A 105,754-nucleotide genomic window follows, 5' to 3' on the forward strand; every position below is an offset into this window, starting at 1 on the left:
GTTTAGATAGCTTGCAGCTCCAAGTCAAAAATCTCAAAAAGTTAAAATCGTAAAGCAATTAAATAGCTGTTTCTCACAGAAAGCACTGGCTAAATATCCCAGCTGCCCTTATGGTCCATTGTCACTCATGGAAATTCAAACTAAACTATTTCATTTAAACCGTGGTTAAACAATAAAGTCCACATATTACAAACCTAAAATTTTTTAGAATTTTCAAAATCTTACAGTGAACCTAAAAATGCAAATAAATACAGGGTAATTTTTTGAATGACATGCTCCAGACACAGAATGTTGCTAACATTTACTGGATATCGTACGCACATAGCCCATCATTTTGTATCGATTAATTTTACCAGATTGTCTCTGATGGGTAAGTCGCCTCATCATGTCTCCTTGTCAGGAGTCCACAAGAAGAAAATTTACCATAAGATGTACAAGAATGACAAACATCTGAAAAAGGCTGCATTTAGAAAAATAAAAGCCACGAGGTTGATATTTCCAAAGTAAGAAAAGTTCAAGCTTAACCTTATTTGGGAATCGTATGCAACATCAGCACATTCTTTCCAGCACAGCAGAAGTCCATCAGGTCAATGAGGGCAGTAAAAATTAGATTTAACTTTGCTCTTTATCAAGTATTTTTGTATCACCCAACTCCACTTTTATTTTTGAGTCATGTACAGTAGATGTTCCAGACTTGCTTCTCACTGGCATTTCATATCTCACTTGTTTCCAAAATCTTGAATAAGAGCTCTCCGGTTTCCATTTAAGAGTGCCATTTTTTTGAATCAGATGTCTTATGGATTCTGGAAAGTCATTCAAGTGACCACCTTTCCCCAATTCAATTAAGATTACTTTCATTTCATTCCGGATTAAAGCCTCAAATAATCCAATCTCATGTTCAAATCCAGAGGGTCCCTGGCCATCAGCTGAAGGATTTTGAGCCAAAATGATTATCAGTCTTTTGCTCTTCCTTATGTTTTCTTCAATAACTTCAACCTCAGCTGTAAATATAAATCAGGCATAAAACGTGCTGTAATTACTTTCTTGTTAACAGTAATTCTGTGAAATATTATACAGAGGCAAGCAAAAATAATTGGACAAGAAACTGTGGCGCGATTCTCCGGCCCCACGCCGGGTGGGAGAATCGCGGGAATGCCGGGCGATTCACGCCACGCCGCCCTGGCACCCGCACACGATTCTCCCACCCCCCCCCCCCCCAAAAACGGCATGTCGCGTTTTACGAAAGGCTGCTCAGAGAATCGCCGCTCGCCGTTTCTAACGGTCGAGCGGCGATTCTCCGGCTCGGATGGGCAGAGCGGCCTGCCTAATCCGACCGGTTCCCACCGGTGCCAACAACACTTGGTTGTTGTCGGTGTGAACAGCGCGTGACCACTGTGTGTGAGGCCTGTGGGGAGGGGGGGGAGGGAGGATCGAGCACCAGTGGGGTGCTCAGGAGGTGTCTGGCCCGCGATCGGTGCCCTCCGATCGTCGGACCGGCGTCTCTGAAAGATGCACTCTTTTCCCTCCGCCGCCCCGCAAGATCATTCCTCCATGTCTTGCGGGGCGGCGGAGGGGAGGACGGCAACCACGCGCCAACCCGCGCATGCGCGGGTGACGTCATTTAAGCGCCGCCGGCCGCGTCATTTACGCGCCGCTGCTTTGACGCGGGCATCAAGGCCCGGCACGCGTAATTGACGCGGCGCCGCTCCTAGCCCCCTGGGAGTGGGAGAATAGGGACGAGGAGCGGCCTCCGGCGCCGGAGTGAAACACTCCGGTTTTCACTCTGGCGTCAGCACTTTGTCTCCCTTTGGGACAATTGCGCCCCTGGTTTCAATTGTGCATGTTTTTAGATGCAAAATTCAGAAGAGGGAGATATCCTGCTGCGATCCCTATTGCAGGTATGTCAACTTCCAAGTGGTTACTTAAAATAGGCACTCAGTTACTCAGAGGCCTGATACTGATTATAGTGCCACAGTGTCAGATTTAGCAAAAGTTAGATGGTGTTGCCACCTCATTTCTATGATTGTAGTCGCAAAGAGCAAAGATTTTTTTCACATAATTTTCCATTTATCAGAGTGAACCTATGAGAACATCAATAGAACAAGCTTAAAGGACAAAAATAAATATAGAGCACATTTTGAACGGCATGCTCGAGGCACAGGATGTTGCTAATATTTATTAGGACATTGTATGCATAGAGCACGTAGCACATAGGACTGAGCATCTGCCATGGTGTTCGCTGCCTCTGTGCTCAGCAGGAGGCTAATCAGTGTTTGCTCATCTCACATTGAGCAATCAGCCTTCTGTTCTTAAAGGCGATCTGTCCCCTCGTGAAGAAAAATTGCAATTAATTACAAGAGGTTGCTGTTCAATACTATTGTTGCAATTTGAAACAAGGAAATTGGAACACCAGGGCTGAAAGGTTTCTCCCGTGTCATACATGCAATGCTGGATGCCTTGGTGGTAAAAATGGGCAGGAAGCGAGAAGTCACGGTTCTGCAGGGGGTGGGTAAAGAGGCTCTCAAAGACCCCCACCCTCAGAAGAGATTGAGGAGCCGATGACCAGGGAGGTCAGCTATCATAGTCTAGAATTGAGGACCTGGCAGCAATGCTAAAATAAATCCAATAACTTCACATAGGGGTCAATGTCAATGAATGCATCGGCATATGACATCTCCTACCCAGCACTCCACCAGCCTCTCATGTGGGTACAATGCAACACAGTATAATAACTCACTTAATACCAGTGCCTGACACTCAAGTCTCACCCAGAAACTGCACCTCATTTTCACACACCTGCCAATGTTTCCAGGCTCACACCCACCCTTCACTGGGTGATGGGGGTGCGATATATTGAACAAAATAAAATGTTGGGGGTGCATTGGGTAGGAGGCATCATGTGATGATGTATTCATTGATTTTAACCACCCAAGTGAGATCATTTGACTTCATGTGGTACTGTCAGATCCTCAGCTCCTGAATCTGGATGTTGACCTTCTTAGCTATCAGCTCCCGCTCCCATCGCAGGGTGGTCCAATAGGGTCTCCTTTCCACGTGGATCTCTCCTCTAGTCCATCTGGACCACTAATATCTCTGGCACTCCATCCATTAATCTGGATCCCTCTGTCTGAAAACATTTGCACGCTTTTGCACAGCTTCCCTTAAAAGTCAGCGTGCCTTTAAGAAAGTGCAGTCTGCCTGTACTTTGTGTTCTGCAACAACACTACCAACGCCTCCTGCTGTCCCCAGAGCTCACTAACAGAACTAAGAAGGGGAAGAAGTTGTGGAGGTCCAGGAACTTGCACCAACATTATTCAGGTAAGATGGGTGGTTTCATTTTGTATCTTCACCTTGATCTGGACTGCATGGTCATGCCACAAATCACAGCTACCACACCCAATGTTAGGGTGTTGAAAACTCCTTTAAAGATCAGATAGTCATTAAAATCCAGGAGTGAATTAATTATTCAGAGAGTGATAAGAATGTGAAATGCATTAGCAAAAGATGTAGTTGAGGCAAATGGTACAGATGCATTTAGAACATTGAACATACAGTGCAGAAGGGGGCCATTCGGCCCATCGAGTCTGCATCGACCCACTTAAGCCACTTAATGAGATGCTGGACAAAAACATGAGATAGAAAGGAATAAAACAACATGCTGATGGAGTTAAATGTAGAGGGATGAGAGGAGCCCTATGTGGAGCATTAGTGCCAAGTCGGCCATATTGGCTGTTTGCCATTGGCATTAAGTTTACACAGCAATTGTGGATATCCTCTTGGGCTTATCTTTGTATCTGCAGGTTGTTGAGAACATAAGAACATAAGAAATAGGAGGGGGAGGATATCCTTCAGTTCTTCTAACCTGCTTCGCCATTCAATACAATCAGGGCTGACCTTCTACCTCAACATCACTTTGCTGCCTGCCCCACATATCACTTGATTGCCTGTGATATTAAAAATCTATCAATATCATTCTTCTATATACTCATCAACAGAACATTCATAATCCTCTGGGATAGACAGTTCCAAAGATTTACAAGCCTTTGAGTGAGAAAATCTGCTTTGACTTATCTCAGTCCTCAGTGATTGACCACTGATTCTGATGCTTTGACCCAATGTTCTAGATTCCCCATCCAGGGGAATGAAACAACGGCTTGGATTCTCTGCAGCCCGCCGCTGGTAGTGAGGTTCCTGAGGCGGCAGAGAAACGGGCACCCATGGTAAAAATGGGACCGGCACCTTTGCAATGTTCAGGCCCCTGTTGGCAGAGGGATCAGGATTTGCAGTTGCATGACACTTCGCGGGCCGTCACCATATTCTCCATGCCCGTGTGATTGTCCGGTCCTCTGGGCTGGGAATCACATGGGCAGGATTTACTACTGGCATTTCCCAGCATGGCCTTGACGTGGTGGACCTAGGGAGTTACCTCCAAAGTCCATTTGAGGGCCACCCTCCTCCCTCAATACCAGAGAGTTAAGTGCTGTCCATTTCCAGCTGAGCTCTTCAAAATCACTCAAGCATGAGGGGGCGGGGAGGGTGATTGGAATTCACTTAACTCTCTTTGAAGTGATTGGCGTTTGAAACATTGTGTTTCGGGCACTTCAGAGTCACTAAACCATTTTTTTTTGTTTTTAAGATTTAGAGTACCCAATTATTTTTTCCAACTAAGGGGCAATTTAGCGTGGCCAATCCGCCTAAGCTGCACATCTTTGGGTTGTGAGGGTGAAACCCACACAGACACAGGGAGAATGTGCAATCTCCACTTGGACAGTGACCCAGAGCCGGATTCAAACCCGGGTCCTCGGCGCCATAGTCCCAGTGCTAACCACTGTGCCATTTGCCACCCCTGAGTTAGTGAACCATGAAGGAAGATGCATGAAGCAAGACTCCCAGCTGTGTGTGTGCGTGTGTGTGTGTGGAAGGTGCCAAACACAGCCCAGTAAGGGAAATTAATGAATGGTTTGCAGCTCAAGGATCTGAGGGGTTTAAACACAGGTCACTGCTTTCTCTTTGCAGGAATTGACTTGTGGTGCTTCCTCTGTCTGAGCCATTAAGCGTATGCCCAGGTGAGTGATACAACAGTAATCTTTTTCATTGCCTCTGTCTATACTGCTCTCTAACTTCCAGTCAGAGATCTCTTTTCTGGCAGGCTTTCTGACAGCGGTCTCATTTATGGAGGGCTTCCTATCAGAATTATATTTCTGGGGGTCTCTGTGGGGTGTTCCCCTATTTAGGGAGACTCTGTGGCAGATGCCCTTTTTGGGGGCTCTGGCAGGCCAGTGGCGGGCCAGTGGGTCAGACCACCCCCATACTTGGTGGAAGGACATCTAGTTAATGCAGGGGTCGGGGTGTATTTGTGATGCAGTGGGGGAGGGGTGCTCATTTGCGATGCAGGGGAAGGGGGTGGCTAGCCGTGGTACCTCGCTCATCCACTCAAAATAATAGCCTGATAACGGGATTCCCTTGGCATGGCTAAGGAATGGGAAATGCTTCCTGATTTGCACTCCCAGTGTGAGCGCAAATCAGGTGCAATTCAGCTCGGGCGGAAGAACATCGCCTCCCAAGCAAAGAATCCCAGCCAATGTATTGGGGTCTCGCCTATCAATCCCCTTCAGAATCCTATATATTTTGATGAGATCACATCTCATTCTTCTAAACTCCAGAGAATATAGACCCATTTTACTCAGCCTCATGTCATAGGATAACCCTCTTATCCCAGGAACCAATTTAGTGAGCCTTCTCTGTACTGCCTCCAAGATAAGTACCGTATATACTCGCGTATCATGCGACTTTTGAAAACCTAAATTGTAACCTAAATTTGGGGGGTCGCATGATACGCGAGATACAAAATTTGCGGGTGTGAAGTGCTGGCCAATATTAGGCTGTTAGGCTGTTAAGCAGACCGTATCCATTTACGGTAAGTCAAATAGTACTCAGTAGTTAATTAAACTATTATATTTATTTTTGGACATAATGAAATATAAAACAGGAATACATATGTAGGTTAATTAACATTTAATAAAATAAAAACACTATTAAAACAAACTATTACAGGTAAACTAAAATCCTTCAAATTCGCTTTCATTGTTATCAGTGTCATCATCAAATAAAGCTTGGAATTCTTCTTCATCGAGGCAGTACTGATCATCTTCCAGGTCTTCAATATTTTCATCCTCTTCTCCTGCATCTTCGAATAAAGCATCATCTTCACTTCCGTCCAAAGCATTTGCTATTCCACATTTTTTAAATGCTTTAACAATCAAATCTCCATCTATCCCAGCCCATGCTTCTTTTACCCACAAACACAGTAGAAGCAAATCCGGAGCCTTCATATTCCCTCCCTTCGTAAATGATTTCTCTCCTTCCATCATCCAGTCATTCCATTTCTTTCTTATATTGTCTTTAAATGGCTTATTAATGGTTACGTCAAGTGGCTGAACGATGCTAGTCAAGCCAGCTGGAACGATTGCTATATCGGTGTTCGATTCGCGAACAGCTTTCACAACAGAATCCACTCGATGTGACCTAAACATATCCCACACAAGTAAACTTTTTTGGTGTCGTAAACCACCTGCTCTTGATTCCCAAACTCTCTTCAGCCAAATCTTGCAGCCATTATCGTTCATCCATCCTCTTTCATGGACATGGACAATGATACCATTTGGAAGTTTTAGTTTGGGCATTAATTTCCATTTAAAGATAACCATTGGAGGAAGTTTCGTCCCATCTGCCATACACGTTAGTGCAACCGTAAAATGTGTCTTTTCATGCCCTGTAGTTTTGATAAAAATACTTTTCTCGCCGACTTTATTAACAGTTGAGTTTGATGGCATATCAAAATTCCCGGGTGTCTCATCCATGTTTCCAATGCACGATAACTTATAGCTGTTAGCTTTGCGATGTTTGATTACAAATGTTTGAAAACTAGTCACTTTTTCTTCTAATTCTTTTGGGAGTTTCTGTGCAATTTTTGTTTTTCTTCTTAACACGAAGTCATGTCTTTTCATGAACCGCGTACACCACCCGGGACTTTTCTTGCTTCTCGTAAAGCATAAAGTCTTATTTTAGATCGTGTTATAATATAACAATTTTCTCGATTTTCGGACACCCACTTTGATACTTTATCTTCTAACTGCGGCCAATGACATTTCGACCCGCGATTTGCGCATTTATAGGAAGGAGTTTCCTTCAATTTTTCTTTTTGTTTTCTCCAGTTTCGGACACAGCTTTCTCCAACACCAAACAGCTTTGCAGCTTTAACGTTGTTGCTTTGTTCCGCTTCGGCAACAACTTGCAGCTTCAATTTGGCAGTATATTTCTTCGCAGATCTTTTCTCCATAGTGGCTAAGGGTAGAATTTATTCGATCGTTGTTATGTGTTACGGTACTTGTTACGTGTTAGGTAACTGTTTATTATCGTGATTAGAAACAGCAAAACAGCTGTTTCTCATTCGGTTGTTTACGGCGGAATGCCTAGCCTAGTGTCATCTGGTATCTCAAAAAAGTGACTCACATGATACATAAGATATATGATAAAATCATGTTTTGGGGACGAAAATTTAGGGGTCGCATGATACGCGAGATCGCAGGATACGCGAGTATATACGGTATATCCTTCTTTAAATGTATAGTATGGAGCCCAATGCGATGCACAGTGCTCCAGACATAGCCTTACCAAAACCCTTTACAATTGTAGCAAGATGCCCTTATTCTTGCACTTCAATCCCCTTTAAGTGAAGACCATTTGTTCTGCTAGTTGTATGCTCTCCCTACATGCTAACTTTCTGACGTCCTTGTATGTGTACCTCTAAATCTCTCAGAAAAGGGAGAGGATGGACCGAGGAGGCAGGAAAGGCGATTTGTTTACGTCTTAACTGTTCAAAATGAGCCACTCTTAAGTTATCTACATGTAAAGAGGTCAAGGCACATCTATCTGGAAATGTCTGCCTGTGGAGATTACAATTTATCAAAGAAACTGTCGCAGAACAGTACAGTTCCCTACAGTCAGTGCTTGAACATTTCAACAACAGTAGTGGTTCCATCTGTGGATGTCAAAGCCACTACTGTCTTTCATTTTTATTCCACAAAGTCAATTTAAATGTATTACTCATTTTTAAGTGAAGAATTACATCATGTAGATGCTACATGCTTTTTTCTGTGTTCGGCCCATGATCGCGTAGAGGTGAAGTGTCTTTAGACCAGAAGTTAACATCTTAAGTTCCAGGTGGGAACATCTAATTTTTGGGACTTCTTTGACTCAAGTAATTTAGAACACTTGCCATCATCTCAGAATGCAATCTGTAAACAGTATAATGACAGTAGAATGTAATATCTAGATCAAAGTTTCCACCTTTCATTCGTATTTTGGACCAATTAATGACCGACACACCAATAAAATTAAGACTAAGATTTTTTTTTAAGGAATCTAGTTTTGTTCAGCATCCACCATGATCTCTTTATCATCAAGATTCAGTCACTTTCAATATGTAACGGAAAGGATTCTCATTTAAGTTTCTTCATCTTACCCTGACCAGGACACTCATCTCTGCCAGGTATGTACAGTTTGTAGCCATATGTTTCTTCAAGGGTTTTCGGCAAAATGTGAAGAGCAAAGTTACTTGTATTATAGTTACCCAGAGAACCAGTTCTTGGATAGATGACATATGCATCAAATGTCATGCCATCTGCATAGTAAAAGACAATTATTAATATTGAAAATAATAGATGGCAAGTAATTTGCTTGTATTGAATAATGGTAGCACCTTTACCAATTTGGTAAAATGTGTAATTTGAAATGTTACATACATTATGCAAAAATGCTCAATCTATGCCACTCTAAACTGCAATTTATACTATAAAACTAATTAATATATGGCATCCTAAACTCAGAAGATACAGCTATAGACTGATGTAAATAATTGAAACAATGTGACATTACACACTATTTGACACAATCTCAAAAAAAAAATAACTAGTTAATTTAAAATCAAATTGACATTACATATCGGTTGATGTAAAATAATATTTAACTATTCAATATTGTTTTATAACAGTCATGAACTGAGAGCAGCATTAGATTCTGCTCAATGTGCATAAACTAAGCTCAGACTTATAGTACAAACGCTTTGGCATTTGTAGCCCTAAACTCAGACTGATATTGGATACTGCTTAATTTGGAAAGCTAAAATCTAAGATGATAATACACAAATCTGATTTATTTCACCTTAAATGAGACTGATGGTAAACTCTTCTTAATATATTTTGCACTCCAATGAGCACAAGGCCAGAGTGCCAGGCTTTGAACACTGGGTTGACATCTAGTGAACTATTTGGTGGTAACTCCCCTTTCATCGAGTCGGTTCTCCTGATAATGAATTGTGAACCAGGCTAACCTATTTATATTAAAATGAACCTGGATAAGGACACAGCCCAGAGCATAATCTGCCAATGGTTCAGGAGTGGAAGAAATGAGGTGTCTCATGTGCTGCTCGGCACTCAGGCAGGAGGGAAAATGGTGTGTTTATTTACTATCTTCACAAGCGTTTGTCCCTTTGGGGAATAATGCAGAAGGGTTGGAACGATTAAAAGGCTAATTATCAATTTGTTTGAATTGTGTCAAGAATACTCCTTCTGTGGCCAAAAAATCCGAGAGTGGGATTTGAACCTGAAGGTTTGAGCTCAGATTTGGGGTGCTCCTACCTATTGAGCCACAAGACCTCCACGAAACAAAGGACAATGGGAAGGATTCTCCGAAGCCCAACGGCGATATTCTAATCAGCGATTGGGCGGTGAATCCCTTCCGACGCCTCCTCCGAAATGGCATCATTGCGCCGCACGCCATTGGAATGGCGTTGGCGGGTAATCGGAAGGCCCGCCCCCGATGCTCCGTCCCAACCGCGCAATTGACGTGTGGTCTCAGCGGTCGGAACCCGGTGTGACGGCCGCGGACTGTGTCCAGCACCGCCACATTCGGCCGAGAGCCATGCTGTTGGTCAGAGGGGGGGGGCTTCCGCAAGGGCTGAGTTACTGGTGGGGGGGTGGGGCAGGGGGTGACCCGGGATTTTCCAGCGGGGCAGTATGTGGCAGGTTGGGTCCGCGCACGGCCGGCACCATGTTGTACGGCGCGACCGCTGTAGGTCGTCACCGTGTGCATGCAGGGCCACGGACCCGGCTATTCCCCAGAAGTTTTTGGCGTGGGAGCCAGATGTTTTACCCGGCGCGGCTTCTAGCCCTTCAAGGTCCCTGGATCGGTGAGAGTTCGGTACCGATTTTGGAGTCGTAAAACGCCACAGTTCCCACGCAGGCGTCAGCACTTAGCCGCATGGCTTTGATCTTATTCGGAGCATGAACGTATACACTGTTTAATATACACAGCTCCTTACAGCTGGAATTTCTAGCAATGTTATCGTCTCCATAAAATGTAAAGACAATTTGGGCTGAATTCTCCAGTCCCCCAGCCGCGTGTTTCTCGGTGGCGCATCGTTTACTGGTGACAGGATTTTCCATGCCCGCCACTTGTCAATGGGATTTTCGATTAAAGCCACCCCATTAAAGCTACCCGGAAAACTCACGAGCGGGGTACACTGCCAGTGGGAAATGAGAATCCCAATGGCTCTAGAATTCCGGCATACACATCAAAATATATGAAATAATATTTAATTTACCATTAATGGGCTTGTGGGATTCAAACTTTTCACGATACCAAAGGACCATATCCACCTTGAAAATTAGATGCATTAATATACAGCCCAAAATCACAAAGGTCAATGAAACAATGATTATTATCACATGAAGTGTCCAATCTGGTGCTGAGAAAAGAATGAAAGAAATATGACTGCAAGAAAGATTGAATTCACAGACTATATTTTCTCATGTTGTATAGTTTGGCTTGATATAATTTTTAAAAATATGTTGAGAAAGTTTCATCAAGAAAATCTTTGTGATAAAGATTACATTGTTTTAATGAGGTACATAGATTTATTTGACAACAATTGTAGATCTATGCAAGCCAATCTAAAGCAATCAACTGATTTTGAATTTCAACCCTGACTGTATGTACTTACAGGGTTCTTAAGTACGGGGTTGTCCCAGTGGGTCAGAATGGAAGAAAGTTTGTGTAAGGGTCAGGACTGAAGGCACTAGCAACAGCGCCACTCCTGATGGTCCCGGAGAGATACTCAGGGAGTCCGATAGTAATAGCTTCAGTTGAGAATTTGGAGGCAGTTTCGCCAGCACTTCGGGTTGGGGGCAGGGTCAAGGGAAATGCCGATTTGGGAGAACCAAAGATTTGAGCCAGGGAAGTGGGATGGAAATTTTCGGAGATGGGAGGGGAGAGGAATTAGGACACTAAAAGATTTGTTTCTTAGGGGTCGGTTTGCAGGAGTGGAGGAGCTGGGAGCGAAGTATGGGCTAGAGCAGGGGGAAATATTTAGATACATGCAGGTTTGAGACTTTGCCAGAAAGGAGATCCAGAGCTGGCCTCCACATTGCTGGAGGAGGTGCTGATGACAGGGGGACTGGAGAAGGGGTTAGTGTCAGTGGTTTACGGGGCTATTTTGGAAGCGGAGAAGTCACCGCTGGAAGGGATCAAGGCAAAGTGGGAGGAAGTTTTGGGAGAGGTTATGGAGGAGGGGTTCTGGTGTGAGGTGCACCAGAGGGTGAATGCCTCCACCTTGTTTGCGAGGTTGGGGCTGATACAGCTGAAGGTGTTATATGATGTGTTGGGTACTCTGGATCTGTGGAGACTGTGTTTACCTCAGCAGTAACATAGACAGGCTACCAACACTTGTAGAAGTACAACTCTATTTTGTTTAACTATGCAAGCCAATCTAAAGCTATCAACTGATTTTGAATTTCAACCCTGACTGTATGTACTTAAAGGGTTCTTAAGTACGGGGTTGTCCCAGTGGGTCAGAATGGAAGAAAGTTTGTGCAAGGGTCGGGATTGAAGGCACTAGCAACAGCGCCACTCCTGACGGTCCTAGGGAGATACTCAGAGCTGTTAAACATACTTGCACTGTGGGTCAACACTATGTTAGATTGATTGAAGACCTATACCTAACCTGACCAGCCTATACTGCTAGCACTTGGTAGATGGTAGATGTTTGTTCTACTGACTGCGGACTCTGTCTGTCTCAGAGGCTGCATCCCGAATGAGTGGGAAAACTAGTGCCCTCTGACTTTATAGTGACCGTGTCCTGTCTGGTGATTGGCTGCTGTGTTGTGTGTGTTGATTGGTCTTGCAGTGTGTCAGTCAATGTGTGTCTCTGCACCATCGTATACTGATGTGTATATTATGACTTCCCCCTTTTTTAAAAGAATATGTGTTCGTGGCAATAAATAATGTAGTATATGAATGTTCCTAACTATGTGTGGCATATGTGAGCATATTTACAGGACTATGTACAGAAACTCAAGATATTTACATCGGAAGGTGTCTAGTGCAGATGGACAGTATGTAACACAAAATATAACTAGAACAACAGTATGTACAAACCGGTGAGTTAATGAAACAGGGTAACGGAACAATCAGTTCATGAGTTCAAAGAGTCCATGAATTTAGGCAGTTCATAAATTCGGTCTCTGAGGTGGGCGCCGAATTCTGGTTGACCGCCTCAAGGGTGGGTCAGGGGCCGCCTGGTCTGTAATGGGCGGGACTGTGTCAGTCGCAGAGGGTGGCAGAGCGAAAGGGAGATCTGCAAAGTCCGTGACGGGCTCGTAGTGATGGTGAGGCAGGACATGACAATCTAGGTGGCGAGCAAGGAAGGAGTCGTAGTGCCCGCCTATTTCAGCGAAGAAGATAGCCGTCTTGTAGACGAACCAAAAATGACCTGGGGGCCACTTGTCTGAGTACCACAGTGGTGGCGGACCAACCACCATTGGACCAACCACCACCATTGGACACGGACATCGTCATCAGGAGTCAGAGCAGGGAGATCCGTGGCACGGGCGTCATACAACGATTTGTGTTGGGCCCGAGACAACTGCATTCGACGAAGGACCGGAAGGTTGTCCAAGTCCAGGACATGAATGGCTAGCACCATCGTCTGCAGCGTGCGATTCATCAACAATTGAGCCGGTGACAGGCCAGTGGACAATGGAGCTGATCTGTAAACAAGTAGGGCGAGGTAAAAATCGGTCCTGCATCGGCCACTTTGCACAGGAGTCGTTTGACAATGTGCACCCCCTTTTCAGCTTTGCCATTGGATTTTGGGTAATGGGACTGGATGTGACATGTGTGAAGTTGTATTGTTTAGCAAAATTGGACCACTCCTGACTGGCAACACACGGACCATTGTCGGACATGACCATGAGCGGGATGCCATGGCGAATGAAGGTTTCCTTGCACACACAGATGACCGCTGTCGATGTAAGGTCATATAGCCTGACTACCTCCAGGTAGTTTGAGAAATAGTCCACTATGAGGACATAGTCCCGACCAAGTGTATGGAACAGGTCGATGCCCACCTTGGTCCAGGGGGACGTAGCCAGCTCATGGGGTCGCAAGGTCTCCCTTGGCTGAGCAGGCTGGAATCGCTGGCATGTTGGGCAGTTGAGAGCGGCGTTGGCAATGTCCTCGTTGATACCAGGCCAGTACCCTGTCTCACGGGCCCGTCGGTGGCACTTCTCCACCCCCAGGTGACCCTCATGGAGTTGCTCAAGGACGAGGTTCCGCATGCTGTGCGGAATGACGATCCTGTCCAACTTTAGTAGAATTCTATCTACCACCGCCAGGTCATCTTTAATGTTGTAGAATTGAGGGCATTGGCCCTTGAGCCACCCGTCTGTCAGGTGGCGCATGACACGTTGCAGCAGGGGATCGTGGCCGTCTCACGACGATCTGGATTAGTCGTTCGTCCGTGGCGGGCAGATTGGATGCGGCGAATGCCATCTGAGCATCAATTTGGCACATTAAGCCTGCTGGGTCGGAGGGTGTGGTGACAGATCGGGAGAGTGCATTGGCGACGATGAGCTCCTTACCCGGGGTGTAGACGAGTTCGAAGTCGTACCGCCTGAGTTTAAGGAGAATGCGCTGCAGGCGCGGCGTCATGTCGTTAAGGTCTTTTTGAATGATATTGACCAGTGGCCTGTGGTCAGTCTCGACTGTGAACTTTGGGAGTCCATAGACATAGTCATGAAATTTGGCGACTCCGGTCAGAAGGCCCAGGCATCTTTTTCAATTTGGGCATAGCGCTGTTCGGTGGGCGTCATTGCACGTGACGTGTATGCGACAGGAGCCCATGAGGAGGCGTTGTCACGTTGAAGGAGCACTGCTCCAATGCCGGACTGACTGGCATCCGTGGAGATCTTTGTTTCTTTGGCCGGATCGAAAAATGCCAACACCGGGGCCTTGGTCAGCTTTGCCCTGAGTTCCTGCCATTCTTGTTCGTGGGCGGGGAGCCATTGGAACTCTGTCGTCTTCTTAACCAGGTTCCTGAGAGCCGTGGTGTGGGAGGCGAGGTTAGGGATGAACTTCCCCAGGAAATTGGACCGACTTCTTATCCTCCGGTGTCTTCATGGCATTAATGGCAGATACCTTGCCAGCATCCGGCTGCACGCCAAACTGTGAAATGTGGTCTCCGAGGAATTTAATTTCTGTTTGACCAAAGGAGCATTTGGCCCTGTTGAGGCGGAGGCCATGCTCTTGGATTAGTTGGAAGACGCATTGGAGGCGATCAATGTGCTCCTGCGGGGTGGGAGACCAGACGACGATGTCGTCTACATTTACGCGAACCCCATCGATACCTTCCATCATCTGCTCCATTATTCTGTGGAACACTTCCGGTGCTGAGATGATGCCAAATGGCATCCGGTTGTAACAATACCGGCAAAATGGGGTGTTAAAGGTGCAGAGCTTCCGACTGGATGCGTCAAGTTGGATCTGCCAGAACCCCTTGGATGTGTTTAGCTTGGTGAAACATTTGGCGCGAGCCATCTCGCAGGTGAGTTCTTCACGCTTTGGAATGGGATAGTGTTCTCTCATAATATTGCGTTTGAGGTCCTTAGGATCAATACATATGCGTAATTCGCCGGATGTTTTTTTTACACACACCATAGAGCTGACCCAGTCAGTCGGTTCTGTAACTTTTGAAATTACGCCCTGGTCCTTGAGGTTCTGCAGCTGCTGCTTGAGGCGTCCTTGAGGGGTGCTGGTACCCTGCATGGTGCATGCACCACAGGCATGGCATTTGGTTTTAACAAGATTTTATAAGTGTATGGGAGTGTGCCCATGCCCTCGAATACACCGTGGTATTGGGTGATGATGGCGTTCAGTTGTGTCTGAAAGTCGGCATCCTGAGATGCAGAAACATCAGCGGGTGACAGGGAGTGAACCCTTTGGACAAGGTTTACTAGTTTGCACGCCTGAGCACCGAGCAGGGAAGCTTTAGTGGATCCCACTATTTCGAATGGCAGGGTAGCCTTTAATGAACGTTGCGACACTACAAGCTGGCAAGAGCTACTGGCAGCAATGGCATTGCCATTATAGTCCAGAAGCTGGCAGGCAGATGGCAGTATGGTAGGCTTGACATGAGGCTTTTGAGGTCAGACTGCGCAATGAGGATGGCTGAAGTGCCAGTGTCCAGCCAGAATCGGATGCGAGATCGGTTGACCGTGAGGGTGGCACACCACCCGTCGTCTGGATCAATACTCAGTATTGGGAGAGACTTGGCTTTTGTCTTCTGGAGCACCTTGTGTTTGGTGATGATGCCCACCCGAAATGGTGCTTTGGGGTCCTCGGTGTCAAGGTCCAGAATCATGTAGGAGTCGGAATCGGAATCAGTGACCGGTGGCTGGATGGTTCGGACATCCTTGCGTGGCTGGTGGGAGTGACGAGAGGTAGTAGGTTGAGCAGACCTGCATAGGGCTGCATAGTGGCCAAGCTTGCCACACTGGAGACAGCATCGGGATTTTGCAGAACATTGCTGCTTTAAGTGGGCGGAGCCACAGTTGCTGCACGTCGTGACGTCAGACCGTTCGGTGCGCCACCACGAATGCGCGGTGTGGTCGTACGTGGTGCGTGCCTGCGCAGTGCGGTCTTCGGCCTCGCCGTCCCCTCGGTCAATTGTCGCATGCGGAGCCCATGAAAAGCGCGCAAAATGGCCGCCCTCATCCAGGCTCAGGCCCTGGAGCTGTTTAATGGCTTGCACCCGCTCTGCCATGTCGGGGCCTTGCCGCACCGTTTCAGCAGCTTGAATGTTCGAGTATCGGTTAGTGGCGTGTTCATGCAGAACACAGGTCTCAATGGCTGTCACAAGGGTGAGCTGTTTAACTTTGAGGAGCTGCTGGAGTAGGGGGTCCGATTGTACATCGAAAGCGATCTGGTCACGGATCATCGAATCGGAGGTGGATCCGTAATTACAGGATTGCGCGAGGATGCGAAGGTGGGTGAGGAAAGATTGAAAAGTTCATCCTTATCCTGCAGACGCTGTTGAAAGACGTAGCGCTCAAAACTTTCATTTACCTCAATGTCACAGTGACTGTCGAATTTGAGCAGGACTGTCTTGAACTTGGACTTGTCTTCTCCTTCAGCGAATGTGAGGGAGTTGAAGATATGGATGGCATGGTTCCCGGCCGTGGAAAGGAAGAGACAATCCTCCTGGTGTCTGAAGCAGCTTCCAGGTCTGCAGCTTCAAGGTATAGCTGAAATCGTTGTTAAAAGATTTTCCAGTTCGCACAAGGTTGCCGGTGATGCGGAGCGGCGGGGGAGGGCAGACGCTGTCCATACAACCGGATGGCTGATTGCTGGTCGAAGGCAGATCACTTGAAGGTAGGTCTATTAAACTCTAACATCACGTACTGGTACCATGATGTGTTGGGTACTCTGGAACTGTGGAGACTGCGTTTACCTTAGCAGTAACATAGACATGCTACCAACACTTATGGAGGTACAACTCTATTTTATTTAACTAAGAGCTGTTAAACATACTTGCACTGTGGGTCAACACTATGTTAGATTGATTGAAGACCTATGCCTAACCTGACCAGCCTATACTGCTAGCACATGGTAGATGGTAGATGTTTGTTCTACTGACTGTGGGCTCTGTCTGTCTCAGAGGCTGCATCCCGAATGAGCAGGAAAACTAGTGCCCTCTGGCTTTATAGTGACCGTGCCGTGTCTGGTGATTGACCGCTGTGTTGTGTGTGTTGATTGGTCTTGCAGTGTGTCAGTCAGTGTGTGTCTCGGCACCACCATATACTGATGTGTATATTATGACAGTAGATAGAACACACCTAACAAGGACGAGGATAAGGGGGCAGAAGATGTGTGTGAGCATTGCAGGGGGGGCCCGCAAACCATGTTCATATGTTTTGGTCCAGTCCAAAGCTGGAGGATTACTAGAAAGAGCTTTTTAGGGTCATCTCTAAAGTGGTGCATGTGAAACTGAACCCGGACCCTTGGGAGGCCATATTCGGGGTGGTGGACCAGCCGGGGTTGGAAACAGGTGCGGAGGCAAATGTTGTAGCCTTTGCCTCGTTGATCACCCAAAGTCGGATCCTGTTGGGATGGAGATCAACCCCTCTACCCTATGCCCTGGCGTGGGGGAACCTGTTGGAATTCTTGACTCTTGAAAAGGTCAAATTTGAACTGAGGGGAAGGATGGAGGGGTTCTACAATTCATGGTCATTATTCATTATGCATTTTCGAGAATTAGATTACATCGAACATGGGGGGGGGGGGCGCGCTGGGAGGGGAGGGGGAGGGGGATTGGATGTGTGAATGGTGATTGTGGGTGATTCCTGTTTCCTCTTTGTTATTTGTTCATGTTAACATGCGGGCTGCTGTTTGGTGGGAGGATGGGATTGTTGTTGTTGATATGGGGATTGACATTGCATTCGTTACTGATTATTGTTTATTGTTGGCGGGTGTAAATTTGGGACAAAATATGAAAAAGGAGTGGAATAGAAATATTTTTTTTTTTTAAAGTACAGGGTTGTTTGTATTCAGCAGTTACACTAAGGCCTACCTCTCTGTTTCAATCAAAAACCAAATCCCACCCTATTCAACAACAAATATAATTGGATCTTATCAGTGCTTCCAGGCTTAAATTTTGCATTATATATCAATTAACTACATAGACTGTTTGCTACACTAAATAAGAAAGTTATTTCAATAATAAACTAAATTGAAAATCAAATCCTTACATTGAGGCACAATTTTGAAAAAGCCATAACAGTTGCCTCGTGGGCTGTATGCAAAACATTCAAAAGTGGTTTGAAAATCTTCTTGAATGATCTTAGAGATAGTTAAGTTCTTCAAATTAACGATCGCATGCCTAGCTTCTTTTCTGTCACTGTAAAAGATATAAAACAACGCAATTAGTAGGTTTGTTATCAGACAAGTTGCAACAAAGGCAGCACGGTGGTGCAGTGGGTCAGCCCTGTTGCCTCAGGGCGCTGAGGTCCCAGGTTCGATCCCGGCTCTGGGTCACTGTCCGTGTGGAGTTTGCACATTCTCCCCGTGTTTGCGTGGGTTTCGCCCCCACAACCCAAAGATGTGCAGGGTAGGCGGATTGGCCACACTAAATTGCCCCTTAATTGGAAAAAATGAATTGAGTACTCTAAATTTAAAAAAAAAGACAAGTTGCAACATTCCACTGCTGTTTATTTGAAATTCAACTATTCTGAACTTCACTGCTTTAAAAGAAATTGCACTAAAAAATATCAGTCCAAGTAAATGGAGTAACTAAATGCTCGCTGTTCATTTTAGTTTCACTTCTAAGATTAAGTTGTGTTTAAACTGATCTGTCTCATTGCTCAATTACATTAGTAACTAATTGCTGGGGACATTTCTGTGGATTATAAATTCTGACATCCTGGGCTGGATTCTCTGCTTTGGAGACTAAGTCCCCGTGCCGGTGTGAAAATGGAATTGAATTCAGTTGTGGAGTAGCCAGCTGTGTGGAGCTCCTACTCGATGCGTGGGGGGAATTTCTTTAAAATGTGGAGAAAGAGACATGGAATATCATTCTTAGCCTCATGAACCAGCTGACAGCAAGTTTCCAGCTTTTGTAAACCTTCGGGACACCTGCCAAAGTTTGTTTATTTATTTGCCCCAAACTATTTTTATTAGCCACAGAGGAATTGCTCTCAGGCATCCTTCAAGGTGACATGTTTGAAAGAAAAAGTGATCAGCCACCATTAATTGTCCCTGTCTCTTCATATTGATCTTACACCCGATTCTTGTCTGCTACTAGTGGTGTCAGCCACAACTTTCAATACACTGCACAGATGGTCACAACTCTAGGAGAAGCAGCAGGAATCATGGCTTGCTGGGTGCTTTCCGATGGCCGACCCGTCAAGACTGCAACCGGGTATCTAACGACAATGAGTGCCGCTAATGATGTCCCACGGGCTTCACACTAGCTGATTTGCCTGGAAAATGTCCAGCAGCTCCCTCTTGACAAGGGGGAGCAGCTCTTAACCATTCCCTCCGAGCAAACCCCAGACAGGACCTAGCCATACCATCGCGCAGACCAGCCCCACATTTCGGGGATGCTGAGCTGGCCCAACTGTTGGATGCAGTGGAGTATCAATGGGGCGCCCTGCGCCCCAAAGGAGTTGGAAGGTCAGCCGCAGATTTTTTTAAATTTTTTTTAGAGAAATACAGCACAGAACAGGCGCTTCGGCCCACGATGTTGCGCCAAACTTTTGTCCTAGGTTAATCATAGAATTTTGGACAATTTTTCATGGCCAATCCACCCAACCTGCACATCTTTGGACTGTGGGAGGAAACAGGAGTACCCGGAGGAAACCCACGCACACACGGGGAGGATGTGCAGACTCCACACAGACAGTGACCCAAGTCGAAATCGAACTTGGGACCCTGGAGCTGTGAAGCAATTGTGTTATCCACAATGCTACCGTGCTGCCCTTAAAAAGTTAACCTACACTCCATTATTCTACCCTAATCCATGTACCTATCCAATAGCTGCTTGAAGGTCCCTAACGTTTCCGACTCAACTACTTCCACAGGCAGTGCATTCCATGCCCCCACTACTCTCTGGGTAAAGGACCTACCTCTGACATCCCCTCTATATCTTCCACCATTTATCTTAAATTTATGTCCCCTTGTAATGGTGTGTTCCACCCGGGGAAAAAGTCTCTGATTGTCTACTCTATCTATTCCCCTAATCATCTTATAAACCTCTATCAAGTCGCCCCTCATCCTTCTCTGTTCGAATGAGAAAAAGCCTAGCACCCTCAGCCTTTCCTCGTATGACCTACTCTCCATTCCAGGCAACATCCTGGTAAATCTCCTTTGCACCTTTTCCAAAGCTTCCACATCCTTCCTAAAATTAGGCGACCAGAACTGCACACAGTACTCCAAATGTGGCCTGACCAAGGTTTTGTACAGCTGCATCATCACCTCACGGCTCTTAAATTCAATCCCTCTGCTAATGAACGCTAGCACACCATAGGCCTTCTTCACAGCTCTATCCACCTGAGTGGCAACTTTCAAAGATCTATGAACATAGACCCCAAGATCTCTCTGCTCCTCCACATTGCCAAGAACCCTACCGTTAACCCTGTATTCCGCATTCATATTTGTCCTTCCAAAATGGACAACCTCACACTTGTCAGGGTTAAACTCCATCTGCCACTTCTCAGCCCAGCTCTGCATTCTATCTATGTCTCTTTGAAGCCGACAACAGCCCTCCTCACTATCCACAACTCCACCAATCTTTGTATCATCTGCAAATTTACTGACCCACCCTTCAACTCCCTCATCCAAGTCGTTAATGAAAATCACAAACAGCAGAGGACCCAGAACTGCTCCCTGCAGTACGCCACTGATAACTGGGCTCCAGGCTGAATATTTGCCATCCACCACCACTCTCTGTCTTCTATCGGTTAGCCAGTTTGTTATCCAACTGGCAATGGGCTGTTCCTTGAGCCACAGTCTTCTCTGGCGTCTAGGCGCCTGGACTGCCACCAGCACTGCGAGAGCGACTGCTGCGGGGTCCACAATACCATCCATAATGTGATATTTGTAAGGGATTGGCGAGGCTGAGAGATCGACAATCCTTTCGGGCTTTCACCCCGGTTCCACACACTCTGGCTGCAGAGATATCCCAAGCTCGGAAGCCCATCTCCAGAGTGTTTGAATGTTGGTTGCTGCCTCTGGTCTTGACGCCTCCAATGTTCAGGCTGATATCCAGACCTCTCAGTCTGATTGGGATGCTGGGCAGTAACACCCACCTGCAACACGAGGTCTACCCATCGGAATACACTTGAGAGCTGTGAAGTGCACATGTAACTCAAAATTTCACTTCCTTATTAGCGATAGCCTTCAGTTGTGCAGCCTGAGGCTGCCATTGTTAGAGGGAGTTAAAATGACCTTCACCATATTACCACGGGCAGGGCTCTGTCTCGGGGTATTCGGTGGGACAAACAGGCAGCAGCTGGAGTTGCCCCTGTTATGGGTATACACAATCCAGGGGGTGGCCTGTTGATCCCGCAGGCGCTGAGCCCATCTCTCACAACCCAGGGGTGACCCCCCCACCAATGGCACCCATCCCATCCGACCAGGCACATTGCCCCCAGAGGGCATCAATCTTGAGCATGAGGTTGGTGGATGAGCACCTCCATAGGATCCCCCTTCTGACTGGGGGCACCTTCCCCTCAGAGACCCGACATCCTCGGACCTCTCGCCCACCCCACCGCACCCCCATCCCCAGCCTATACCCACTAACCCGTTTGCTTCCAGGGCATCCCTATCCTCTCCTCCCCTGAACCTTTCCACTTACATTCACACCAACTCCTGACAGCCCCAGGTACAGAGCTGCCATGCCTCTTCCAGCCACAGCAGCACTGTGCCCGGAGAGGATAGAGACTGCTGGCTAATCAGGTTACCCGACAGCTCTCCAAAACAGGACTTCCTTCCGCATGTGGATGGCATCCCTCCTGCTGCTAATCAACTCGCAATTGAGTGTAAAACAGCACAGGCCTCTCGGAACCAGCAGGAATACATTCCCCGCTGACTCTCCAGGTGGCAAGAGTCGAGCTCCTGCCATCTGAAATATTCAGGCCATGATTTACAATATTCCCAACTTTTGATAAATTCATTTTAAGCATCAGAGAATTGTACCTTTCTGAGTCAAGCACATTCAGCTTCCTGTTCCGTTCTCCAATCTGTGATCCTATTGAATGATGCTCCATTTTAGGAGTTAAATCTTTGCAAATCAACAATATAGGGAGGATTTCAACCAAAAAAGATCTTTGGGCGGGATTCTCCGGCTGCGCCCATGGGCTTCTTGTGGTGGGTGGGGAAGGAGAATCCATACCCTTAGTGGGCGAGTTGGCAGGATGTTTCTCGCCAGCTTTTTGAGTGAGATCCACACCCTATTCAACCACATTGCGGACTCAATTTAATGGAAAGGTTTCCAAGTGTGCTAGCGAGCGGGAACTAATAATAATAACCTTTATTGTCACAAATGGGCTTGCATTAACACTGCAATGAAGTTACTGTGAAAATGCCCGAGTCTCCACACTCCGGCGCCTGTTTGGGTACACAGAGGGCACACAGAAAGAGAATTTAGAATGTCCAAATTAACCAGAATACTTCCTCTATATCCTAATTATTGGTGATTCTGGGTGCAAATACACAGAACATTCCATCCCATATAGCGGTAAGCAGAAGTGAAACTATTTTTATCACTGATTTATTGATAACCTTGATATTAATGTGTTATGATGAACATTTCAGGAGTCAAGTATTTAGTGTGGTGTAACTCCAGCAATTTATTTTCATGATTAGACGTGTTTACAGAATATTTTTACTTTTTTCATACATTCCCTACTTCACAATCAAGCTTTCATATAAGCCAAGGATTAAAATTAAAACATACATTTGATCTCCTTGTTTGATTCTGAATCCATCTTCAGGGATATAAGTGTTATTCATTTTCCAGGTAAGCAAAATTATTTTCACTTCACCAAATCCCACAAGTGTTTCACAGGTGATATTAAGTGCTGAGCCTGTGAAATAAAAAATAAAACTGCAACTTTCAACTAATAGATTTAATAAAACAATGCTGCAGTGTTCATTTTCACGTTTAAGTAAAGTGGTTACTATCAATGTAAATAAAGCTATCAAGTTCCATTTCCCAATGTGCCTTGAACGCCCAGAATGCCTCGATCCTCTGCAATTCACTCCCGCCACAACGATCCACAGCAGACACCATCTTCCTGGCCCTACACTCATCCCTGGAGCATCTCGACAACAAGGACTTCTACGTCAAACTTTTGTCTGTGTCTGTGTTTGTAGTGAGCTGGATCTGCTGTGATCTCTGCCATGAAAGACTATCTCTGAATCATTTGGGGTGATTTAAACTCATAATAGTAATGTCTTTAACCTGATGTGTTTCTGTTGTTAAAGGTGAAGTCTTTTAGAGGTTTGAAGGAACATTTTGAGGGATTATTTAGAGTTATCTTTGAAGTAAGGGGTGTTGAGTGATCCAATGTTTATTTAAAAAGGTTAAGTTGAATTCATGGAATAAACATTGTTTTGTGTTTAAAAACCCACATGTCCATAATTGTAATACCACACCTGGAGAACAAGCCGTGTGCTTCAAAAGCAACAATCCATTAAAGGGAGAGGTTGGTTGAACTCCATGATACATTTTGGGGTTCTGAACACACCGCTCCCATAACAGTCTCCTGCAAAATGGCCACATCCGCCTTTGGACTCCTCAGGTGCGTGAACACATTGACCGTTTGATCGGTCCATTCAGCCCCCTCACATTCCTCGTGACCTGCCCGGTCGGGAGGGGGCTCCCCCCATCACCCCACCCACCCCCTCCCTTCCCCTGCCGATCAACTATATCCCATTTTGGGCTAGACTGCAGCCCATGTCCTGCGAGCCTCTAGGCCCACCCCCGAATGCCAACCACCATCATTCCCTTTCCAGCTGCACCTCATCAAGCACACCCTTGCCAGCAACCCTTGCCCCTCACCTTGTCCCAAATAAAACAACAACTCCACCCCCCTCCCCCACATCTATCTCCTCACAGCACTCTTGTTAACTAGCCCACACAGTTAGCATGATGCCCCCCCCCCTCCCCCGCCCAAGGCCTCCAAACGCCCTATCTCCCCCAATTTCCCACACTCCCCCGCAAATCTACACTCCCCCCCAAAAGGTGCACTCACACTTGACGTTCCCTCACAGAGGGCCTGCCCTTCAAACGCCCGGCCAAACAAAATAAATATTTCAAGGGGAGAAATTTCCCGAGAGCAAAGACATTCGCACAAACACCTCCAAAGTTTAATGTTCTGCTGCTCCTGCCAGTCCATTGTCCCTCATGAACTCTATTGCCTCCTCCTGCTTGCCAAAATATTACTTACGCCTCTGGAAAGTCACCCAGAGGCATGCTGGGTACAGCATCCAAACTTCGCCCCCTTCATGACGCGGGCAGCCTTGACCTGATTAAACCCGGCCCTCCTCTTCACCAGTTCTGCACCCAGAGCCTGATACACCTGCAGTTCGTTCCCTTCCCAGGTGCACTTCCTCATCTGCCTCGCCCACTGATGAATCTTGGGCGGGATTCTCTGATTCCGGGCCGGGGCGGGAAATAGCCGGAGGCGGGGTTGCGATTCACGCGACGCGGCTCCAATGCCGGTCCGCCGAATCTCCAGTGACCCGAAAATGGGCACCATTGGCGCCGCCATGGTCGGCGCGGTGCTGGCCGTGGGTGGCTCTACGTGCCCCCTCCCCACGATTCTCCACGTGCCATGGATTGAGTGGTGGTGAGATAGGCTGAGTCCCGCCGACGCCATTCACATGTGGTCCTACCCGGCGGGATCTCGGCATTCATCCCGTGGGGGGAGGCCTAGTGGGGGGGACAAGGGATCCGACCCAGGGGGGGCCTCCATTGTGGCCTGGCCCGTGATCGGGGCCTACCGATTAGTAGGCCGGCTTAACCTAGTGGGGGCCTATTTTACTCCGCGCCAGGCAACTGTAGCTCTCCGCCATGTTGCGTTGGGGTTGGCGAAGTTTGCCCCGGTCGAAACGCGCATGCGTGGACCTGTGGCGTCCATTTGATGCCGGTATTGCCAGCTGGGGCTGCGTGAGTCACTCTAGTGCCATGCTGGCCCCCTGCAGGGCGCAGGATCGCTGATCCTGGGGGCCTGTTGACGCCGTCATAAAATGCGACGCCGTTTACGACAGCGTCAACACTTAGCCTCAAGAACAGAGAATCCCGCCCCATATCTTCATCCATAAAGCGGTGCAACCGCACCACCATCACCCTTGGCAGTTCGCCAGCTTGCGGCCTCCACACCAGCACCCTGTGCGCTTGGTCGACCTCCAGAGCCCATCAAAGGCCCCAAGCCATCAACTGATCCAACATTTTGGCCACATACGTGTCGGCCTCCAGGCATCGCCACGATCCTCAAATTCTGCCTTCTGCAGTAATCCTCCAGGTCCTCCACCTTTTCCTTCAGCCTCTCTGTTTCTCCTGCAGCATCCTCACCTCGGCCACCAACAAGGCCAGCTGCCCCTCGTGCTCCCTCACTGCCTACTCCACTTTCACCCGACCCTGGAACTCCAGCCTCTTCTCCACTCTCTTGATCCATGCTTTATCAGCTCCACCACTTTGGCTAGGTCTTCCAGGGCCTTCTTCATCTGCTGGCTTTCAGAAACTCCATTAGCTGCTCTGTTGACCACTGGGCAGGCAGAACAACCCCTTGCCCTCCGCTATCTTATCCTGAGGCGCACCACAAAGACTCTCCTGTTCCAGCTCTTTTCTTCTTGCTCCACTCCTGGTTCGTGGATCCTCCCACCAACCACGTTCTCCCCGTGTCTGCCTGGGTTTCCTCCGGCTGCTCCATGTTCCTCCCACAGTCCAAAGATGTGCAGGTTAGGTGGTCTGGCCATGCTAAAAGATTTCCCCCTTCGTTTTCAAAGACATGCAGGTTAGTTGGGATTAGGGCAGGAGAGTGGGCCGAGGCAGGGTGCTCTTTCAGAGGGTCAGTGCAGATTTGATGGGCCAATTGGTCTCCTTCTATACTGTAAGAATTCTATTCTATGATATTGTTTTCAATTGTTAATGCGCATAATGCTAACTGCTCTAACCACATGTCTGCCCCATTTGGACAGCAGACCCACTAATTAGGAGAAAATTCATTTTAATCTCCAAATACATGAAAATATAGATGGACAATCATAACATTTTGTTGAAGGCTTCTGAATTTTTCATTGACAGTCTTCCACTTATGTGCTTATAATCCAAAATAAATAAACTGGTGTAATCTATCCCATCTATGGTTTTCAGCATGCTAATGACCTGGATGATATCCCCTCCAAGTTCCTTTAAGAGCAACTTAAAACAAAATGTGGAGAAGAAGTTAAATAAAATTAAGTACACAAATATAGAAATTCAAACAGTAACATTCTGAAAAGAAATGTATTAAAGGAAAAGAGAAAGAAGAGAAATAGGAGGTACTACATAAAATAATTTACATGCAAATATTCTATCCATGGAATATGCCATTGTTCATGCAATTAGCAATTGTTGAATTATTCTAACCTGCATGATCTGTCATGCCTCCACAAACAATGCCCTTGGCAATGAATGAACCTTCATAGCTAAACTAGTATTGTGTTCCTTCTTAAAGTCTGGAGGGACTATGGATATGATCAACGGAAGTACCACTTCGCTAGATAATGTATTTTTGTCTATCAATCAATAAGTTTTCAACATTCGTGGAATGAAAAGCACTGAAAAATTATCAATCCTTTGCCTTCAGTATTACAATAATTGTTGAAATACTACAAGGAATGTTTGATAAATGATTAAAAGCACTGTTGGACATGACAATTTCTTTGTACTTACCAAGCCGTGCTTCAATTGTATTATTTTTAGGATTTCTCATCTTTGGTTGTATTGTCTTGATTGTTGTAGCTGAAACAATCAATTTTGATTGTGAGGATCAGAGCCCAACATTCTATATAACCACAATTATAACGTTCATGTTGAAATCCTACAGACTACATATATTTTCCTGTGTTCGGAGATTACATAGTCAAAGATTTTCTGGGGCCTTGTGAAAATCTACTGGAGGTGGGATGGAAAGGGAGGAAAATCAGACAATATATAGAAATGTCAAGTCCCTGATATGTACCTGGAGATTATGAGGATGTCGGTGAGGTCAAAAACAGCCAAGGAACTCAGCAAGTCCAGGAACACAGAGGTCGAGCCAATCTTAACAACAGGACAGTATTAACATATTGCATTGGATCCTACTATCCTGATAAGTGGATAGCCTGTCGCGTAAACAGGAGGAAGCACCAGCTAAGAAAGTTGTAATGTGTTAACTTTAAGACTACTCTAATAATAGTTACTGAGCAGGCACATAAGGAGCTGTCTCATAATTATGACATTTAGAGAAAAATGAGTGAGAAGAGAAGACCAAAGAGAGGAGCTGTGCTGATGTTCTGTAATCTTATGCAGAGTTAGTTATGTCAATGAGAGTATTTTTAAGGAAAGAACTTTGCCTCTAGCCAGCCATCCAGAGCTCTTCCTAGAATAAAGTACACAACGTTTTCCAAGACAACCCATTAATAAAAGAGAAGTCATGGGCCATTGTGAGGGTTTAGAAATTGGGTGGGGTGTGGCAATGCCAGCAATTGTGGGGAGCAGCAACGCATTGAGAAGGTCTTATAGAATTTGTCATAGAATTTACAGTGCAGAAGGAGGCCATTCGGCCCATCGAGTCTGCACCGGCTCTTGGAAAGAGCACCCTACCCAAGATCAACACCTCCACCCTATCCCCATAACCCAGTAACCCCACCCAACACTAAGGGCAATTTTGGACACTAAGGGCAATTTATCATGGCCAATCCACCTAACCTGCACATCTTTGGACTGTGGGAGGAAACCGGAGCACCCGGAGGAAACCCACGCACACACGGGGAGAATGTGCAGACTCCGCACAGACAGTGATCCAAGCCGGAATCGAACCTGGGACCCTGGCGCTATGAAGCATTTGTGCTATCCACAATGCTACCGTGCTGCCCCACTTGGAGGAGGTTGAACGCTCGAGATCAAGTCTGGGGCAAGGGAGCACTGATCTTCAAATCAAGCTTCCAAATGCACTGCAGGAATCCAATACTTATAAGCACTCTGCCTCTCCTCGGCGCCCTGCTACCCACCTACCATAAATTTTGTGACAGGCGCATGCACGCGATTGGATCAGGTTGGATTCCACACCTTTCACTTCCTAATGTTCCTTATCAGTCCTTTTCCGTTTGTCATGAAGAGGCCAATATCCAGATTGACACCCTGGTCTCCCTCCTAAGAAATGCCTGCTCTGCCCCTCCAATCTTCCTTTGGCTGCAAAGATTATCAGTACGTATCCGCCGCACTTCCTCCCTCATGTTGGGCTTGTAGATTTGTGGGGCCCATATATTTCAATTCTGATGTAGAGATTTATGTGATTTTAAATTTGGTGTTTTGCATTTTGCTGCTTTTAATAAATATTTATGTGAATCATAAAATATGAATCATAAAATACGATAAAATATTAAAGCATGTCGCTGTTCAGAGAGACTTGGGTGTGCTAGTGCATGAGTCACAGAAGGTTGGTTTACAAGTGCAACAGGTGATTAAGAAGGCAAATGGAATTTTGTCCTTCATTGCTAGAGGGATGGAGTTTAAGACTAGGGAGGTTATGTTGCAATTGTATAAGGTGTTAGTGCGGCCACACCTGGAGTATTGTATTCAGTTTTGGTCTCCTTACTTGAGAAAGGACGTACTGGCGCTGGAGGGTGTGCAGAGGAGATTCACTAGGTTAATCCCAGAGCTGAAGGGATTGGATTATGAGGAGAGGTTGAGTAGACTGGGACTGTACTCGTTGGAATTTAGAAGGATGAGGGGGGATCTTATAGAAACATTTAAAATTATGAAGGGAATAGATAGGGTAGATGCGGGCAGGTTGTTTCCACTGGCGGGTGACAGCAGAACTAGGGGCCTCAAAATAAGGGGAAGTAGATTTAGGACTGAGTTTAGGAGGAACTTCTTCACCCAAAGGGTTGTGAATCTATGGAATTCCTTGCCCAGTGAAGCAGTTGAGGCTCCTTCATTACATGTTTTTAAGGTAAAGATAGATAGCTTTTTGAAGAATAAAGGGATTAAGGGTTATGGTGTTCGGGCCGGAAAGTGGAGCTGAGTCCACAAAAGATCAGCCATGATCTAATTGAATGGCGGAGCAGGCTCGAGGGGCCAGATGGCCTACTCCTGCTCCTAGTTCTTATGTTCTTATGTTCTTATATACAAGTGTATCGTAATCTTTCTATACTTTCAGAAAACTATGTCAAACATTGTATACATGTACAGATATGAAATATTAACATTGTTATGAAATATGTCTTTAATGTCCAGGTATTGCCATTTTAGGAAATGTACACAAATCGGGATCTGTGAAAATTTGGCTGTGATTTATACATTTCAAATTTGATACATAGAATATGCCATTCAAATTTAATTTGTACCTGTTACTTCTATAGATACCACTGTGCTAAATATTTCCAATCATGACATGCAACAGTTGTTTGTTTGAAGTGAAAGTGTAGCTTTTCCATTCTTAACTATTCCTGCAGCTTGTGCACTCGATGGTCCCCTGATTTCTGCAGAATCTTTCTCTACTCCCCAACAAGTTATCCTTCAGAACAGACCCTCATTTCTATAGAATCGATTGATTCCCTGCAGTGCAGATGGAGGCCATTTGGCCCACTGAGTCAGCACCGACCCTCCGAAAGAGGACTCCACCCAGGCCCACTCCCCCACACTATCCCCCATAACGTCACACATTGATCATGGCCAATCAACCTAACCTGCACATCTTCTTTGGACATTGAGGTGCAATTTTTTTTAGCATGGCCAATCCATCTAACTTGCACATGAGGACCCGGAGGAAACCCATGCAGACATAGGGAGAATGTGAAAATTCCACAGTCACCCAAGGCCGGAATCGAACCTGGATCCCTGGCTCTATGAGGCAGAAGTGCTAACCACTAGGTCACCATGCCAGGCTTTCATAACGTAAAATGGCACCAGATCTCAGGGTGGATAGCGAAAATGTTTTATGGACACTCTGAAGGCCTTACTGAACAGGGGACAAAGTGACATCAGTGTCTGGGAGGAACATGCCGCAAACCATTCCAGGTGGCGGTGCCTCACTCCAACAAGCTACAACAAAGTTAGAAACTGACGGCATAAACTCTGCTGTGGAGATGGGTGAAAGCACAACGTTAGAGCATAAACCTGACTCGAGAATCCCCCCCCCCCCCCCAACCCCCACCCCCCTTTCTCAGGGAATCTCTATCTTCTGTGCCCAAAGGCCTGTGTCTCCAGGATTAGCCTACTGAGTCACCTTAGGACACACAAATTATGAAACATGGCAGGCGAAAATCTTGATTCATGGGACTGAGGCTGACAACTCTCTTTAGCATGTTCTTTTTACACACATGCTCCAATGTGTAGCTAGTATTTTTATGCTCCTCAGTGGAGCAGCTTTCTGTGTCTCCCCTCCCCTACCCAAATGGGATTAGTGGAATTATGTGTGCATATCTCAACTTCTTATGAAAAGAAAACCTTCCCTTCCTATGAAACTCTGTGAAAGAAATTCTCCCTTTAATCTTCCATCAACCCAACCCCAAAGTGTCTCTTTTTCACTCTTGCTTATTTTTAAAGATCTTGCTTCTATTGTCACAAAAGCACTTCCCTATCTCATATTCCATCAGCCACTACAGTTTAGTTGATTTGCCAAATCCATACCCGATAAAGTACATGTCGGGTGGCATGGTGGCGCTGAGGACCTGGGTTCAATCCCTGCCCCAGGTCACTGTCCATGCGGAGTTTGCACATTCTCCCCCTGTCTGCACGGGCTTTACCCCCACAACCCAAAGATGTGCAGGATAGGTATATTGGCCATGCTAAATTGCCCCTTGATTGGAAAAAAATAATTGGGTACTCTAAATTTATTTTTAAAAATGATAAAGTACCTGTCTCATCAACATCACATTACTTTGTGGATACAGAGTAGATGTTAGTGTTGTTGACCAGTTAAATAATTACATTTTTTTCACTCATATTTATAAAGTGCTGTAGTGATGCGTTGGGGAACTCTTCCAGATATCATATATACATGAGAAACCAAAATTGTGGGACAAAACTAGTTTTGTTTTATACTTCCAGTTATCTCAATTTCTAATAGTGCATTAAACAAATTCATGCACAAAAGATAACAATTAATTTCATTTGCCACATTTGTTTTCAAGAGATGAAGACAGGTATATTTACCAATTGACTTACTTCTCATTTTTAATTCTGTTGTCCTTGTTACATTGTACCCTTTCCCACGATGTTCGTATTTGAGTTTACACGTATACATTCCACTATCTTCAGATGTTGCATCACTAATTGAGAGTTTTTGGTCATGATCAAAATATTTTTTATTGTCAATTGTAATAGGGTTACAGTCCTGAAAAGGAAAGCAATGGTTTAAGTGCATATTGCCCTATGTTATTAGCAATAAAGGCATTTTGATCTGACAGCAAAATGTAATTTTCCAATTCATACCTAACTTACAGGCAGTCAGAAGTTAAAGCATCCAACCGCGGAATGTTGCCAGGAATCAGTGCTAAGAAATGGTTGGAACTAAGGCTGCTAACTACTATAATCTAGCACCATGTCACAATGCTGACAGACTAACTCATAAAATGGCATATTTTGCAGAAAATTCATGTCTACAGAACCAGGAACGAACCTTACGGTGGAGGTGCAAATATACAGAGCCTGGAGTTTCACAAATGCATTATTATTTCTTCCCAAGTCATGTTTGCGTAGTGTAAATATGCCCAAAGGGTCAGAGGAAGGCTTCCTTACTGCATGGGGGAAATTTGTCAGTCTGTTCCAAAACCCGTTTGAGGCGAACAACTGCCAGCAGAGGGGGAACCGGAAGGAATAGAAAGGGAAAAACAAAAGACATGGAGGAACGCCAGGGACGCACAACCCAGGGGGAAGGGGGGAAAGGAAAGCAGAGTCTGAGATGGACAAAGAGGGACAACATGGGGGGGAAGGGGGAAAACCTGCCCCCCATCCACCCCTCACTGTTCCCCCCCCTCTCACTCATCCACAAAAAAAACAACACAGCCAAAGCCGATGAAGGGAGATGAGAAAAGGGGACGGGAAAGGAAGGGGAAGCAAGGAGAAGGAGCCCCCCCCCCCCCCCCCCGGATCAACCAAGGAAGATAGCAAGGGGGTGGGCAGGGGAGGGGTTCAGGGAAAGGGGGGCTGGGCGGTGGTGGGTGGGTGGGGGAGGACACGCCAAACTAGACGGTAGCAATCTCTAGATAGAGTAACGTAACACAAAAGCAAAGCCTTTTCTTTTTGTCCTTTTCTTTACACTGTACAATAAATGAACACGAACATCAATGTATATAATGTTGAAAATGCCACTAAAAAGATTTATTTAAAACATTTTTGTGTAGTGTTTTTGGGGATGAACAAAATGTCTCGCACCAAGACAAATTAGTATGATGTCAGAGAATGTTTTGGTTGAGAAAATTATCAGATTACACACATCCACCAAGCAAGAAAGTCAACTGGATAAGGACTTTTTTTCTTTTTTATATTCATTTACAGGATGTGGGTGTCACTGGTTAGGCCAGCATTTATTGCCCGTCCCTAATTGCCCTTCAGAAGGTAGCAATCAGTTGCCTTCTTGAACCGCTACAGTCCTTGAGGTGTAGGTACACCCACTGTGCTTTTAGGGAGTTAGTTTCAGGATGTTGCCCCAGCGACAGTGAAGGAGCAGCGATATATTTCAAAGTCATGGTGATGAGTGACTTGGAGTGGAACCTCCAGGACCTCCAGGTGATGGGGCTCCCAGGTGTCTGCTGTTCATGTCCTTCTAGATGGTAGTGGTTGTGGGTTTGGAAGGTATTGTCTAAGGAACCTTGGTAAGTTACAGCAATGCATCCTGTAGATCGTGCACACGGCTTCCACTGTTCATCAGTGGTGGAGGTTTTGGATGTTTGTGGAAGGGGGAAGAAATCAAGTGGGCTGCTTTGTCCTGGATTGTGTCGAGCTACTTGAGTGTTGTTGGAGCTGCACTCATCCAGGCAGAAAGAACAAGAACAAAGACCAATACAGCACAGGAACAGGCCCTTCGGCCCTCCAAGCCTGTACCGGTCATGATACCAACCTTTGCCAAAACCCTCAGTACTTCTTTGTGCCGTATCCCTCTATACCCATCTATCCATGTGTTTGTCAAAATGCCTTTTCAACGCCGTCAGTGTATCTGCTTCCACAACCTCCCCTGGCAACGCGCTCCAGGCACTCACCACCCCCTGCGGAAGAAACCTGCCTTACAAGTCTCCTCTAAACTTTGCCCTACAAAGTGGAGAGTATTCCATTAGATTCCCGACTTGTGCCTTGTAGATGGTGGACAGGCTTTGGGGAGGTCAAGAGGTGAGTTACTCAAATTTTCGGAAATATTAAGCCCACATTGATGACAACCTTCAATGAGGCCAAAGAGAAAGGAACCCTCCCCCCAACAATGTCACAGGATTTGATCTCACTCATTCTTAAACGAGGGAAGGATCCGGAACATTGCGAGTCATACAGGCCGATTTCGCTTTTAAACGTGGATGCTAAATTGCTAGCTAAGATTCTGGCCACAAGAATTGAGGATTGCGTCACAGGGGTGATAGAGGAAGACTAGACTGGGTTTGTTAAAGGCAGACAACTCAATACCAGTGTCCGGAGACTTTTGAATATTATTATGATGCCCTCAGAGGGAGGGGAAGTGGAGGTGGTAACAGCGATGGACGCAGAGAAAGCCTTTGACCGGGTGGAGTGGGAACCTCTGTGAAACCCTGGGGAGGTTTGGGTTTGGAGAGGGTTTTATTGGCTGGGTGAAATTGCTGCACCAGGCGCCTGGAGCATGTGTATGTACAAACCGGCTGAGGTTGGGGTACTTCGAGCTTCACCGGGGAACGAGGCAGGGGTGTCCCCTCTCCCCGTTACTATTTGCCCCAGGTATAGAACCACTAGCTATGGCGCTGAGAGCCTCAAGGAACTGGCGGGGACTGGTTCCGGGGGTGGGGGGGTGGAACATCGGGTCTCGCTATACATGGATGATTCGCTCCTGTACATTTCGAACCCTGTGGAGGGGATGGGGGAGGTTCTGCGGATCCTGAGGGATTTTGGTAGTTTTTCATGGTACAAACTGAACATGGGAAAGAGCGAGTTGTCTGTGATCCAGGCCAAGGAGCAGGAGGAGAGACTGAAAGAGCTGCCACTCAGGATGGTAGGGAAAAGTTTTCATTAACTGGGTATAAAGGTGGCTAGGAAATGGGATGCCCTGCACAGGCTCAACCTGACCCTGTTGGTGGAGCAAATGGAAGGGGACTTTAAAATGTGGGACATGCTCCCGCTGTCACTGGCAGGGAGGGTGCAGACCGCGAAAATGACTGTCCTCCCCAGATTTTTGTTTGTCTTTCAGTGCCTCCCGATCTTCATCCCCAAGGCCTTTTTTAAGCGGGTGAATAGGATCGTTATGGGCTTTGTGTGGGCGAATAAGACCCCGCTAGTAAGGAGATTGCTGTTTGAGTGCAGTCGGGGGGTGGGGGGGAGGGGGGGGGGGGGGGCTGGGCTGGCGCTGCCGAACTTTCTCAACTACTACTGGGTGGCCAATATAGCTATGATTAGGAAGTGGGAAATGGGGGGGAGGGGGGGGGGGGGGGGGGGGGGGAGCAGCTGGAGGCGGCATCATGTAAAGGTACTAGTCTGGGAGCTTTGATAATAGCTCCTATGCCGTTCTCACTGACCCGTTACGCCACATGTCCAGTGGTAGACACCGGCGACACTGCGGATCTGGGGAGAGTGGAGGAGGTAGAAGAGGGTGGAGGGAGCGTCGGTCTGGACCCCAATATGCAACAATCACAGGTCTGCCCCGGGTAGGATGGATGGTGGGTTCCAGAACTGGCAGAGGACAGGCATCAGAAGGATGGGAGATCTGTTCATAGACGGAAGCTTTCCCAGTTTGAAGGCGCAAGAGGACAAATTTAATCTGCCGCCAGGAAACGCCTTTAAATATCTGCAAGTACGAGCCTTCCTGAAAAAACAGGTAGTGGCCTTTCCGACGCTGCTGCCACTGAGGATACAGGGCAGGGTGGTCTCCGGCACCTTGGTGGGGGAGGGGAGGGTGTCGGATATCTACCAGGAACTACAGGAGGCGGAGGAAACACCGGTGGAGGAGCTCAAGGGCAAGTGAGAGGAGGAGCTCGGTGAGGAGTTGGACGTGGGTCTGTGGGCAGAGGTCCTGGGCAGGGTTAATTCCTCCTCATCATGTGCCAGGCTCAGTCTAATTCAATTTAAGGTGGTCCACCGGGCGCACATGATGGCAGCGAGAATGAGCAAGATTTTTGGGGTAGAAGACAGTTGTATGAGGTGCAAGGGTAGCGCTGCAAACCATGTCCACATGTTTGGGGGGTTCAGGGGGTGAAAGAGGCCGATGTCTTGGCCTTTGCCTCCCTAGTAGCCTGGAGACAGTTTGTATTAATGTGGAGGGACTCGAAGCCCCCCCGAGTGTAGAGACTTGGGTTACCGACATGGCTGGGTTTCTCAGCCTCTAGAAAATAAAGTTTGCCTTAAGACGGTCTACGCTAGGGTTCTCTCGGAGGTGGCAGCCGTTCGTCGACTTTCTCGGGGAAAATTAAAATGTCGGCAGCAGCAGCAATCCATGGGGGGTGGGGGTGAGTGCTTCATTGGGATGGTGTGGGAGGACTGGTTCGCGTGGGGTAATGTCTATTTAATTGTTAATGTATATTCTCTTTTTGCACTTAGTTAATGTTCACTCCAGTTTGTTTTATTATTATGGTTACTACTGTTTATTATGAAAAATTCTGCAAAACCTTAATAAAAATACTTTTTTAAAAAAGAGGTGAGTTACGCGCCATAGGATTCCTTTGACCTGCCCTGGTAGCCACAGTATTAATGTGACTAGTCCAGTACAGTTTCTGATCAATGGTAATGCCCAGGATGTTGATTGTGGGGAATTCAGCAATGGTAATGCCACTGAATGCCAAGGGGTGGTGTTTAGATCCTCTCTTGCAATAGATGGCCATTGCCTGGCACATGTGGGGTGCAAATGTAACTTGACACTTCTCAGCCCTTGCCTGGATATTGTCCAGATCGTGTTGCATTTGGACATGGACTGTTTCATTATCTGAGGAGTCACGAATGGTGCTGAATATTGTGCAGTCATTCGCAAACATCCCCACTTCTGACTTTGTGATGAAAGGGAGGTCATTGATGAAGCAGCTGAAGATGGTTGGGCTCAGGACACTACCCTAAGGAACTCCCCCAATGATGTCCTGGAGCTGAGATGATTGAGCTCCAACCGCCATAACCATCTTCCTTCGTGCCAACTATGACTCCAAATAGCGGAGAGTTTCCCCCCTGATTCCCATTGACTCCAGTTTAGCTAGGGCTCCTTAATGCCATACTCAGTCAAATGCTGCCTTGATATCAAGGGCAGTCACTCTCCCCTCACCTCTGGCTTTCAGCTCTTTTGTCCATTTCTGAACCGAGCCTGTAATGAGGTCAGGAGCTGAGTGACTCTGGCGGAACTCAAATTGAGTGTCCGTGAGCAGGTTATTGCTGAGTAAGTGCAGCTTGATAGCATTGTTGGTGACTCCTTCCATAACTTTGCTGATGATGGAGAGTAGACCGATAGGGAGGTAATTGGCTGAGTTGGATTTGTCCTGTTTCTTGTGTACAGAACAAACCAGGGATATTTCCCACATTGCCGAGTAGAATCCAGTGTTGTAGCTGTACTGGAGCATCTTGACCAGGAGTGCGGCAAGTTCTGGAGCACAAGTCTTCAGTGCTATTGCTGGGATATTGTCAGGGCCCATAGCCTTTGCAGTATCCAGGGCCTTCAGCCATTTCTTAATATCACTCCCAGTCACATAAGAATGTGACAATAAACAATAAAAAGCTATTTAACTTTGCACTGCCAGTAAGCTAGGGAAATACATAATAAGGGACAAAGAAATGGCTGATCAATTGAATACATACTTTGGTTCTGTCTTCACAAAAGAGGACACAAATCAGATACCAGAAATGTTGGAGAATGAAAGGTTTAGTGAGAGGGAAGGACTGAGGAAGATCAACATTAGTAGAGAAATGGTGCTGGGAAAATTGATTGGATTGAAGACGGATAAATCCCTAGGGCCTGAGAATCTGCATCCCAGAGTGCTTAAGGAGGTGGCTCTGGAAATAGTGGATGCATTGATGGTCATCTTCTGGAATTCTATAAACTCTGGAACTGTCCCTGCAGATTGGAGGATAGCTCACGTCACTCCAATATTCAAAAATGGAGGTAGAGAGAAAGCAGGGAATTCTAGACCACTAAGTCGAACATCTGTAGTGGGGAAAATGCTTGAATCCATTATCAAGAACTTTATAGCGGAACATTTAGAAAGCAGTTGCAGGATCAGTCAGAGTCAGCATGGATTTATGATGGGAAAATCATGCTTGACAAATCTGTTGGAATACTTTGAGATATATCCAGTACAGTTGACAAGGGAGAGCCAGTCGATGTGGTATACTTGGACTTTCAGAAGGCGTTTGACAAAGTCCCGCATAAGAGATTATTGTTCAAAATTAAAGCGCATGGGGCTGGGGGAAATGTATTGAGGTGGATAGAAAACTTGCTGGCAGAGAGGAAACAAAGAGTAGGGATTAATGCATCCATTTCAAATTGGCAGGCAGTAACCAGTGGGGTACCACAGGAATCCGTGCTGAGACCCCAGCTATTAACAATATATATATATATTTTTAAAAATAAATTTAGAGTACCCAATCATTTTTCCAATTAAGGGGCAATTTAGCGTGGCCAATCCACCTAGCTTGCACGTTTTTGGGTTGTGGGGGCAAAACCCACGCAGACACGGGGAGAATGTGCAAACTCCACACGGACACTGACCCAGGGCCCGGATCGAACCTGGGACCTCAGCGCCGTGAGGCGGTTGTGCTAACCACTAGGCCACCATGCTGCCCTCTATATATTAATTATTTGGATGAGGGAACAAAATGTAACATCTCAAAGTTTGCAGATGATACCAAGTTAGATAGGAGGGTGAATCGTGACGAGGATGCAGGGATCCTACAGCATGATCTGGACAGGTTGGGTGAGTGGGCAAATCAATGGCAGATGCAGTATAATTTGGATAAGTGTGAGGTTATTCACTTTGGAAGCAAAAACAGGAAGGCAGATTACTACCTGAATGGTTGTAAATTGGGAGAAGGGAGTGTGCAGCGGGACCTGGGTGTCCTTGTGCACCATTCGCTGAAGGCAAGCATGCAGGTGCAGCAGGCGGCAAAGAAGGCTAATGGTATGTTGGCCTTCATTGCGAGAGGTTTCGAGTATAGAAGCAGGGATGTGTTTCTGCAATTATACAGGGCCTTGGTGAGGCCACACCTGGAGTATTGTGTGTAGTTTTGGTCTCCTTCTCTGAGGAAGGATGTTCTTGCTCTTGAGGGAGTGCAGCGAAGGTTTACCAGACTGATTCCAGGGATGGCGGGACTGTCATATGAGGAGAGATTGATTCGATTGGTATTGTTTTCGCTGGAGTTCAGAAGAATGAGACTCAGAGACTTATAAAATTTTAATAAGATTAGACAGGGTAGATGCAGGGAAGATGTTACCAATAATGGGCGTGTATAGAACCGGGGTCACAGCTTGAACAATCAAGGTAAACCATTTTGGACAGAGATAAGATATCACACAAAGAGTGGTGAGCCTGTGGAATTCATTACCACAGGAAGTAGTTGATGCTAAAACTTTGAATATATTCAAGAGGTGGCTAGAGGTAGCACTTGGGGACAATTGGATCAAAGGCTATGTGGAGAAAGCAGGATTAGACTATTGAGTTGGTTGATCAGCCTTGACCATGATGAATGGTGGAGCAGGCTCGAAGGCCCAAAAGGCCTCCTCCTGCTCCTAACTTCTATGTATGTAAGCTATGTATGGTTTGGAAAATTACATTTTTTTGTTTTGTTGTCTTTCTGGAGTTTATCTAAATCTTCCAGCCTTCAGATGATCCAAGATCAGGCCTATGACCAAAGATGCAGGAAGGGACTCTGTGGAGGTCCTGATGCATGGAGCTGCATGGGAATGACGAGTCAAGTTTCATGTGTGAACTAAAGTTGCAACGTTTTGTGGAAATTACCTTCATAGTTACCCAGAAAACAGGAAATGTTATAATGGGTAACTATACAACTGACTTCTAGGAACTCCCCAGACCCCTTGATTACCCCACGGCCACCCGACTATCATCCTGACCACCCAACTACTCCCCTGACTTGACCTGGCAAACCCCCACACCCTCTGATGTGTGTACCTCTCCTGACTAGCCCCAACCAAACCCCTCCTCCAACCACCCAATCACAATGCCCACACCACTCCCCCGATCAGACCTAATTATATTTAAGCAGCATTTTCATGCGGTGAATAAATGTGTTGCACATTAAAGGGATTATTTCATGAAATTTCCTACATTGTGGCTTCTTTAATTGTGGAACAAGTTTGTGCCTGTATTAGTTATCCAATTTTAGTTTCAACATAATACTCCTTCTCTGAGGGAGGCATTCCCTGCATTCATTTGAAGTCCAGATCAAGGTGAATTTCTCCACAACCCTGTACAGTCACAAAAACATCAAGAGGATCACCATTAAAAAGACATTACAACCGACATACACAAATGGTCTGCTTTGTGCAAAATAAAATGTGGATTGCCTGTCAAATGGAAACTTATAACAAAGGAATAATACAGTATCAGAACAGCACTGAAAGTTTTGTGAACGCTTTTCCCGTAATGCTCCAATGTATAAAAAAAACTCTGATACATCTGCCTTAAACCACAATCACAAAATGTATATGACACAGTGGTGTGTATTACTGTGCTGTAGTGTCTCACAGACGCAAGGGTTGGAGGAAATTCGCGCTACAGGTTCCATCACATCAGGGGCAACCTATGACAATCAGATCTTTGATAAGCTGTAACATTCAGATAGCATTACGACCACAAAGCACTTGTCTTGTTTTAATCAAAGTTTCCCCCCTCCTGCATGTCATTTTCTCCATGACATATCATTTTTGATAGAAATATACTTTTAATGGTAAGTACTGAGATGTGGGAGGAGCAAGAGTAGTGCTCAGCATTGTAATGCAACATCCCTGAAATTAGCAGAAAATAGATTGTGCAATTGAGTTTTAAAGTTGCTCTCGCTACTAAGTCACACTTGAACAGCTGTGGTACAAAGAAGAAACGCACAGCAGCGCCAAATTGGGGGGATTTGTGAATGCAGTAGCAACCCTACAATCATTGCTCCTGCCTAGAAGATCCAGGTCATTATTTTAAATCTCAGGATCATTTTCATTAATTTATTTAATCTTATTTTATTTTGTTCACTAATTTTATTCAATGGTCAAATGTATCTGACAAAAAAAACAGGTAATCTATGGTGGCAGACAAAGGGGAGGTAATCCCCAGCAGCAGCGTCCCTTGTCATCCAAAATACCTAATTGAATTCAGAGCAAAGCCAAACATGCAGTTCTCTCAGCAGAGGTACAGCAACTTAATGTGCTGCCACAAAACCACAGTATTACCGTTAAGTATAATTACATAACAGATACGGCAAAGAACAGCCTGTTCCAGCCAACTGGACTGTACAGATGTTTATACTCCACCCAAGGCTTCCTCCAACTTCACCTCATGCTGTTAGCATAGCACTCCTTTCCCCTCATGCACATTCCTACTGTCCCCATAAATGTATCTAAGCTATTATAACAGCAGGAGTCAGGTAGCATCTATGGAGAGAGAAATAGAGCGACAAAGGTCATCAACCCAAAACATTAAATGGGCGGTATTTTACCTGCCTTCTGGAGATGCAGCTCAAATTCGGCCACTGGCCTATTAATAGCAATTTTATGTCCCTAATGGCATTTTTGCCAGCATTGGAATGAACCCTTGCTGTCTGGAGAGACCACCAAGCAACAACAAAACTGCCTCCAAGAGGCTGGAAGGGTCATTCCTTCCCAAGAGTTCTATGTGCCCAGCATGACCCCCTAGCGGCAATGGCCACCCCATAGCTCGGAGACCGCCGCTGGAGCCAGCCTGCCTGGCCAATGCTCATTTAAAAATTCTCTCTGCCCCCCAAGGGCTCATCAAGATGGAGGCATCCTCTCGTCCTTGCAGCAGCGGCCTCCTCCCTCAATGGTGCTCCGAGTTTCCGGAGGAGAGGTGTCCAGCTTTGGCCTTTGAATTGGTCGATGCCAGTGAAATCCTTTCTGCTGTCCGATCATGTATCCATGAGGGCCCAGGACCCATTTCATCCCAGTCATTGTTTCATATGTTGGCAGTGTAGAGTATCTTATCTAGAGCGACTGTAGCCTGACTCAGGTAGTTACTTCAAACTGGTTTATTTACACAATGTACAATATAAACAAGGTGAATTACTGAGTCAGCATATCTCTCCTGTTTAGAGTTTCTAACATATGACTGCTGATGTCACTTGTTACATCATGGCCTACATCACTCATTATCATAACTATTCTATTGACCCATTATACTACACCTCCCTCCATGTATACTGTCAATATTTTTAATAACCATGTTAACTGATTACTTACATCACATTTACTTTAAACTATTTATATTGGTTCTGCTACCTCCTCCCTTCAAAGTTCCCTGGACAGAGATTAATGGTGACTTCACCACCCTCCCATACTGCATTGTTCTGACTGTTACGTAAGGGCATGTGCTCTTTAAGTGGGTCATAATCTCATAAACCACTCAGAATATTCATGGCATCTCCATTCTACATGGAGTGGTAATCAAAAACCTATGTTCTCATGGGTGTCAATGAACATAACATCGAAAAGTACCAGATGGTGTTTGGACCAGGTATTTACAGAGGAGTGGGTGCTCCATTTTCTAAAAGACCTCACCTTTAGATCTACAAACTTAGATCCAAACCCTCTGGCTTAGTGTTAAGGATGCTAGGGATCTTGGCCAAAGGTCTGGAGTTGTACCAATGCTGTTATTTCTCACAGATGTCCTTCTCCCTGTTTCTCACTCTCTTGTGGTCCACAGGGGTAACACTAGGTTGGAAGTTTGTTGGCAGAGGAACTTATGTCTTTAAACATTGGCCATAAGCAATTCAGCTGATAAGAATCCATTAGCCAGAGTTGAAGCTTGGTAGCGCAACAGTGCTGAATGTCAATCCGAATTCTTAGACACAAAGGTCTTGATGATCCTCGCCGCTCATTCTACCCCTCCGTTAGATTGTGGATGGAAAGGAGAACTGGTGACATGAGTGATTCCATTGTCATCAGAAAATTTCTTGAAGTGGTCACTAGCAAATTGGGGACTGTTATCTGAGATGACTTCATCGGGAAACCCATGTGTATAAAAGATGGTCTGTCACACCCTGATCGCCGATTCAATTGTACTGATGTGGAGTCTGACCACTTTTGGCCATCTGGAGTAGCAATCTGCAGCCATGAGGTGTGTCTTGCCCTGGTGACCAAAGAAGCCGAGCACCAGTTTCTGCCAGTTTCTTGAGGGCAGTCTGGGAAGTGGGAAGGCCCCCGTGTCGCTATAGGGGTGACAGGACGGAACAGAATTTTGCATCCCTTGCATAATGCCCGGTCAGTGCACAATGTGCATGCTCTGCACTTTGCAATCTCTAGATGGCCTCCATGGAGCCTGTGGAGGATCTCTGCTCGCATGGACCGAGGAATGATTAGACATTGATCAAAAACAATGAGGTCATCCACTATGGTTAAGTGTCTGTGCTGCACATGATGTTTACAGAGGAGCTGATCCACAGGACAATATTTAGACCAACCTTTCAAGCAGAATTTTCGTACTTGAGTGCATTCCATACCCTCTTTTTGTGCTCTTTGGATGTCTTGGGGTATTCTAGCAAAGATAGGCAATAAATCCATTATGGCCGAAGAGAATGCCTCCACTTCTGTGAAGGTGTGAAGACCAGGCAATAGTCTTGATATGCTGTAACTCTGGGAAAAGCATCAACCATGTATTGATAGTGCATTAAGTGAAGGTGAAAGCTTTGAATATGTGGGGGCATTTTAACAATCCCTGTGGATTATAAAGGATTATCAAAAGGATAATAAACTATTTCTGATTGATCTTGATGTGGAAGGTTAAACCTATCAAGCAGTCAAAGAACCTCTCAACAGCCCATGTGACAGTCAGTGTTTCCTTTTAGATGGCGGTATAGCGTTGCTCTGTTTCTGTCAACGCTCTGAGGACAAAGTGGATATTCTTCCTGAGTTGGATAAAAACAGCATCAAGGCGAGTGGAAGACATCGTACCTTCCTGGGGGAGATTAGGCACACCAGTGTGGCATCTCGGAGCAGTGTAACATGGTACTTATTTTTTAGCTTACCAAGTTCCTGGAAGAGTTGTGGGAATATTTGGCAGAATTCAGTTGTCTGGTTAAAGGACTTATTTTTGTTGAATTTTTGAATTCTAAGAGTTACAAAGCCAATGCCCAGAGTCGACGAGGCAAATCCTGAATCCATCTCCATTCTTGCTCCAAAACCCAATTCAAATTCAAATTTAATCGAATTCATGGTCCCCACAAAAAATAAATGCAATATCCAAACTGGTAAGAGCAGGATTATACCTGATCTCACGTTTGCTCCTACTACGCTTCATTTTAGAGAAAAAGCCGAGTGTCCAGTTGCATGCATGCATTCCTGCTGAGTAAAGAGATACTCTGATGACACAGAATATAGAGGGTCTCTGTGATCTCTCACCATTTTTGGAACAGAGAGGCTGGGATCTGATCTTGCACCAGCACTCGCTCCCAATGGATCTTGAAATTAAATGTTTGATGGCTGGACTGGAACTGCGATGAGCCATGCTAAACGATCAACCACTATAGATACCCCAGCATTTGTATTGAGCTCAAAGTGGGGTTTAAACTTCTTAAGTGACAGACCAGAAGCCTTGTTGATGGTCTTGTCCTCTAAGAAAGTGTCATGGTATTGCCGCTAGACTAGGATTCCAGGAACCCATACACATGCTCTGGAGACCTGGGTTCAAATCCCACCATGGCAAATGGTGAATTCAATAAAAATCTGGAATTAAAAGTCTAAGGGAAACCATGAAACCATTGTTGATTGTCGTAAAAACCCATCGTCTTCACCAATGGTAAGTCTGTCATCCTTACCTGGTCTGGCCTACATGGGACTCCAGATTCACAGCAATGTGGTTGACTCTTAAATGCCCTCATGGGCAATAAATGCTGGTCCAGCCAGTGACATCTGCATCCCATCAATGAATAAAACAAAAGTCTGAGTTGCTTTTTGTTTGTTTATGGCCCCTGTTCTGAGTGAGCTGTGCACCACATTTATTCTGTTTCTTTCTTCCCTTATTGGAGGTTTTGAAAGAACTGAACTGCTGGAAGTGCCCTGTGCTCCCACATGGGAAACACTCTGTATGTCCTTCTGGGCAGTCTTGTAATCTGTGCTGCTTCACTGCACCGCAGCTTAAGTACTTCCAGCTGGTTTCCCACACTTTTGGCCGTTTTGTCGGGTTTTTGTGGGGAGGGCTGCCACGATTGGGCCTAAAGAGTAAGTGGACATCTCTGAACTCAGTATATTTACAGGTGAGAGACTGATTTTGCTTACATAATTCGGATCGACTGGTACCATGAGGCAGCTGATCGAAGTCTGCAGAAATCTCTTCCACCCCCTGCCTGAGAAGGATCTCATCGGCGACAGGCTCGACAGTGTAGAGGAACAAACTAACTTGATGCTTCTGCTCTTTAGTAAGGAGACCCTGCTTGGCACCCCAAGAAGTTATCTCACCATGTCTTCCAATGTTGGCCTCCGTGTGGGCTCTCAAAACATCCAAACAAGTAGGATAGGGGCAGTGACTCCTTGTTTAGTGTCACTATCGCTACCCTTTTCAGGTCTCCAGCTCAGGTACACTTGAGGATTGTTGTTCTGACCAGGATTTGTTCCAGTTGTGGGCTGTGGGTGTTCCGTCAAATGGCACCAACTCTTGGACAGATTGATATCACAACCACTGTGCCATGTTTCACCTACTGGTATCAGGGTGTGTCTTATCTAGAGAGACTGTAGCCTGGTTCAGGTGGTTACTTCAATTTGGTTGATTTACACTCTATACAATATATAAAGTACTGGAGTACTGGATATGTACATATCTCCTGAGTGTATGTGTCTGCATGGGTCTCACCCCCACAACCCAAAAGATGTGCAGGCTAGATGGATTGGCCATGCTAAATTGCCCCTTAATTGAAAAAAAGAATTGGGTACTCTAAATTTATAATTAAAACAATTTCTCCTGTGTGCTGTCTGTTCTATCTGATGTGCAGAGTCTCTAACAAATAACACTGGTGTCACTGCTATATAATGACTTACACTATGACCTACATCACTCATTGCCATAACCAATCTATTAATCCATTCCTCTACAGTGGTGGGATCCACGGTGCATCACAAAAATTTCCAGCCGTTAATTATTCCTGGGATTTCCCAGCACCAGCATTGTTTGTGGGTGGGACGGGAACATTTATAGAGCAATCAAAAGTTCCGGTCGCTCTCCAAATTTTCTCGTCCCACCTGAAATAATGCCTGTCACTGGGGGAGTCGGAAAATTCCGGCCTGTGTTTCCCCACATTTGCTACCTGACCTGATGAGTTTGGCCAGTATATTCTGTTTTTATCTCAGACTTCCAGCACGGTTGGTATTTTGCTGCAGTTGATCGATGCTGTCCAGGTACATAATATCTGCCACAGTTTGAAATTTCTTACAATGCTGCAGATGAGTGGTAGAGGTGCTGGCTGGGGTCGGGCTGGTGGTTGGTGTTGTGTATGCTAAAATGCTACCATAGAACAAATGTTAACCTTCTAGGATTATATTCACAGTACAGTAATGCTTGGAGACTTTGATCAAAATTCTGACATGATATTTCAGCCAGAGTGCTAAGGAAATAATGGATAATTTAGCATTCTAATAGCTGCTCCCCTTCATTACAATTCAATTTGTTTCAGCCCATTAGTATTCCCTGAGAGATTAGACGAGTGGATTTTCATGTGAGAGTACCTTTAAGAAATGGATGTTTAAGCAATGTACCATTAAGAAATGCAGCAGCTCATATTACTGAAGTGATGCCAGAGTGTAGGTGGAGCTGGGTTTTTAGCACAGCCATTTTGCAGTGTTTTGGTTCAGTTTTGAGGAAAAGAGCTTGGGTGTGTCGGTGTTTTGCCATGAGCTGGATTTGCTGTGATCTCTGCCATGAAAGACTATCTCTGAATCATTTGGGTGATTTAAACTCATTATAGTAATGTCTTTAACCTGATGTGTTTCTGTTGTTAAAGGTGTTAAGTCTGTTGGAGGTTTGAAGGAACATTTTGAGGGATTATTTAGTGTTTTATTATTTTCGGAGTTATCTTTGGAGTAAGGGGTGATAAATGTTCCAATATTTATTTTAAAATGTTAAGTTGAATTAATGGAATAAACATTGTTTTGTGTTTAAAAACCCACATGTCCATAATTGTCATACAACACCTGGAGACCAAGCCGTGTGCTTCACAAGCAACAATACATTAAAGGGAGAGGTTGATTGAACTCCATGATACATTTTGGGGTTCTGAAAACGCCGCTCCCATAACAGGATACCAGGTGTTAACTTGCCAGCCAAGCGCAAATCAGGTGGCTAAGGCCCAGGCTTACTTATTCAGTGGAAATATCAGGTAAGAGGGATGCCTGGCTGGTCACACTGCTAAGAGGTTCTCACATAAAGGGTTGTGAAAGGACCTTGTGTTGGTGAATGTAAGAGGGTCTTTATTCTTAAGGAAAGTGCTCCTTGCTGTCTGAATACATTGACAAACCATCGTAAAATCCCTATACTGCAGAAGGAGGACATTTGGCCCATCGAGTCTGCACCGATCCTCCAAATGAGCCCACTAGGCCCACTCCCTGCAACCCCGTAACCCCACCTAACCTTCGGACACTAAAGGGCAAATTAGTATGACCATTCCACCTAACTTTCAAATTTTTGCCTGTGGGAAGCAACCGGAGCACCCGGAGGAAACCCACACAGACATTCGAACAACGTGCAAACTCCACACAGCCAGTGACCCAAGGCCGGAATTGAACCCAGGTCACTTGTTTTCTGGTGCGGTGTGCCCCCACCAGCAGCAGGATCTCCCGTCACGGCAGCCGGTCAATGGGGTTTCCCATTGTGGGCATTCCCCATTGTGGTGAATGTACATCATGTAATTCACACTGTATAGCATTGTGTCCTTGTGGGTTCTGTCTGTGAGCCGTTGCGCAGCTCTGCCCACAGGGGGAGATGGGGAGATGGGCTCCACCCTCGGCTCCGCCCATGACCCCTCCCACTACCGGAAGTATAAAGTGCTGCAGCCTTGTGAGTCTGCCCTCAGTTCTTCTGGTCGCAGCAGGCTCAGTGTTAAGTCTATTAAAACCACAGTTTACTTCCTATCGTGTCTCGAGTAAATTGATGGTCATATCACCCATGCCATCAGGAAATCCGTGGGCATGAGTGCACTGCCAGTGAAACGGAGGATCCTGCCAACGGAGAATCCAGCCCATGGACAGTGATATTAGAGGCTTTAAAGTTCTTTCCATCACATGGAAGGCCAAAGATCTCTCCCACCCTTCTGCTTGTCATTGGCACATGTTGCAAGGAATTGTATGTTGACACTTAAACATTTTGTCTGCATTATGAGCACACCTTCCTTGGCCATCAGGTCCTGGGGTGGGAATTGAACCAGGAGCTTCCAGCTTAGAGACAGGGATGCCACCCATTGCACCACAAGACCGCCTAGGAGTAGTCTGTAAGACTCCATGAAAGTACTTGTAGTGCAACAGGAAATTAAAGATGCATGTACCAAAGATAATATAGTGATCTTGGGAATCTTTAATTTTCATTTAGACTGGGCAAAACTAAATTTTCCAGACAGTTTGGAGGACAGTCTCGTGGAATGCATGCAACATAGTTTTCTAGATGACTCGATCAAGGAATCAACTAAGGAAAAGCTATGGAAAGGCTATTTTGGATCTTGTATTGTACAATGAAGCAAGATTAATTAATAACCTTGTAGTAATAAAGTCTCTGAGACGAGTGATTAAAATATGATCGACTATTCTATTGAGTTGGAAAGTGATTCAGTTAAGTATGAAACTAATGCCTTAAACCCAAACAAATTTTAACTTTCCCTATATTGACTGGGACTCACTTAGTGCTAGGGGCTTGGATGGAGCAGAGTTTGTAAGGAGCATCCAGGAAGCTTTTTGATGCAATATGTAGGTAGTCCAACTAGGGAAGGGGCAGTATTGGACCTGGTATTGGGGAATGAGCCTGGACAGATGGTTGAGGTTTCAGTAAGGGAACATTTTGGGAGTAGTGACCACAATTCCATAAGTTTTAGGGTACTTTTGAATCAGGATGAGGGTAAAGGTCCTAAACTGAGGAAAGGCAAATTACGATAACATTAGACAAGAATTGAAGAATTTAGATTGGGTGCAGCTGTTGGAGGGTAAATGAACATCGGACCTGTGGTAGTTTTTAAAGCGACAGTTGATTTGGATTCAGGAAAGTCACGCTCCTGAGAGAATGAAGGATAAGCATGGGAAGTCTGTGGAACCTTGGATAATGAGGGATATGTGAACCTCGTTAAAATGAAAAAGGAGGCTTTTGTAAGGTCTAGAAGGGTGGGGACAGTCAAAACCCTTGAGGAGTATAAAGAAAGTAAGAAAGTAAGACAGCTGGGACACTGAAAACAGCGCGAGAGGAGAGACAGCAGGGACATTGAAAAGAGCGCGAGAGGTAAGACAGCTGGGACATTGAAAAGAGCGCGAGAGGAGAGACAGCAGGGACATTGAAAACAGCGCGAGAGGTAAGACAGCTGGGACATTGAAAACAGCGCGAGAGGAGAGACAGCAGGGACATTGAAAAGAGCGCGAGAGGTAAGACAGCTGGGACATTGAAAAGAGCGCGAGAGGAGAGACAGCAGGGACATTGAAAACAGCGCGAGAGGTAAGACAGCTGGGACATTGAAAAGATAAGAGCGGCGGGGTGCCAGTGGGAGCAAAGATAATATAAGGCGGGAACCGGAAGTACGACCCGCGGACTTCTGGGAAGGATTTTCTCCTAGCCAATAAATTCTGGTGGAGAGGATACCCGAGACACTACACGTGTAGTGTCTCCCACCCGCCCTCCTCCTCTAACCTAATAATAAGACCCATTGGTGTGAGCAGGGAAGTGGTATATTATATTATTATTTTTTTATTTATTTATTTTTTTTATTTGTTTTATATTTGTTTACCAGAACTTGGTTGAAATTAAGTGGGATGGCAGGGAAGGTAGTGCAATGTTCCTCCTGCAGGATGTTTGAGGTGAGGGATGCCGTTAGTGTCCCTGCTGATTTTACCTGCAGGAAGTGCAGCCAGCTCCAGCTCCTACAAGACCGAGTTATGGTACTGGAGCTGGAGTTGGATGAACTTCGGATCATTCGGGAGGCAGAGGTGGTCATAGATAGGAGCTTCAGGGAAGTAGTTACACCAAAGACTGGAGATAGATGGGTAACTGTAAGAGGGACTGGGAAGAAGCAGTCAGTGCAGGGACCCCCTGCGGTCGTTCCCCTGAGTAACAAGTATACCGTTTTGGATACTTGTGGGGGGGGACGACTTACCAGGGGTAAGCCATGGGGTGCAGGTCTCTAGCACGGAGTCTGTCCCTGTTGCTCAGAAGGGAAGGGGGGAGAGGAGCAGAGCATTAGTAATTGGGGACTCAATAGTCAGGGGCACAGATAGGAGATTTTGTGGGAGCGAGAGAGACTCACGTTTGGTATGTTGCCTCCCAGGTGCAAGGGTAAGTGATGTCTCGGATCGTGTTTTTCGGGTCCTTAAGGGGGAGGGGGAGCAGCCCCAAGTCGTAGTCCACATTGGCACTAACGACATAGGTAGGAAAGGGGACAAGGATGTCAGGCAGGCCTTTAGGGAGCTAGGATGGAAGCTCAGAGCGAGAACAAACAGAGTTGTTATCTCTGGGTTGTTGCCCGTGCCACGTGATAGTGAGACAAGGAATAGGGAGAGAGAGCAATTAAACACGTGGCTACAGGGATGGTGCAGGCGGGAGGGATTCAGATTTCTGGATAACTGGGGCTCTTTCTGGGGAAGGTGGGACCTCTATAGACAGGATGGTCTACATCTGAACCTAAGGGGCACCAATATCCTGGGGGGGAGATTTGTTAGTACTCTTTGGGGGGGGTTTAAACTAATTCAGCAGGGGCATGGGAACCTGGATTGTAGTTTTGGGGTGCGAGAGATTGAGAGTAGAGAGGTCAGGAGCACAGATTTGACTTCACAGGAGGGTGCCAGTGTTCAGGTCAGTGGTTTGAAGTGTGTCTATTTCAATGCCAGGAGTATACGAAATAAGGTAGGGGAATTGGCAGCATGGGTTGGTACCTGGGACTTCGATGTTGTGGCCATTTCAGAGACATGGATAGAGCAGGGACAGGAATGGTTGTTGCAGGTTCCGGGGTTTAGGTGTTTTAGTAAAGTTAGAGAAGGGGGCAAAAGAGGGGGAGGTGTGGCGCTGCTAGTCAAGGATAGTATTACGGTGGCAGAAAGGATGCAAGATGGGGACTCATCTTCCGAGGTAGTATGGGCTGAGGTTAGAAACAGGAAAGGAGAGGTCACCCTGCTGGGAGTTTTCTATAGGCCACCTAATAGTTCTAGAGATGTAGAGGAAAGGATGGCGAAGATGATTCTGGAAAAGAGCGAAAGTAACAGGGTAGTTGTTATGGGAGACTTTAACTTTCCTAATATTGACTGGAAAAGATATAGTTCGAGTACATTGGATGGGTCGTTCTTTGTACAATGTGTGCAGGAGGGTTTTCTGACACAATATGTTGACAGGCCAACAAGAGGTGAGGCCACTTTGGATTTGGTTTTGGGTAATGAACCAGGCCAGGTGTTAGATCTGGAGGTAGGTGAACACTTTGGAGACAGTGACCACAATTCGGTGACCTTTACATTAGTGATGGAAAGGGATAAGTATACCCCGCAGGGCAAGAGTTATAGCTGGGGGAAGGGCAATTATGATGCCATTAGACATGAATTAGGATGTGTAGGTTGGAGAAGTAGGCTGCAAGGGTTGGGCACACTGGATATGTGGAGCTTGTTCAAGGAACAGCTATTGCGTGTTCTTGATCAGTACGTACCAGTCAGACAGGGAGGAAAGGGTAGAGCGAGGGAACCGTGGTTTACCAAAGAAGTGGAATCTCTTGTTAAGAGGAAAAAGGAGGCCTATGTGAAGATGAGGCGTGAAGTTTCAGTTGGGGCGCTTAATAGTTACAGGGAAGCGAGGAAGGATCTAAAGAGAGAGCTAAGACGAGCAAGGAGGGGACACGAGAAGTCTTTGGCAGGTAGGATCAAGGAAAACCCAAAAGCTTTCTATAGGTATGTCAGGAATAAAAGAATGACTAGGGTAAGAGTAGGGCCCGTCAAGGACAGTGGTGGGAAGTTGTGTGTGGAGGCTGAGGAGATAAGCAAGATACTAAATGAATACTTTTTGTCAGTATTCACTCAGGAAAAAGATAATATTGCGGAGGAGAATGCTGAGACCCAGGCTATTAGAATAGATGGCATTGAGGTGCGTAGGGAAGAAGTGTTGGCAATTCTGGACAAGGTGAAAATAGATAAGTCCCCGGGGCCTGATGGGATTTATCCTAGGATTCTCTGGGAAGCCAGGGAAGAGATTGCTGAGCCTTTGGCTTTGATTTTTAGGTCATCATTGGCTACAGGAATAGTGCCAGAGGACTGGAGGATAGCAAATGTGGTCCCTTTGTTCAAGAAGGGGAGTAGAGATAACCCCGGTAACTATAGGCCGGTGAGCCTAACGTCTGTGGTGGGTAAAGTCTTGGAGAGGATTATAAAAGATACGATTTATAATCATCTAGATAGGAATAATATGATTAGGGATAGTCAGCATGGTTTTGTGAAGGGTAGGTCATGCCTCACAAACCTTATCGAGTTCTTTGAGAAGGTGACTGAACAGGTGGACGAGGGTAAAGCAGTTGATGTGGTGTATATGGATTTCAGTAAAGCGTTTGATAAGGTTCCCCACGGTCGGCTATTGCAGAAAATACGGAGGCTGGGGATTGAGGGTGATTTAGAGATGTGGATCAGAAATTGGCTAGTTGAAAGAAGACAGAGAGTGGTGGTTGATGACAAATGTTCAGAATGGAGTTCAGTTACGAGTGGCGTACCACAAGGATCTGTTCTGGGGCCGTTGCTGTTTGTCATTTTTATAAATGACCTAGAGGAGGGCGCAGAAGGATGGGTAAGTAAATTTGCAGACGACACTAAAGTCGGTGGAGTTGTAGACAGTGCGGAAGGATGTTGCAGGTTACAGAGGGACATAGATAAGCTGCAGAGCTGGGCTGAGAGGTGGCAAATGGAGTTTAATGTGGAGAAGTGTGAGGTGATTCACTTTGGAAAGAATAACAGGAATGCGGAATATTTGGCTAATGGTAAAATTCTTGGTAGTGTGGATGAGCAGAGGGATCTCGGTGTCCATGTACATAGATCCCTGAAAGTTGCCACCCAGGTCGATAGGGTTGTGAAGAAGGCCTATGGTGTGTTGGCCTTTATTGGTAGAGGGATTGAGTTCCGGAGCCATGAGGTCATGTTGCAGTTGTACAAAACTCTAGTACGGCCGCATTTGGAGTATTGCGTACAGTTCTGGTCGCCTCATTATAGGAAGGACGTGGATGCTTTGGAACGGGTACAGAGGAGATTTACCAGGATGTTGCCTGGTATGGAGGGAAAATCTTATGAGGAAAGGCTGATGGACTTGAGGTTGTTTTCGTTAGAGAGAAGAAGGTTAAGAGGTGACCTAATAGAGGCATACAAAATGATCAGAGGGTTAGATAGGGTGGACAGCGAGAGCCTTCTCCCGCGGATGGAGGTGGCTAGCACGAGGGGACATAGCCTTAAACTGAGGGGTAATAGATATAGGACAGAGGTCAGAGGTGGGTTTTTTACGCAAAGAGTGGTGAGGCCGTGGAATGCCCTACCTGCAACGGTAGTGAACTCGCCAACATTGAGGGCATTTAAAAGTTTATTGGATAAGCATATGGATGATAAGGGCATAGTGTAGGTTAGATGGCCTTTCGTTTTTTTTCCATGTCGGTGCAACATTGAGGGCCGAAGGGCCTGTACTGCGCTGTATCGTTCTATGTTAAGGTACTTAAGCAGGAAAGAGGGCTAGGAGGCCTCATGAAAAATCCTTCGCAAGTAGGATTAAAGTGAATCCCAAAGCTTTTGGAGTGGCAGATAGTGTTGAGGATTGTCAGATTGTCAGAGGATACAGCAGGACATAGATAGGTTGGGGACTTGGGCAGAGAAATGCCAAATCCGGACAAATGTGAGGTAATGCATTTTGGTAGGTTTAACAGGGGAAATATACAGTAAATGGCAAAACTCATAGGAATATAGAAAGTCAGAGAGATCTGGCATACAGGTCCACAGATCTTTGAAAGTGGCAACACAAGCGGACAAGGAAGTCAAGAAAGCATATGGAATGATTGCCTTCATTGGTCGGGGCGTCGAGTATAAAACTGGCAAGTCATGCTACAGTTGTACAGAATCTTGGTAAGGCCGCATTTGGAATATTGCGCACAATTCTGGTCGCCACATTACCAGAAGGATGTGGGGACTTTGTAGAGGGTGCAGACGAGGTTTACCAGGACGTTCGCTGGTCTGGAGTGTCTTAGCTATGCAGAGAGTCTGAATAGACTCGGACTGTTTTCATTCGAACGACGGAGGTTGAGGGTTGACCTGATAGGGGTCTACAAGATTATGAGGGACATGGATAGAGTGGATGGGCAGGCACGCTTTCCCAGGGTGTCGGGGGCATAGTTTTAAGGTCCTTGGGGCAAAGTTTAAAGGAGTAGTGCAAGCCATATTTTTTACACAGAGGGTGATGAGTGCCTGGAATGCTCTGCCAGAGGAGGTTGTGGAAGCAGATACATTAACGGCGTTCAAAAGGCATCTCAACAAATACATGGCTAGGATTTGTTTAATGGGATACGACACTAGGAAGTGCTGAGGGCTTTGGCCAAGGGTGGTATCATGACCAGTACAGGCTTGGTGGGTGACAGGGCCTGTTCTGTGCTGTATTGTTCTTTGTTCAAAGCAAATTCCGTAGCTATGTGAGGTGGGTTGACTAAGGTTGATTGGGAAACTAGACTAAAATATATAGTGGTTGATAAACAAAGGCAAATATCAAAATAATTCTTTAATAATAAACAATTATGCATTTCTTTAAGAAATAAAAATCTCATGGGGAAAATGGCGTACAAGAAAAGTATTAAATTAAAAGAAAAGGCTTACGTTACCAAACGAGTCATCTGTGTAAGGATTGTCAGGATTTTAACATTCAGCAAAACATAACAAAAAATTGTAAAATAAGTAAAACAAAAATATGATGGGGAAATAAAATAGGATATGAAAGTAAACTATCTATAAATGCGCATCCTACAAAGTATCCTTGCATGATCCGCTGGTCAGCAGTGTATTGCTAACCTTACTGTGAAAGAGATGGCTACTGCAATGCTGGCCTTGCAGCTATGGCTACAGCATATTTTGGACCAATTGCAAGTCTTCAGTGGGCACCTCTATGTTGCAGTGCTCTCCTAACCACTCATCTACAGTTCCATCATCTCAACCCGGCAATCAGCTGTGTTAAGATTGTAACTCTGGAACTGCAATGCAGCATATGTATCTATCTTCATGGTACAAAACTCAAAACATACTCTGGAAATACTAGGAACTGAGGTAGGGGGTGGAGACCTTTAAAAGTGGCTGGTCTTTTAAACTTATCTGATTTTTGAAAAAGGGGCATGTATTATTACGTGCAACTGAGCTGCCCATGACTGTCGGCTCCGGGAGCATGCTGCACTGTACTGATCTCACCAAGCCTAAGTCGGAAGGTCAGACAAGATCGGATTGCCTGGACGTCCGGTGACATGGATGTGCTTGGTAGTAAGGTGGTTCTCCTGCTACGAACCTAAAAATAGGCTCTTTTACTCAAAATAGCCCGCTAATACAGGGAAAAAAGTATCCCTGCACCCTAACTGACAACAATACGAATGAAGGTGCCGAATAACAGCATCTCCAGAGGCTGCAAAGACATGAGAAATGGAAAACGTCAGGAGAAGCAAGTGGCAGATGCACAAAGTGACAAAGCTCTGGCCACTCCAGAACGAGAAGGAGAGGCTCACCACACAAGGAGCTCCCCCTCTCCAGAGGGTGGATGGAGGATGTTCCTCTCTAGGGAACTAAGAGAATAGAAAGAGGAGACGAAGGCTGATATCCAGGCTGCTCTGGTCCTGGTCGAGGCACTGGAGGCCCAGCAGAACATCATAAAAGAACTAGAAAACAGACCAGAGCGACTGGATCGCCACCCTGGAAAAGGAAATAATGAGATTGGTCACAATGCAGGGGAGTCTGAGAGGAAAGATAACGGATCAGGAGAACCGGTCAGAGTGGCAGAAAATAAGGATAGTGGGCCTGCTGGAAGGGATCGAAGGCAAAGACCCACAGACAATGTGGCCCAGATGCTGGGCAATCTGGTGGGAAGGCATAGCGTCCCCAAACCGCCAGAACTAGACAGAACCCACCAGTTGCTCTGCCCAAGACCCAAGGTTGAAGAGCAGCTGAGGGTGACAATCGCCAAAATGCACCGGTCCCAGGTAACATCTCCAAAAGAAGGGGAATGTGGTGATATGCCTGTGAATAATATTCTATATAGTTAGCAGCGAGACCTCAAACCAGCTGGTGGCACCAGACATCGGTCATGTGACATCTGACTATCGGCAGTTGGTAGTAAGGCGTACGATAGGACAGTCACACATTGGGTAGTTCCAGGAGAATCCATGAAACTCAAACAGTAACTTAGTCTGTATATCATTCTGTATATTACCTCTCCACATGTTAATTCAATAAAACATCATTCTAGTTAAATCACCAGCAGTTCTGGATGAATGATTGCAAAGACAAGGTGACAGAACAGAGCACTTAACATATCCAAAACAATCCTGAAGAGATTGAGATCCATGGGGCCCTAGCCCACCCAAACCTGCAATATTCCCACTAGGCAGCAACAGCGGAAAGGGTAAAGGTGTTGATAAAGGAGCTGGAAGCCAAATGTGTGAGAATGGAGGAGGACTCCTACACGGGGGCCTCCCTCCGGGCCCTGGCCATGGCAGCACTCCCATCCCTATCGACCATACACTCAACTAGCCCAGTAGTGATAGCCATACTCCCGTCGTAGAAACAACTATGACAGCACTTCAGATTTACCAAAACGTTCATTAAGGCTCCCATCTGCAACAACCACATGTTCACGTCAGCCATTATGGATGCTACCGTCAAAAGGTGGAGACAGGTCGGGGAGACATTGCAAGTTAGGGACACAGAAAACAGACTGACAACGCTCGAGGAACTAACAGAGAAGTTCCAGCTGACAGAGGGAAACGAGCTAAGATACACGCAAAAACGTCTTACATAGGGAAACAAGGACATACCCACGACCACCGCAACAATCGTGATTAGAGGACCTACTGGACGCTGACATCTTAGGGAGGGGGAACTGCAGCAACCTGTATGGGCGACTACTGGGAAGGACACACACACCACTGTATGAGATGAGGGAAAAGTGGAGGAAGATCGAGGACGGGATTCTCCGGCCCCTGCGCCGAGTCGGAGAATCCTGGGGGGGCGGCGCGAATCCAGCCCGCTGCCCTGACGCCGGCTGCCGTACTCTCCGGCGCCGCGCCATTTGTTGGGTGGGGGTGGGATTCACACCATGCCGGTCGGGAGCCATTGGCAGCAGCCCCCAGGCAATTCTCTGGGCCCCGATGGGCCAAGCGGCCGTCCGTCTTTGGCCAGTCCCGCCGGCGTGGGTTACGTATGGTCCCACATGGTGGGACCTGGAAGATAGGTTGGCGGGGGCGCTCCTCACGGGGTGATCCGACCCCAGGGGGGGGGGGGGGGGGGGGGGGGGGGGGGGGGGGGAGGGCCTGGCCCGCGATCGGGGCCCACCGTTCTGCGAGCGGGCAAGTTCCAGGGGGGCACTTCTTCCTTCCGCGCCGGCCCCTATAGGGCTCCACCATGGCCAGCGCGGAGAAGAGAACGCTCCGTGCAAGCGCCAAAATACGCCGGCCGGTCTGCGCATACGGTTCTACGCATGCGCGAGATCATGCCGGCCCTACGGCACATGCGTGAAGTCGCGCCATCCCTTCGGCACCGGCTGGAGTAGCGTCAACCCCTCCGACGTCTAACCCCCGAAAGTGAGAATTACGCACTTTCGGGGCCTGTTGACGCCAGAGTGGTTGGCGCCGATTCTCCCGCCGGCGTGGGGACTGAGTCCCCAGAAGGGAGAATCCCGACTCGAGGGTTTGAAATAGGGGGCGGGATTCTCCGTAGCCCTTCGTAACGCGGGTTGCCTGCGAGAAAAATCGGTGTTAATGACTCCGGCGTCGGGGCCTTCTTTAAGGCCGCTATTCTCCGTTCCCGGAGGGGCTAGCAGCTGACTGACGCGATACGCGTCAGTTTCACCAGCTGCGGAAGTGGTGAGACCCGGCGTCTTTTGGAGGATAAGGAGGAGAGAGACAGACCCGGCTTTTGGGGGGGTGGTGGTGTGTTCCGGCATTTGGGGGGGTGGTGGTGGTGTGTTCCGGCATTTGGGGGGGGGGGGGGTGGTGTGTTCCGGCATTTGGGGGGGGGGGTGGTGTGTTCCGGCATTTGGGGGGGGGGGGTGGTCCGGCATTTGGGGGGGGGTTTGGGGGCAGCGGCGGGCAGAGAGGGGGGGCGACGGATGCCCGGGGCCAACGCACCGTCGCCCCCCCCTCTGTACGCTGCTGCCCCCTACCCCAACCCCCCCCTCACCACCCCTACCTCAACCCCCCCCTCACCACCCCTACCTCAACCCCCCCTCACCACCCCTCCCTCACCCACCCTCACCACCCTACCTCCCTCCCCACCACCCCTACCTCCCTCCTCACCACCCTCCCCACCACCCCTACCTCCCTCCCCACCACCCCTACCCCCCTCCCCACCACCCCTACCCCCCTCCAACGCCGGGTCCCCCCCTCCCCTCAACGCCGGGTCCCCCCCTCCCCTCAACGCCGGGTCCCCCCCTCCCCTCAACGCCGGGTCCCCCCCTCCCCTCAACGCCGGGTCCCCCCCCCTCAACGCCGGGTCTCCCCCTCCCCTCAACGCCGGGTCCCCCCCCCCCTCAACGCCGGGTCTCCCCCCCCCCCCAATGCCGGGTCCCCCCCCCCTCAATGCCGGGTCCCCCCCCCCTCAATGCCGGGTCTCCCCCCCCCCCTCAATGCCGGGTCTCCCCCCCCCCTCAATGCCGGGTCTCCCCCCCTCAATGCCGGGTCTCCCCCCCCCCCTCAATGCCGGGTCCCCCCCCTCAATGCCGGTACCCACACCCCGTCCCCCTCCCTCTGAAGGCCGGTACCCACACCCCCCCCTCTCCTCCTCCCCCCCTCTCCTCCTCCCCCCCCCTCCTCCTCCTCCCCCCCCTCTCCTCCTCCCCCCCCCCCTCCTCCTCCCCCCCCTCCCTCTCTCCTCCTCCCCCCCCTCCCTCTCTCCTCCTCCCCCCCTCCCTCTCTCCTCCTCCCCCCCCTCCCTCTCTCCTCCTCCCCCCCCTCCCTCTCTCCTCCTCCCCCCCCCCTTCCTTCCTCTGTTAGTTGGGGGGGGGGGGTGCGGCGTTAGTGGGGGTGTGGCGTTGGAGGGGGGTAGGGGTGGTGAAGGGGGTAGGAGTGGTGAAGGGAGGGGGTTGGGGTAGGGGCAGCTGCGTGCAGAGGGGGGGCGACGGTGCGTTGGCCCCGGGCATCCGTCGCCCCCCTCCTCTGCACCCCGCTGCCCCTACCCCAACCCCCTCCCCTCACCACCCCTACCCCCTTCACCACCCCTACCCCACTCCAACGCCGCACCCACCCCCCACTAACGCCGCACCCCCCCCCCCCACTAACGGAGGAAGGAAGGGGGGGATGGAGGAAGGAAGGGGGGGAGGAGGAGAGAGGGGGGGTGTGGGTACCGGCCTTCAGAGGGAGGGGGACGGGGTGTGGGTTGCGGCGTTGAGGGTGGGGGGGACCCGGCGTTGAGGGGGGGGACCCGGCGTTGAGGGGGGGGGGACCCGGCGTTGAGGGGGGGGGTTACCCGGCGTTGAGGGGGGGGGGGGTTGCGGCGTTGCGAGAGATGGGGGGCGGCGTTGGAGGGGGGTAGGGGTGGTGGGGAGGGGGGGAGGGGCGTTGGAGGGAGGTAGGGGTGGTGAGGGGGGGGGTGGTTAGGGTAGGGGGCAGCGGCGTACAGAGGGGGGGGGCGACGGATGCCCGGGGCCAACGCACCGTCGCCCCCCCCCCTCTCTGCCCGCCGCTGCCCCCAAACCCCCCCGATGCCGCAACCCACCCCCCCGATGGCCGCAACCCACCCCCCCCCCCGATGGCCGCTACCCACTCCCCCGATGGCCGCAACCCACCCCCCCCCCCCCCCCGATGGCCGCAACCCACCCCCCCCCCCATGGCCGCAACCCACCCCCCCCCCCCTGATGGCCGCTACCCACCCCCCCGATGGCCGCAACCCACCCCCCCCCCCCGATGGCCGCTACCCACTCCCCCGATGGCCGCAACCCACCCCCCCCCCGATGGCCGCAACCCACCCACCCCCCCGATGGCCGCAACCCACCCCCCCCCCCCCCCGATGGCCGCTACCCACTCCCCCGATGGCCGCAACCCACCCCCCCCCCCCCCGATGGCCGCAACCCACCCCCCCCCCCATGGCCGCAACCCACCCCCCCCCCCCCTGATGGCCGCAACCCACCCCCCCCCCCCCCTGATGGCCGCAACCCACCCCCGACACTGAACGGCGTCAGCCATCATCAATGGTTGACGCCGTTTTAAACCAACTCTGATTTGCGCCGACGTGACCCGTGGCCACGTCGGCGGGACTTCGGCCCATCCGGGCCGGAGATTTCAGGTCAGTGCAAATAAAATGAAATCCCGCCGGCGCCAGCTGTTTTCACAGGCCGCCGACGGGATTTGCACAACGCCGGTTTTTTTCCGGCGGGAGAATTACGAAACCTGCGGGAGCGGAAATGACGCCGCTTCCCGCCAATTCTCCGACCCTGCGTGGGGTCGGAGAATCCCGCCCAGGGTGTGGACTCTGCAGAGAATCACTGCACAGGGTCAACTCCACCTCCACATGTGCAATGCTAAGCCGAATGCAGCTGAAAGTGGTTCAAAGAGCCCACTTAACCAGAACCAAAATGAGCAGGGCTGGGATTCTCTCCTACCTGGCGGGGCGGGGGGTCCCGGCGTACCGGAGTGGCGAGAACCACTCCGGCGTCTGGCCTCCCCAAAGGTGCGGAATTCTCCGCACCTTTAGGGGCTAGGCGCGCGCCGGAGTGGTTGGCGCCCCGCCGACCGACGCGAACGGCCTTTGCCCCCCCCCCCCCCCCCCCCGGGGGTCAGAGAATTCCGCCCCAGGTTCTTCCCAGAGGTAGAGGACAAGTGTGAACGGTACCAATGAGGCCCAACCAACCACGCCCACATGCTCTAATCTTGCTTCAGCCTGTCAGGTATTGGACAGCCTTCTTTGAGGCAATGTCCAAGGTGGTGGGGATGAGGATGGAGCCATGCCCGAGAGTGGCAGTCTTTAGGGTATCAGAAGAACCAGATCTCTTTATGGGGAGGAGGGCCGATGCCCTTACCTTTGCCTCCCTAATCGCCTGCGAGAAAATCCTGCGAGGCTGGCGATCAGCAGCACTACTCAGTTGCAGGCTGGCTGTTCAACCTGTCGGAATTTCTCCTGATGGATAAAATTAAATTCGCCATCCGGGGGTCAGCAAGACGTGGGAACCATTCACCCAGTTGTTCCAAGACACATTTGTAGCCAACAGCCGATAAGCCAGAGGGAGAGAGGGGAAGCCACAGTAAAACAACGAACATAAAAGAAAAGAGAGGGGAGGGAGGAGGTGGGGGAGAATAAAGAGGCATGGAGCCCAACCATGCCCAACACATAACAGGATACACAGCGTCATGCCACCCCAACAGGAACAGGATAAAAGACCCAACGAGCGAAGAGGGCATGCCAAATGGCTAGAAGGGGAGAGGGGTCAGGAAGAATGGGGGAGAGGGTAGTAGGGATCCAACTAAAACTAAGTGCCTATTGGAAAATGAAAAACAAGAAACTGCAACCAATTTAAATAATGAAAGGCATCGGATGTATATATATTTTTTCAGTGTATGTTCACACTCATCTTTGCTCTGTATAATATGAAAAACCCTGAATCAAAACATTTTTAAAAAAAGATCGGATCACCTGGATTTTTAGGTAAGTACTTTCAAGCGAAGAGGCAATCTGACTTGACTGCCATTCCATCGGAGGTTACGGCTTATAGTAGAAATTCTTTCAGTCAAATGGTTGCAAACCTTAAAATTCTCTCCCCCAGGGATCTGTGGACACTTAGCCATTGAACATATTCAAGTTAGCAATTGATAGATTTTTGGATATTAATGGAACAAGAGATGTGGAGTTGAGTCATGATGTTCTTATTCAATGACGGAATAGGCTTATGTTCTCCCATTTGATTGCAGTCAACGAGATGCCATTAAATCCTGCTGACGACCCTCACAAAGCTAACTGGCATCGGACATGGTGGTCAGCAGAGAGGCAAATTCTAAGTTGTGCCATCTGTTGCTGATTTGTTTCAATAATTCCTCAAATCACCAGCAGCAAGTGAACAGTAAAAGGTGATTTGCCTTTAAGTCGTGCTCAAAATCCTCGCAATGACATGTTTATTTCCACTCATCTAGTCAATGTCAGGAAAATGTGTTAGATGAAATTCTATCCACTAAAATGTTGTGTAGCTTTGTTAATGAGCGCTAGCAGGAAATATAATGGCAATCAGCCCCTTAACAATCCTTTGAATGGCTGTTCCTAACATACACTTCAACTCCTTTACTGCAATGGTGCCTCGCGCTAAATGTGAGCTAATCTGGCTATTTGGCTTAAGATCCAATCTAGACCATCTACTTAACACTTAAAGTATCCAGGGAAAATCGTCCTCAGTACATTTATAGTTTCATTTGCATAAACTATATGCATTTCCTGACAAACATACCTTGAACCATTGCAGAACTGAAAATGGTTGAAAATAATCTATCGCATGGCAATAAATCTGTATAGAACCGGGAGATTCTTCCTGAGGTAGCTCAAGTGAACTCTCATGAAAGCACTGGCCATGGGATATTTGAAGTACTTGTATGCGAAAAACATCCATTACACAGTATGTTTTATTCCTGAAATGAAAATATTGATCATTGTTAGGTAAACTCATAAAATCTTGACACAAAATGCTGGAAAGACTCAGTAGGTCTGGCAGCATCTGTAGAGAGAGAAACAGTGTGTTAACTGGTGCAATTTATCGGCCTTGTCACGCTGACTTGGTGACGTGTCAAGGCCTTTGAATCTCGCCAGATTCGCGGCGCTCGAAATGTCTCGCGAGACTCAATGAAATCTTGCGAGATATTGCGTTCTGGATCTCCCTCTCATTGGGTTGTGATCCAGATTAACATATTTAAATGAGCCATTACGCTCATATAAATATGGCTGTATCAGATTCTCCCGGCATCCGAGACCTTACGGCCGTGCCTGGGTGACCTTGCCAGAGTGCCGTTTAGCGCTGGTCCACATAAACATGGACTAGGTGTAACGGTAACAGGGGAGGGATCTTCCTTGTCATTGGAGACCCCCCGGTAGCCAGGCATTGGGCAGGGAGCACTCCAGTACTCCTGCTGGCACGCTAGCACTTTGGCACTGCCACATGGGCATTTCAGTCCTGCCACTTGGGCACCCTGGCAGTGCCATTTTGGCTAGCAGGGACACTGCAGGTTGGCAGGCTGGCAGTGCCAAGGTGGTGGGGTGACAGGTTTCCCATGCAGGGATCGGGCCCGGGGTGTCTTGCCCATAAGAGATGGGGTGAGGGGGGGGTCTTGAGGGCCCCAGAAGAGGTAAGTTGGATGCAGTGTGTGGGTGGGGGGGGGGGTAAAGAGGCTGAGGGGACCCTTGAGGGGGGTCAAAACATCAGAATGGGCCTTTAAAAATGGTGCCCCAATCCGCGAGTGGGCTTCCGGCACCTGCTAGCCGACCTCATCAATGCAGGAAATAATATAAATGCGGCCACGACGGGGCATTACCTGCCAAAGCCAAAAAACGGCAACAAACCAATGAATAGCGGGTTCTCTTTCGGTGCTGTAGGCACCAAGAAACGCCCTGCTAAGTGTGCCCAAAACAGGACTCTGTTTTTGTCCCGTTGAATCCAAGTTTGCAGACGACACTAAGATGAGTACAGGAATGGGAAGAAAAACTATTGCAATGGTACTGGATATGATTAGATTAAAATAGAATCAGGCAAAAGCAGTTCCACTCAGCTTGATTACAGTGGAGAGGGATTGCGGAGGATGGTCTGGTGAACCATGCTCAAGACTGCTGACAGGTCAAGAAGGATGAGAAGATAGATTAGCTTTGTTGCAGTGACATAGGATGTCACTTGTGACTTTATTTAAAGCTAGGGTAGTTAAAGTTATTTAGTATCTCATTACCACTTGAAATAGAAAGCAAAACTTACCTCAAAAAGCAACTGTAATTCCCAGAATCTGTTAGTGTTGCAGGTAAAAACCAAAGGAAAAGGCCATTTGAATGAATCTGCTGTCCTTGATCAGTAGTTATAAGCTCAACAGTATTCTTGTAGCATTGCATTGTAAATGAGTCCACTTCATCTGGGTTCAATGAATCCAAGAAAGTTGTTAATTTAAATGCCTCATTTTCAAGAATTGATCTGTCATTTCCTTCATTTTCAAGATCAAAACAGTCCAATGAACCTATAGGAAGAAAATATTTTTTAAATTACCAAAATATCCATAATATTCTTGGTTCACAGTCAGGTTTATGGGCAACAAGGTGGCACAGTGGCTAGCGTGGCTGCCTCACAGCACCAGGAACCGGGGTCGATTCTGACCTCAGGTGACTGTGTGGAGTTTGCACTTTCTCCCTGTATCTGCGTGGGTTTGCCCCCTGTGCTCCAGTTTCCTCCCACAGTGAAAGATGTGCAGGTTAAGTGCATTGGCCATGGCAAATTGCCCTTTAGTGTCGAAAGGTTAGGTGGTGTTAAGGGGATGGGGCTGGGGAGTGGGCGTAGGAGGGATGGACTTTCTGAGGTTCAGTGAAGACTTGATGGGCTGAATGGCCTCTTTCTGCACGGTAAGGATTCTATGAAGGTTTCAACATATGATTATATGACTCACAATGTTGGTCAAACAATGCATACTTGTGCCACAGTCAACTCTGTTTCAAGAAAGCTTGTTTTAGGTCAGAGAATTGGGCCGAACCAGTGATTCATTAACAATATATTCAAATCCTAATTTCCTGAGTGAATGTAACATTAAAGGTTTTAACATTTACACACAGGATATGGCGTACAATCTGTATGGCAAAAGACACTTTGTCCAGCATCTGTCCCAGTCTCAAATCCCAAGACAGGTTGGAAAAGGATGGATACACCTATTGACGTACAGTAAGAGTATTACCACCAAACAATCAAAGTACTTTTTTTTTAAAGGGCAACTGCCTAACCTGTTCTTCTGACTGCAATTAATATTTCTGAGATGGACCACCTTCTCCCTGAAGGATCTTCTTAAGGCCAACATCAACTTTGACTTTTTTTGTGTGTTTTTAATGAAGTAAAATATCTCAAGGCACTTCGCAGGAGTGTTAACAAAAAGACATTGATGCCAAGTCACAGAAAATGGCATGAAGGTGACAAAAGGTTGCGGAACATTTGAAGGAGGATTGAGACGTTGAGAGATGGAGAGATTTATGGAAGGAATTCCAGAACTCGATGGGATCGACATCGGATCTGAGCCTGGCACCACTCCAAACAGCCAGAGCAACTTCATTAGAATGGACACAAGAAGTATCTTCACATTCTAATCATTTCTTGTTATGCTTTCAACAATTTCAAAATTAGAAAAAAAAGAGGGATTGAGTTGCACAGAGCACCAGTATGTTCTTTCATCTCCCAGGTGTCAATTTGAAACTGGACCAAGTTAATCAGTGAAAATACATTATAGTTACAAAATGGAATTCAGCCTTCAAGTCCAAAAAGGTGTCAACCACTCAGAAATACCCTGGTGTCTCCTGGAAAAGGACAATACATCTTCCAGGGACAGCTGAACCGTAATATCACAGTGGAGAAGACTTGATGCTTAGTGAGATCATGTCCTCCCCCATTACCACACAGAAGCAGTCTCAAAAAACTGGAAGGTAATGTTGAGACCACATGATCTGATTTGGGATCCTACATACGAATTTCGAAATGCAAAATCATTTTTTTCTAACAATATCAATGTCAAACCAATTTAATTAAAATTATCCCTTCTGTTCAATTTACCTGGTTGAGCCACAATTTGATGGATATGGATTGCAGCAAGGATGATTGACGCTAAAGATGCCATTCAATTTCTGCAGAACTTTGAAAAACCACATGTGTTAATTATAAATGTCAAACATGGAATTCTTTAATACTGCATTTATAGTAAATAATAAAGCAAGTGATACTTTGGTAAAGGTACAAGTTTTATCAATGCTGAAGCAATTTGATTTGCATAAATTACTCTATTAATGTCTAAAGTTACACATGGGATATTAATATCTAAAATTCCGCAGGGGTACAAATGTCTTGGGCGGGATTCTCCGTTTCTGAGATTAAGTGTTGGCGCCAACTCAGTATTCTTGAACTTTCACGACAGCAAAACTGGCGCCGCACCTGGACTGATTCCATTACTGTTAAGGGCCGAGCACCGACGTCACGTGGAACACAATCGATTCCAATGAAAAACGGTGCGGGGTTCGCCGGGTCCGTGATTGACACTCAAGAGGCCGACAAGCTACAGCCGCAGGGCTAAATCACTGGCTTTGAAAGCACACCAAGCAGGTCAGCAGCACGGTTCGATTCCCGTAACAGCCGCCCCGAACAGGCGCCGGAATGTGGCGACTAGGGGCTTTTCACAGTAACTTCATTGAAGCCTACTCGTGACAATAAGCGATTTTCATTTTTCATATACATATTTCAAATCCCACAGACATTTATCCCAAGATGGCACTGGTTGTGCTGGGGCACGTCCATACAGCTGATTGGTCAGCTGGGACCAGAGGGCACCCAGGGGGGTGGCCTGGGGGGGGGGGGGGGATCACCTATATGACCCGTGGCATTAAGTACACAGTTTGAAGTCAGCGGAAATCGCAGCTGCATGGCTGCCTTGCCGGCTGTGGCAATGGTGTTCCATGTCCGTCACCCCCCAACCCCTCAGCCCACCCAACCCCCCCCCCCCCCCCCCCCCCCCCCCCCCCACCCCCGCTATTCCCTCCGGCCCTAGCAGAAGTCCCTGGGCAAGCAGCACAACTGTCAACAAACTCTGGCGATGTTGGACACTTTCTGTACCTTCTCTCTCCCCAAGCAGCCATGTCGCCGGTTTCACCATTTTTAAAAGCACAAGCAAGCTGTGCCATCGGGAACTCGCCCATTGGAGAAGGAGAATTGCGGAGGACCTGGAGATTAACGGGTCAGGCCCCCTAATGATATGCAAACGGTGTCTACTGTACATGTGTTCCGGTATGCATTGACGCCGCTGTCAATGTGATGGAGAATTGCGATTTGGCATCAAATCGGTGCTCACTGCGATTTTGCCGTGGGAACCGATTCTCCGCCAAATTGCGTTTTGTGATTTCGCTATCGCCCAACGGAGAATCCCACCCAGCATTCTTTACTTGAGAAATACTGGATAGTTGATGATTAATAGGCTCTTAAATAAGCTGTGAACGCATCCCCCATTTGCACATTCAGTCCTTACAAAATGCAAAATAATAATCACTTCATGAAGTGCATTTGAATCAGCTTCTGATAGATAGTAGTCTAATCATACAAGAGGCCAAAAGACAGTACCGGACCAAGCTCGAGTCGCAGGCTAGCCACACAAATCCCTGCTGTCTATGGCAAGGCCTGCAAGACATAACGGGCTACAAAATGTAGGCTTGTAAAATCGTCGGCTCCAACGCACCCCTCCCTGATGAGCTCAACACATTCTATGCACACTTTGAACAAGAGGTCAGTGAGAGTGAGCCCTCCACCCCAGAAGCCGCGGATGAACTTGTATCTGAGATCATCACTGCAGACGTCAGAGCAGCCTTCTCGAAGGTCAACCCATGGAAAGCCACTGGCCCGGATGGGATACCTGGACTGGCACTCAGGTCTTGCACGGATCAGCTGGCGGGGGCATTCGCAGACATTTTCAACCTCTCTTTACAACAATCTGAGGTCACTATCTGCTTCAAGAAGACGACCATCATCCCTGTACCAAACAACGTCAAGCAGCGTGTCTTGATGACTATCGTCCAGTGGCTCTGACATCCATCATCATTAAGTGCTTCGAAAGGTTAGTCACAGCACGAATCAACTCCAGCCTCCTGGATTGCCTTGATCCACTACAGTTCACCTACCGCTGCAACAGGTCCACAGCAGACACCATCTGCATGGCCCTGCACGCTACCCTGGAACACCTAGATAACAAAGACACCTATGTCAGACTCCTATTTATCGACTACAGCTCAGCCTTCAACACCATCATTCCTACAAAACTCATCTCCAAACTCCATGTCCTTGGCCTCGGCTCCTCCCTCTGCGACTGGATCCTGAACTTTCTAATCCACAGGCCACAATCAGTAAAAATCGGCAACAACACCTCCTCCGCGATCATCCTCAACAGTGGTGCCCCACAAGGCTGTGTCCTCAGCCCCCTACTATACTCCTTATACACCTCTGACTGTCTGGCCAAATTCCCCTCCAACACGATTTTCAAATTTGCTGATGACACCACCGTAGTGGGTCGAATCTCAAACAATGATGAGACAGAGTACAGGAATGAGATAGAGAATCTGGTGAGCTGGTGCGACGACAATAATCTCTCCTTCAATGTCAACAAAACGAAGGAGATTGTCATTGACTTCAGGAAGTAGGGGAGAACATCCCCCCTGTCTACATCAATGGGAATGAAGTAGAAAGGGTCGAGAGCTTCAAGTTTTTAGGTGTACAGATCACCAACAGCCTGTCCTGGTCCCCCCATGCCGACACTATAGTTAAGAAAGCCCACCAACGACTCTACTTTCTCAGAAGACTAAGGAAATTTGGCATGTCAGCTACAACCCTAACCAACTTCTACAGATGCACCATATAAAGCATTCTTTCTGGTTGTATCACAGCTTGGTATGGTTCCTGCTCTGCCCAAGACTGCAGGATGCTACAAAAGGTCGTGAATATAGCTCAATCCAGCACACAAACCAGCCTCCCATCCATTGACTCTATCTATAATTCCCGCTGCCTCAGAAAGGCAGCCAGCATAATTAAGGACCCCATACACTCCAGACATACTCACTTCCACCTTCTTCCGTCAGGAAAAAGATACCAAAGTTTGAGGTCACGTACCAACCGCCTCAAGAACAGCTTCTTCCCTACTGCCATCAGACTTTTGAATGGACCTACCTCGTATTAAATTGATCTTTTCTCTACACCTTGCTATAACTGTAACATATTCTGCAGTCTCGCCTCCCTTCCCTATCTACAGTATGCATTGTTTGTACAGCATGCAGGAAACAATGCTTTTCACTGTATACTAATACATATGACAATAATAAATCAAATCAAATCAAAGACTCTGCAGTATATTTTTTTCTCCGATTATTTTTCAGCGCAGAAATATATTTTTAATTAGGGAAGCAAATTAGTATCAAAGGGCAACTGAATAACAAAGAAATTGCATGGATTCAGGAGAGAGCTTTTCAGTAGAGAATCAAGTTTGTCCGTCAGAAACAGCATTCCACCTCAAGGCCCACCTTTGTTCTTTATTTCATGAAGCCAATTGGCACCACGACAGAAAGCTCCCCTCCAAAATTTAATGTAAAAAATTATGCGGAGGGGTGGGGGGGGGGGGGGGGGAGGAATGCATGGGGGCATAAGCCCCTCCACAGGATAGTCTGCAAATGTTGCTACACCCAGATAGACAGGTAGCTGTTTAATGTAATTGTTTTATGCGATAGAAAATATATCGATACCTTAGAACATAGAACATAGAACAGTACAGCACAGAACAGGCCCTTCGGCCCTCAATGTTGTGCCGAGCCATGATCACCCTACTCAAACCCACATATCCACCCTATACCCGTAACCCAACAACCCCCCCCCCCATTTATTAGGATACTACGGGCAATTTAGCATGGCCAATCCACCTAACCCGCACATCTTTGGACTGTGGGAGGAAACCGGAGCACCCGGAGGAAACCCACGCACACAGGGGGAGGACGTGCAGACTCCACACAGACAGTGACCCAGCCGGGAATCGAACCTGGGACCCTGGAGCTGTGAAGCATTTATGCTAACCACCATGCTACCCTGCAGCATAAACTATGCTCATCTAACTAACTCACTAACTCATTAGCTCCTCTCATGCTCTCTCATGGACAAATATATACCAAAGTTATACACCAGCCCTATATACACCATCAAACTTTAATGCAATAAGATATCACTCATTTAGGTAAACATTGTGATATAAATTATTGGCAACGGGAAGCTGTGTGCTGGAGATGTGAGATACAGATTTTTATTATTAATTCCCAAAATGCGAGCTTCTCCTAACATTACAGGTTAATTCTATTCTGTCAACACAGGTCTGGTGTAAATTTACACAAATAAATATGCAGGTTACATTAAAAAAAACAGAAATATGACTGAATCAGTTCTCCAACAATGCAACTTAACAGGCAATGTCATGACATTTATATCCGTCCCTTAACATAGGATAGTCGTGGGATTTTATCAATTGAAAGCAGATTTCCTTTGTTTTTCACAAAACCTATTTGACGAGGAACTGCAAATGCACCTAAACCACTTGCACATTGACATTTAGAGGTGTCTATCAAATAAACAATCAACAATTACCATTATGGCTCCTCAGATACTGAAGCACTCCTTGATCGTATGCAGGGGACAACAATCAAGCTTGAGCTTTTAAGTGGCAAGTAACATTTATACCATACAAGTACCAGGCAATGACCATCTCCAAATAGACGAATCTAGTCAACTGCCAAAATGTTCAGTGGAATACCATTGCTCAATCCTGAACCATCAATATCTGGGGTTACACTTGATCAGAACCTTTAGCGGGACAGTTATATAAATACTGTGGCAACAAGAGCAGGTAGGGGCTGGGAATTCTGTGGTGAGTAACTAACCTCCTGATTCCCTAAAACCTTCCTACCATCTGCAAGGCACAAGTTAAGTGTGTAATTAAATATTCTCCAGTTGTCTAAATAAGTGCAGTTCCACCAATAACCAAGAAACTTGACACCATCCAGTACTGGTGAACAGCGACAAGAGTGTGTACCATCCACAAGATGCACTGCAACATCTCATCAGGGGTTTTCAACAGCACATTCTAAACCCTTGATCTCTACAACTAAGAAGGACAAGGGCAACAAATGCATGGGAACACCACCAACTGCAAGTTGTCCTTCAGCGCACACCGCTCGGACTTGGAACTGCTGCTGTGGGCAGCACAGTAGCACAGTGGGTAGCACTGTTGCTCCACAGCTCCAGGGTCCCAAGTTCAATTCCCGGCTTGAGTCACTGTCTGTGCGGAATATGCATGTTCTCCCCGTGTCTGTGTGGGTTTCTTCCGGATGCTCCAGTTTCCTCCCACAAGTCCCAAAGATGTGCTGTTAGGTAATTTGGACATTCTGAATTCTCCCTCTGTGTACCCGAACAGCCACCAGAATGTGGCGACTTGGGTCTTTTCACAGTAACTTCATTGCAGTGCTAATGCAAGCCTACTTGTGACACTAAGAATGATTATTATTATTATATCATTATTATATCTCTGTACTTCCATTATCGCAGGGGCAAACTTCCTTCCAAAGAGCGTTGTGATATACCAACACCACATGGACTGCAGAGGTTTAAGGGCAATTGGGGATGGGCATCAATTGCAGGTCTAGCCAGGGAAGCTCACATTCCAGGAACAAATAAGAAAAAACAGCAACTTCTCATTTTAAATTAGTTCATATTGCCATCCCAATTAAGAGTAATAGATTTACATGATTTTAAAGAAACACATACAGATCAAAACCTACCTGACACAAGTAACCTTGAGCATCAGTTTCAGAGAGCACAATGAATATTAGTTATTTCAGCCTATGAACGGTAAAAGAGTAATGACACTGATGTTGTGAAAAACCAGTCTGCAAATCTGCAACTATCAGGTGCAATCAGCTGCTCATTACGCAAGTGATTTTATCTATTTTAAGATAAAGAAAAGGTTTGACTTCACCAGAGCAATTAACCAATTATTGCAAATGAAGCTGACTAAACTAATCCATTGTGAAGACTCCTACATTAAATATGATTGCAGATACAGTGAAATAGAAGTCAGAAATGAAGGGCGTGATCGAACTAAAATAAAAGAGTCCATTCTGGGAGGGATTAGCGGGATTGTTCCCGGTGCTACAAGCACCGGGAATCAGCCCACGATCTAACGGTACACTTTTTTAGTGCTCAGGCATGGAACCCCTTCCCCCCCCGTTCCCCTTTCTCCCCCCTCCTTCCCCTTTCTCCCCCCCTCCTTCCCCTTTCTCCCCCCCTCCTTCCCCTTTCTCCCCCCCTCCTTCCCCTTTCTCCCCTCCTTCCTCCCTTTCATCCCCTCCTCCTTCCCCTTTCCCGCCTCTCCTCCTTCCCCTTTCCCACCTCTCCTCCTTTCCCCCATTCCCCCCTCCTTCCTCCCTTTCACCCTCTCCTCCTTCCTCCCTTCCCACCTCTTTTCCTTCCCCATTCCCCCCTCCTACTTTCCCCCCTTCCCCTTTCCTCCCTCCTTCCTCCCTCCTCTTTCCCCCTCCTTCCCCCCTTTCCTCATCTTCCTTTCCCCTTTCCCCCTTCTCCTCTCCTTCCCCCCACTCCTCCATCCCTCCTTCCCCAAGCGAGTGGAGCTCCTTTGTGCAGGAAGAGATCGGGATGACATTTTTAAATGGCATCCTGAACTCTTTACCGCACGAAGCGACCCCCGGATCTCCATGATGACCCACCTCACCTATGAGGGAGTCCTCGGGTCCCCCATACCCTACCTCACTCAGACAGGGCACTTCCAGTTCTTATCCCCGGACTGGGAAAAATGATAGCATGGCACCTTGGCATTGCCAGCCTCGCACCCTCTCAGTGCCCTTGCCAGCCTGGCCATGCCCAGGTCTCACTTCTAGCTGCCAACTGGCAGTGCCAGGGTGCCAGGCTGACACCAGCATTGCCAGGGTCCACACTGCCTGGAGGGCGACAACCAGTGACTTCTGAGCACCTGGGAGGCCCTCCCTCCCCACTCCCCCAAGTACTGTCCCACCTGGCCCTTATTTGTTGTGACCAGTTCTGAATGGCGCCGAGCTGAAGTCTCTTCAGCGAGGTCGGTAGATGCTGGGTGGTCGTTAGATCCAGCTGCAGCAGTGGGCTCTTAAACTCACTTCGCCGTGCAAGACCCACAATGGGCGGGACCCAGATTGCAATGTCTTGTGAGATCTGATTAGATCTTGCAAGATGTAACAGCCATCGGGAATCATGAGAGAGGCCTCTCCCAGAATCTATCGGGTACGTCTCACCTCGGTTCCGGCGGGATATGGCTGGTAGATTGCCCCAAAATAAATTAACATTGATACAGTTGAAAGATGCAACAAATTCCAGCCAGATCAGACGATGATACTGGCTTCCAGTCCAGAATCAAGACCACTCGAACTTCTGTTATCGAGCTGCAGTATGCAAACGATGCCAGTGTATGTGCACACTCAGGGGACAAGCTACAAACCATCACCAACACATAAACCAACACATATGAGAGAATGGGCCTCAGACTTCTTTTCCGGAAAACAAAGGTACTCTACCAGCCTGCCCCTGCCACACAAAATTGTCCCCCGGCCGTCAAGATCCAGCAAGGGCAGCACGGTAGCATTGTGGATAGCACAATTGCTTCACAGCTCCAGGGTCCCAGGTTCGATTCCGGCTTGGATCACTGTCTGTGCAGAGTCTGCACATCCTCCCCGTCTGTGCAGAGTCTGCACATCCTCCCCGTGTGTGCGTGGGTTTCCTCTGGGTGCTCCGGTTTCCTCCCACAGTCCAAGATGTGCAGGTTAGGTGGATTGGCCATGATAAATTGCCCTTAGTGTCCAAAATTGCCCTTAGTTTTGGGTGGGGTTACTGGTTTATGGGGATAGGGTGGAGGTGTTGACCTTGGGTAGGGTGCTCTTTCCAAGAGCAGGTGCTGAGTCGATGGGCTGAGTGGCCTCCTTCTGCACTGTAAATTCTATGATAATCCACGGTGAGACCCTGGACAATGTGGATCATTTTCATACCTTGGGAGCCTCCTCACGGCACAAGCAGACATTGATGATGAAATCCAGCATCGACTCCAATGCGCCAGTGCAGTCTTTGGACGTCTAAGGAACAGAGTGTTCAAAGAGCGAGACCTCAAATCCAGCACCAAGCTCATGGTCTACAGAACAGCCATGGTCCCTGCACACCTCAATGCATCAGAAACATGGACAGAGTAGACACATCAAATCCCGAGAGAGATATCATCAGCGTTGCCTGCACAAAATCCTGCAAATCCTGCAGGATAGGCATAGCAACATGAGCGTCCTCTCCCAGGCCAATATCCCCAGTATCGAGGCACTGGTCACGCTCAGTCAGCTGTGATGGGTGGGCCACATTGTCCACATGACACAAGACTCATGAAACAAGTGCTCTACTCTAAGCTCTGCAATGGCAAGCAATCATGAGGAGGACAGAGGGAACACTACAAGGACACTCTGAAAGCCTCTCTAAATAAATGCAACATCCCCATCGACACCTCGCAATCATTTGCCTTAGAATGTACAAATTGGAGAAGGCGCCACAGGGTGGAGTATGTACCTCACAATCCACATTGGAGTTTCACTATTTACAACGTTCAAATGCATTCAGGAGCTGCACATATTTGAGGACTTCCTGCAGGTAAAGATCAACAGGAATCCACACAGCATTTGTCATGTTCCCTCACGCACACAGTAAAATGGACCACCCTCACCGAGAGATACACTGTACACAAAACCTATATGTATTGCAAAGTTTACCAGCCATGAATGTGAATATTCTCTGCAATACAAAATCTAGTTTTGTGTTTTACATTCTTCTCTTCTCCGGCACTCCCTTGGCATCAAGTATGACTTGCTTCCACACTGTTTCAACTGGTTCTGAGATGGCTGATAAGTCTAATGCTTGATCTGCAGACTGCCACATGTGGGGCAGCTGAAGCCTCAGAGAACTCACATTCTTTAGTCAAGTCAGAGAGTTTCTCAAATATCACAAAGAGATAAAAAGTTAATACTTAACAACAAAAAAGATAGGCAGTGAGGTTTAGCTCTGAGTTCGCTGTGGTACAGTTTTCTCTTCTTCTGTTGACCATAGTCTGTCTTTTTCCTCCAGGTGTGTGCCGATGATGTCTTGTCACTCTCATTTATCCCCATCGAGAGAACCTTGTCATGCTCTATTCGGCTGTAGTTTGTTCTGGTCAATATTGTAACAATATGTATATTGTAAGGAATACAAGGGGTTAACAATAAGGTAATAATATTTCTTACCACCAGATGGAGATAAGGAGCAGTGGTATAAATATCATGTGACTTCTGGGATTCTGGGAGAAGGTTGTAAGACGTTAGAAAGATCAGGGTCTGGATTCTCCATTGCCCAACGCCGATATCATAATTGGCGATCAGGCGGAGAAACCCTTCCAATGCCCGAATCAGGGACGGCGCCGATTTGACACCTGTTTTTTGAGGCTCCACCCCCTCCGAAATGGCATCATCACGGTGTGCATTGGAAAGACATTGGCACGTCATCAGAAGCCCATCCCCCAATGCTCCGACCCCAATGGGCCAAGTTCCCGACAGCATGGAACACTTATGCTATTTTTTTTTGTTGACCTTGCGTGGCTGCTGCAGACTGTTTTCAGCACCGCCACAGTCTGGGGGGGGGGGGGGGGGGGGAGCTGTGCTTCTCGCCGGGGGGGGGAGGGGGGGGGGCTTCAGCAAGGGCTTGGGGGACTGGCAGGAGGGTGGTCCGAGGGGTGGCGAGGGGAGTTACTCGGGGTCATTATTTGGCAGGCCAGGTCCACGTGCGGCCAGCACCATGTTGCACGCGCGGCCGCCACAGGCCGCTGCCATGTGCAGCCATGGACCCGGCTGTTCTCCAGCTGTTCTTGCCGTGGAAGTCGGGAGCTTTACCGGCATGGCTGCTAGCTCCCCCAATGGTCCCGGATTCGGTGCAGCTGTTGCGTCATGTTTTCTGCCGTAAAATGCCACAGTTCCCATTCCGACGTCAACATTTAGTCTGAAAATCGGAGAATCCAGATCCAGTTGTATAGCTTTGACTTCTGTTGTGAGAGATATCGTGTTGCTTTATTTGATATTTGCTTTATTCTTTGTTGACTGTTAGAATCTTTAATTTAGTAGTGTCAAATAAATCAGCTTTGTTCAATAACACAGCTTGATGTTCTTTGTTAACACTACATTCTCTGAGCATCATGATAGGCCGAACAGAGAACATCACAAACATGTGTGGATCAATTGAAGGTCATTGATAATCTATGGATCCCTTGCGCCCCGACACGTAGGCTTTTGGAGGTGTTTCCTGTTTTTCCCAAAGGTGCTCAGATTCACATTTCTATTAATAGCTCAACTTCTGAAAACCGACAATATAACATTCATATTACCCTATATTTTCTGCAAGCAAGGGCTAAGGTCTTAAGGTGTTCATCTTATCACTTCCATTGTTATTACTTGAAGATTTTTAACACAGTGATCTTTATAATTCATTTACAGTTGCCATCTCAGGAGCCTTGAAGAATTCCTTCAATGTATCTGGCAAATGGTACACACGGCTACTACTGACTATCGGTGGTGGAGCGACTGAATGTTTGTGGAAGGGATGCAATCAAGTGGGCTGCTTTGTTCTAGATTATGTCAAGTTTCCTGAGTGTTATCAGAGCTGCACTCATCCAGGCCATTGAGGCCACCAGATACCCAACCCCTGGGCCACATGTGTTAGACCGTCTAACACTGTTTTCCCCTGTGCCCCCCACCACCACCCCACCCCGGGAGTAGGCTGCACACAACCACTGGGAACGGGAGGAGTTTTCCCAGCACGGGCTGATTAGGTACAGTCTGTACCTTGCTCGTTGCGAACAGTGGACAGGACTGGCTGTTTGATACAATTCACCAGTCTTTGGGACATATGGGGCGCGATTCTCCGCTCTCACGCCGGTTCGGAGAATAGCGGCCCGCGCATATTTTCACAGCGGCGCCGGTCCAACGCCCTCCCACTAGTCTCCGAACTTCGCACAAACTACACGTCGGCATTCCCGGCAAAGGCCTCGAAAGACCCCCCGACACGACCAGAATCCCGACTTATTGGCCCCCCGCTATTCTCCGGCCTGGATGGGCCAAAGTCCCAACGTCCTCACGCACTGTTTTCACGCCGGCCAACACACCTGCTTTTGAAGTTTGTCAACCAGTCGTGCTGGCTGACGAGAGCTTCGAGGAGGTGAGCGCACCGCTCAGCGCACTGCTGGAGTCTGGCCACAACGGGGAAGGCATCCCCGAGACCGGGAGGGGGTCCAGCGGGGGGGAGTGGGGGAGACGGAGGGGGGAGTGGGGGAGACTGAGGGGGGAGTGGGGAGTGGGGGAGACGGAGGGGGGAGTGGGGGAGACGGAGGGGGGAGTGGGGGAGACTGAGGAGAGAGTGGAGGAGACGGAGGGGGGAGTGGGGGAGAATGAGGGGGGAGTGGGAGAGACGGAGGGGGGAGTGGGAGAGACGGAGGGGGGAGTGGGGGAGACTGAGGGGGTAGTGGGGGAGACGGAGGGGGGAGTGGGGGAGACTGAGGGGGGAGTGGGGAGTGGGGGAGACTGAGGGGGGAGTGGGGGAGACTGAGGAGGGAGTGGAGGAGACGGAGGGGGGAGTAGGGGAGACTGAGGGGGGAGTGGGGGAGACTGAGGGGGAGTGGGGGAGACTGAGGGGGGAGTGGGGGAGACAGAGGGGGGAGTGGGGGAGATGGAGGGGGGAGTGGGGGAGATGGAGGGGGAGTGGGGGAGACTGAGGGGGGAGTGGGGGAGACGGACGGGGGAGTGGGGGAGACGGAGGGGGGGAGTGGCAGTGGGGGGGTAGGGAGAGAGTGAGCGAGTGACTTGTCCAACCCTGGTTACAAAATGTCTGCCAGCATGCCATGGCGTGCCGGTCACGAGGACACGGCCGCTGGTTGCCCTGTGGCTTACGGCCACAGGCCACTGACGCACCGGTGAAGAGGACGTAGTTAACTGCCCGTTGGATGCAGAAAGTGACCAGGGGTTAGGCTGACCGCGTGTCAGCAGCGCGACCAGGCCACCGGGACACACAGGTATCCCGTGGCAGGCGGCTGCCGAGGTGTCGACTAACCTCCGTCTAACATGTCCCATTTCTCTGCCCCCCACCACCCTTCTGTAGGTTAGCACAATGTCTGTGAACAGAACGGCTATGTTCTGCGCAGTGGTTGGGGCCGCTGCACTGCATTTGGAGATGGAGCAGCGTCCACACCCACAACCCGCAGTGGATGCAGGGCCAGCTGCAGCAGCAGAGGGAAGGGCCGAGGAGTTGCCAGTCGTCGAGCAGCATGGGGAGGAGGAGGAGGAGGAGGAAGAGGAGGAAGAGGAGAGAGCGAGGGTGCAGCCACGGCACCAGAGGCGACGACCAAGGCCGAGGGTGTACCGTGTCCGGATCTCTTTCCTAACAATGCCGGACATCACCTGCAGGAGGAGACTCTGGCTGAGTAGGCGGACGGTGATACATATCTGTCACCTCGTGGCGCACCTCGCCCCACGTGGAACGGGGGGAGGAAACGCGATCCTGGTTGCCATCAAGGTGACGGTCGCTCTTAACTTCTAAGCGACCGGATCCTTCCAGTCTCCGAGCGGGGAACTCTCCGGGATCTCCCAGTCATCGGTGCACAGGTGCATCCGGGATGTGACCGAAGCCCTCTATGCCATCGCTAACATCTACATCACCTTTCCCGAGGACCGAGCAACTCAAGACTCACGAGCTTGTGGATTTGCCAGCGTGGCCGGGATACCGATGGTGCAGGGGGCAATCGATTGTGTTCACATCCCAATGCGCCCACCTGCAGGGGACAGGGAGGTGTTCACAAAGAGGAGGGGGACATACTCCATGAATATCCAGGTGGTATGCGACCCCCACATGACGTTCATGAACGTCTGTGCAAGGTTCCCAGGGAGTGTGCATGACTCCTACATACTGGCGCAGTCGTACATCCCTGCTGAGGGGCTGGTTGCTAGGTGACAGGGGTTATCCGCTGAGGTCTTGGCTGATGATGCCTATACGGAGGCCTCAGACCAACGCGGAAACCCGATACAACGAGGCCCATGCAGCAACCAGGGGTGTGGTGGAGCGCTGCTTTGGCCTCCTGAAGATGAGATTCAGGTGCATGGACCGCTCCGGAGGGGCCCTGCAGTCCCAGCCCAACAGGGTCGCTCGCATTGTTGTGGTCTGCTGTGCGCTGCCAAACATCGCGATGCAGAGGGGAGATGACCTGCTGCAGGAGGCGGAGGGAGAAGCCAGTGGCAGTGGTGCCAGCACAGAGGAGGAGGAGGAGGAGGAGAGGGAGGACGGGGAGGAGGAGGCTGGCGGAGTGGCGGGCGCAGCATGCAGACACGACCCAGGTGCTGGTGATGTCCAGGAGGCGGCACGACGGACCCGGCGAGGACGGCGGGCACACGACGCCTTGGTGGCAGCACGGTTCACGCGTCGCATGCGACGTCCCCGCTGAACACCAAACCACCACCTGCATCGCTACTCGTGCAGAGGGTCAACACACAACTGCCACCACCACAACCCCCCCCACCCCCTCTCAGTGTACACTGCTCCACTTCGACATCACCCTTACCACTGGGTCCAGACGGTATGGCACAACATTGATGGCTGTGTCAGCGGGTGTGATCAGTGCCATGTGGAATGATGACAGCCCGCTCTGCGATGAGCTGTGAGCTCAGAATCATTAGAGAGAGTCTGACCAATGGCAATAGCTGAACCATCCACCTTGGTGGCCGCTGAGTTTGTCACGGACACTCCATCACCTGCCCGTGTGGGCTAGCTGTGGGAGGGGGTGGGGGGAGGGGCAGGGACTGCACACCCGGCACCGAAGTTTCACCGCTCGTCAACCCCAGCGACACTCGGTCACCATCACGATCCCTGTGGCTGTGGAACAATCACACGGTATTACAAGTAAGGTGGAACAGTGCGTTTAATGTTAACAATAATTTACAGGTGCCCTAGCCCCTACAACTAAACTGTGCCCTTCACCCGTGCCAACTTACTCAGTGTCTCTCTTTATTGCCTTACGGGCCCTACCAATACGTCTAAGTGATTCCCCAGATGATACAGCAGGAGTGGAGGAGGACTGCTGCGAATCGCCCCCTTCGACTCGTTTCTCCTTGGCCAAGCGTTTCCTGGGGCGACCCGGCCTTGATGGGCCAGGCTGCTCTGCGGGCGTCTCGGGTGACGTTGTGCCACCCTGCTCTGCCTGCTGCCCACCCGATGCACCAGGGATGGGACGGGGGGAGGCCGAGAATTCCAGGACGTCCCGTGATGGAGTTAATGGGACGGGCCCCGAAACCTCCTCCTCCCTCGGGGAGCCCGGTGGCCCCCGGGCCTCACTTTGAAACAGAGGTGCGAGCGGGGAGGTGCCCCGTCACGCCACCGACACCTGGCGCTGCCAGTCCTGGAGGCCTGCAACGGTATCCACCAGGATCCGAAGGTTTGCAGAGACGGAGTCCAGGGAGTTAGACATTCCCGCCAGGGACTGTGCGATCTCAACCTGTGAGTGCACGACGCCATCCAGCACATGTGTCAGGCGGTTGATGCTCTCCGCGACTGACTGCTGCGACTGGGCCATGACCTGCTGAGACTCGGCCAAGGCTCGCAGGGCGCCGGCAATGTCGTGTTGGCTCTGGCGCATTGCTGTCTGTGAGAGGGCAACCCTGTCCAGGGCCGAGGATGACGCGTACACATTAAGCCCAACGCCTTGCATAACCTGACCCATTGCCTCCACCACGGATGCCACCCGTGCGGTGTCGGCCTGGGTTGCTGCCATGAGCGGCACCACTCCCTGCTCGTGGACGCGGTTTGACTCCTCTAACAGCGTCTGCAGAGTCTGGAAGACAGCCCTCATCCCCTCATTGTGTCCCTGGGTTTCTTGATGCATTGGCTGTGCGGGTGGGTTGAGAAACTCCAGGAACTCGGATAACGTCTGGGAACCAGCTGGATGCTGGGCTTGGCCTGCCCTCCGCCAGTCCGGGCCCTCGGCTGCTCCGACCTCCACCTGCTGAACCTGCTCAGCTGTGATGTGCGACCCAGACTGTGACCCAGGAGCCTCATCACTAAATAAGCCAGCCGGGGTGAGTGTCTCTGGGATGGTGGATGGTGTGGGAGATAGCTGTGCCGCAAGCTCGAGGTCGTCTTGGATGGACGCCTCCTCTATGTCATCGGCCCGCTGAGAGGCCGCAGGGCGTTCGCGGGCCATTTCTCTCTCTGGCTGTGTCGCCGCCCTCTGGGCGTCCTGCTCCACAGATTCGGTTGGGGAGGATGGGACTCCCCGCTGATCGGGCACCCTCTATCGTGCGGCCCCGGGTGAGGTGGGGGCAGATGCCTATGTCCACCTGGAGGCAGACGGCCCTGGTCATTCGGCATCACGTCCTAGGGAAGAGAATGAAACAAGTTATTTAGATTCGCTCGGCCGGGCGCTGGACGGTCCCAGTGGGAAGGGTGTGAAGGGACAGAGGATGGGGGAGGTGTCCCAGTGGGCAGGGTGTGAAGGGACAGAGAATGGGGGAGGTGTCCAAGTGGGCAGGGTGTGAAGGGACAGAGGATGGGGGAGGTGTCCCAGTGGGCAGGGTGTGAAGGGACAGAGGATGGGGGGGGGGGGCTGTTTGTCATGCAGGGTTGTCTCTCTTGTTGCAGCTCCGCCAACCTCGCATTGCGCGATCTCCCGGGTGGCAGATCCCCCAACAAGGTCCATGGCCCTCTGCTCAAGCGTGGTGAGGGGGTGCAGGATGGGCGAACCCCCTCCAGTCTTGTTCCGCTCATAAGTGTTGTGAGTGGTCTTGTCCTGTTGTGGGAGGGGGCATAGGTAGATCATTACAATACGGCAGGTATCAGCAGTCCGTTCAGATACTGGCACAGGTTGGGGGTCAAGTTATAATAAGACCATTGCATCTCTCCACGGGGGCCAGAGCGCTGGGTCTGTGACTACTTAGTGAACCACCCTCAACTCACTCTGCCCCAATCCCCCTCCACCCCCCCATGCCGGGGGAAGGGGGGTGTGATTAAGTAAAGGGGGGAGGGATGGTTGTGACCCGGGGGCACCCTCTTGGCACTTACCCTGGCAGCCCTGGTGAGGTCGTGCATCTTCTTCCGACATTGCTCTGCAGAGCGAGGGGACTGCCCCACAGCACTGACGGCAGCGGCCACCTCACATCAGGCCTGGCGCACCATGCTGGCAGGGTGGCGATGCCCTCTACGCGGGCAGATGATGCCCCTCCTCTGCTCGATTGATTCGAGCAGCGTCTCCATGTCAGCCTCCAAGAATCGCGGGGCTGCTCTCCTTTGCTCCGACATCCTTGCCTACAGTTTCTGTGCTTGCCCGCGCCTTTTTACGGCGTCGGGCGGCCTCACGTGGACGTGTTCGTGTCGTCGTCGCGTTCCGGCGTCATCGCGCACGTGATTGACACGGCCCCGTTCCTAGCCCATTCACGTCGGGAATGGGGCCGTGTCGGGCTGTCGCAAAAGTCGGCCGTTTTCACGGCCGACATCGCGATTTTCCGCGGGTGCGGAGAATCGCGCCCATGGTTTACATGCTTAGCATCACTCTGGCACTGAACTTCATATGTCACATTACTCATTTGTGTGATAGGCAGGACATCTTTTTGGCTTGGTGTCAACAACCTGTTAGTGGCGAACATCACTCATGTTGCTACTGCATAGTAGCAGCGTGAAAAAGCTAACTTCATCTGTTGCTCAAATTTTTGAGATACCTTTATTCTTCCAGAGTAACCCGAGGTATACTAAATCCTTTCTTAAAATAAATTTAGAATATCCAATTATTTTTTTTCAATTAAGGGCCAATTTAGCATGGCCAATCCACCCAACCTCCATATATTTTGGGTTTTGGGAGTGAGACCCACGCAGGCACGGGGCGAAAGTGCAAAATTCACATGTACAGTGAACCAGAGCCGGGATCAGATCTGGGACCTCGGCATCACGAGGCAGCAGTGCTAACCACTGCATCACCGTGCCGCTCTGGTAGACTGGGTCCTGTCCAGGCCGAAATTGGCAGCCTTAGGCCCATGCATGTGTTTGTGTGATACACAGCGAGCAATGATTTGATTAGGGTAGCCATAGAATGGCTTGATGCGCCTTATTTCAACAAGCTTGCGCGGTGAGCAAATGGACTCGGGTCTTAGTTATGAGGTTGCTGATCTTATAGCACGTGGAATTTGAGCCCAGATTGAACTAATTAATGTGTCAGAAGATTTGCTATATTTGAATTCGCAGCATTAAGAATTTTTACAAACAGGACAATGCTGTCAAGTCAAAAAGATGTGAAATGAAAATCGTTTATTGTCACAAGTAGGCTTCAAATGAAGTTACTTTGAAAAACGCCTAGTCGCCACATTCCGGCACCTGTTCGGGGAGGCTGGTACGGGAATTGAACCGTGCTGCTGGCCTGCCTTGGTCTGCTTTAAAAGCCAGCTCTTTAGACCTGTGCTAAACCAGCCCCAGATGTTCTGCCTGTCACACAAATGAGTAATGTATATATATTTCAGTACTAGTGTGATGCCAGGTATGAAGGAGAAGCAGTGGGGTAGTGGTATTAATGCTGGCCTAGTAATCCAGAGACCAAAACTCATTCTCTGGGAATCAGGGTTCGAATCCCTCCGCGGCAGTTGGTGAAATTTGAATTCAATAAAACTCTAAAAGGTGACCAAGAAATCATTATCGATTGACGTAAAAAAAAAACATCTGGTTCACTGATGTCCTTTACGGAAGGTAATCTGCCATCCTATCTGGTTTGGTCTACATGTGACTCCAGATCCATAGCAATGTGGTTGACTCTTAAATGCCCTCAGGGATGGGCAATAAATGCTGGCCCAGCGACGCCCACATCCCATGGACGAATTTAATAAAAAACCCTACATAACCAGGATCTGGAGAATCGTATCAAACAGCATGGACAGGATTCTCCGACCCCCCGCCAGGTCGGAGAATCGCCGGGGGTCAGCGTGAATCCCGCCCCCAGCGGCCGCCAAATACTCCGGTCCCCCAAAAATCCCCCTCGACGTGAATCGTGCCTCCCGCCTCTGGGAATTGCGAGGACCGGTGCGGCGCAATGGGCCCCGGAGCCGCCCGAATTCTCCGGCCCGTGATGGGCCGAGCAGCTGCCCGTTTTAGGCCCGTCCCGCCGGCGTAAATTAAGGTGCCTCCAGGATCCTTGGGGCGGCGTGGGGGGGAGGGGGGGGGGATCTGGCCCCAGGGGTTGTCCCCACGATGGCCTGGCCCATGATCGGAGCCCACCGATCCGCGGACGGGCCTGTGCCATGGGGGCACTCTATTCCTCCACGTCGGCTGCTGTGGACTTCCGTGATGACTGACGTGGAGATGAACCCCCTTGCGCATGCGCTGGGATGTCACCAGCACACGCTGGCGCAACCGCACATGCGGCAACTCGCGCCGGCCGGTGGAGGCCCTTCGCCGCCGGTTGGCGTGGTGCCAAGTTCCTTCCGTGCCGGTCGGCACGGCACAAACCACTCCTGTGCCGGCCTAGCCCCAGCACCTTTGGGGTGGCCCAACGCCGGTGTAGTTCACATCACTCCTCGGCGCCGGAGTGACCCACCCCGCTGGTTCGCGGAGAATCCCGCCCGATGTCTCTGCAGCTGTTGACAATAGGCAAGGAACCAATGATTCCCAACCAGCCTGTGCTTGCTAAGCTGAAAACACAGTGTCGAGCATTAGATGTGATTCTACAATTGGACAACATAAGTGAAACAATCTTGTGTGCGCTAGAATAAAACTGACAACTAATTCAAGATGATCCATTGTGTTCACAATATGACAAACCTATGTGTGCTAGAAGCTATATATATCTCTCTATATATATATACATATATACAGGGTCCTGTTCTTTGCTGACAGAAATAATATACACACATTAAGACTATTTCAACTAAACAAAATAAGGGCCTGTAATTCTCTGGTTCAATCCCCAGGGCAATGCCTTCACGTATCAGAGTCAACCTGCCTGGTTTGAATTTAAACAAAGCTTGTTAGTTAACTGTCAGTCATCAGTTAACTGGTGGCATTCTCCATGGCAACATTTCTGCCAATCAGTGTCCACTTTCCACTACCCAGATCAGCACTCTCTTCTCATGAAGTATAAATTGTTTTTTCCTTTACATTTGGTATTCTTGTTTCCTCTTGGTTCATCAGTCCTCTGTTCATGCTAACGTATCGCCCTCAACATCATTAGTTCTTACCTGGTGTACCCTTTAATGTGGCACCTTATCAAGCTCCATTTGGAAATCCACGTGTAGCACAACTAATGAACCCCCCTTTATCCACCCTGTTAGTTACATCCTCAAAGACATAGGGTGGGATTCTTTCAGCTCCACACGCCCCCCCCCCCCCACCGATTCTCGGCCCAGGATGGGGACCTCCTTTCTTCCACGCCAGCCCCTTTAGCCCTACGCCATGCTGCGTCGGGGTGGGCGCGGAGAAGGGGGCACTGCGCACGCGCACATTGGCGCCGGTGTCACTGCGCATGCGCGGACCCCGCGGTGCTCAGTTGATGCCGGGATCGACAGCTGAAGTGGCATGGGTGCTCCAGTTCTGTGATGGCCCCTGTAGGAGCCAGAATTGCTGATCCTGAGGCCATGTTGACGCCGTTGGGAAACCTGATGGCATTTATGACAGCATCAACACTTAGCCTCAGGATCTGAGAATCCCGCCTTTAGTTTGTCAATCATGAATTCCCTTTCACAAAACCATGTTGACTCTGTCAGATAATATTATGATTTTCTCAATGTCCCATTACTACCTTTTCAAGAATGAATGCTAGCACTTTCTCAATGACTAACCTATAGATTCTTGTCTCCCTCCTTCTGAACAGTGGTCTTACATTCCAATCCACTGGGACCTATCCAGAATGTAGGGATTTGAAAAATATTACAACCAATGCACCCATTGTCCTTGAAGTCACTTCTCGTAAGAGTCTAGAATGCAGGCCATCAGGTCCTGGGGACTTGTCTGACTTAATTTCCCCATTAATCTTTCTCTAGGGATAATGATTGTATATGCATGGTGGGTGGGGGAAGAGAGCAAAAATTGAGTGGGGAAAATCTGTCGGTGATGAGTGTCAGAGAGGGGGGCGGGGTGGTTGATCTGCCAGAAACGACTGTTGTGGGGAAGACCCCCTAGAAGTCGGAGATGTGGCCTGATGCCATTCAGCTGCAGTGCTGGTCAGGTGCCCTGTAAAGTTGGCATCCCAATCTATTTGAAGCCTGTTCCTGGATCGAAGAATCCCCGATTCTTCAGAGTGATGTTAAATACACCGACTCACTTTTTTAAATCTAAGAGGCTCAAAATTCCATGAGAAATTGTAGGCGGCACAGTGGTTATAACTGCTGCCTCACAGCGCTAGGAACCAGGATTTAATTCCGACCTCGGGCGACTGTCTGCGTGGAGTTTGTACATTCTCCCTATGTCTGCGTGAGCTTCCTCCTGGTGCTCTGGTTTTCTCTTACAGTTCAAAGATGTGCAGGTTAGATGGCTTGGTAATGCTAAATTTCCCCTTAGGATGGGAATGAGCCTAAGTAGGATAGTCTTTTGAAGGGTCGGTGCAGACTTGATGGGCTGAATGACCTTCTCTGCACTGTAGGGATTCTATGGTTCTATGAAATCCCGCCAATGGTCTCACCAGGACTGACACTTTGCCATTTTTTGGTGAGATTCCATTTTACATTTCACATTCTCCAACTGAACGTGAAATTCTACCATGTTATGATCACTCTTGCTTACAGGATCATTTATTGGCATCCCAATCTAAAAAGCATTTATAATTATGTCTTTCATTTGTCTCCTGACCCAATACCAGGTCCAAAAGAGTCCGTTCCCTGGTAGGTTCCAGAATTTTCTAAGAAACTGTCCCAAATACACCATGAACACATCCAACATGCTACCTTTGCCAATTTGATTTGTCCATTCAATGTGAAGATTAAAGCCACCTGTTATTATCGCAATGCCTATCTTGCACGACCCTATTATTTCTCGATGTATACTCTGTCCCAATGTGCAACTGCCGGTAAGGGCCTCTAAGCTACTCTCATCAGTTCCAAAGAAGAGTCATATTGGTGTTTCCATCTCCACAGATTTATTTAATTGATTCTGTATCTTGATCTTCTGAACCAAAGTAATTTTTCACAGGTGCACGGACCTCCTCCTTTATAGGAGAGTTACTGCATCCCTTTTTCTTTCCTCCTGTCATTCCCAAATGCCAAATACCTGTGAATATTCAGCTGATCACATGTCTCTGTAATGGTTGTCATTTCATATTCATTTATTTTTATTTGTTCTCTCAATTTATTCATCTTGTTATGAATTCTGCGAACACTCAGATGAGCACATTTAATTCTGTCTTTCTACAGTTTTGCCCACTCTGACCTTATTGGCTGGTGCACACTTATGTTGGAGTGTTGTGTCCCTTCCAATCACACCCTCATTCTCATTAACCTGCACTATTGCCTTGTCCTCTCTCTTTAACTTTCTAAATCTCTCCTCATTTCAATCCTTCCCCTCCATTATTTAGACTAAAGCCCACTCCACCAATTCCTACAATTCACCTGTACTCTGGTCCCAGTGAGGTTCAGATGAAGCCCATGCCAATGGTGCAGCTTCCACTTTCCCCAGTACTTTGTCAAAGGGAGGTCATGTCTGACAAATCTGTTCTTTGAGGAGGTAACAAGGAAGTTAGACAAAGGAGAACCAGTGGGCGTGATTTATTTAGATTTCCAGAAGGCCTTTGGCAAGGTGCAGGATAGGAGATTGTTAATTAAGTTAAAAGCCCATGGTGTTAAGGGTAAGATCCTGGCATGGATAGAGGATTGGCTGACTGGCAGAAGGCAGAGAGTGGGGATAAAGAGGTCTTTTTCAGGATGGCAGCCGGTGACTAGTGATGTGCCTCAGGGGTCTGTGCTGGGACCACAACTTTTCACAATATACGTTTATGATCAGGAAGAAGGAACTGATGGCACTGTTGCTAAGTTTGCAGATGATCCAAAGGTCTGTAGAGGGACAGGTAGTATTGAGGAAGCAAGGGGGCTGCAGAAGGATTTGAACAGACTAGGAAAGTGGGCAATGAAGTGGCAAATGAAATACAATGTGGAAAAGTGTGCGGTTATGCACTTTGGAAGGAGGAATTTAGGCATAGACTATTTTCTAAATGGGGAAATGCTTCGGAAATCAGAAGCACATAGGGACTTGAGAGTCCTTGTTCATGATTCTCTTAAGGTTAACGTGCAGGTTCAGTCAGCAGTTAGGAAGGCAAATGCAATGTTAGCATTCATGTCAAGAGGGCTAGAATACAACACCAGGGATATGCGTCTGAGGCTGTATAAGCCTCTGGTCAGACCCCATTTGGAGTATTGTGAGCAGTTTTGGGCTCCGTATCTAAGGAAGGATGTGCTGGCCTTGAAAAGGACCCAGAGGAGGCTCACAAGAATGATCCCAGGAATGAACAGCTTGTCGTATGAGGAATGGTTGAGGACTCTGGGTCCTCTTTGAGTTTAAAAGGATGAGGAGGGATCTTATTGAAACTTACAGGATACTGCGAAACCTGGATAGAGTGGACGGTGAGAGGATGTTTCCACTTGTGGGAAAAACTAGATCCAGAGGTCACAATCTCAGACTAAAGGAACGATCCTTTAAAACAGAGATGAGGAGGAATTTCTTGAGCCAGAGGGTGGTGAATCTGTGGAACTCTTTGCCGCAGGAGGTTGTGGAGGCAAAATCACAGAGTGTCTTTAAGACAGATAGATGGGTTCTTGATTAATAAGGGGATCAGTGGTTATGGAAAGAAGGCAGGAGAATGGGGATGTGAAAAAATCAGCCATGATTGAATGACGGAGCAGACTCGATGGGCCGAGAGGCCTAATTTTGCTCCTATGTCTTATGGTCTTACTGGTGTCAGTGCCCCATAAATCAAAACCAATTCCTCCCACACCAATATTTGCACCATGCATTCAACTCTCTGATCTTATTTACCCTACACTAGTGTTCTCATGACACAGGTAGTAATCCAGAGATATTCAAGTCTTGTACTTTAAAAAAAAATTATTTACAGGATGTGGGCATCGCTGGATAGGGCAGCGTTTAGCGCCCATCCCTAGCTGCCCTTCAGAAGCTGGTAGTGAGCTGTCTTCCTGAGCCCTGCAATTCCTGAGGTGTAGGTATATCCGCAATGTTGTTGGGGGGAGGGTTTTCCAGGATTCTGACCTAAAGACAGCGATGAAATGGCAATATATTTCCAAGTTAGGATGGTGATTGGCTTGGAGGGGAACCTCCAGGTGGTGGGGTTCCCAGGTATCTGCTGCTCTTGTCCTCCTAGATGGCAGTGGTTGTGGTTTGGAAGGTGTTGTCTAAGGAACCCCGGTCCAGATCTTGCTGCATTTGGACACGGTCTGCTTCAGTTTCTGAGAGGTCATGAGTTATGCTGAACATTATGCAGTCATCTGCGAGCATCCCCACTTCTGATCTTATGATGGAAGGAAGGACATTGATGAAGCATTGACGATGGTTGGGCCTAGGGCACTACCCTGAGGAACTCCTGCAGTGATGTCCTGGAGCTGAGATGATTGACCTCCAACAACCGCAACATCTTCTTTTGTGTCAAGTAAAGGGCTGGTTTAGCACAGTGGGCTAAACAGCTGGCTTGTAATGCAGAACAAGGCCAGCAGCACGGGTTCAATTGCCATACCAGCCTCCCCAAACAGGCACCCGAATGTGGGAACTGGGGGCTTTTCACATTAACTTCATTGAAGCCTACTTGTGACAATAAGCGATTATTTATTATTAAGACTGCAACCAAGGGAGGGGTCCTCCCCCCTTCCAATTCTTATTGACTCCAGTTTTGTTAGGGTTCCTTGATACCAAGTGGCCCTTTGTTTCAGTTATGTGGACATGAGCCTTCATCTTATCAGACCCTGCTTACACAGAGGCTTTTATTTGGGAGTCATATCCTTGATAAAGATAACAGGCCTCAAGTAAGATTCTGACTAAGCTACTCTGTATCAGCATCAGCTCTGGCAGGCTGCTTAAAGATTTTTCACTGAGCAAAAGTGCAATTCAATAGCATTTAATTAATTTCTTCAATTTAACAGGGCCATGAGGCCACCATTTTATAAATTTAGACAAGTTGTAGATTGTGTAGGGTTCATAATAGGAAGCCAGAAAGGAAGGAATTAGGACAATTAGTAAAGATGTCAACAGCAGGACAATGGAAGCAGACAATCTTGTGGCGGTGGAAATTACTGGAGTGTTTTGCCTCTGTCCACTGTCAGCAGGATGTCAGGGGTTTCTAAAGTCTAATTCAGGGTAAGCAGCAGTGAAAATCAATCATTGTCACGAGTAGGCTTCAATTAAGTTACTGTGAAAAGCCCCTAGTCGCCACATTCCGGCACCTGTTCGGGGAGGCTGGTACAGGAATCGAACCGTACTGCTAGCCTGCCTTGGTCTGCTTTAAAAGCTTGCGATTTAACCCAGTGTACTAAACCAGCCCCTAGTGAGGGAGGGAAATGAAGTCAGTGACAAATGTGAAGCATTTTCAGGAAATAATGCTAAGTTGGAAGAACTTGTGAAATGGTTTGAGTTCATCCAGGCAGTTGGACGACGCTGAGGTGTTTTTTCTGCCAAGAGCTGGGATTTAGGGAAGCTGAACTCTGTCTGCAGTTAACGTTACAGGGGACCAGCACGTAGATGAGGTAAAGAAAGCTCCAAAGATAAAATCTTGGTGGCTGTGCACAGATGGGAAGTGAAAGAATTGCTGTGCATCCGCTGACAGTCTTTGATTAGATAAGAGTGGAATCAAGCAGAGTCAGGTTCACTGGGTTGAACAGGATAGAAGCTCAGATCAGAAAGGGTGACATAGTTCACCGAATTAAATTGTGCAAAGCAGTAAGAGGGATAATGCATCATAGACAAATTAACAGGAAATGTTATGTGTAACCTTATCAAGGTTTATCTGATAAGGTTGCTAAATAGACTGGAAGGATTTGAACAGGGAAATTTGCAGTACAATAGAGCTGCATCGAGGCAGAAACACATTTGAGAACCTTAATGAGGGGGAAAAAATTGTCAATAGATTGTTAAGTGGATGGGTTGGGGCCAATTAGTTTTTAAAAAATAATCTTCATTGTTACAAGTAGGCTTACATTAACACTGCAATGAAGTTACTGTGAGGGAGAAACGATAAGAGAAAATTAAGTGATTAAGAGGTGGGTGAGAAAGGGAAGAAATTGTCAGGAGCATGTTACTTCTTAAACCAGGCGGCTGCACAAATCATACAGAGGAATGCCCCTCTGCATTGATGAGTGTGCAGTTTGTGGTAGTCACCACTGTTGTATTGCGTATACTGCATACGAGGGTATTACGGTAAGGCCACTGTACTACAGGTACGGGGGTAGATCCCTGCCTGCTGGCTCCGCCCAGTAGGCAGAGTATAAATGTGTGGGCTCTCTGAGCTGCAGCCATTTCAGCAGCAGCTGCGGGAGGCTCCACATCTCTGCGTAATAAAGCCTCGATTACTCTCTACTCTCATCTCGTCATAATTGATGGTGCATCACAGTAGCAAAAAAAAAAAAATGAAATGTGCACTTAAATAAATTACCCTCAGGGCAGCACGGTGGCCTAGTGGTTAGCACAACCGCCTCACGTCGCTGAGGTCCCAGGTTCGACCCCGGCTCTGGGTCACTGTCCGTGTGGAGTCTGCACATTCTCCCCGTGTCTGCGTGGGTTTTGCCCCCACAACCCAAAAATGTGCAGAGTAGGTGGATTGGCCACGCTAAATTGCCCCTTAATTGGAAAAAATAATTGGGTAATCTAAATTTTTAAAAAAATTACCCTTGCATTCCAAAACAAATTTGAGGGTAATTGGTCAGGGGATGATTCTAGTGGAGGAAATGTGCAATGATACTCTCTTGGGTGCAGAACCTGGAGATCAAAATGAGGACATATTAGTGAATAAGTTGCTTTGAAACAGATTTTTAAGTAATTTATATTTGTATTTCCGGATGTCAGAAACAAGGGACGGGATTGGCTGACCTAGCAGCAGAGTGTTGATGCCGTCATAAACGCCGGAGTGTTTTACGACAGCATCAGCGAGTCGCTAGGAACAGGGATCCTGTGGCGCACAAGGCGCCAGCACGGATGCCGTAAGAAGCGCGGGTGGAGCGGCCCCAGAGCAGCGTCGGATAAGCAGGCAGCATCATTGACACGGCACCGTGTCGCATAAGTTGCGCGCGGCGCTCACTGCCGACGCTCGCACGATGGCCGCCGCCCGCCATGCTGCCGGATGTTTAGGGACTATGACATGCTCCTGGATGCGGTGGAGGGGAGGAGGGCGGTCCTATGACCCGGACTGGGCCGCCACAACCCACGCAGCACTGTCTGGTGCATCTGGAGGGAGGTGAGCCATGCTGTCAGCGCCATGGGGCACACCCCACGGACCAGCGGGCAATGCCACAAAAAGCTGCACAACCTGAGGGCAGCCAGGGTGAGTACACAGCAACGTGCCCCTGGCACAACCCCCGCTCTGACCCACATGGGCTGCATCACCCATGCCCACCGCATTGGCCGGGTGCCCTGTGCTCGTATGCCATCATATACCCAATAGCTGCGCTGCATGCGTCGGACCGCCGAACACTAATTTTGTTTCCTCCTCCCCCACCCCCACCCCAGGATAAGACCGCCCATAACCAAAGGAAGCGGGAAAGAACCGGAGGGGGTCCACCAATACTGCACCACCTCACCGTCTATGAGCAGAGGCACTGGATCTCGCAGGCAGAACTGAGGACCGGGAGGTTTCCGGTTGCCAGATCGGAGGCGCATCACCAAGTTAGACTCCCCTGCCTGACTCCACCCCCTCACCCCAGCCCCCACTCCACTCCCTCACCCCAGCCCCCCATTCCACCCCCCTCACCCCATCCCCCACTCCACCCCCTCACACCAGCCCCCCACTCCACCCCCTCACCCCAGCCCCCCACTCCACCCCCTCACCCCAGCCCCCACTCCACCCCCTCACCCCAGCCCCCCATTCCACCCCCTCACCCCATCCCCCTCTCCACCCCCTCACCCCATCCCCCTCTCCACCCCCTCACCCCATCCCCCTCTCCACCCCCTCACTCCAGCCCCCACTCCATCCCCACACCCCAGCCCCCCACTCCACCCCCTCACCCCAGCCCCCACTCCACTCCCTCACCCCAGCCCCCCACTCCACCCCCTCACCCCATCCCCCACTCCACCCCCTCACACCAGCCCCCCACTCCACCCCCTCACCCCAGCCCCCCACTCCACCCCCTCACCCCAGCCCCCACTCCACCCCCTCACCCCAGCCCCCCATTCCACCCCCTCATCCCATCCCCCTCTCCACCCCCTCACCCCAGCCCCCCATTCCACCCCCTCACCCCATCACCCTCTCCATCCCCTCACCCCAGCCCCCACTCCATCCCCTCACCCCAGCCCCCCACTCCACCCCCTCACCCCAGTCCCACATTCCACCCCCTCACCCCAGCCCCCCACTCCACCCCCTCACCCCAGCCCCCCACTCCACCCCCTCACCCCAGCCCCCACTCCACCCCCTCACCCCAGCCCCCACTCTATCCCCTCACCCCAGCCCCCATTCCACCCCCTCACCCCATCCCCCTCTCCACCCCCTCACCCCAGCCCCCCATTCCACCCCCTCACCCCATCCCCCTCTCCACCCCCTCACCCCATCCCCCTCTCCACCCCCTCACCCCATCCCCCTCTCCACCCCCTCACCCCAGCCCCCACTCCATCCCCACACCGCAGCCCCCCACTCCACCCCCTCACCCCAGCCCCCACTCCCTCACCCCAGCCCCCCATTCCACCCCCTCACCCCATCCCCCACTCCACCCCCTCACACCAGCCCCCCACTCCACCCCCTCACCCCAGCCCCCACTCCACCCCCTCACCCCAGCCCCCCATTCCACCCCCTCACCCCATCCCCCCATTCCACCCCCTCACCCCATCCCCCTCTCCACCCCCTCACCCCAGCCCCCACTCCATCCCCACACCGCAGCCCCCCACTCCACCCCCTCACCCCAGCCCCCACTCCACTCCCTCACCCCAGCCCCCCAATCCACCCCCTCACCCCATCCCCCACTCCACCCCCTCACACCAGCCCCCCACTCCACCCCCTCACCCCAGCCCCCCACTCCACCCCCTCACCCCAGCCCCCACTCCACCCCCTCACCCCAGCCCCCCATTCCACCCCCTCACCCCATCCCCCACTCCACCCCCTCACACCAGCCCCCCACTCCACCCCCTCACCCCAGCCCCCCACTCCACCCCCTCACCCCAGCCCCCACTCCACCCCCTCACCCCAGCCCCCCATTCCACCCCCTCACCCCATCCCCCTCTCCACCCCCTCACCCCAGCCCCCCATTCCACCCCCTCACCCCATCACCCTCTCCATCCCCTCACCCCAGCCCCCACTCCATCCCCACACCGTAGCCCCCCACTCCACCCCCTCACCCCAGTCCCCCATGCCACCCCCTCACCCCAGCCCCCCACTCCACCCCCTCACCCCAGCCCCCACTCCACCCCCTCACCCCAGCCCCCACTCTATCCCCTCACCCCAGCCCCCCATTCCACCCCCTCACCCCATCCCCCTCTCCACCCCCTCACCCCAGCCCCCACTCCACTCCACTCAACCCCCTCACCCCAGCCCCCACTCCATCCCCTCACCCCAGCCCCCCATTCCACCCCCTCACCCCATCCCCCTCTCCACCCCCTCACCCCAGCCCCCACTCCATCCCCACACTGCAGCCCCCCACTCCAACCCCTCACCCCAGTCCCCCATGCCACCCCCTCTCCCCAGTCCCCAACGCCACACCCACACCCCAGCCCCCCCACTCCACACCCTCAACCCAGCCCTCCACTCCACCCTCTCACTCCAGCCACCCCCATCCACCCCCTCACCCCAGCCCCCACTCCACCCCCACACCTCAGCCCCTACTCCACCCCCTCACCCCAGTCCCCCATGCCACCCCCTCACCCCAGTCCCCCACGCCACACCCACACCCCAGCCCCCCCATTCCACACACTCAACCCAGCCCTCCACTCCACCCCCTTACCCCAGCCACCCCCCATCCACACCCTCACCCCAGCCCCTACTCCATCCCCACCCTCACCCCAGCCCCTACTCCATCCCCTCACCCCAGCCCCCACTCCACCCCCACACCCCAGCCCCCCACACAATCCCCTCACCCCAGCCCCCACTCCATCCCACCCCTTCACCCCAGCCCCCCCACTCCACCCCCTCACCCCAGTCCCCCACTCCACCCCTCACCCCAGTCCCCACTTCATCCCACCCCCTCACCCCAGCCACCCGATCCACCCCCTCACCCCAGCCCCCACTCCACCCCCACACCCCAGCCCCCCACTCCACCCCCTCACCCCATCCCACCCCTTCACCCCAGCCCCCCACTCCACCCCCTCACCCCAGTCCCCCACTCCACCCCCTCACCCCAGCCCCCACTCCATCCCACCCCCTCACCCCAGTCCTCCACTCCACCCCCTCACCCCCGTCCCCCACTCCAGTCCCCCACTCCACCCCCTCACCCCAGTCCCCACTCCATCCCACCCCCTCACCCCAGCCACCCCAGCCACCCCATCCACCCCCTCACCCCAGCCCCCCACTCCACCACCTCACCCCAGCCCTCCACTCCACCCCCTCACCCCAGCCCTCCACTCCACCCCCTCACCCCAGTCCCCACTCCATCCCACCCCCTCACCCCAGCCACCCCATCCACCCCCTCACCCCAATCCCCCACTCCACCCCCTCACCCCATCCCCTCTCCACCGCCACACCCCAGCCCCCCACTCCACCCCCTCATCCCATCCCCCCCACTCCACCCCCTCACCCCAGCCCCACACTCCACCTCCTCACCCCAGCCCCCCCACACCACACCCTCACCCCCGTCCGCCTATCTAACGATACATGCTGTTTTGTGTCTTACAGGACCAGCCGCCTTTCGGCCCGGGCCGTCCGGCGTACCACGCCCACAGCCAGTGCCAGGTCCAGTGGCCCCGAGGGATGCAAGCGACGGCGGGGAGGGCAGCCATCACAGAAGCCCTGCCACCGACACAGAGACCCAGGGTACGGACACCAAGGACACTGACACCCAGGACACTGACACCCAGGACACGGACACCCAGGACACGGACACCCAGGACACTGACACCCAGGACACTGACACCCAGGACACTGACACCCAGGCCACTGACACCCAGGCCACTGACACCCACTGACTATATGGACTTTTCGTCACTGCTATCTCCTACACCCTCCACCATCGCAGAGACACTGACCTCGGTTGGGCACTTTAGTGATGAGGCTTTTGGGATACTCACTGGTGCGCCCAACACAGCCGTACCGGCACAGCAGGTGGAGGTAGGAGCAGCCGAGGCTCCAGTCGGTCGGAGGGCAGACCAGTCCCAGCAACCAGCTGCCGCCCAGACGGGTCCCGGGTTCCTGGAATTACCACACCCACCCAGAGACCCGATGCAGTCAGACACCCAGGGACTAGACAACGGGATGCCGATCGGCTTCCAGCAGCTGCAGACGCAGGTGGAGGAGTCCATCTGCATCCAAGAGCAGGGAGTGGTGCTGGTCATGGCTGCCACCCAGGCACCCGTGGTGGAGGCAATGGGGCCAACGTTGTCGGCCATGGGTCAGGTTATGCAAGGCGTGGAGCTTCATGTGCAAGCGTCATTCGTGGCCCAGGACAGGGCTGCCCTCTCACAGGCAGCCATGTGCCAGAGCCAGCTGGAGATTTTAGCGGTGCTCCGCAGTCTGGTCGAGTCTCAGCAGGCCATCGCTGAGACCCTCGGCTGCATTGACCAGGTGATGACTCAGTCTCAGCAGGCCATCGCTGAGACCATCGGCGGCATTGACCAGGTGATGACTCAGTCTCAGCAGGCCATCACTGAGAGCATCGGCTGCATTGACCAGATGATGGCTGGCTTCACACAGGCCCAGAGGGAGGTGTCGCAGTCCCAGTCAGGGATGCCCTCTCCCTGAGCTCTATCGCTGCTAATATTCAGACCCTGGTCGATACCGCAGCGGGCCTCCAGGGCTGGCAGCAGCAGGTGTCGGTGGTGCCTCGGGGCTCGTCTCCGCTCGCACCCCCGCCCCATGAAGAGGCCCGGGGGGGAGGAGGTTCCTGGGCCCGTATCGGTGACTCCTGCATGGGAGGTACCGGAACACCGCGGCACCTCGGTTTCCACCCGTTCCGTCCCTGGTGCATCTGGTGGACAGCGGGCAGAACAGGATGCCGCCACGCCATCCAGGGCACCCGAGGAGCAGCCAGGCCCATCCAGGCCAGGCCGCCCAGAAAAACAAGCGGCAACGGGGACCAGGTCACAGGGCAGGAGTCTCAGCAGTCCGCCTCCACAGCTGCTGTACCGTCTGGGGAACCACAAAGACGTAGTGGTAGGGCCCGTAAGGCCAGAAAGTTAGACAGCTAGTACGTTGGCATGGGTGTAGGGCACAGCTTAGTTATAGGGGCTACGGCACATGTATGTAACCTTTCTAATTAAACCCACTGTTACATCAATGCAAGATGCCTCTGTGCTCTGTCCGATGCCGGCGGGTCGGGTAGGGGACTGAGTGCCACGGTGGTCGAGGGGTGATAAAACGTTGAGCCCCAGTGGGTGTAATGTGCGCCCCGCTGCCCCCCCACACCCCCGGATGTCCACGCCACCCTGCCCCCAGCAATTCGACAGGGCCATGTGATGGAGTGTCCTGCACGCATCCAGGGACCACCAAGGTGGAGGGTGTAAATGTGGCCATGAGTCAGACATTGTCTAACAATTTGGAGCTCAGAGCTCATCGCAGAGCGGGTTGTCATTATACTCCATGGCATGGACCACACCTACTTGCACAAGCAACCGTGTGAGCCCAGCCCGTTGTGTCGCAGGTGGATGTGTAATGGAGGGGTGGTGTGCATGCGATGGTGTGAGAGCTAAGGGTGGTGTGTGGTGGGGGAGGTGCGTCTCATGGGTGTTGTAGGATGCGGGGGTGGTGGGTGGTGAGGTGGTGCAGTACAGTGGTGTCAGTGCCCCTGCTCAGCGAACCCCCACACCCCTAGTTGGTGCAACGTGGGCCGATCAACGTCTGCCGTGCTCGCTGGCCCTGCCGGTAGCGTTGTGCAGCCTCCCGTCCCATTGATTGCCCCCTCTTCCCCATCCTCCTCATCTGGGGAGGCGTGCCCTTGAGAGGCATGCCCTTCCTCGTGCTCCTCCTGCCCCTCTGCCTCCCCCTCCTCCTCCAGCATATCGCCCCTCTGCTGGGCTATATTGTGGAGGACGCAGCAGACCAGAACGATGTGGCCGACCCTCACCGACGGGTACTGGAGGGCCCCTCCAGAGCAGTCCAGGCACCTGAAGCGTATCTTCAGCAGCCCAAAGCACCTCTCGACCACACACCTGGTCGCACAATGGCCATCGATGTAGTGTGTCTCTGCGTCAGTCTGTGGCCTCCGTATAGGTGTCATCAGCCACGACCGCAACAGGTAACCCCTGTCGCCCAGCAACCAGCCCCGCGGCAGGGGTGGGTGTCCCTCAAACATGCCGGGGATGAACGATTGCACCAGGATAAACGAGTCATGCACACTGCCCAGGTAACAGGCCCAGACATGGAGGATCGTCATCTTGTAGTTACAGACCACCTGCACGTTCATGGAGTAGGCCCCCTTCCTGTTCATGAACACCGCCCTGTTATCCGCTGGTAGCCGCATGGCGACGTGCACCCCGTCAATCACTCCCTATACCATGGGTATCCTGGCCACGGCTCATCCGGAGTCCCCTCCTGCATGCCCTGTCCGGGAGGTCATCGAAGGACATGCGGCGCCGGTACACACGAGGCCCATCAGGCACCTCCGCCACCTCCTCCTGCCCCTTTTCCCCTCCTCCTCATTGGTCTCCTCATCCTGTGCCTCGCCCTCATCATGGTCCTCCTCCTCCTGCATCTGTCAGGTGGACGGCCCACCAGCCTGAGCGGCTGCCACCTGGTCCTCTGCAGCCCATCCCTCTGCTGTAGCCTCCGCTGCCTCTCTGAGCTGCCTGTGTTGACTCTACCACAGGGCTGCATGCAGGGGTACGGCCCCCGCCACGGCAGCCAACATTGCTGGTTGGTGCCCAAACATTATGATCTGCAGGGGGTGGGGGGTAGACAACAAGTTTAACCATGGCGCATGACCCCCTCCACAACCAGGTATCATGGGCTACATGGCCGTCCATGTTGCCAGCTTGCGTCCCAGCCACGCATGCCCCCCACCCTGCCCGCCTCCTCAGTGCCCTGACTCCTGTTGCCCATCCCTCCTGCTAGCGCCACCGTTGAATGGCACTGCCCTCACTGGGGGCTGCCGTGAGTGCAGCCCTGAACCTACCTGCCAGTGGGTGCTGCCAGCTGGGAGGGCTGCCCCCTGGGGGGTCCGGCACCCATCCGCACGGGCGGAAGGCTTGTGCTCAGCCAGTGCCCGGCATCAGTGCTCATCACTGTGGCCACCGTAATGGCGTCCATGGCTTTGCCACTGCCCTGCCATAGCGGGCCATTCCCGGATGGCGGGGCTGTCCTCCCCATGCCCCCACCCGAACCTGGAGGGCCTCGCCCCCCTTGCCCCCTCGCCCTCCAGCCACAGCCATGCCCGCCCCGCTAGCCCTAGGTTCCACCTCCCCCCCCCCCCCCACGCCGACCCCTACCTTCCGCTGCCGCATCGACAGCCAGCACGACTGGCTGACGATTTTTAAAACCACATTAGAACCGCGCCGACGTGACTTCGGGCCATGCCGTCGGGACTTCGGCCCATCCGGGCCGCAGTATCGCTGGGAGTCCGGAGAATTACCTCATTGGACAACCTCAGGCGATGCTCCGGGCCTCGTGGTGCCTTTCACGACAGTGCCGTTTTCGCTAGTTCGGAGAATAGCGAAACGGCGTCGCTCGACTTTCCGTCGTGAACTACGATTCTCCGAACCGGCGCGGGCTCGGAGAATCCGGCCGCTGGTATGACTTTAAGTAAGTTTAATTTTTGTTCCTGTGTAAGAAAGGGTTAAAAGTTTGGCTTGTTTCATGTTAAAGTCATATCCAGCTTACATCAAACAAAGTTGCCTACAAACCTGTGGGTTTTCATTTCGTTTCAAACTGTGCCTGCTGCAAAGTCTTAGGAAAGTGACTGCTCGGAAGCAATGAATGTTGAGAAGTTTTGCTTTATTCTCCGTACTCTTTACACCTCCTGCTCCCCGAAGGGTCTCCCATTCACTCAGTTTAGCTGCACTAATGAGGTTAATGGAGAGAATTGTGAGGTTCTTTGTCCTGTCCCGTCCCTCACCAATGTTTGCATTTTGCAGAATAAGATCAGGGCTGCAGTTTCACATATCTGACATGTATCTTTATAGCGATGCATGTTTGATTTAAATCTGTGTTCCAATGTTCAAAACTTCAACCCCTTATATTTTAAATAAAGCTTCCCTCCAAATCGCCACAGTGCCACCCACATTGCTTGCACATGTATCCCTTGATATCTTTTGTATTCCTGTGTATTTCCACTGATATTAATAAAAGATATTTTTCTTAACGTTTGGAATAATCAGTCTAATATGATCAACCATCTGAAGTCATATCCGCCTTACATCAAAGTACATCTGAAATACTCTGATAGAAGAAAAAACATTACTGATAAACAGGATGATATTCAGACAGTGGCTTTTTAAAAAAACTGCTCAGTTGGTAATAAGAGAGATGTGTGATTAATGCCATAAGTTAGACAAGTTTAACCTGTATTATCTAGTGCTTGCATTTTCAGCAGTTTTGCACTTTGTGTGCAGTAATCTAGTTACAAAGAATTTGCAAAGTTTGTAGATACTCCAGGGGAATGGATTTTTGAACTGTCCAGAAGGGTATGGCTACAAGGGAATTAATTATATTGTGACATTGCATTGTGCTAAATGTTTCCCACAAGTTCAATTTTATCCTTTGCATCTTACTGTCTTGCTTGGTGTATATTTTGCAGCAGCGTATAGAGTTCACAGATATGTCCATTCCGGGTATTTTATCTAGCCACTGTCACACAGGAACAATCTTCCAGCTTGCAATGAGTTTCTTACGCAATAAACATTTTTTTCACATTTCAGCAAATGGTGTAATATCAAACACAAAGCAGAGTTCTGCTGCTAAAATCCTCAAATGTTTACAATAAGGGTCTGGATTCTCCGTTTCTGAGACTAAGTGCTAACGCCGGCTTGGAAACAGTGGCGTTTTACGACAGGAAAAGTGGCACAACAGGTCCATCGAGTCAGCAATTGTAAATGGACTAGCATTATCGCTACATGGAAAGCAACTGGTTCCGTGCAAAACGGCACCGGATTCGCCAGGTCCATGATTGGCGCACGTGAGGCTCACACGCCGCAGACGCACTTAAACGATCCTCTCCCCCCCCCTACACACTCACATCGTTGCAGCCAATAAGATGGCTGAAGGAGAGTCGCGCCACGGTTCAGGGACGCTGAGCTGGAGACTATCCTGGACGAACTGGAGGAGAGGCAGATGACCCTCTATCCCGGTCAGGGAGGAAGACTAACAGGCACCAGCGTTCGCCGTGGGCGCAGGTGGCAGACACGGTCAGCGCCGTGGGCTACGTCGCTGGAATGGCCAGCAGTGCCGGGAGAGACTCCTCAGGGCGGCCAGGGTGAGTTGGCCACTCCGTGCCCCTGGCACTAACCCCGCCCGTCCACACACCCATAACCCTACGCCTCCCCCTTCCAAAGGGGATGGCAAACTCCCATCCTGTCCCACATGCCAGCACCCATACCAGCCGCAAGGCCCGGGTGCCCTGGCCACTGATGCCATCATCTACCCAACCCCTGGACTGCATGCGTCGGCCAGAAGGGGACCACCAGACCTGCGGCCCCTCCCCGTGCCTTGGAGCAGTGGGCACTAGACATGTTTGGCGGCGTAGAGGAAAGGGCAGCAGGCGAGCAAGTGAGGCCCTGCTTAGTTGCTCGTCCCCATGACACATGTGTGGACAGCCCCCCACACACCCCTGTCGACCCACACACCCCCTCACCGCCACCCACCATATCCCCCTCAGCCCACACCCCCCCTCAAACCGCACTTCCTGATCCTTCAGGCAAAGCGTGGTGGATCACACTCTCAAACCAATACCAGTCACTTGTCCATCTCTACATGTATAACTCCCTAATACATAATACACAGATAACAAAGACAAATATAAATATACATTCCATAATAGACCTAAAGCGGATAGAAAAATGGAAGTGTCCATACTGTAAGATACAATTGGCAGTCTAATGCAGAGGTGGGACAATATTGAAAACCTATAAAAGTGGAGGAATACTTCCAGTACAAACTGTCGAACATACAGACGTTAGTGCAGGTCAATGTAAACAGGCTGGCCTTAAGAATTTACAGTTCTACAAAGGTCACATACAAGCTAACGTGGATACTCAGTGCAAAACAAGTATGAGTCCCCGAGGATCGTTGGTTTGGTTGGATTAAAGGGGACATGCAGTCTCATGTCGTGGCGCTCCATGATCTCTGCTGTCCACCTACAGAATTGGACCATGAGGATGGTGAGGTGGATCAAGGTGAACAGGAGCAGCATGAGAGCCAAGTGGGGCGGAGTTGAACAATGGGGTGTCTCCGAAGGTCAGAGCCCCAATCTGAGGAATATTCTCACCAAGTTCTGGCTTTGCGCTCTGCATCTGTCATCTCTGCATCGGGTGACATCCTGGGGATGCTGTCTCCGGGCGTCCTGGGGGACGTAGCATAGTTTCTGTTATTATCGCACGCCTAATGTCTGCGTTCATTCTATCACACTGACACCATCTGTGACCCCCCCCCCCCCCCGCCCCCCACCCCTTCCTTCTGCTTTTCATCTAAACATGTTCGAACCCAACACAGCCTTCTCTTAGCTGAGGCTTGGGGTGGTCGGAACCTGTATTCGACCACCCCCTTCTTAACGTAACCATATACTGGTTGAGGTCTGGCTTAACCAGCCGAACTCTAGGCCGGCCAGCTGTATACAGTTTTACCCCAGGAGCACAGAGGTCTGACCTGAGGGGGGGGGGGGGGGGGGGGGGCCGAATTGTAGGGCAGCCTGATTCCTTCACAGAACCAATCACCATAGGGTTGCTAAGCGTAAATAGCATGTGGGGTCAGTCCAAAGGGACCTCTGTGGAAGAGTGAAGAAGAGGATGAGTTGTGACCTGAGTCACTTAATACATTTTCTGTCCCACAACCAAACGGTGGGGCGTGGGGCAACGGTTCTGGTCTGAGACCTGCCCGAGTGTTTGGTACTGTCAGTAGCCAATCCAGATAGTGGGAGTTGGAGGGAAGGAGAGGTTAGGGGTGAGAGAGGTGCGTATGGTCCAGAGTGGGCGAAGAATGTGTGGGGTCCCCGGGTAGGGCGGCGGAAATGCCATTATTCCACTACCCAAGCATTTTGAATGGTTCCGTGGGTTCCTGGGTAGGGCGGGGGAAATGCCGTTACTCCACTACCCAAGTGTGTTGAAGAACAGGACGAGTGTGTAGTCCTAGGAAGAAGCTATTCCCTAGGTTTGGATAGACTGGTGGATTAGAACCAGCAAGAAAACAATGGCAATATGTTGGGTGTCCAAGGACAGATGACAGGCTGAGGGTGTATCCCTAGGAAGGGGCTATTTCCTAGGTCTGGGAATTCCGGTGGGTTGGAACTACCAGGAATGCGATGGCAATATGTTGGGTGTCTAAGGACAGATGACAGGATGAGGGTGTCTGGTTGGTGAAGGACCATTTCCTAGTCTGTGGAAGGTGGAGTGATCCCCACGCACAGCGACAGTGAAGATCAGACTCTGATCGGGAGGTGGGGGGAGATGGTCAGAGAGCACATATAACCGTGGGTTGACCCCAGTGAAATACACTCGGAGAAAGGATTCAGATACAAAGAACAATAAGCACAGGAACAGGCCCTTCGGCCATCCATGCCCACGCCAACCAGCTGCCTACGCTGGAACCGTATGCACAGACGGTAGTGAACGTAACAATTTCTGATAGTGGGAGCTTCTGGCGGAAGGGAAAAAGCTACAAATGGACTTTAACCTGCTATCCACTAGGAAAACAGTGCACCAACTCCGTCAGACATCGGGGTCCTCTTCTACGAGCACAGAGAAAAGGCTGGCCGCCTACTGGCTCACCATCTGAAAAGAAGGCAGCCAAAAGGGAGATAGCGCAGGTAGAAAAACAGCAGAGGCAGACTGGTAACAGCCTAAACAGGTCAACCGAGAGTTTGAGACCATCTACTGAGGGCTGTGCACTTCCGAGGCCCCCGACGGGGTTGCGGGGTGAAACGGTTCCTCAATGAACGGACATGCCAGTTGAGGGGGAGGATAGGTGGGGGGAACTGGAAGCAACTTCAAAGCTTTCTCAGGCTACAAATTCAACTTAGGCAAGAGCGAGACTTTTCCGATGAACCCAAACAGGCGAGGGACAGAACAGGAGGAACTCGCATTCAAACTAGCCCAAAATCAATTCTGCTATCTGGGGATCCAGATAGCCCACGACTGGACATGAATCCACAAGTGGAATCTGACCAGTCTGGTTTAGGAAGTTAAAAAGGACCTACAGAGATGGGATACGTTCCCACTCTCCCTGGCGGGGTTTGTGCAGACTATTAAAGTGAATGCCAAGGTTTGTCTTCCTGTTCAGATCCAAACCAATCTTCATCCCCAACGCCTTCGTCCACAGCATAGGCAAAATGATCATGGTGTTTGTGTGGTGGGTAAGCATCCCCAAATCAACACTGCAAAGGAGAAAAGTTATGGGCGGTCTGGCACTGCCGAACCTATAATACTACCACTGGGCATCTACGGCGAAGAGAGTGAGGGGATGGACATGTGAACCCACCTCGGAATGGGTGAAGCTGGAGGAGTCTTCCTGCAAGGTGACAACCTTCCAGGCCCTCGCCATGGCAGCACTCCCATCCCCACTTGATGAAATACACATCCTGCCCAGTGGTGGTAGCCATGGAACCAAATGAGGCAACATTTTGGTTTAACCGAGATGTCCCCCATGGCTCCCATCTGCGGAAATCACAAATTCCCACCAGTCACGCTTGACACCACTTTTTTAAAAATGGAGTCAGGACGGGGGGGACGACAACAGTTAGGGACTTTTCAAAGGGGGACAGACTAGCGACCTTGAACGAACCGACAGAGGACTGGAACTACTGACAGGACAGGAACTCAGACACCTCCAGGTGAAGCACTTTTTCCACAAGGAGACGGTAGGATTACCCAGGGCCCCGACAGACACACTATTAGAGGAACTAATAAACATGGACAGTAAGGAAGGGGGGAAACTGTGGGAACAGCTACAGATAGTTACTGGACAGAGCAAGAATACCATTGGACGAAGCCAGATGAAAATGGGAGGACGAACTGGGGATGAAAATGGGCTGTGGATCTTGGAGCGAAGCACTGAGCAGGGCCAACTCCACCTCCTCCTCCGCAAGGCTCAGTCTCATGCAGTTCAAGGTGGCGCACAGAGTGGGGGAAGGTGGGAGGGGGAGAAGATATGCCAAGAAAGATGTAGGTAAATAAGAAACCATAAATTGTATATAATCGGACACAAAGGTTTCACTCTGTAAAATTGAAAAAGTCAATAAAAACATTTACAAAGTGTAGCCACCTGAGGTGGCCACGTCCCGATTCCAAAATGGATACTTGCAAAGAGTGCAGGGAAAAATGGACAGCACTAGAAAAACAAGCAGGTACAAGGTTTCCTATGGATTGGAACTTGCAGAACCCAGACAGAACTGAAACTACAAGCCATTAGCATAGTAATGAGCTATCTACGGGGACAAAAAGAAACATTGAAACAATCGGTACCAGGGCAGTCTCCCCGGCACCAGTGGAAGCTAAAACAAAGGCAGGCCAACGGTTACATAGGGGACGACCCCATTATTGGAGAGAATCGATACAAGCGATTGAGACATGGTCCAATTAATTGGGACCA

At 49.5% G+C, this 105,754-nt stretch overlaps 1 protein-coding gene across 1 annotated transcript; it reads right to left on the bottom strand.

The window, feature by feature from the left end:
* Positions 1-612: 612 nt before the first annotated feature.
* On the bottom strand, positions 613-71,523 carry LOC119977224 (interleukin-1 receptor type 1-like). The gene is made up of 11 exons (XM_038817940.1): positions 71,421-71,523; positions 65,632-65,710; positions 63,811-64,063; positions 62,305-62,482; positions 31,313-31,481; positions 26,834-26,902; positions 22,850-22,979; positions 18,144-18,292; positions 10,664-10,807; positions 8,525-8,683; positions 613-1,001 (listed from the first exon to the last, which is right to left on the bottom strand). Exons 2-11 carry the CDS (start codon positions 65,693-65,695, stop codon positions 613-615), a joined length of 1,704 nt encoding a protein of 567 aa, XP_038673868.1. The 5' UTR covers positions 65,696-65,710; positions 71,421-71,523.
* Between the last annotated feature and the right edge of the window lie 34,231 nt (positions 71,524-105,754).

This window comes from Scyliorhinus canicula, chromosome 14, assembly GCF_902713615.1.
Source record: "Scyliorhinus canicula chromosome 14, sScyCan1.1, whole genome shotgun sequence".
Classification (NCBI taxonomy): Eukaryota; Metazoa; Chordata; class Chondrichthyes; order Carcharhiniformes; family Scyliorhinidae; genus Scyliorhinus; species Scyliorhinus canicula.

What these genes read in the sequence shown, in the direction of transcription:
- LOC119977224 (XM_038817940.1), bottom strand. Translation starts at nt 65,695, where the DNA reads ATGGCATCTTTAGCGTCAATCATCCTTGCTGCAATCCATATCCATCAA. An exon ending in AATTACAGTTGCTTTTTGAG is followed by an intron (nt 62,483 to 63,810) that starts GTAAGTTTTGCT and finishes TTTTCATTTCAG; the next exon opens with GAATAAAACATACTGTGTAA. An exon ending in ATCAAACAAGGAGATCAAAT is followed by an intron (nt 18,293 to 22,849) that starts GTATGTTTTAAT and finishes TATCTTTTACAG; the next exon opens with TGACAGAAAAGAAGCTAGGC.